The 144179-nt window shown below is 24.7% G+C and overlaps 3 protein-coding genes across 4 annotated transcripts; 1 reads left to right on the top strand and 2 right to left on the bottom strand.

Moving 5' to 3' along the window:
- Positions 1-42555: 42555 nt before the first annotated feature.
- On the bottom strand, positions 42556-128605 carry LOC129606055 (putative uncharacterized protein DDB_G0282133). 2 transcript variants are annotated; one of them, XM_055516116.1, is made up of 5 exons: positions 128588-128605; positions 110192-110264; positions 55109-56872; positions 46240-46861; positions 42556-46173 (listed from the first exon to the last, which is right to left on the bottom strand). In XM_055516116.1, the coding sequence occupies exons 3-5, from the start codon at positions 55934-55936 to the stop codon at positions 42914-42916; spliced, it is 4710 nt and encodes a 1569-aa protein (XP_055372091.1). In that variant the 5' UTR covers positions 55937-56872; positions 110192-110264; positions 128588-128605; the 3' UTR covers positions 42556-42913. The 2 variants fall into 2 exon arrangements, with proteins under 2 accessions (XP_055372091.1, XP_055372092.1); XM_055516117.1 differs by lacking the exons at positions 55109-56872; positions 110192-110264; positions 128588-128605 and adding an exon at positions 47617-47709.
- Positions 89472-94168, bottom strand: LOC129606042 (gustatory and odorant receptor 21a-like). The gene is made up of 2 exons (XM_055516094.1): positions 92975-94168; positions 89472-89540 (listed from the first exon to the last, which is right to left on the bottom strand). The coding sequence occupies exons 1-2, from the start codon at positions 94031-94033 to the stop codon at positions 89472-89474; spliced, it is 1128 nt and encodes a 375-aa protein (XP_055372069.1). The 5' UTR covers positions 94034-94168.
- Positions 103269-104042, top strand: LOC129606041 (uncharacterized). Its single transcript, XM_055516093.1, has one exon. It carries the CDS (start codon positions 103269-103271, stop codon positions 104040-104042), a length of 774 nt encoding a protein of 257 aa, XP_055372068.1.
- Positions 128606-144179: the final 15574 nt, after the last annotated feature.

Below are 144179 nucleotides of genomic sequence, written 5' to 3'. Positions count from 1 at the left end.
GTTCTTTTTTAACTATTTCTTAAGTTCTTCTTCCTCTTTAAATATGGTACCTCCACTAATGTATTAAAAATGTTGCATAAAAATAAGCCGAAAAGTATTGTAATTATTGAATATGTTGTTTAAAAGAAGAAAAGAAAAAGGAGGTTCCTATATCAATTGATCTCTTTGGAGAATTAGACAATGTATAAGTAAGTAAATATAATCTCATCTTTACTTTGTATTTTTAATGAATAATTTGAACTTTGAATTTCATGTATACTGTTGGGATTCTTTTAGATTACTACAATGTATAGTTTACCAATTTAAATATAGATTTCTGGAAGCATCATTTATTATTGTAGTATTTTTGAAAATATAAATGTACCGTTATAAAAGGTTTGTCGGTTTGTTGGGAAATTTTTATTTAATTGATAACGAATCAAGAAGTAATAAGTTCGTCAAAAATACCAAAATATTTGATATAATTATTAGCAGTGTATTATAATAAGTAAAATCTTGTTGAGTAATCTCCAGACAAAACAGGCGAACAGACAAAAACTTGGAATTTGTAGAAACCAATGCCTCAGTAATATTACAATATTACCTAGGATTTAATAAAGAGCGTGATTTTGTAAGAAATGTGTACAGAAACACGTTTAGACTGAACCAAAAATTTGTAAAACTTTTGCTTAGAAGTAAATGCTAATAGGCTCATGGCGATGGATTATATTGATTACGTTTTGTGCATGTTATTGTTCTTAATGGGAAGGAGAAAACGCATACTTGGATAATTTTCTTTATGAGAACATGTGGAATTATCGGGTGTTTTCTTACCTAAGGTGCTGAAACTAATAAGGCACGATTTCTGTTCTCCGAAGGTTTTTTTCTGCGGGCCGATGGGTTTTCGTAAATTTTTTTGTTTGGAAGAAAGATTATCGAATTGGGTGGTTGCAGATGGACCTCAATTTTTCCCAAAATGCTTGATTTTATGTGGAAAGCTATGGGATACCTCTTCGCTGACTAAAATTAAGACTATTTTTGTAATTTTCAATAAATTTCCCAATTATTTTCATTTCATTTACTTCAAATTTTTTATAGTTAAATCTTATCGAAATTCGGAAATTATACCCTGCCTGTGGTCCAAGTTATCGAGAAAAAACAAACAAATTTAGAATTTTCTTTTTAATTTTAGATCTTAAATTTTCGACTCTGGCCATTGGGTTATCTCAAATTTCTTTTTTTATTTAGAAAATACCTGTAGACCTATTTTTTACTTTTACTCAAAATAAAACCTTAAATACACCCCCTAATATTGTTACTCACAAATCTCATATACAAAAACCATTTATAACAAAAAATCATAATTAATTTTGCATATCTCATTGACTATAACACAAAAAAAAATATTTAAACTGTCCTATACCTTAATTAAAAATAATTAGAAATAAAAAAAATTAAATTTGATATGCTGATGACGATCACTTTCGTATATACAAAAGTTTGAAATTAGCGGAAATAACCATCATTTCACTGTTAAGCGAAACTTATACCTTCTTCTTCATTAATAACAATTGTTATTATTTTTGTTTCTTTACGCCATTGTTAAAATATAATATTAAATCGATTACGTAATCATTATTGTCTTCTTAATATGGTTTCCCTATATTACATCGTGTAATGTACGTTTACTAATATTGTGTGTATGCGTACACACAATATGAATATTAACTAAATTAAATAAATAGTGTATAGTATAATGGTATCATATAATTGGCATACAGAAAACATATACGAGTAGCAATCGTGGCTACTTGTTTTAACTATTATGCAAGCTCACATATGCGGTGTCATGAAAATAACTGTAGAGCATTACCAAGCATTTCAAATTAACTTCATTGCAACTCAATTTTATTTATTAATTCGTATTTAAATATTTCATTTTCTTCTATATGATGAATTAGACTCGGTAATTTAAGATTTTGGATCGAATAAATAAATATAATAAAACGGAAAAGAAAAGAAATAGAATTACTTAGGAAATTGTTATAACCCCAAAAATAATGAGGTTTCCAGTTACAGATAGCTGAATTCTGTCAATTGTAAAATTATTGGAAAAGGTTAATAAATAATATTTTGGTGCTTGTTATAGTGAAATAGAAAAATATTAATGTGATAGAGATTTGAAGGTTTTTCTTACAAGTTAAATAGGTTTTTTCTCTTTCAAACTATAGGTACAATGAAATCAAAGAAAAATTGCTACTGTTAAGCATAAGTGTTACAGTGAATTTCCTTAAATTTTCTGTGCGGTAATGTATAAATTTTTATATTCCTTCAATATAGATAAAATGACTCAAAATCCAAATATTATGCTTAAATTTTAAAGAAATTTTTAAATATATAAAATTAAAATTAAAGTAAATTTCTTTTTCACTAGTTTATTTTTCAAAAGGTTATCTGTTTTGCTAAATGAAATCGCAACCACTGTGTGGAACAACCAAAGAAACTTAAAAATTTCACAAAATTCATTGACACTATGAGATTTCCAATAACTCTGGTTTAGAGCTTTAAATAGTTGATTTCTTAGATTAATTAATTCTATTTTCGAATTCGGACAATTCGGGCGAACAAAGTGTTTAATTTTTTCTTATTTATTTTATGTTTTAACTGCAACTGGAAATAGAAAAATAAATTTAATTTTAAAATAATTCAAAAATTTTTTTTAGAATATCAAAAATTCCAGGAAAATCATGAGAATCGGACTAGGTCATTTTTAAGTTGAATTGCATTTTTAAACTAGCAATGCACGTTCAATGCAGTAGCATTTCAGAGTTTTTAATGACTGGTCTTAATTATCCAAGTATTCTTGCCCTTGTTTAGGCACGTTCCTATCTAATTCATTTCTCTCAAAAAGTTTGTCGTGTTTGCTCGCTATGTTTTTGTTTTACTGGAAACTCTTATTTAAATTTCTATTGCGCATTTACTACATTTGAATATTCTTACTCTCTATTGTGTTAGAGTAAGTGAAAAGAGTAGTTGAGAATGAAAAAATGAAGAGCTGAGATGACTTTTTAACAAATGAGACTTTGAAAACGACAGTAATTTTAAAAATATTCCTAGTTGTTTTCAATACTGTTAAACAAAATTAACATTCCATTTATTTTAAAGTTAAAAATTCAATTCTTTTATAAATCTCAATAAATTATCACAGTTTCAAAAAAAATCAAACCCATTTTACTAAAATTTATTCAAAATGATTATTGCTCTGCATCATTATTCCTTTGAGTAATTTTTACAAAAAATTCCAGTACTTCAAGTTTTATCCTAAAAATATGCAATTTTTTTCAATTAAGTCAATTCTTATGAATTTTCTTCTTATAATCAATCCCATTTGTTTTGTGAAAATTTTCAAAATTGACACCTTTAAAAATGTCATTTTAAATAAGTAATTAGCCCAAATTAACATTTGTGTATAAATAAAATAACAAGATGAAAAAAAAAGAGAATATCTTTAAGGTCACACGTTAATTCGATACAAATTAAATTTCTGAAGAAAAAAATAATAAACGCTTCTTTTTTTTTCTCTCCTTTTTCACTCTATTTTGAAAATTTTTCGTAGACGACAACTTATTTTTAACAAAACACTTCTATCGCTTTCTTTCTCGTACCGAGAATGAACCTTCAATATCATATTGTAATAAAATAGAATCTCTTCTGGTCTGATAGATTTTCCAAAATTAGAATGATTTTGAAGAAAACAATAGCTATACTTAAAATTTATTTTTTCATATACCGAGAAAACTGTAAAAGGTAGAGAAAAAGAGAGAAGATGAGGAGAATGGAATAGAAATAAAAATAAATTTGTTCGTCTCCATTTTTCGCCTCCTTATTTCATCTCCTTTTTTTGTCTCCTTTTTCGGTCTCCTTCTATATAATTTTCGGAAAATATTAAATCGTATTTCTTTATTTGTAACATCTAATAGGAAGAGTAATATTATTGAGTTTTGGGAAATGTTCAAATACATATATTATAACATGAAAAATTTATATAAATCGCACCCCTAGAATAATACTACAATACTCCACAAACTGCACACTCATTATATCCTTTATATTGATCTAATTAGAATTGTTTAATTTATAATGTTTGGGAATTGCATAAAATATTTTTTAAAACTAGATGTTTTGTAGAAATTATAACAGATTTTCCATATCGTAGAAGGTTTGTACGGACATTCAAATCGACATTAGCAAATAAAATCATGTTTTTTAGGTTTATTCAACTGATTCATCTACTGATAAGCCCGGAAAGTTAAAGTGGCGAAATAATTTTTAACTGTTGGAATAGGACAGTTTCTTATCAAAAATTGTAATGAATTTTATTATGGAATTATATGGCAGCAAAAGTTTTATTGTAATAAACAAGACCATTTAAAAGACGTCCCCTCTAAGCCCCTACAAAGTGATATTAAATATCAAATTTGAAGTATTTCAATTTTTGAAATACAATAGTATTACTTAGTAGGTGTGATGTCATAATATACGTATATAATATGCTTGTTTATTTTTGGTAAATCTCTTCAGGCTTTTCGTCATCATTGAATTTTTTTTTACAAATTGTTTAAGCTATACCTATATAGTACCTGTATTATGTGCATTTTGACATATGTTTCGATTCATTTAAAATCTAATTCCAAGGAACGAAAATATAATGATTTGCAACAGAGATTTCTTTATTGACGTAAACATACAAAATGTTTGCGTATAATCCTAGACAAAAATCAATACTTTTAATTAATCCTTATTACATTTTAAGGGACATATGTAATTATAAACTACTCATATCTGATAGAATTGCAAATATAATCCAGAAATAAAGTAGAATGTATGTTAGTAAAAATATAAATCATTTTTGTATCAGCACCATCATACGTCACATACATTTGAATTTTCGTTATAAATTCAATAAAAATTTTGTTTTATGTAAACTGAGTTCAAGTTCTGAGAACCTCATTTGACCACTAAAGTTTTAGAAATATTTTTCTGCTATTGTACCTATTTGTAATAAATTTTTCTGCTGAAAAGTTTATCCATTTATATTACTTGTTTTCATATAGGATTTCAAGCCCAAATTTTTAACTGAAAAATTTTAAAGACATTTATGTCAACAATAAGACTAACAGGAGGATAAAATTAAAAATATTTCTTGTACGTACCATAAACATTGCCTAGTACGTAGACATGCTCATACATTTTATTTCCATCTATTTAAAGGTTAATGTTAAAGAAAAATTTAGAGACATACAGGATATACGTACAAATACAATAACAACATTAACTTCATAATAGACTTTTTTTGTCAGGACAATGAAAGGACAATTTATTCTTCCTTATAAAAAATCTAGTATTTTTATTATCCCATTGCATTAAGAACATAATCCTTACAAAATTTGATTTGAATTTTTTATTGTCCTTTTCGTTTTGTTTTTGATATTTTGTTTTCTGTATAATCCCAGAAATTTTTTACTTAATTTGTAGTCCATAATAATGAAATCTTATATGAAAATTTTGTTATAATCAAAATGAAAATAATGGTATGACTCTTATTTTATTCTACATCACTGTTTTAATACCAGAAGAAAAAAATTTCAGTTCGTCATTTTTAATAATTTAATCTATGTGATGACATGGAACAATACAAATTTAAGATTCATGTAGCAGCTATAAGTATAGTTGTCTCTTGATATATTTAAGTGAGGTCCATATGCCTTGTTTTCCTGTATATTTTCAAGGTTTTCATTTTATTAAAAATGACAATATTTTGGCAAGAACCAAAAGCGACCTATATCAAGGTTTTATAATATTATATCTACAAAATTTTCGTGATTTTTGCATGTAAGGATGTTAATTTATCAAATAGCAAGTCATACTTGTTAAAATTTGATGAAGTAATTTAACAATAATAATAAAGAGGAAAAATTTTAAGCAATTCTTAACGAAAATGTCCTTAACTTTAAATAAAAAAAAATTTGCATTCTACATAATTTTATCTTTTGAAATTTTTTACATTTAATGTGGCTCAATTTTTTCGTCCCACACAGAAGAATTGCCTTTCATATAAAATTCAACAATTCGAAGATGGCGACTTCTTATGCATTTGTATGTCAACCTATTTGTGGTTCACTTTTCTCAGATTCAGCTGCGATTCATCAATTTTTCTGAATTAAAAACTCTGTTCAATCAATTTAAAATTTAGTAGGCCGAATTAAAGCCGAATTTTAGTAGTTTGTATCCAAGCTGAATCTGATTAAAAACTATCTTACAGCAGCATTGTTTTCAATGATCCTTTATAGCTTTATAATTTTTCATCAGAATATTACCGAAATGATTAAATCATTAAATTCAATTATAATTCAATGCCTTAATTGAAATTAAGAAATTTTTCATATATTCTAAAAGTTTATTCAATTTAGACCAATTGTATTTTACTTAAATAAACCAATTTTTATAAAATTCCAACACATGTGACCATATGAGTAAAAATAAGTTGAATATGAAATTGTTGATTTGTTCTTTTGCCTCCAGATTTTCAAACTTTTCTCTCATTGTGAATTCATTTTTTGTTTTATTTTAAGGCACTATTTGATTAAAAATTTATCTCTTATTTTTAACACTCATTTTCATCTCAAATTACAGTTTTAATATTGAATACTATCGAAATGCAAAAAGAAAAGTATCACAGGATTTTATTCCACAGAGTGCAATCATGTACTATGTGCACAGAAATGCATCTCGGGTATGTGTTTACGCTGATTTTCATTTCTATTAAGACAAGAGCAATAACGAAGATTTTTTCATGTTTTCAAGTTTTGTAGTCTTTTTTTAAATTTGTTTAAAATCTGAAAAACTATTCGGAAAACTAAAAGTTTTTTAAACATGAATAAAAATAGAACAGTTTAAAAGTAGAATAGTTTAAAATCACTATATATGAAGTGCATTACAAACTATCAAAATGGCTGCTAGAATAATAAACACTTGACGTGCTTTGACTTGGTAAAAGTTGAAATTTAAAATTGTTGACTCGTTTAAAATGATATAAAAAAAAAAATAGTTCTGCTTAAATTCTATAACAAAAAATTCAGAGCTCATGAGGATTTTTTTTAAAGGAATTTTCAAATTTTTAAAAAGTACAAGCATATATGAATTTTAAGGTCAACAATAATTCAGACCTGTACGTTAATATTGTGTTTGGGTCTTTATATAATTTTACTATTGCAATGTTTTTATTCCATGTTCCAGTCCCATCGCTACACAGTGTTATCAATAATTTTTTTAGAGGAATATAGAAAACAGCTACGTTAATCGAATGTAGGTGTATGAAATCTTTTGAAATTTTTCAAATTTTAATTACCAAATTTTTATAATCAAAAATCAAAGAAAAGTTTTCCATATTTTCAATATGCTTTAGTTCTGCCACTACAATTTCGATTTTAATTTCCGATACGTATGCATTCAATTCTGTCTTCTTCTTCAAATTAAACAATATTCTTCGGAAGTTTTGGAACAAATAATGCAGGAAATATTTGAAAAGTAATTAAAATTTAAAATTAAGAATTTTTTAAAAATTTATGAGATGGCAGCACATAAAAACTTATATGAGTAGTGATAATACTATGGTTTATCTCTCAAAGCATCTAAGCTATTAATTGAGAACTGATTTTCAATGAAAAGTGATCAAATGTCACTACATTTACTTAATTTATCTACAATAGCTGATAATAATGAGGTTATACTAGATATTGTTGGAAATATCATGTCAAGATCTGTAACTTTTATTTCGGAGCCTTCTTAAGCCCTCTTAGGCTCCAATCCTCTTTAATAGAAATAAAACAAATTTTAATAAGTTTAAGGAAATATTTATTGAGAGGTTACTTTTGATCACGATCCACGAAAATTTTAAACAAGAACCAGAAAATCGTTTTTTGACAAAATTCCACATATTGCAGCTAAAATTTTAACCAATTTATGACTATTATAGGCTATGATATGGCTATGATAAAATCAAAAATTATTAGAACGTAGAAAATTCGTAAACACCGTAAATTTTTTATTAACATAAAAATTTGATGAAAAATTTTTCCAAAATTTAAATTCTTAGAAATAAAAATTCTCTTCCTTTTGTAACACTTTAATATTTGTATGTATACATGTTTAAATACATACATAAAACTTGATGTAATAGGCCTTGGCCTTGTCTGTTTAGGCAAGCAACAAAAAAAAAAAAAAAAAATTCCTTTTCTAAAACAATTTTATTGAGCGCAAAACAAAAATGGATATCTTATTAAATACTTAATAATATACTGTAGTTACTATTTCCACAGGGCCGGATCTGCCATATAAACAAGGTAAGCATTTATAATAGGCGCTGAAAAACAGGGGCGCAATTGAATTCTATAAATAAACTAAATTAAGAAAAAATTTTTCTTTTTTTTTTTTTTAATTCCGAGTTCTCCAAAGTTTCAAATCTTGCATTCAGCACAATAAGGTTAAGAGAAAGTTATTTATTATGAGTAATGTGAAATCTTTATTATACATATATTGTTCACTGCGTTGAGAAGAGGTAAGCGGTCATTTTGAAAATAGTGTAGAGCGCAGAACAATTGAGCACCGATCCTATACGTACTCCCATATTGCATTGTATTTCTTATAATAAGATGAAAATAGGTACTTAATCGTAGGGCATGATACATATAGGATATTATATAGATTTTTATTTTGTTTATACAAAAGTATAATAAGGAAATTGCAATATAGAATAAAACCAGTTGATGTTTTTCATTTTATTTTACGTATTCTACCTTTCTTTTCCTCCCGTTTTTTTTTGAAATATTAAAATTAAATATTCTGTTGTTGCTGTTACTGGTATTGGTAGCTGGTGCTTTATGATTTTCATATTATGTTATTTTCTTTGGCTCAAGGATATTCTTTTCATTTATTCTTTCATTTTTTATTACACATTCCGAAAAGAAAATTAACAAAAGGAAAAAATTTTTTTTCCATCATAAGTGTTGAATATCCTTTTATACTTGTGTATTATTTAAAAAAGAAAAAAACATATGATGACGATTGAAAGATGACGACGGTGATGATGATGATTCTATACATCTGATATTACGAAGAATACAAATATGAAGAATGACTGTATGTGATGGTTTATGTAAATAAATTTTTCCAAGAATATTAGGTATAGAAATTTGAATTCATAATATTATTTTTGTTTTGTAGAAACGAGATTAAGAATTACTATACAATATTACACCTATATAAAGCGCAAATATATCCACATGTATACAAACCACCTATAATATAAGCTAATAAGATGACGGATGTGAAAATTTTTATTTATATAGACAGAACAACAGTATTGGTAGTGGGCCTATATAACAGAGATTATGTTATCCACGTGTGTTTATTTTATATTTTCAAATATCATGATTATTATATAGAAATGTAAAGAGAATGGGGAGGAGAAGAAAATATTATGACAATGAATTATAAATGAAGAGAATGAGGTGAAATGGATAAAAGAGAATAATAAGAAGAAATTGTGTTGTGTTGTATGCTGTGTTAATGTTGTATGCGGTGCATGACACTGAATGGCCGACTAAAAAGAGTTAGATGAAGAGAAAGAGAGAGAGAATACTTGTTCAAGAAGAATAAATATTTTACATTCAAGTGGTAGAGGAGGACATAAGAGATTTTTGCTTCCCATTTTTTATTTTTACATTTTATTGTTAGTCCTCGGATTCTTACATGAATTTTTTATACTCTTCTTCTTTATTTTTGTTATTATTCCTTTTTTTTCTTATTCTCTTTATCTGTTTTGTGAAAGCTACTCCATTTACTGCTCATGTTTATTTTTATCATTTTCCTTTTATATCGTGTTGTTCCACTCACTCCACATGTATAATATCCGTATATTATATTGTAAACAATACACAGTGTACATATATAAATAATATGTGTGAGAATATCCGGGATAACGGTCTAATTTCTTAGGAAATTCTTATTTTATCAGCCTGTTTTTATTATTTTTTATTATAAAAAATTTCTTTGTTTATTTATTTATTTGCCTTTTCTTTTTTATTATTATTATTATTACCTACCTTGAATATCCTTGGAAAATCTCTTTTCGCTGTTATAAAAAGAAAATGAAAAAAAAAAAATATGGAAAATGCAAAATAAATAACTACACATATAACAAGATTTACGAGTACAACCGTGAAAATAAAAAAATAAAAATCCATTTTTTTCTCTTTTATTTTAGAATGCATGCATGCTGTGTTCATATGTGATTTTTTCCGTATATAGAGTTGAAGTTTAACGACAAAAAAAAAATATACGGTCTTAAATTTTTTAAAATATACATATATTTTATGTTCCGTACATACATACATTTGTACATACATGATTTTGCATATTTATAATACAAATTTTTTTTTTAAATTTATAGCACACAAATGGTACCCCGGCTAACCCGGTTATATTCATGAATCTTACTTAGGTACTCGTATATTCTAGATAATAGAATATAAAGCAAATGTACATGTTTGAATAAAAGTGTATTCAGTAGGGTAAAAAAATTTTTTTTATTCATTTAAATGAATTTTTAAGTTGATTTTGTTTTATGATGTGCTGAAATGATTTTCTAGAGGAAATGGAAGAGAGAGGATGAAGGCAAACAATTAGTTATTTAATAATTGGTACTTTTAGGCGTTTTATATATGAGATTTTTACACAAAGAAAGAAAGCTTTCAAGAATTTTTTGAATAAGAAAATTTTATGACTTTTCTTTTTTCTGCTCTTAACTCTTCAATTTTTAAAAAATAAAAGACAGGGGCATACAAGGGTAAGTGGAAGTAATAATAGTTAAACTGCGGGTTTTTACTACAACATATTAAATGTATATAGGAGTTTTACTTTCAAATTAAATTTTTATGAAAATTTTTCTTTATACAATAAGAATTTTGTTTTGTAATGTAATTTGTAAAATCTCTGAAAATGAGTCATGAAATGACGGTTATCATGAAGAATGTAAAAAAGTAATGAGTTGTATATGGCGCATTTTTCCTTGAATTCGAGAATTTTATTGGTGTGTAAATGTTACTACTGTGTAATGGGAACCTTCTAAATATTAAAACAGAAACGATGTGCCTTTGAAAAAATTTAATAATGCAATAGATATTAATTCCTATCATTGAGCCATTCCATTGGACCGCATATTTTGCACTTAAAACCCAAAACTTACTTGATTCAGTTTGTTCCATTTTAATTTTGAAGAAAATTCAAATTCTCTATAAATAAATCTATCTTTGAATTCTCGTGCTGAAATTTGAGTATTGTTTTTGCCTGTTGTTTAAAATTTCACGGAAATCTTAAAAATCTTTAAATTCAAATCTGAAGCTTTTCTTACTCGAAATAACGGTTCCACTTTAATATATGCACAATGACTGTCAAGTAATAAAAATTGGCTGTCATAAAAGTAGCGTTGCCATTTGCCTATTAAATTGATTTTTGGTCAAAATTTGTTTTTGTGAAGTTTGTACAGTATGGAAAAATGTGTAAAGAATACCAATTCTCCAGTAACTTCAAAAGTCTAGTAGCATTAAAAAATTCTCATTTTGAAGATAAATTTTTACTATTGGCAGCGCTGCATTGAACTTAAGATGCTTGCAGTTTTGCAATTAACCATTTACTATTCCATTAAAATAGTAAAGAACTTCAGAAAGAAGGATCTTCTATATGGTTGTTTATTGATTTCTTCCAAATGAATATGCGATTTTCCAAAATTCTTGAGGTATTTATTTTAATAATTTGCTGTAAAGTCAAAAATCATATGCCGTACAACAATTATTATGTCCTTGCTCATAAAATTCGCAATCTGATAATTTTAAGTTTTGAACTCTAAGTGTGAATTAGATTTCATTTTCACATTTGTGTTCATAACACCAGAACTATCACAATTAATGTTTAATTACTCAGCCGTTTTGTAAAAAATTTTTACTATACACAAAAATATTTTTTCCACCATTTACTTTATTTGAAGTGCTTATATTTAACAAGAAATTGAATTTTGAATTGTTTAAAAATCATTCAATTTTTGACAATTTTGATATTTAATAAGAGTCTTATATTTATGGTACAAGTACAGGGGTAGTCTTCTTTTAAAAGTTTTTTTAACATACTTGTTGAATTTCAATTCAAATAAATTATTGTAGTGAAAATCCTTTTTACTTTTGCCATATATTCAAATAAGAGCAGCAACAAGCATTTTCAATAAAATAAAATTTTTATATCTATAAATTCAAGTGCTCCTACGAATATACGACTATGATTAATACTTGAAATATGTAAAATAGTTTAAAAATTTTCTATTTAATTGTGTATAAATTACAATTTTCTTAAAATATCTTCAAAACAGTTATATTATGTAGAAAGAAAAATGTTAAGCTGTTACCAAATTCTACTTAAAAGAACAATATTATAACCATTAACTTAAACCACCACACTTAGCTTCCATTTATTATTCTATTTAATTCCTTGCATAATAATGTTATACAAAATGGTTATTAACATTTTTTGCTATACTATTATAAAATATAGTATATATACGGTATGAGTAGAATAGAACAAAAAATTTTCCAAAATATCTTCAAACTTATTTAATATAGTTGTGTTCAAGGTGAAAATAATGTTCATATACTTTTTGTACATAAATCAAAATGCAAAATTAGCTTATATCTGATCTTATGTACTCTAATATATAAATCATATTTTAAGCACATGTCAGATTTATATTTGTTAATAATAATGGTTGTTGAACATGTGACAACAATAAATTCCTTAATAACTCTTATATTATATATATATATATGTATTATAAATATTATATACGTTTTTCTAGAAATTAAGAATAACATCAGAATTAAAAGGGCATAAAGTTAAGGGGATAAGAAGATAAGATGATAGTTTTATGATGTTGATGTGACAAGCTATATATAATAATAGAATTTTACGTTGAACAGGTGTATTATACCTGTAATACTTTATAAGAAAATACAGGTATTAGTTATATAAATTCTCTATTATAAACAAGTGACTTATTCATCATATTGTACGTTATTGTATAAAGTAAAAGTAAAATATTGTTAAAAAAATAAGTATGAACTTTTTTGTATGAGAGCGTATTATGATATAAATAAAAGTTAAGTAGAAAATAAGGATGATAATGCTGCCTTTTTTCCGCCATTATATTTTCTTGTTTTATACTTTTCTTCTAAAAGATAAGTACATTTCCTTTTTTTTCTGTTATTCAGGAAATAAAGTAAAATTTAAAATCTATTTTAAAGTTAGCAGAATGATGTGATTTATAGTGTTAACACTGTGGGAATATATATATATTATAACAACACATCTTCAGTATTGAAGCAAGAAGTAGAATAATATTATACAAACTTTCAAAAGTTTGTTCATAATTTGAAAAGAAGGTGAAGTAACTTGCAATAATAAAATATTTCATAAAATAGAAATTTTCTCTTGTACACCTGTAATGTAGAAATTTTGAACAGAAAATTTTATATTTTATATTAATTTTTTTTTCAATACAGATTTATTGAATTATATTGCAAATTTTTTAAAGTGTTATAATGCATATAATGATGATGATAATGTAGAACAGCTTCTTATAAACTAAAAATAAATATATCAACCATAAATTTATTTATAGAAAGAATAATAAATTTACAATTTTCTTTATTTTAAAAATTTCATAAAAATTGCATAAATTTGGGTGCAAATTTTTTTTTTCAAATTTTGAATTTTTGAAAGCACACGGTTTTTCTTGTAGTATATGTACTTTTTCATAATGAATTTGAGTTAAATTAATTTAAATTAAGAGAATAATGGCGCCTGAGCTGCACATTCATGTATTTTTAAAAATTTCTTTTGTAGCTTTCTTATTGTAGCTTCATTATTGTATTCAAAGAGCTTTGTCACATAAATGGTAATCTTCGTTTTTTCCATAACAATGACCATAATTTTTTATAATTGCCTACTAAAAAAGTATTGCTGTATTGTTTCAGAGAATCGTGGTGTGAGCGGTACACTTAATTTTTTTCATAAAATTATGTGGGAATTTTCTATTTTAAAATTTCGATTTTTCGTGGGGGTTTACAACTGATTTTTGAGATGATTGAGTTTATTTCGACTTTGGAACATCTTTTGAAGCAATATTTTAAAAAAAGAGACACAAACGAAAACTTTTTTGGAAAAATTTACAAGCTTATTTATATAAATATTTTAATAATTCTTCTTCTCCTGAATTAATTTTTCTAATCCTTGAAATTCCTTGCTCTCAACTTTATCATTAAATTGTCTCTTATTTTTATACTCGCAAATTTTATTTCTCAATAATCCAATTTAAAGTAGTGCAACATCTTATTTAAATTATAAAGAATTTTGAATATACAATTTAAATGCAATTGCAAAAAAAAAACAGGCAATAAAAAACAAAGTGAATTAATAAAAATATTCTTTAGTTTTCCTTTTTAGCACTTTTCCAAAAAATTTTTTGAAAAAAGTGCTTATTAGTTTCACTCTGTCCGTCCGTCCGTCCGTCCGTGGACACTTTTTTTGTTTACAAAACTTCTACGCCCTTCAAGATAGAAAGCTGAAATTTCATACGTACATAGATCTTCACTAGAAACTTATTTCCGTAGAACAAAATTTTTACCTATTTCCCCCCCTCTAGAAGTTATACCGCCCCAAAACCCTAAAAATGGCCTTTTTTAAATATTTGTTGCAATGAAACCATAAGCATTTTTGAAATTTTGCAAACGCAGAAAGGCAGTGTCTTGCTTCCCCTAGCGCGATATACTATAGTTAAACTTTAGAAAAACAAAATGGCCGTTCAAATTTACCGTTATCTAAAGTCCTTTTTTTCCAAATTTTTGATGTCGTTTTTCTCCTATACCCCAGCCTGCAGAAGCTTGAAATTTTAGGAGCTTTTAGACATTAACAAATAGTTTATTTCGTTAGAAGAAAATTTTTTTCCATCTCCACCTCCTCTCAAGTTATCACCTCTTGAAATTTGTAAAATTTGAATTTTTGACACCTTATATTTCCGAAACCGCAAGCTTTTCCAAATTTTTATAAACGCAAAAAGCTAACGGTAAATTCCATGAAATTAAAAAATATAATTATTTTTCTTAACTCACACAATTAACCCTTAGAATCGAGCATTATGTTAACCCCTTTTTATATTAATTTTTGCTTTATTTCAAACACTGCATATATGCGTCATCCTAAATATATGCAATTCTGGAAATAGTTTTGTATATGAATGAAAATAATTTTAATAGAGTGATAGGTATACATAGACTGTATTTAAAAGCAAAATTTTCACTTGTTGAAGGGAAAAGTGCTACAATACAAACCATTGGTTTGACCCAACTTTATTAACTTTAATTTTATTTCCTCTCGTTTTATTTTGAATCCTTTACATTTTCTTTAATTTTAATAAATATCAATTACACAAAAAAATTTTATACAATAAAAAGCCTTTCGTACCGGTAATGGATAAATAAGTTTATCTTCTTAAGATGATAGTAATCCTCATAAAAAGTAAATAATTCTCGTATACAATTTTAAAATAAAGATAGAAAAAAATAAAATTCAAATAGCGGTAAATTTTATATTAATTGTTGTTATGAAAACAAACGAAAATTGAATAGAGAGAAAGGGAAATTATTACTGGGAAATTTCAAAAAATAAAAAAAAATTGAAATAAATTTATTTTAAAGTGAAAAATTTGAATTTTCCAGGATATTATGAGAAAGGATATTTGAAATTCATATTTCGAATGAAATTGTGCTTAGTTATGAGAAGTAAGAACAACGCGTTTAGTAAAGTAATTTCATAAATATTTGAACGAGTTTTTTCTCTTACCCTCAATTTTCAAATTAATTGAATGAATATTTTTCTCAATTGGTGAAAAACAATTCCAAAATAGTAAAAAGAATTCAAATTTAAAATTATTTTTTAATTGTATATTAAAATTTGTATTTTTTTTTCAATTACTTTTCTAGTATTTATTTTTCTCACTCCCTTTCTTCAGGATACAAAAAATAATCAAAATATAAAGGATTAAGTAAAACAGCTGGAGTTGATTTCACTTCATTTTCAATTAAATTTAATTTGTGAACAAATTTTATTTTTATAATTTTCTTTTCTTTTTTATTTTTACGTGGACTCAAACTGTTTAAAAACGTGTTAATGGGATTACATCCTGTTTAAGTAGATCAAATATGAGTAAAATTCAGAGAATATAAAATAGAAAATGTATATAAATAAATATTATGTAAGTTAATTAAAAAGTTTGCATAATGCAAGGTTTAATTTTAATTTTAGAATTTAAGAAACAAAGACAATTGAATTTTTAAATTTTTATTTTTTTCGGCGAATAACATTGTAATAGTACTTCTGTTTATTTTTTTTTTTAATTGACCAATGAAAAATTATAACAGTTATTGCCTTTCCGTTTTCACTTAACGAAAATTAATCAGGCTCTACTTGGGAATATTTCCCCTTGAATTTCATCTTTCTTATAGTACTGAATATAATTTTTATATTGATCTGAATAGGGTTTGAGTCTGAAACCCTACAGTTGAGGGAGCGATGACACAACCATTGCACCTTTATGTGACGGTAATTAGAACTAATATTAAAGTTCAAATCATATCTGTTATGAATTACAATATTCAATTACATTAAATATATTACCCAATTCTCCTTCAACTAGAAACTAGGTTTAGAATTAAAAGCGAGAATTTGTTCTTTTTCCAATCATAAATTGTGTATGTTCAAAATAATAAATTATGAATGAAGTTTTCAGTCATGTATTTTTAATAACTTATATTTTTACAAATTTTTTTCCTTTTCCTATATAATTATCCATTATAGACATAATACAACGACGTCACCTGTGGGTACTTATGTTAACAATCAGAATTTAATGAAACTTATGGCCACAAAACATTTTAAACGATTTCGGCAGACTATATGTATAACAGCACGACTAGTATAAATTCACAAATGAGATACGAAATTGAAGAATAAAGTCATGCAATGATCCAATCATACAAAAAAGAAATTATTTAAAAAATTATTCATGGTTAAATGAGCATATATAAAAAGGGAGAATTGTGTTGACACTGTCAAATATTCTTATCGATTATAGAATTATAACAAATTCCATTTTTTAAAAGTCAATTAAAATCAAAATAAGAAAATTAAAAAAAAATTCTTAGCATTTACACTTTGTGGCTTTTAATTTAACTTTAATCTGCTTGAAAAGTTAAAAATATTAATTAAGGCAATAACCTTGCATTCTTATACAATATTAAAGTCTTTTTAATCCTTTTTTCTTGGAAACTTTTTAAAAGTTAATTTAAAAATTTTGGAAAATAAAAATAGCAAAACAAACAGCAGAAACGACAAACAATTTTTCTTTCAAAAATTTAATTTTATATTCCTAGTTATAAATTTATCCTTACCCTAGTCAGACATTTTATGCCACATTGATAATATTTAAGATTTCTTTTATTTATTTTTGGTTTATTTTAAAATATTTTGTTACTATAGAAACAATTCTGTTAAATAAGTTTTGGTTAAGACTATAATAACAAAATTTTCTTTAATATTTTTGTGTTTAACTTTGACTAAATAAACATTAAATTTTAATAATTTTATCCATTCGAAGAAAATTATGGACAAAAATACTGGGTCCCTTTCTTAAACAAATAAATTAAAGTACCTGCAAATAGATGTTACAATAATTGAGTGGTCTATATTCTTACATTCTCTGCTTTGTTATTTGTTTAAAGACCTGTTGATTTGTGTACAAATCTGCTTTCAAATCAAATTAGAATTTGATCTGCATTTAGAGACACATCCTGCTTATAATATATTTTCCAAATGAATTGTATTGTAAATTGTTTGACTGAAACAGTTCACAGACTGTTCTACTTATAAAAGCTGTCTGGTTTGTAAATTTTGCTATAAGACTCCTTTTAAAAACTCCGAAAATTTAATGATTTCTAAAATAGTTAATAATTGTAAATAAATTTTTACTTAATAAATATTAAAGTTTTCCTAGCAAATCATAATTTTATTTTATTAAAAATTTTTATTCAAAGGACCTTTTTTTTATTAAAGAGTTAATCATATTATCAAATAACTTAAAAATTAAATACCTTTTTAAAGTATTTAATTGCATCCTGATTGTTTCATTCTATAAGCATACCTAATCTTTTATCTTAACTTGTCTGCCTTATAATTTTTATTAAATTTTAATTTCATTACCATTAATGTTTTAACTTTTATATCCTTTAAAGACCATATACAAACAACAATAACAATAACAAAAATAAAGCATAAATAAATAATTTCTCGTACTAATTTTCTCTGTTATTTTAACTCTAAAGAAACTGATGTTATTTTTGTGTATCACTTTAATCTTGAATCTAGATAAGTCGGCTTATTTAATTTTCATAATTTTTGGACTGAACTGCATAAGTTACATTACAGCATAATATTACTATATGTTATACTCCAAGTGTATTGTTAACTAATGTCCAACTACTCCAGCTGAAGATAATTGAATATTTAAAAGGAATACTCGTACTTATGGAAGTTTCAATGTGTTGTATGGGATATACCATTTTCATTTTAAAATTTTTGGAATATTTTTATTTTTTCGGAGTAATTTGATTTTTTCGGAATAATTTGATTTTTTCGGAGTAATTTGATTCGCAGTTTTCGGACAAATCTTGATAATTTCGGAATAGTTTTAAATTTCTTAAATATTTCTTTATTTATTGTTAACGCATAGTCTTCACTAAGTAATGAGTTGTCGAAAATGTAACCAAATTTTTTAATCTATATTTAAGGTGAGAGTCAGCAATTTTGTACATCATTTTGTTAAATTTCAATTTATATATTTTAAGATCGTAAATTAAAACTGATATAAGTGCACTTCCCAGGGACTTTTGCAATTCCAGATATTATGAAAACCGCTCCACATAAACCACGTGGAAATATATTTTCAAAATACTCTTTCAAGCCCTCGCTAAACAACTTACTATGACTTCTATCATAAACAGGCAATTTCTATGTTAACAAATTCACTCCGTTGGCAACTAAATGTTAACATTTTCCAGCTAAGTATTTCATTTACAAATTATTCTTTATGAAAATATGTGTGTATGCGTTTGTACAAGGTGTTCATCAGTGTATATTTTATTATATAAATATAACGTTATTACTTTCATCTTTGTTTGTTTTTGTTATTTTTTAATTAGATTTTTCTGATCTCATTTTTGATATTTTAAAAGAAAATTTTCTTATGAGAAATTATTAAATTTTTTTTTTGTTTTTGTTTATTTTTGCTTCTGTATTTGTGCCTTTATCATATTAGCCTTCTGACGTTTACGATAAATGTTTTTAGTGGATAATATACAGGAACGTCTCAGGAGCTTAAAATAAATTAATAAAAAGTCGGTAATTATGTTAAAATAAGAGAATAATAAGATTTTGCAGGTATCTATGAATTTTTAAGACTGAGTTAATTTGAGGGGAAATTGTAAAATTACGATATGCTTATGGTACTCGTATTTCTTATGTACATATTAGACGGCTATTAAGTTAAAAATTACTTAAGCCTTGGACGGCAAATATTTAAAAATTTATTTTTAATTCATTCTTATACACTCTTTTCTTATAATTATTGATTTTAAATTACAAAGGATGAATATTAATTAATTGGTATAAAAGATTAAAAATTTCTTAAATTTCTATATAAGCAAATTAGAACTGACCGTTGTGGTACCGCTGGGTCTCTCTTTTTCAACCAACCCATCTTTGTCGCAACAGTTTCTATACAGATCGTTTGCGGACCGTGACATCCTTGTTGCATATTCGCCAATAAGACAATGGCCTGTCAGAACGTCTATTACAGCACCGATATCCTCCCTTAGGAGAGATAGATATCAAGTCGCTTGTACGATACAAGAATAGTTTCATCTTAGCGTTACAAGATGTCCCATTTGCCCATCTGAAACTCTTTTATGCCAAGTTTGAAACTCGATTATGTTTAAGATGATGTAACAGCAATTTACATCTGAACTCAATTGAATTTGAAAAGCTAAACTTTAATTATATCCAACTCAAGCATTATTCATAGATGAAAGAAGAAGTAGGTATATGGCAAGAATACTAGTCTAAAAAGACAAAAGTGATAAAATTTGAAGTATAGCTTTAAAGAGTAATTACTCTTTTATATAATTGTGTAATATGATCAAGTTTCTGCGGACTTAAAATCTTGGAATCATAATATGTATATTCTTTTAATTACAAATTCCTTTAATCTAAACAAAAGTCTCAAACATTTAAAAAAATTTCTCTCACCACAAATATTATTCTCACTCCGCCACTGTCACCTCTCTTCTCAAGTTTATTTAAGTTTTCATAATAATCCTTTCCTTTAATTTGTGATGTGTTTTCTTTCACTATTTATTCTATACTTTGCAGATAATTTTACATACGTATATGCTATATGTGCTTGTATATGAAAGATAAAACAAGAAGAAAATGGAATTAAAAGAAGAAAAATATTCTGTTTTATATTTCTTATATTAAAGACGACTTATCGAATGTCTTTAAGGATTCACTTTTAAAGAGCATTCCCTTATCAACATATTATGTATGAGCATTTTCTCAAATAACTTTTTATAAACACTATTAACACGAATTGTATGAAATTTTATATTTAATTTTATTAAAATGTTTACATGCTATATTAATGCTTATATTATGTGATGATGTGTAATTTAATAAAATTTTATTAAAGTCCTTACTTAATTGAATGTCTTTAGTATACAAACATACTTTATTCAACTGTTATTTTTTCATTTAGTTTATAAAATAATTTAGTTAGAGAGTGGCATCGCCCAAGAATATTTTTGTGCTATGTACAAAATTTTTGAATTGTTTATGGCTAATTGTGGGTCATATTTTTACTAATGCAACTCTACGTCTATGGTATCTCTGGTTTGAGAAATTTTATGTTATTCTTTTGTTATTTCTAAATTCTACCAAGTGCAGTTCTTCTCTCAGCAGTATTGTTTGTATTGTTTCTCTTTTGTATTGTTTTAGAGCCATTAGTGATTAAGAGTCCTCAGCAATAGTAAAGTGATGATTCTTGTACTAGTTTTTGGATGTTCTTTGTCTGCAGGACCCCTTAATATAAATCGTATGGTTAAGGCAAAGTTAAAATTTAATTTGCTCTGTTATTGCACTACAACCGTTTTTACCCCTTCTTTTTTAATAATTATTCGAACTAATCAAAAATTTTTGAAAATCTCTAAGATCAGAATTTCAGTCTTTCTATTTTAATACACAAATTAGAAAATAATAACAAAATAAGATAGATGAAAGATTAAAGCTGAGATCTATAGCTGCAATTTTGTATTATACAAAAATCTACATTTTTTGATATACAACAAAAGAGTTTAATAGAACAACGAATGTAAAATAATATAATAGTGTGTTGATTGTTGAAAGTAAACAAACTATTATACTCTGTTTTGAAATATAACATCAAAAGCAACACATTTTTATAATAGTTAACAACAAGCTCATTTTCTTATTAATACTGTTTACGCCGTTATTTATGCAATTTAATGGTATATTAGTTGTTGTAGTATAAAAATCATCATAAACATATTTTTATAAAATTTTACCGTAATGTGTGTAAGAAAATGTAAAATCGGGGAATCCGGAGCAAACATGCGAATTTATATGTAGAGCAAGCACAAATGTTTTTGATTTTCGATTTAACCTCAAAGTATGCAATTTTTTTAAAATTTACAAAGCGTATTTAATGAATGATTTTAATTTCAATGAAGACTTTAATTGTTATTTAAATTAAAGAAGAGAATATTCACAAGTACTTCGACCTGACATTTCACACAGGTAGACACACATTAAGTATTAAAATTTGTTTAAATCAAAAAAATACTAAAAGAAACTGAAATTTTCCTTATGTTCATTTTAAGGTTTATTAATTTTTCCTTTGTTCTCAATAACTCCGTTCAAAAATAATAAAAATAAATAAACAAATAAAAGAGAAAGAAAATACGATCCGAATTTCAAAAGATTTCCCTTTTTCGTTTGCCTTAAAAATTCCAATTCTTTTGTACTTCAAATTTCATAAAGTTAAAGAAATTTTCACGAATGTGTAAAGAAACTTAGACAAGATAAAGAATAAAAATGGTTTTTCTTTTACAAGTTTACTTTTTCTATTTCTATTACTTTTCTATTGTGAGAGCAGCACTTGTTAAATGAAAGCAAAATGATTTTCGCTTTTTGTTATTTCTTTTTATAAAAATTGTAGAATAAATTTCATGCTAGAAAATAAAATATTATTACTTTACCTTGCTCTTTACCTTTAATAATGTTACAACACATAATAAAATAAAATTTCGAATGAAAATTATATAAGGGTCGATGATTTTTCCTTTTTTTTTTTTTTTTTTGGTGAACTTTGAATTGAAGTCAATTTTCATGGACTCTTAATTTAAAGAACATTTTGTTTGGTAGGGTGGGTAAGGCAATTATTGAAATTTGTTGGTTCAAGTATATTTTTTTATTTAAAAATATTTCAGTATTTTTATAGAGTTGTTAACTTTCTAATGAAAATTAGAAATGGGTAGATATGAGAGACAAGGATTCTTTCATTAAAATCGCTTTATTTTGAAATTACCTTGCTTAAGAGAAATTTAATGACGGTGACTTTGAAATGATCCTACTTTAGAGAAATTTTACTTAGATGGTTCTATTTTTTGGATTCTTCCAACTGGATTTCGAATTTTTTGATTTCGAAGGCTTTGGAGGTAACAATTCACAGTATTCTTGATATATGGGTATAATTTGCTTTTTAGAATCATTTTAATAAGAGCCGTAGTGGCTAATTTTTACTCCCTTAATTTATACCATTCGAGGTGATTTAATTCCTCTTACCATAATGCTAAAGCATTAATTTACATGGGGACCCTTGAAATGCATATTGCAGAAACACGTTGAAATCCATATGTAAGTATTTCAGAATTAAATGAAATTCAAGAATTCTTGGAATTTTTTATTTCTTAAAGCTTGTATTAAATTTATAGTAAAAAATTTTTTAAATTAAAAACGAAAAAGAAAATTATTTTTTAATAAAAACCGGAGCAAATTTATTTCATTTTCTGTCATTTTTTTCATTTTTCTTTTTTTATTAAATCTTTTCATTTTCTCTTTTTATTTTTTCATTAAAATAGTCTAGCCTAGGAGGATTTTGTATATAGTGACTAGTGAGTGATATTCCTTAGGCGCCAAACTATTCATAAAATTCTTAAAATATGTTTAAGTGTGTTTGTGACTTTTGTATGTATATGTCTGTAATCTGGAATAATCTTATGTAGCTTTACCATATCATTTGATAAAAAACATATTCAAAATATATTAAAGCGGTAAATATTCTTCATTTATTCTTTTATAGTCTTATTGTCTAGTATGTAGAGAGAAAATGAATAAAAATTCTCACATATTTTATCAAAAAAAAGAAACATTTTTTCTATAAATTATCCCGGCTGGTTAACTATTAACTTCATGCGTCATAACTTCAGATTCTCGTAAGGCACAATATAAATTTTAAACATGCAAAATTAAGCCGGAATAATCCGAGAGAATAGGGTAATAAAAATATGGTTTGAACTCAATATAATATATAACCGCTAACTTCTCTCTTCTCTCAAATTTCTCTCTATTTTATTGTTAATTTACATCACAAAACTAAATTGGTTTTATACAAAAAATTTATGTCAAATCGCTATGTCATTGTCAAATCGCTGTTATGATAGCATGATAATAATTAAACAGTAATGTGGCAGTAATTTTGGATACATAATAGGTACAGTTTACTCTATGATAATAAGTTTTAATATTCTGAATTGTAATTTGCATTACTCACAAAAAATATACCACGTCATCGTAATTTTACAATTCATGTCTCAAACGTAAATTTCATTTTTTGTATTAGTGCTGCGCCTCGGATTTATATCAGATCTCAAAAACTGTACGTCTATACCTTTACTATAACTGGCTAAAATTTTTCCTCAAAGGCCAGTACACCATATCAATTTTGCTTCTATTATTATAACGAAATATTTGGTAATAAGAAAAGCAACTCTTTTAAAGAAAGTAAAAAACAAACAATTTAAAAAAGCAACGCAATAAAAATTCTTAAAAATTTGATGTTTATTTTTCCAAATTTTCTGAGAAGAAATAAGATTTTATAATTTTTTATTAAATTTGAATTTTCATTCAGTCTCGAAAATATTTAGAAAAAATCAATACAAATATTGTTATAAAAATTATTATCGAATCATAAAATATGTGAAAAACAAAGAATTATTTTCATAGAACCTACCACCACTCAAAACAGCCATTAGAGTAAAGAGAGGAAAACTCAGTTTAAGCAAAAGTATGATTCTTATTTTTTCTTGTTCTACAAAACAGTATCGGTAAACAACATAATAGTATGTTAAACAGTATATAGGCGAGATATAGGCGATTAGAAGGCTTGTATCTCATTGCTATAAAATTTTACTCTAACATAATGGGATGTGACGCAAAAATTGCAATTTTTGAGAGCAAAACCATCTATTAAAGTTGGCATAGTTACTGTAAAGAAGTTGATCGCCTTGAAATGTTACTTAACATTTAAAAACACTTAATTTTGTTAGCATTTCCTAAAGGGCATTCAACATGTTCAAGTTGATCAAAAGAAATAATTTTGTGAGTTCTATAACGCAATAATGTACGGTTATTAAATACAACTCAGAAATTTATGTTAAATAATCTAAATTTAGTGATTTAAGATTTTAAAACGCATTCTGTAATAGTGGCTTGCTACTTACCGAAGGCTGAAAATTCACTATTAATATTTTTGGATTTTATAAAACGCGAGTTCCAAATCGAAGGAATGAAGATAAAATCGGATTTTTAAAATTTCTTAGCTCTTGATGTCACACTCTGAATCGTTGACAAAAATATCAAATTTAATATTTGCGAAAAATAAAGTAAAACTGAAGCCCAAATCAATTGCAGACTTTAAAATTTAAAATACACAATAATTTTTTAAAAGTCGTAGTTGGGGTTGAAAATCTACGTAAAATTTTAAATTTTCGGAAAATATCCGGACAGTTATATTTTCCTTATTGTTATATTCTTATATAAATTTAAATTTATTTAATAAAATTGTTTTTATAAATTCAATGTGGGAGAGTGTTTCTCCCATAGCGAATATAATATTGAATTACAATTTGGTAAAGAAAATCCAAAAAATTTAGTATAAGAATAAAATATAAGGGTTAAAGGTACAATGTAAGATTATAAATACGTATATAAAGGTCTTAATGGTAATGGTTTTTCTCACCTTAGCTCTTTCTATACGTAAACAAAAATAAATATTCCTTATTGTAGACCCTAATTGAACTTTTGATATTTTATAAATACGATATCAAAATCAAAAACAATCCAAGGTATTAAAATTTTTGGAGCTATTTTGAAAAATTTCAACAAACATACAAAGATTTGAAAACAAAAAATATTTTTATTCGAATTTTTGGTTTTAATAAAAATAACAATAAATAAAAATCAAAAATCAATACAACCGACCCCAAATTTTTTCCAATTTTCCAAACAAAAAAAATTAAAGACTACGAATTTTGGATTTGTATTTTTTTTTTCTGTCGGTAAGAATTTCTTGAGTCTTTAAATTGTTCTTATTTTGAGCTACAATACAACAAAATATAAAAAGGATATTTGAAAAATAAAATGGAAATAATTTTTTCTTGTTTTCTTTTTTTGGTTTTTATTGTTATAAAATGGTTTCATTGTATTCAAAGATCATAAATACATAAGTAGGATTTAAAAGAATATTTTTTTTTTACAGCCATATTTATTACAGATACTCGCACTTATAGAAAGGTGTGGGTTTGAAATGCCTACATATAATTTCAAAATGTATGAGTCTAAATGGTTTTTTTTTTTCTTGTATTTTTTCTTGAAATTATGGTAAAAATTCTGAGAATTATAAAAAAATTATTTTATTTTCGTATTATTATGAAGGAATGATAATTTCGTTTTCGAAAATAAAAGAAGAGAAAATTTGGTATAAATTATAATTTATAACTTTTTAAATCCTCTAATGAGGTTGAACCGGGAGATATTTCTTCCTAATTTACTGTAATTGATTTGGAAATATTATTTTTCTCTTACACACAGATAAAGCATATGCTTCAACTTACATTGCATGTTTTTTTCAAACTGTTCCCTGCCATAACATTTATTTTCATCGTTTTCTTATAAAATAAAAATTTAAGCAATTTCCTGTTCTTCTTCTTTTCTATTGAGCCCCTTTAAACGTAAATAACATCACATATTTATTGGAAAATTTTCAGTTTCAAAATATAGTCTAGTTCTGTAGACGGAATTTTGATGAAAATATTTTTGTTTATATTTTTGTCCAGGTATTGCCTCCCAGAATAAGTAAGTATCGATTCTCAGCACACTATTTTTGTGAAAATTAAAAATTGTAAGCTTTTCCAAATTTCTTAAATTTTAATATTTTACTTATTTTAACTGACCTAATTGGTGGTGGAATCCGATTATTTTGTCAAAAATAATATCAATTATTATACTTTCATCCCAAAAGTATGCAATTATTAGTATAAGTATTATGAGATATTAATAAAAATCATTTAAATATTTTCTCTATAAAATTACAATTAAAAGTGCAACATTAATAGGAAAATTTTGATTCAAACAAAGTTTTAATTCAAAATATTTAGTTGGAACCCTTTCATATTTTATCATTTAAATTTATTCAAGGATCTTTAGTTTATTTGAAAATTATAACAAAATTTCTATAATACCTAGGCTACTAAATATAACACAAAATATCTCTCATAAATTATTTATTTTTGAAAAAAAACATTTTAAATCTGAATATCTAATAAAAATAAATTCATCTGTCTCAATCAAATTCATTTTTTAGAGAAAAAGGATTCTTTATTATAACAAAAATATTAAATATTTATTAATGATACAAAAAATTTCTTTTATAAAATATTCAAATAAACTTAACCCAAATAATTTTTTTAGAAATTGCAAGGATTAGCGTACCTGATTCTGTTGCAATCGATTTAAAATAGAAAAGCCATAATTTATGATAATTATTTTTAAAAACTTTGATTTTAAAAAAATTCTAGCAAGAATCGTTTGTTGACTATTTTCTACTACCACACGATAATATTCTATAATTAGACCATTTCTTCAACCATTTCGGCCTCGAAAAACTGATTTTCAATACAATTTCCACGGTATGTAGTTAGAGTTAAATTTTTGAGTTTTTTAAGATCAATCTTAATATTTTCAAGGAATATGGAACGCAGAGTTAATTTGTTAAAAATTTAGAAAGATCATTATGATTTTTTCAATGTCGTTTTGTATAAAGGTATTTGGTAATCTGTACGGTGATTAAAAAAGACTTATGAAAAGAGGAACCAATATTTCGTTACAAAATTTCAAATGCATTAGTGTTCTACTCCCTAATCTATTAAATAATCTCCCTAATCTTTTGTACCAAGTCTTCATTTAATCCTATACTTGAATTTCGCTCAAAACAAAATGATTTCGTGTTCTACTCAGTCTTATCGCTGTCGCTTAAGACAGAAACATTTGCTTAAATCGCTCAAATCGCTGCAATAAATTTTGACAAAATTCAGAACTCCAATTAATTTTGCAAAACTCCTCAATTAATTTTTCTCTTTATTCATCTTGTTTCCGATAAATTTTATTGAAGACTTCATTATTTTTTTATTAATAAAAATTTTTTGATTTTTTTTTTTCGCTCTAAATTTTTAAAATCAGATTGGATCAATTTAATTGGATCAATTCAAATAAAATCATAATCGAATGAATTTCATTTTTCCAAATACTCGTAAAATTTTTTTCCAATAAATTTTTAATAAAATAAAAAAATAAAAAAAATAAAATTAAACAAATTGGGATTCGCTTCTGTGAAATTCGCTGAGTTTTTTTTCTCATATAATTTTCCCTTTTAATTTCACAGAAAATTCATTTTTCATCATCGTCATAAATTCTTAAATTTTGTTTCAAGTGTCAACCATTTTAATATTTTAATTGTAAGTAATTAAATTGTGCATAACTTTTTTTTTATTATTATTATTAAATTTTAAATTGAAAATTCCATTGTTAAACTTAATTAAATTAGTTGAAATTGTTATAAAAGAAATTTGGAAATTTCATTATTAAATTTGACTTTTGGTTGTGTTATTCTTAAAATGTTGAATTTACGCAGAAGAATTTTCTCTTTAAAGGCCATTATTGTGCAAAGGAAACTTGACCAAATCTGAAACATAATAATAATTCATTAATTAAAGCAATGTACTCGAATAGAATTCGAATTTTAAAGATTTTGAACGGAAGAACAAATCATTCAGTATTTTAAAATTAGAATTCAAATTATATTGCATACATTCAGGCGATCATATACATTTTGTAGTAATTTTAAAATTTAAAATTTTGTGATGATTTTGAATAGATCACGAATATTAATGAAAATTTAGGGAATATAGATCTAAATAAAGCAGTCGTTCGTTATAAAATATGACAGGGTGTCTATTATGCTAAGAAATTTTTGTGTATATTAAAAAAAAAAATCGATTCGCAGGACTTTTTAATTTAGTATGTGACAATAATTTAATTTTGTAAAAAATTTTAATAATTTAATTTTTCCCAAATGAAATACATATCAGTAAAAATTTCATATATGACGTGTAAAGGTGAGACTGTTACGCGTTTTATAATGCTTAAAATTTTATTTTAGGACCTATGCGAGATTTTATTACGCCATTTATTTTTTTAGACTATAATAAGCTCATTTAACGGTAGGTTCGTCACCGTAATACCTAATAAATTCAATGACGTCAGAAACTGGTTCACGGTTATTAACAATAATCATGCACCAGCTCCTCCTAGGAGCGAAGTACGATAAAAAAAAAATAATAATGTCATTTATATTTTGTGTTTGTACCATCAATTTACCTTTATATAAATTTTATAAGGATAAAAAGCAAAACATTTCAATTTTTTTTTTAAGAAAAGACGTGAAATTGCTTTTACGCTCAAAATCTCTATGAAAAAGCATTTCAAAAAGCAAAAATTTCAACACTTAAAGAACGTTTATGAAGCTGATTTGCTGCCACATTATGTGAATTATTTAATATGAGTTTGAATGTGTACGACTGTGTGCGTATGAATGTCGATATAGTATGTATACAAACATTTATGTTAAAATGTTAAGAAGGTTCTGTTAGACCTAAAGAGTATAAAAGGAAAATCTAATACTAAAACTATTCAAAGACATTTCCTTTTTTGTTTTGAATTGTTTGACATCCTTAGACAAATACAAACATATTATTTTTCGCATAAAGGAATAATTTTTTCTATACATAAATGAATTGAATGATGTTCAAAGGTTTTAGAAGAAATATAAAAGGGAAATAATTTCAAATCCTATATGGTTGTGTTTTCTGTTTTGTTTATGGCTTTTTGAAATCAGTTTCTTTTTATTTTATTTCTTGATATTCATTGTACTGGTCGTATTTTGTGAGTCAGTCATACAATAACCTAAATTTTGTTTATTTATTTTAAACGATGATTTTTTCAATATCTAAAAAGAGACTGGAAATTTAGAAATTAAAACCATCTTTCTATAAAGAAATCAAAAATATTCTTTGAAATCAAGAGAAATAACTTCGGAAATCTTCAGGTTTTAGAAAATTTTTAAATTTATTAAAGATAGTTTATAGCATAGAAATTGAATCATAATATCGGCAGTACCGATTGTTAATTAAATTTCTTGTGATTCGTGGAATAATCACGAAATAATTGGAAAATTATTGAATTTTATTTAAAAAGAAAGCACATTAAATGTAAAAAACCCGTCTAATATTTTTATGTCAAGTCCTTTACTACCCCTTTCAAAAACTGTTGAAACCACTATCTTTCTCGGAACGGAAGTTATAAGCAAACAAACTTGAAGAAGTAGAAATTTCGTAAAAATTCGTTAAAATTTTGAAAACCCTTGAGATATGTCGTCGAAACAAAAGTTTTACTTGTATACTTCAAAAAATTTTCGTCAAAATTTTTCAAAATAAATTTCATAAGTTTTTTTTCACAATAATCGAAAAAGAATTTAACCTGTAGCACTGATATAGAATGCAGGAGCAAGATTATAGTACTATGTTCAATTCAGCAATTAGAACTAATAAGCTGAATACGATATTGCTAAAATTCTCTTGCTAGGACAACATTTTGTTTGACAATTTAACTATAAATCTCTCCATTTGCTTTCTTTCGGGAAAATTTTTAACAAGAGAATATTTTAGAAAAAAATTATGATTTTGAATTAATTTACTTGCCAAAAACAAAGAGGTTCCGAAGGTAAGAACGTTGTTTTTACAAAATATTTTTAATTTTCAAAAATAAATCGAAAAATCTAGCAAAAATTAACTTGTTTTTTAATCTTTCCTGTTCTATTTGATTTTTTTTTTAAAATAATACTGAAATTCCCTCAATAAAAAAAAAATTTTATTTGCGAAAATTTACCCTCCTCTCCGAAAATTTCTACAGCATCAAATTTTCAAAAATTTATTTTGTACTGTTCAAAATGTAATTTAAAAAGTTGCCGAATTCATTTATAAATTTTTCTTTTAATTCAAAGTTCACATTGCACATTACACACATATTTTCTCCACTTTCTTATACTGAAGAGACCGAAGGTTAAGCAAAATTGCATATCCTTATGTTTGGCGGCAATGTTTATTCGAATTAATTTATTTTTCCTATCCCATTTTTACTTTTTTTGAAATTTATTTAAAAAAAATTTATTTAAAAAAAATAGAAATTTAATTTTATGTTTGCATACAGTAAAGTGCCACACTCTGTAAAATATTACAGCAGAAACAAAAGTCCGTCACTTAAGGGCAAATTTGCTTCATTTTTTTTCAATTCATATACTATTATACTGTGATTTTTAATAATTATTCTTACTTTTTCCTCATTCGAGAAAACCTCCCTCATATTGTTCTCATTCGGGGCTTTTATACTAAAAATATTACATAGTACCACATTTTTTTTACATCTTTAATAATTTTCTTTTATTCTAATTGTACATGTATATATATGTTATATGAAATTTTAATATGTTAAGTTGTATGATGGCATAGGATTCAAGGATATTTCCAATAATATTATATGTATAACAAAATATGAAAGGCATGAAGCAAAATATTTAATATTTTTTTTCTTATTATTATTTTTTTCTATATTTTATTTTTAATTTCTATATAATACACTTGAAATCTATTTACTATAGACCTACCTACCTATACAGTATTAAATTTTTTTCTTGTTTTATTATTTTTAATACAAATATTTAATATTTATGTTTGATTTTTATAAAAGTCCTTCCATATTGTTTACATATAAAATATATAATTACAATATTTTTTAACAAAACATTCACATATACAAATACATTTTTATATAATAACATTTTATTGTTTATAACAATATATATTAAGTGTTCATTACACATGAACATTGTATAAGGATTCAACGGAATTCAAAAAACAAGGTAAAATAAATTTAGTGCAAATTTTATATTTTAAGGTTAATATCAAAATCAAGGTTTTTCGTTTCTCGTTTTACCCTATAATAAAATTTTATTTATTTATTTACCAAACATTAATTACAATATAAAAATTATAATCAATAGAATAAGCACTAGCTAACCATAAGGCTATCAGCTCAATAATATCATATGAATGTTTAGTAAGAGTAAAACTTCTGTTGTAAAATTAGATTACGATATTACGACTGATTTCATTATTAAATCTCAATATTGAAGACAATAGTAGAGAATTCGGCGGTTAATTAGATAATTTAAGGTATATAAATATGTCTGACAAAATTTCTGCTACAAATTTGCAATTTACGGTATTATTCGGTTATATTTAGAATTTTATCTTTAATAATTAAACCTTACCCCATAATAACATTTTATATTTAAAATTCCAGAATAATTTATAGAGAATATAGGCATAATTTTGTAAAAAAAAAATTAATTTACTTCATTCAGAACTTTTCTGCTTTGCTTTGGTTTATACATTTTCCGACCATATAAGTTTGATGCAACATAATTTCAATTCCAACTATACTATAAAAATTTTAATTATTTATTTTTATTTTCTGTATTTTTTCTTAAATATTAGTAGAATATAGTTTTCGGTATAGTATAGACTTATAATAATAACAATTTTCAAAAAAATGTTTGATAAATATAAGTTGTGCAACAAGTATGATTATTTTAATAATATTTTGTCGATTCGCAAACATATTATCATTTATTAATCCAAAACATATTATTATTTTTAACATGTGAACAACAATTTGTTCAAAGAAATGCTGTACAAACAAATTCTGCAAAAACATTAGTCTAACAGATTTCGTAGAATTACACTAATTTTTCCATATCATACAACGATAAGAATCAAACATGTCAATTTAACTAAATATCTTGTGTTGTTATTAAGAATATTATCAAACATGTTTTACATATAATAGGTATAAACGAATTCAGAGAATCGAGGACAGAATATAATGTTCATACATAATACAATAATATAGGCAATATCACATATTATTCGAATATTTATGTTGTGTTATGTTTGATAAAAACTGGTTTTTCTAAAAAAAAAGAAAACAAGAGAGAAAAAAAAAACCGTAATGATTTTTTAAGATTACTGCAGATAATTAAAAGCTTTTCTCATTTTATACAAAATTTTTGTTTTTTTTTTTTTTTTTTTTGCAATTTCTTTCTTATTTTTCTGATTCTTCAGCCTCGACTTGTTTTCATTTTATTTCATACATAGTTTTTCTTTTTATTCAAACAGTAGTATTATGATTGTGATGTTAATAAAAAAATATAGGAGAGGCAAAATAACAGAAAAACCTACCTGTAAGAATGTTTAAATAAAAAATATTGTGTTGTATAACATTTTTGTTGTATATTACAGTGAGTATAATAGATTCTTGTTTTTTTTTTTATGCTATTTTTTACAGGGAGTAGGTACTGGGAAATTTTATACTGTTGCTATAATAATGCAGCAATGTAAACAGAGAAATTTTTATTTTAATCTTCATTTTGCTTTTTTTTTTTGTGTTTTTGCAACAATAAGAGTAGGTACTGTTTTATATCATCTATTATCGTAACGTGTACATGTATAGTAAGCTATTATTGTGTATATATGCATAATATAGTAATGAAAGAGTGCATTTTGTATTACACAATATAAAATAATATAAGAATGCCATTTAAAGCAGCCTGTTGAACATATTGTGTTGAACATATTGTATTATAGCTATATAAATGCATATACAATATTGTATATACTTGTATATGGCCTATATCTAGGCTTGATAAAAATAGAATTTAGTTGTTATATTGTAAAACTTGTATTTATATAATATTTGTATTTATATAAATACCATAATGTGTAAAACAATATGATGTGGAATATATGAGTCCCTTAAAGTACAAGAACAAATATAGATTTTCCTATAACACCATATAACAAATATTAATCTTTTTTATCAATATTTCTATATATATAGCATTATTTTTTATTGATTAGTTCCTTTTAAGAGTATAGGCTCCATCAAACGCTACTCATGAAATTTTTGAGAATGTAATCCTTACCAAAATTTTTTCTTTATTAAAATTCTAATATTAGAGTTTAAAAATTAAAAAATTCTAATATTAAGTACTAAAAATTCACTGACGAATTCAAAAGTTAAGGGCTTTATTTAATGTTTCTTTACCCAACATGCTTTTCGAACAAAGTTAAGTAATGTCTCTACTAGATGGCTTCTTCATGAAAAATAAATGCCAAATCTCAGTAATTTAAATTTGTAGGATAGATTTTACTTCTTTTATTCTGGTTCTATGGTTCTGGTATCGTAATAAAATTTACTCCAATGTAAAGTTATTAAATTGATTTTCCAGCAAAATTCTTTCCAAATGACTGTTACGTGAAATCAATGTTTTGCTAATATCTAAAGAAGGTGTAGTTCTTCATGTTTTTCTTAACAGCCTCAAAATATATCAGTTTATACATAAAAACTCAATCCCATTGAAATTTCATGTACATTTCATGTTCAATATTACCTAGACGAGACAATATCGGTCTCACTATCAAAAAATTAATCAGATTTTAGGTAAAGTAAAGTTTCTAATTCTACATGTCCGATTTTCAGAAATTAGAAATTTATTAGAAAGAAATTTTTTTAAACACATCTTACTCGCGAGTTATTTATCCTTTAAAATTTGTCATTTTCTGGCTTATGTTTTCTTCGACTCTTTAAGCTTCATCGAATTTTCAAATATATTATAAAAATAAGAGTGTTACAATTCTTCACGTCCTCTTATACAAAATCTGTTTAATTTGACTTAATTAGACAATCGCAAGATACCATTTTAAAGTAGAAGTTTTCTGTGAAAATAATTTTGAAATTCCTCCCAAATTTATGCAAAATTATTAGATTTATTGTAATGGAAGATTTTCACTGTTTGTGTTAAATAAATTTAATATAACTAGCTAAATTATTTATTTATTTTCTATTTTATATTTAGTTGTGAGATGTTAAGTTGTAAAGTATAGTGCATGTAATCAGTTATACCTTGTTACTTAGTTATTGAATTTATTTACAAGAAAATTGTGTATTATAATATTTGCAAAATTACACTTTTGCCTCCCTTTCATATTAAAATTTAAATTTCTTTTTTAGTCGGCCACTATTTTGAACTATTAAACAGTTCAGGTTAAGAGAGTTATATTCAACTTAAAGAAACAAGCTCATATTACTTTATTTAAATTATATGCATTATGTAAATAAAATCTTATGTACTTGTTTGATAATGAGCTTATAAATTATATTATAACTTATAATCCACACTTTTTACTATATCATGCAGCAATTTATACATCTATCGTACCTATACGTACACATATTATGGTATTTTGCATAATAACAACTACATACATGTACATACAGAATTATAATGGTAACAGATGTGCAAACATGTACATTTATATTGTATACACATTATTATTGTAATTATACATAATGTTTGATTGTACATATCATGCATTTTGTTTAATATGCTCTTTTGAATTAACACAAAACAAATAACAAAGATGAAAAACAAAAAAAATATAGAAAACAAAAACTTGCTTTATGTATAGCATTGAAAATTGTTGAACAAGGCGCGATCAAAGGAAAAACAAGGACATGGACATATTTTTATTCATACATTCAATTTCATAAAAATGTAACTGAGCTCATGTATAAACACTATATTCATATGCATAAAATTTTTATACATATTATAAAATAACTTGTACTCAAATTTTCATCATCATACAATAGAAGTAGATTTTGTATACATAAAGAAAATTGTACATAGAATAAAAGACTAAAATGTAATTGTTGAATGTTACTGCCTAGAATGTGAAACAGTAGAGCAATAGTATACAAAAATAACAATAGTACATAATATGTTTAATGATTTTTATTTTTATTATTCTCATGCTATGTGCAGAGAAGACAAAAATTACAAGCTATTATTTCGAGAAGAGTATAAATAATAACTATTGTGTGTACATTGTGTGTACATTCTTTTTATGGAACAGAACAATGAAATTAAACATTATAATGTTAAAAGTTATAGACTTTAATAAGGATTTCATTATTTATTTTCTCTCTCTCTATTAAAAAATTGTTAAATCAGTAGTGAAAATTAGAAAAAGAAAAATATTGAAATTTTAAAATATGCAAGCGAATAGTGTGACTATTTAAAATAGGGTCTTAGTACAATATTATTCTTCTATTGTTTTAATTAAAAATTTAGAATTAAAGATTGAATTTATTGAATGATTTTTTTGTATTAAAGATCTCATAATTTATTGTTGTAACAAAACATAAAATCTTAGTAAAAATATAAGAAGATATATAATCGGACTTGAAGTTGAATACTCTAATTGAACATTTAAAATTTGTTGTCGTATATAAAAGGAAGAAATACAATACAGACGGAGTCGGTTACATAATGTAGAAAACAAAATAGGTTACTAATATATTACAAATTAGATATTATACACAAATCTTAAATTATAAGAATTTCAGTAAAGTTCTAATTAATACAACTTTAAAAATGGAAATTTAGTTCTTAAATTTTTCCCTAAGAGCCCAACTCAAATATTAAATTGCCGCAAATTCCATTAATTTTATTATTTTCCTACAAACAGCAAAATATTGAAAAATTTCGTGATGAAAATCCAATTAATGGAATTTTACTTAACGCAAAACCCGATCCATTTAACATAATCTCGGAATTAAATGCAAAATATTCTCTAAAATCGGTTTTATGAACTGAAAATTGAAAACAGGAGTGCATAGACAGAAAAACCGGCAGAGTTGCAGAAAACAACTCTAAAAAAATATTTAATTTCCGTTTCTCTAGCAGTCTAATATGAAGAAAAGATTCTTTGTTAAAAATTCGACGTTTTAACATTTGATTTCTAAATTACAGCTTTTCTCATCATCCCAAAAGTATGCAATAACTCTTTATTTATAAATCAAAAGAATTTCAGGACTCAGGCTGACATGCAATTTTTAGTTTTGCAATTACTGCTTCATTGTAAGAGCTTTGAGCGCACATCTAAGCAACGAAACTATATAGAGTCAATTCAAATCGATTGGGTTAACTTAAAATTGAAATCAAATTGCAAAAAATTACAAGCTGTTTGAGTAATTAGTTACATGCGATTCATGCAGTTGAATGTTGGCGCCCTTGAATCTAAACTTATGGAATACAAATAAGCAATCAAATAGTTGCAAAACTATAAATTGCATATTTGCCTGAATTCTAAAAGGCGCCAAATTATTTAAAGAAATATTTTCTCATTTTTAAAGAGACTGAGTGCTTACCAAACTACATGTGTGATCCGAATTTATTAACTATGGTCACCTTTTGAATTACAAAATTCTTTTATGTTTCTATCGAAGTAATCTTGAGAGTGAAAAGATAGATTATTCTCCAAATACAAATCGACTAAAATAATTTCTTTTTTTAAAGGGTCCAAAAGAAAATCATTTAAAATTGTGCCTCTAATGTTCTACTTACGTAAAACCTTTGCCTTTTCATTGCTTATTCTCAATAATTAAAACAAAAATCATTGCTTTAAGCTTAAGTTTGAGTAAATAGCGCTGTATAAAACCAATATTAAAAACGTAATCTAAGAAAACATTTAACAATTTTTGACAATATTTCTCAGTTCTCAGTCAAAAAAATGTAAATTTAAATTATAATAGAATTCCGAAAAGTTAAAAATTTTAATTCCTTTAAGTTTAAACCCTTAACCCTTCAAATTTAATAATTAATTTAAAAAAAAATTTATAGTCCAATTTATTAGGTCAATAATTTTCTTCTTACAATTAATAAAAATTTTCATTATAAAATTTTTATTTAACACTGAAAATGATAAATTTAAAATTATTAACACATTCATATGTACACTCATATGCATGAATACACAAATATGCAATATCTACGTAGTGTCCACTTTAACCACATTAACCACAATTACTTTTCAACTTTCGTTTATATGTATGTAAATATATTTGTGGAATGGTGTGTTTTTATATAGATCAGAAATGATGTTTTAATGCAATTAAATTCCTTCCATGCTGTTAACAATATCAAAAAGGATATTCAATTTCGAAGGAAAGAAAAAAAAAAGAGAAAAATAAAAATTAATTTCCTACCTGAAAGAATTTTTATACATACATATGTAACGTATATATAGGGGTATATAAAATACATATATACAGAATGATTCAGCAACAAGTTAGGAACCATATACTATCGGATAGGGGGTTCTTAATTAGCTTATTAATGAGTAAAATTTTAATTTGTAACAAAGTGTCGAATCGGAAACGTTTATCAGTTACAGGGATTTTAAAAAATTTTGACGAATTTTTGACAAATCTATATTTTTTTTTTGCTTATATTATTTCCGTTCCAGAAAATATAGAATCTTCAAACAAACAGTTTTTGAAAGGAGGTCTATTAGAGAACTTGAAATAAAGAATAGCAGATAATTTGGCTTTACAATTTCGCCAAATTTTCTTAAAATTCCTATAGCTCGAAAACGGCTTCTGTTTGACATTACGAGTATCTTCTGAACAAAATTTTTACTCATTTTCTACACTCTATCCGAAAGTATATGACTCCTAATTTGTTGCTAGATCACCCTGTATATATAATATATATGATAAAATTCATTCTGTTTGTGAAATAATATTGTGTATAACCTTTGAAATTCAATTCTTAAAATAAATTTTTAAATAGGATGCATGCGTATATTAAATTTTCAAAGTTTTTTTTTTTTGCTCATACTTTAATTTAAAATACAATGTCTTCTATTTAATTATTTTACTTTATAATTATTTTTAAAATTAAAATGCATTCGATTCAGTTTACTGCGCATCTAATTATATTTAATTTTTCCTTCCTTTTCCCAGTAATGTTAATTATTATGCTGGAGACAGAGAGAAATTAAATATAGTGCCGAAATAGGCAAGGGCAATAACTATGAGAAATTAAAAAAATTATATTTCATTTTAAGTATAACTGCTAACTATTAATATTATAAAATTCGAAGGATGGATAGAGAATGGCTGCACATAATTGCGGCCATATATGCATCTGTTATGTGATTTCAAACTTTTTCTGGATAATAACAAGGATTCTTATTTATTAATAACTGAATTATTTAATTATAAATTCATGAATTATTTCATGAAAAATTACAATGGTTCAGATATTATGATTAAATTATTTTGCGTATTAAAGAACAGCTACTGTGAAAATTTGTACACATACAATTATATAATTAATTTAATGGGATCTGTAAATGCAGCAGACTTAAATTCTGTCTCTGAATAGCAAGTATAAGCGAACAATTTCAGAAATTTTAGGGCAACTATTTAAGAATGAAATTTTTAATAATTTCTGGCACAGACAGAATGTAATTCGGAAAAAATTCTCAAATTTCCTTAAATTGATGTTGACTCAGATTATGTATATGTATGTCTACATCTCAGACTCATGTTTTCAAATATTATACAAATGTATTTGCAAATTTAACAAATCCCATTGAATTTACGGGGCTAATAATGATCCCATAAAGCTTTTTCTCTTGTAATTTTCCATTTTCATATTACAAACGAATAAGTATAATATGAAATGCAACAAATAATACAGAAATAACCATTTTATATGTGTACATCAAAGTGTATTCCAGAATATATTGAAAATTTTTCTATGAAATTTAATTTCAGATTCCAAAAATAAAAAACGAAAATTACCAAAATTCTATAGACTTTTTTATATTCTGCTCTGCTTGTAATTCATTAAATTCATTGAAAAACTGAATAAAAGGTAAATTTTCAAAAGAATTTTTCCAAAAAAAAAAAAAAAAAGAAAATATTGTTACCTTTAATTATCCTAAAATTTACTTTCAAAGTTTTTGCATGAAAATTGCAATGAATGTTATTTTACTCTATAAATTTTTAAATTATATCCTTTTGAATATTGGCTGGACAAAGACAGGATATTATTTTTTTGAGTAACATTATCAATACTAATTTCATTTATTAATTAATTTCACTTCATTTATAATTAAATTTAATTAACAAGCTGTCAATTTTGCATATGAAATTCAATTAATTGAAAATATTTACAATAAAGCATTCCAATTTTATGCTAGAATGATAGTTTTTAAGGTATTTTTAAATTAATGAAGAACTGGCTTAATACTAGGTTAGGTTAGATTAGGTTAACGCGGCCAACCGAAAGGAACACATAGACCATCCAGGCTTGTTATGGTACCGCCGGATCTCTCCTTAATACTAAGTCTAATATAGTAGTTTAAACGAATGATTGTTGATTGAAATTTTAATATTAAGTTCTTCCGGAAGATTGTTATCATTAAGAAGAAGTTTTACTAAAAACTTACACCCACAATATCCTTACAATGGAAATCCTCTCTTGACTCAACTCTCGAAATCATTTTCAAATCCTTACGGAAATTACAAATTTTAAAATTTTGATTTATTTTTAAAAAGTTTACCTGCCTATTTTTAATCGCAATCTAGACCTTGTAGGTGTTTCTAGTTAACCTGGATTTTAATTTTATAACAATTTTCCTTCATTAATTTTTTTTCTAATATTTCTGCAATTAACTACCAAAAATATTGCCGAACAAATTTTATTAAATTTCAACAAAAAAATGTTTTCGTAACTCTTAATTGCAAATTTCTTTTTGCTGTAGTAAAATTTTACATAGAAAAATCTTTTATAATGGCTTACAAATTATTACATTAATTATTTCCAAAACAAAAACTAAATTTGTTCTGCTAAAACTATAATAAATTCTATTGATTATTGCCTTCCTTAACTGTATGTACGTGTAAGAAAGGAAAACTGTAATGGTAACCTTAACACCAAAGAAGGTATAACATTAGATATTTTATATGTGCTCAATTTAGTTACATTATTGTAAAGCTACAAATTTCCTAATTTGCAATATACCTAACTAATTAGTTCTATTTTAGTAATCTTCAAGAGTTTAATGACTTTTTGAAATAAAGAGCCACAAAAGAGAATATTGTTTTGTAAAATCCAAAAGAAAAACAATGAAATTCAAAACAAACTCCCAATAATTAATTATCGAATAAAATGAGCAATTTTCCCAATTCCAAGCGAATTCAAAAGGATAAAATAAAAGTAAGAAAAAGCAATATGTAAGAAAATTATTTGGAACCTTGAAAAAGTTTTATTTAAGTTATGTGTTTAATTAGACGAAAAATTTTATTGTAAAAGTTCAAAATAACAATAAAAAAAAAATAACAAAGAAAAATTTATAAAAAAATCGGGAATTTGGAGTGAATAAAGCCGAGGTGGTCTACAATGTATTTTACTACAGAAATATAAATAAATAAATAGAGTCGTATTAAATTCATTTCATTGGCTTATTAGGACTTTTTAAAATTAATTGATACCTTAAAATTTTTGGCCAACACTTTTCTTGTTTTTTAATATTAAGTTAATTCACATTTAAACTTTATTTAAAATCAGACTGCCTACCAAAATAAAAATTATTACAAAATATATTTTCGAAAACTCAGTTCTAATCTAAATCAAAACTGTATCGTATTCCAAAACACCAGAGTCTATAACATTATATAATCTATAATTGCAGCTCATTCTGAAATTATATGTTCCAAAATGCAATCACAAAACTGGAAAATTCATTAATTCGAAAAGCTAAACATGGTTTTTAAAAACTGTTTAGGATTATTGTACATAAATTTTATCATGAACTCTCTTATCGAATTACTATATTAGAATATGTAAGTACTAAATATGAGGAACACAAATAATACGAACATTTAAACTGCTTGTGAACAATTCTGAGGCAATATATATAAAAAATTTCTACTATTACATAGTCTCATATTAATCAGCTATCAAAAACTCTACTCAACTTATTATGAAATAATTTTTTATATTAAGAAAATTAGTTGTTTTATTAGTTGGTTTGGCAAATATTAAGTTGAAAGAAGAAAATTAAATTTGCACTTATACTAGAAATTGACCAATTTCTAGTATAAGTGCAAATTAAATTAAATATTCGAAAAATGAAAATATTTTTACAATATATTGCTCGATTAATTGCTTCTAGAAAATATGCTTGCAAACTTCCATATAAATCAATGACATAAAAATTAAGCCATTAATTACATTCAGATTCTATTAAAAATTTTTACTCTTTATAGTTCAATAAACCAAAATTTATGGAAATTCTTTTCAATAAATTCTGTGCAAAATTCTGTAAAAACTTGTTATATCAAAAATAAATAAAATTTCCAGAAAAAAAATAACAAAATTACATAATAATTAATTTAATAAAATATTGTTATAATTTTTATCTTTTTAATTTTTACAATAATAATTAATAAATATTTTTTTTTATTACACAAATAAAGTCTTTGAAAAGAAATAAATTTTTTTTTTACATACAATTAAATATTCACAAATAATATTATTAAATAAAATCTTTTATTTTTTTGCATAAACAATTTGAAAAACAAAAGAAAAAATAGAAAGTTTTTAAGGACAAAACTACATTTACATTACAATAATAGTAATATTAATAATTATAATAATAATGTAATTTAACATTTAAAAAAAAAACAAGCTTAAATACAAATTTGTATAAATTACAAGAAGTCAGATGATTCAATTTTATGTAGCCATTCCTTAACAGCACGGTAATTGAATTTGAAAATTCCTGAACATTAAATGCCCTCTTTCTTCTTAAATGATTCTAAGGCAAATGATCATTTAAAATTTAATAAATTCAATCATAAAATAAATATTTTAATGCTTGGGACATCTTTTACATTTAAATAAATCAAATAGAAGCTAAAATAATTATAATTTATAACATTTCAGAATATCTTAGAACCAAAAAATTTTGTCATAACTTAATTTAAATCGAATTTAAACAAATGGTCCCGTAAAATAAATTTTTCTTTGCTGTGGTAATGGTTTGGTACTTAAACCAGCATTATCAATAAAATCTACAAAATTTTTTGTTGTTTTTAAATTAACAACACTTTGACGGCATGGTGTTTGATCACATATCGTTGGAAATTTATTAATTACAGTTAATGTAGTTTCTTGTTTTTTCATACTATCACTTAAATTTACATCTTTTAATTTATTTTCATCTATAACATTTGTTGCCTCATGATTCTTAATTTGATTTTTTAAAACAGAATCATTATCATCATCATTATTTAATTCCTCTATTACATTATAAATTGATTCTTCATGACCAGTAATATTTGTTGTAGTAGTAGTAGTAGTAGATGATTTTTTAGGTGATGAATTATTACTTTCTGGATCTGATCCTGGTATTGTTTCTAATGTTTTTCTATCATCAATTGTACGTATATTTTCTTTAATTATATCTGGTTGATTTGATAATGAAAATTCTTCATCTAAATTATATTCAATACTTTGATTAATATCATTTGCTAAACGATGATGATCTCTTAAATTTCCGTTATTACCAATACCAAGACTATTAACATTTCCAATAATATATTCATTAAGACAACCATTTAATACATCAGCAGCTTTAATAATATCCGGACGATTTGATGATTTACCATATTCAGCATCTAAATTATACCAATCGAATTCTGCTTCTAATGTTGAATCTTCAATTTTTGTTTGTTGCTGCTGTTGGGGTTGTTGTAAATTCAATTTATTATTATTTTGTGATGATGATTGTTTTTGATTTAATGAAAATTGATTATTTTGTTTTTGTTGTTGGTATTGATTTTTTATTGATGGAGATAATTGTGTTGATGATGATAATGTTGAAACTTTATTCTGTTGCTGATTTAATTTTGTTGAATCAATTGATTTCAAAGGTCTACTAGATGCAGGCTTTACTGTTGTTGGTAAGGGATTAACAATTGGTTGTAGTTGCTGCTGTTGGTTGCCTAACAAAGCATTATTGAAATTTTTTGTATTAATAATACCATTTGTGATACTGTTATTGATACCACAATTACTTGTGGTTAATTGTGAAGAACCTTTTAATATTGGCAATAGTTGATTTGATTGTACTGGTTTCCGTTTTGTTGTATTAATGGAATTAAAAAAATTTGAAGTCATTTTATTATTATTATTTGGACTTCCTGGACTATTTAAAGCAATCGTTGTATTATTAGCTTGTTGAATTTTTTTATTTATTTCTGCTAAAATGTTAGGAACATGTTTACGCTGAACCTGACCAGGACTTTTCGGACGATAAAGTTGAAGTGATTGTGGTCTTAATTGTTGTTGCTGTTGTTGTAATTGCTTTTGATCTGGTTGTTGTTGCGGTTGTTGTTGTGGTGAATTTATCTGTTGTTTTTGTTGCAACTGAAGCGATCCTGGCAATTGTTGTGTTTGATTTAAGTGATTACAAGTATCAGTACGTTTACAATTTGTATATTTGCATTTCTTAGGTGATTTATTACTTGATTTATTTTTGGACGGTGCAATAATTGCTGCAACATTTGGTAATTTTGGTATATCAGCAAATATTTCCTCAGCATCATCAGATGTTTTCTGTGACATTGTATCACTATTACTATCTCCGGAAACTGACGTAGTAGCCGAAGAAGCAAAAGAATTTGCATCATTTGATTTATGAACATCAGCAACAATTTGCATGGTTTTTATAGCAACATTTACTTCTGATATAGAACAATAATCAGGTTCAACTGAACCATATTTTGTGTAGTCTTTGTCACAATCAACTTTATCTAGTAATTCTTTAGTTAATTTTGTACCTCCATTTGAATTATCGTCAATTGGTTGTAATGGCGACATTACCTCAATTGAATGCCGATATGTTGGCGGTATCGGTGACATTTTTATTCCACGTTTGAATTTAATTAAATTAGCAGGTTTCGGAGGTAAAGCAGGTGGTTGTTTAGTTTGTGATTGTTGATTATTATTATTATTATGATTTTGTTGCTGTGAACTTCTTGTTTTCATATTGTTGTGTTTTTCATCTTGGTCAAGTTTAGATTCCATATCGACATATAAATTTGAAGAATTATGTTCGCTTCCAATTGGTTCATATTCATTACTATAAATGCTTTCATAATTTAAGTTATTTGAATGATGTTCACTTGTTACTGAAGAATTTAACACATCAGAAAAAGAACAAGATTTTTCTTCAATAATTTCGTCATCATCCCTAGGTACATGAACCATACTATTTTTAGTAGAAAAATGAACACGTTTTCGGGAAACATTACTGCCACCACTTGTATTACTTAGAACACTGTTGACGTTGTTAATACCTTTGTTGCTGCCACCACTACAAACACTAAAGCCGCCATTATTACTATCTATTCCTTCTATTGACATTGGACCATTACAACTGTTATCATAATGATTTTCTTTATTATCAACAATTCTATCATTAATACATTCTTCCATCGATTGTTGTAATAATATTTGATTAACACATTCAAGCACCGGATTAACAGCATTATAACCATAAGATTTAGTACGACAGACACTACTATTTTGATCATCATCACCGTCACTGGCACTTGCATACCAATCATCTGTAGATGTTTCAAAATCATGTTTAACTGATATTTCAGAAAATTCTTTTACATTTGATGCTGTCGTTACAACACCAACATTTGCACCTTCATATGATATGTCACGTGCATCATCAAATTCATCATCTTCTATGTCTTCATCAATATCATCGTCTTCAATACCTTCATCATTTGGAGAATTTGTATGTTCATGATCTGTTTCAGGCCCAGAAGATGAAAACTTCTTTCTACGACCACGATTTTCAGCCTCACTACTATCAAATTCAAATGATGATACTCTACGAACACCATGTAGCCGTTCCATAGCAGATGAAAATGTTTTGTCTTTTTTGTATTTATTATTACTACCGCCCTGATTAATAAAACATCGTTCATAATTTAATAATGTACTACGATTTTCATCTTCTGATAAATTTTGATTATTTTCAATTGAGGGATCATCAATATTCATACATCTGGAACGCATATATTCTCGAAATGTACCAAATGTACGTTTACTTGTATAGCGTACACTTCGACGTGCTCCATAAAATGATGATGATAATGTTTCATCACTGGACGAACAATGCTCTGTACTAATATTATTTTGGTTATTATTATTATTGTTGTTATTATTTTCACCTAAAACATAAAATTTATTTATTATTTAAAATTATTAAAAAAACAAATTATTTTATTGTGTTTTACCTTTAAAGGAACCTCTACAATCTGTTATTTTTCCACTGGTTTGGGTCCAATTATCACATTTTTCATTTAATCCATAAAATTCTTTCCGGCAGTTTGTACAAAAAAATGCTTCTGGATATTTACATTCCATATCATTAAATTCTGTCTCCAAGAGATTCTCAGGATTGCATTCAGGATTTTTCTCTGTTAATTTTTCCCGTAGTAATTTATTTAATTTTACTAATTTTGCGATCTCATCATCTTTTTCATACAATTTCTGATTGATCACTTTCTTTTCGGATTTCAACTTTGCCTCGAAATAAAGAAGTGATTTAACAATACGTGACAATTCCTCATTACGTCGTGTCTTCTCATTTTGTAACTCCTTTTCTAGGCGTTGATTTTGTTGATCTAAAAATGTTACTACATGTAATAACTTTTTCCGATGTAATACTGAACTTTTTGATGTGGTGGTTATTGTTTTATCATTGTAATTTTTTGTTGTTTCATTTGTATTTCTGCGCTCATTATGAGATAATGATGATGACGATGATAAGTTATTGGTACCAATTGATGTAGCTGTCGTTGTAGTTGTTGAGGATGATTGATCTGTTGATGATTGAGATGGTGATAGAGATGGCATCTGTAAAATAGAAAATTAAAAAAAAATTAATATTAATTATAAAAAGTATTCAAAATTCTCATTAAATAATAAAAATTGCAATAAAAAATTAAATATTTAATTAACAATGAGCACCACTTTCGAATTTTTACCGATTTCCAGATTTTTTTCAACATCAATGTCATCTAATTACTCTCTAGTTAAAACTAGGAATGTACTTCCAAAATATATTCATTATCAATTCAATATAATTGGAATAAAAACCCTAAACTTTTTTAATCTATCTTTGCCATTAATTAACTTTTTATTTCCAATAAAATTCACAATTTTATATTTATTTTCTTTCACCCTTAGGTAAAGTAAATTTTTAATATTGAAAGATTTTTTTTCTCATTTTCCGAACGATTATTAGTTTCTACCCAATTAATTATTTGTTAGCGGCTTGTAATTTTATATGACGTAGCTATCTACTTTTTTTTATGTTTATAAATTTAAATCAAATTTTTCCATTAAATTTAATTGTTCTCTCCTTTACAAAAAAAAATGCCGATATTTCAGCTCTACATCCTCTCTCTCTCTCTCTATCTCTCATCAAATTCGTATTGAATTGAAAATTATTAATCGATAAGAGAATTTCAATTACAATTTTGTTTTTTTTTTGCATTGTTTGGTTTTGTCCCGCAAAAACCAAAAAAAGAAGAATTTTTTTACCTGTAAACCAATTAACGTAGGTAATTTTTTTATCTATTTTTTTTTTCGTTTTAATTTTCACTTACACTTTCCCCGCATTTTTCAATTAATAGAGTAATGGAGTAAAAATTTAAAACAAATAAATTCTCTTTTCATACCCCATTTACATTTTATACACGTACGTACAGTGTACTTTAGCTAAGACAATGCACGACAACACTAACCCTATACGAAAAATGAAAAACACCCCTAGGTCGGTATAAAATGTAAATAAAATAAAAATGTGAATTAATTACAAAATAAATTACAAGGAAAACAAGTAAAGATAATGAAAAAAAAACAATACAAAAATATTTTGTTAATTAAAAAAAATATAAAAACAAGCAATTTAGCAATTCAGCGATACGACAGTTACCATTAAGTAATATAGACAAAATTAACTGTTTAACATTTAAGGTCAACACAAATTTTTAATTTGTAAACAAAATCGATATATTATATCGATAAATGGATCGATATAAACAAAAACGAGGAAAAAACGTAATGCTAACGAAACCATAATGCTCACGAATCTTTTGTTAATTTTGTAGACCGTAATCTTTACAAATTATTTAATAAGAAAACAAATACCGTAATGGATGATATTTCCAAGCGTTTGATTTTCAAAATTTAAAGGCAAACACGATAAAATGCAAATGTGCATTTGAACCGGTAAATGATGGGAGTGACCTCATTTTTAGTTGGTCTATTCGAAAAAAGTTCATTGCGACAATTGGAAAGTGCAATCCACGCACCATATGCAATCAATACCAGACAATAGAAATTGTCCAAAATAACAATATGTACCTTTACACTCGAAATAAGCCCTCACTAAAAAATATTGTTAACACATACCTTTACTTTGCAAATAGGGCGCAATTTGAACTGATATTTAATTGTTAACGAATTTCATTAATCAAAAAAAAAAATATAGCACTAAAACTGAAAATGTTAAAATAACAAAAAAATTGTTAACCCGGTATCAGTAAAATTCTTAATTGATTTGTGTGTTAACATTCACAACAGTTGACACAACTCTTATTTTTTTTTCAAAAAAAAAAAAAAAAATACTAAAATGATAAGAAAAACGGAAAACATAGTAATTAACTGATATTGAATTTAATATCAGTAATCGCAATTCACAATAATATTTTATCAGGCAATACGGTTAGATTGCAACAATATTCCCCTATAATTTTAAGATTGACTTGTATATGAATTGTCAATTTTATATTTGTTTTTGCAATATTCAATTGAAAAATTTTTGGGATTGAGAAAAAAAAAACAAAAAATTTCTAATGAATAATTTCTAATTTTAGAAATTAAGAACTTTATAATTTATTGAGACTTAATGACGGTTTTATGTATATAGTAAAGATAATGTCGAAGTAATCATCTGAAAACGTCATTATTGAAACAATTATAAAATATTTATTGCAAGGTAATAATAAATTATTATGTTATAACTATAATAGTACACAGGGTTTTGAAGACAATTCTAATGAATCAAAGCAGAAGGCAAACAGAGAAGACCGTGACTACTTACAGTTGTACGGGACAAGTTGAGATTAAGAAACTAAATTAATTATAGGAATTAAATTGTTATTAATCAAATACATGGGACCACTGCCACAAAGTTACACAATTTAATTGAATACAACATAACAGTTTTATAAGAAACATGAAAAGCGTCAAAAAATAAATTTTCTAAAATGAGAATTAGTTCGAAAATTTTTAAGGAAAAAAAATATATTACAGACTTGACAAGGTTTTAATCCAAAAATTGTTCATAGGGGTCAAAAATTAAGTTAAATTTTTCCAGCTAAAACTTCATGGAATATTAGGAAAACCACATTAGATTCTACTTTAAGTTAAACTAGTCTGTTTTGGTTCTGACATAAGTAGAATTATTTGTATTTTATATTTAACAACCATAGCAAGATTTAACTAAACAAATATTTTCATGTCATATTTCATGCAAGAAATCGGCTTCTACAATTCTTTAGAATATTAATGATTTTGGACTTTTACAATTTTTCCCATACTTTTGAATTTAACCGGTATAAAATGTCTTTAATTTTAATCTTATGCAAAAAGATTCCTAATAATATTGACGAAATTGAACTGAAATAAATTATGAATTTAAAAGAATTACTAATACACTCTAAAAGATGCAAGTACAATAAATTAATTCTTGATCCATTCCCTTTGCTTACATCATAAAAATAAAATTTCTTGTTAAATATAAATTCCAAAATTTTGTGGCATTTAAAGATTATTTCGTTTTTTTATCATTTTGCAACAGGTAAACTCCCCACACCTATTTAAAAATTAAATATCGCGTATTTTAAAGCCCTATAATTTTTATGGGTTTTTGTTTTATCTATATTCGTATTATTATTTTAAGGTCTATAAAATTTTTAATAAATTAATCAATATTGGAAAAATAAATTTTATTACAGGTATACAATCCCGAAATTTTACTGCTTTACACACACGTTATTCTATTTTTTTTATCATTTTAAAAATCTGGCTATAGATATTGATATATTATTTTTGCTATAGATTGCTATAAGTGGGTTCAATCCAGTTATGTTATACGTGAAATTTAATTATTATTATAAATTTTTAAAATATATGTATACATAAACCCGTAACATGAATTTGTGGGAAGAAATTTAAGAAATCGTTTAAAACAGGATTTTTATAAAATTTTTGGAAATTTTCATAAAAACTTTGTGTTTAGAAAATTATTGTGAAGAATACACAAAAATTCATATTACCATGAAAACAGCACAGGATAGAAAAGAAATTTTCATTACAATTCCAACTGCTCAAATCTACAATAAGGGAATATTTGTAAAGAATACTTTAGAATATAAAAAGAAGAATATTAAATCTGCTTCGCACCCAAATATTTCCATGAAAACGCAGTATTATAAAAGATCTAAAATATTTCTTGAAAGAATATTGATATTTTCCCGAATATCAGAAGAAAACTTGCTTTAAGCTGAGAAAAGACACTTTACTGATGTTTGTAAAAATGTTTATGCTATGGTAATATTCCGTTTTGTAACGCAATTTTCAAGGAGTATTACCAATATGCATTAGTTAATGTTTGAATTATACATACTAATTTCATTATAATTACAGAGCGCTAATTTTTTAATTTCTGCATGGAATGTCGTATGCCGAAATATGATAACAAGTTTTTACTTGACAATGCGACGTCATTGTAATAAGTTTTGGATTAAATTTGGGTTTAAAGACGGTTTCAAAATATTATTTTCTACAATACAGAATTCTACCTACATATTTTGTGTATTGCAGTGTTGCATACCTACATATTTGATCAAAGCTGATTTACTTGGTATTTCTGTAAATTTTAACGTAAATGAACAAATTTTCTAGAATTTTTTATCATTTAGAGATAATGTATTTTATATTATATGCATTTTTTGGGATTGCCAACTTATCTTTAATTGTATAAGTACAAGAAATCAATAAATTTCGTCTGTATTTTTTTATTGTTTTATCGTTCTTTAAATTAAACAAATTTTTTTTTATACAAAATTTACAATATTCTATGCAAAGTTCAGAATTTGTAAGTGGTTGATAAGTCAATGACTAAATATATGAATAATAAAAATAAAAGTTTAAGTTAATGACCTCTGAGTTATTAAAATAAAAATTAAAAGAAACTTCCTATTTTTTTTTCTTGAACTAATAAAGTATACACGCAAATAAAAATTATGAAGAGAAACTTATTAACTTAAAACTTAATTATTAAATTTTTATTTTATTTTCTTTTAAATAATAACTATTGATTTTATTAACAATAGAAATTTTTTTTTCTTTTAAATATGAAAAGATTTATAATGAAGAAGCCATAATAAATTATCTATAGAATTATATAGGTAGTCAACTACTTAAATATTATTTTTCGTGTTTCTATTATTTATTATAAAAAAGAAACAAAAAAATTACAATGTTAAACAATTTGCAATCATAAAAGATAGTTGATTGATAACAATATATTTGTATTTGGCTACCAACTATAACGATTATTAGTAATATAATAAAGAATTTATTTTTTTAAATACCTTAGTAGTTAATAATCTATAAATAGCACTCAATATACTAATTTATAAAACGGGTATTATAAATATCTATATTGAAAGTGTTATTGGACTTTCAATATTGTTTATTGTGAACAATACAAAAATTGAGTATTTTATACATAATATGGAGAGGTGTTAATTTTGATCAGACATAAAAAGTCATTAAAGAAATTCTTTTAAACAATAATATCAAATGTATTCATAATTATTATTATTATATATTATTTAATCGGAATTCATAAACAAGATTTAATTATAATTTATTACCATGATAATTTATATTTTGCCTATTTTAAAAAATTTTTATATTATTGTAGAAAATTGTGGTGACCATTTTTATAATATCGTCCCACATATGGAAATATTTTTGTATTCGCGTGAAAGGTACACAATGAAATCAATAAAGCAGATCAATAAGCAAAAATAATATCAAATATGAAAATAAGTAAAAGCTTTTCGTAATAGTTGGATAGCACTCAAAAACTTTCACATTTATTGTCAATTAAAACTGAACATATCTTTCATAAAAAAAAAAAATTATCAAAGAATTTACAAAACTTTGTCCTTGTTACAGTAATTTCTAAAAATCGAATTTTTTCCAAGATCTTCTACAGTGCAGAAATGATCAGAATTTTGAGATTTCAATATTTAAATAGGTAAAATGATAGACCCACCCTCCGCGAAGTTCACCACGCTTTTAAAAATTTATTAAACTATTAAAAGTTTAACAGTGTTGAAAACTCTCCACACTATTATAAACTCACCACACTCTTATAAACTCACCACACCGTCACAAATTCATCACACAGTTACTTAAAATTCTTAAATAAAAATGCATGAAATTTACATTTTAATTAACTTTTTTAATTATTTACACAAATTGTTATCGAAAACAAAACGGGCATTCTATTTTCTATTACTCATTAGAGCTGAAAAATATTTGATATTTTATTTATAAAGCGACTTGATCTAGAACAACTGAAAATTTTTGATCAATGTTATAGCTAATACAACAACGATTTCTAAAAGTACACTTAATGATTTATTGATGTCGTTTGAATGATTTATCTTCGGTTTTCATATCATAAAAAATTTCTTCGAATCAAAATTTTCTAAAGTGAAAATGAAGAATTTGGTCAAAATATTATTAAAATTTTAATTCAATTTTAGTTTAGAATATTCAACTAGAAAATAAAATTATTTTTGACTGAATTTCGACTAAATTTGCAGTTTAAATAATGAAAGAAAAGCTAAGTTAAAAACCCCCTAATATTGTGGTCACTCCAAGTCCCAACTATTTTAAATAAGAAAATCATAAATTTTATAATATTTTTGATAATTATTTTACTCAATAGAAAGATGATCATTTTCTATATTTAAATTCAACATTTCTTAACATAATTTCTAGCCATTTTTGTAAATTTTTTATTATATAAATTTTATATATCTGCTGATATACCCGTTTAAATATTGTGCGTATATGTATGTATGTAACAAAATTCTTTTCTGAATTCGATTATAAAACAAGCTTTTCTTTAAAATTTTAAATTTGCCAATTAAAATTTTTCTCATATTTTATATATTTTAATGAACAATGTTATTCTTATCTAATTCTAATATCTAATAACAGTAGATTTATATACTTATATGTATAGTTATTATTTATATGCAAATATTATTTGCAAAAAAAAATTTTATTATTTAATCTATTTAATTAAGTATGTAGGAATTTTTAGATTATTTAATCTTTAAACTTGTGGAATTATTTAATCGCTTTCACATTTTTATTTTAATTTAGATAACGAAGAACAAAAGAAGAGCATTTTTATAGCTACACAATTAAAAAAAAAAATTATTTTAAACTGCAAAAATTTCAAAATACTTAAAAAATTTTGCCGCATACATAGTATAAAACTTTCGAAAAATTTTTCATAATTTTTACAGAAATTCCTCTTTTTATTAAAATTATTTAATTATTACTAAAATATGTTTAAAATTTTTGTCGAATAAATTTTTCCAAGTTTAAGTCCGATATTTATGGATGGGAGATCTCATTTAAATCATAAATTTTTAATTGTAAAACTTAATTAAAAGATCCGCTTTAGGGATTCTTACATGCTCCATAATTCAAGAAGATGATACAGAATACAGAAAGTGCAGAAAATAAAATCGAATTACATATTCCCTTTTTCAAAATCAGAAAAAATCAGAAAAAATACTTAAAATTAAGCATGAGCCAATCAAGAGGAAAGTGTAAGGTAATGTAAATCTCTATAATAATTATCACATTTAAATTTGAACATCTTAACTATAGAAAATCAAATTATTTAAAAAGCCCTTATAAGTCTAAAACTAATTGTAATAAGCCTAAGTTAAATACATCATTTAATTTTTATTCTCATCCGCTCCTATATTATATATATACCATTGAAATAGACCTCCTAATTGTATGCAATATAAATTATACATATTTTACTTTTTAGCACTTTTCCAAAAAAATTTTGAAAAAAGTGCTTATTAGTTTCACTCTGTCCGTCCGTCCGTCCGTCCGTCCGACCGTCCGTGTGTCTGTTTACAAAACTTCTACACCCTTGAAGATAGAAAGCTGAAATGTACGTACATAGATCTTTACTAGAAACTTATTTTCGTAGAACAAAATTTTTATCTATCTCCCCCCCCTCTAGAAGTTATACCACCCCAAAACCATAAAAATGGCCTTTTTTAACTATTTGTTGCAATGAAACCATAAGCATTTTTTAAATTTTGCAAATGCAGAAAGGCAGCGGCTTGCTTTCCCTAGCGCGGTATACTACAGTTAAACTTTAGAAAAACAAAATGCCCGTTCAAATTTACCGTTATCAGTCTTTTTCTTCCAAATTTTTGATTTGGTTTTTCTTCTAAACCTCAGCCTGTAGAAGCCTAAAACTTTAAGGGTTTTTAGACATTAACAAATAGATCATTTCGTTAGAAGAAAATTTTTCAAGTTATCGCCTCTTGAAATTTGTAAAATTTGAATTTTTGACACCTTATATTTCCGAAACCGCAAACTTTTTCAAATTTCTATAAACATAAAAAGCTAACGGTAAATTCTATGACATTAAAAAATATAATTATTTTCCTTAACACACACAATTAACCCTTAAAATCGAGCATTATGTTAACCCCACTTTATATTAATTTTTGCTTTATTTCAAAGACGGCATAAATAGTTCATCCTAAATATATGCAATCCTAGAAATAGTTTTGTATATGACTGAAAATAATTTTAATAGTGTGATAGGTATACATAGACTGTATTTAAAAGCAGAATTTTCACTTGTTGAAGGGAAAAGTGTTACAATACAAACCATTGGTTTGACTCAACTTTATTATATTTAAATTCAAAAATAATAATAGTCAGTAATAATTATTATCTTACCGTATCACTAGAATTTTTATCCAATAAATTATTAAGATGATCAATTTGTAAACTATTTGGTCCCAATTCTGTGATATCAGATCTATTATCATCTTCAATTATACAATTATAGCTATCATCATTATTATTATTATAAATATTATTATTATAATTATTACCATTAATTAAATCACCATTATTATTATTAAAATTATTATTATTAAATCGTTTATTATTATTTAATTTTTCTTTATTTAAATATTCTAATTTATATTTATTATTTAAATTATCATTATTTGAATGATTATCATTTAATAATGATGTTTGTTGATGATATGTATATGTAAAATTTATATTTGGATTATTATAACAATTATTTTGTTTATCTATTTCATTTATAGATGTCTCTTGATCTGATTGTTTCCGTTGTTGCATCGTTGATGTTGACGATGCTGTAACTTCATTTTTTAGAAATTTTTCAATAAAATTTGCAGTTGCTTTTAATTTCTCTTGACGATAATAACTACTATAATTTGATTTCTTTTTTCTATTATTTGAATTATTATTTGTATTAATTAAATTTGTTAAATTACTCAGACTTTTACTATTATTATTATTATTATTGTTATTATTTAATGCACCATTATTATTAATATTATTATCATAATTACAATTATTTATTTCATTATTACAATTACTATAATGTTCTGTTAAATTTTTAATTTTAGAATTTTGATAATTTTGTAATTGATATTGTTGATTTTGTTGCTGTTGTTGTTTATCTAAAAGTAATATTGATTCTTGTTGTTGTTGTAATTCATAAACTTGTGAATTTATTAAATTAAACATGATTTATGTATTGTTGAAAAAATTAGAATGTTGAAAATCACAAAAGTATAGGTAAGTAAATGAATGACTTGAAATTGTTTTTTATTTTTTTGTTTAATTTTTATGAATTTGTTCGTTGCCGTTTTAAAAATTTACTTCAAAATAAAAATGAAACTAACATGACATTTTTCATATTAATAACGGTATATTTTTTTTATTTATTTATGACATTTGCAATTATATTTGCATTCTCTTTTAGTTTGTCCTTTTTTATTTGTTTTTTTTTTTGTAATTTATGTCACTTTCTTACTGATTATTTCCTATTTCTTATTATTTTTATTTCTTACTTTTATAAGTTTTCTTTCTAAAGTATGTTCATTCCCTTTCTCCTCCTTTCTATTTTTCTCTTCTTTATTACGTCTGTCCCTGTTGCTCTTTCTCTCTCTCCCTATATTTGTGCTGTTACTTTAGCCTGCTAAAGTAGTGTAACATTTTAAATTTCTTTTTCGTTCGTTTTTAATTCGTTTATACCGTTTTTCTTCTTCAATTCATTTGTAAACACAACACTATATCGTCGTCTCCGTATTACGTATATCGTTTTCTATATTAAAATATTTTTTCTTTCATTATTACCGAACAGTTCACCTAGATATTTGACTTTTTAAGAATATTATTTTCTTACTTTTTTTTTTTAAATTGTAGTCTTTTAAATTTAAATCGTATTAGAGAGGATTTTTTTTTTTAATTTTTATCTGTACATATGTACTTATGCACTCGTATGTATATATATATATAATTTTATATAAAAAGAATTAAATTTGTTGTTTATTTCTTCAATTTCTATTTCAAAATTTAGTTCCGTGTATAGATTCTGTATACGATTTTACATAATAAATATATATAGGTTATTTATGAATAAGGCGCCCTTGACTGAATCAATTTTCCATTTACTAAGCTCTGAAAAGAAAAATAATAAGAAAAAAAAAATTAAACATTAAAAACTACAAATTTTTAAAAATTAAATTAAATTACTGCAACATATACAAATATAATATAAATAATGGTATTCTTACTATTAATAGTATGGTACATAATGTGTGTATGTAAAAAAAAAATACTTATAACCATATACATGCTTAATAGGTTTTACACTACATTTACTTGAATACAAGATGTTTCATATAAAATGAGGAATTTGCGTTGCATTTACTCAAAAAAAAAAGCTCTACAATGAAGGTGTGAGCAATACTCAACTTTCGACAATTGGCATACGATCTAAAGTTCGGCTATAAATACTCTGATTTTCTCATAATGTATAGGTTCTCTTATAGCACTACAATATTTCTTGATTATACCAAAGTAAGTCTAATTACTTAATGGCCGAAATTGAAGAAAACAATAACAAACATTTCTTAATTTTTTTCTGAAATTCAGAAAAAATTTTTCGGAATGCATTCGCACATTTCCAGCGAAATTTTTGGCTGTGCTCCTTTGGCTTCCTAGCCCTTTTTTTACCCTGCCTATAGCTTTTTTTTTCCTCCCTTTTTTTTTAAATTTAATTCACAATTTTTTTTAGAAACGATGTGCACGATGTTTCTTCTTATTTCTAAGAGAACGACTTGAATTTTTGAATTTTTTTTAGCTGGAATTTTTACACAAAATATTCGAAATTTTTCAAAAGTAAAACACCCTGTAAATTAATTTGTAAAAATTTCAATAATGAAAAGGAAACTCAATACAAAAAAAAATAAAAACGTTATATATTAAGATTTTTTATGCTAAATGGAAAACAAGTTTTACTTTAAAAAAAAAAATATAATCTTAAATTTATTGGGGGCACACCTTTTAAAAGCATAAACAATCACAATATACAGTAATGGTAAGCGTGTATACCAGTTGTAACTTTTCCATACTTAAACATATTTTCAATCTACTTTTTAATTATTTTTTTTTTTTCATATTTTGACTTGACTTATTTTATCATTAATTTTTAAAAATGTCTGGTTAATGTCTAACAATTGTTAATTTTAATCTTTTACCTGTAACAGCTGTTCACCGTATGTATTCAACAGTATCAGCGGTATTAATGACTGCATATAGCAGATAAGAGCCGCACCATAGTTTGTCATTTCAAAAAAAAATAAAGTTGGGTCAAACCAATGGTTTGTATTGTAGCACTTTTCCCTTCAACAAGTGAAAATTCTGCTTTTAAATACAGTCTATGTGTATCCACCACACTATTAAAATTATTTTTATTCATATACAAAACTATTTCTAGGGTTGCATATATTTAGGATGAACGATTTATGCAGTCTTTGAAATAAAGCAAAAATTAATATAAAGTGGGGTTAACATAATGCTCGATTTTAAGGTTTAATTGTGTGAGTTAAGAAAAATAATTATATTTTTTAGTGTCACGAAATTTACCGTTAGCTTTTTGCGTTTATAAAAATTTGGAAAAGCTTGCGGTTTCGGAAATATAGGGTGTCAAAAATTCAAATTTTACGAATTTCAAGAGGTGATAACTTGAGAGGGGGTGGAGATGGAAAAAAAATTTCTTCTAACGAAATGAACTATTTGTTAATGTCTAAAAGCCCCTAAAATTTCAAAGTTCTAGAATATAGGATCTAGAAGAAAAACGACATCAAAAATTTGGAAAAAAAGGACTTTAGATAACGGTAAATTTCAACGGCCATTTTGTTTTTCTAAAGTTTAACTATAGTATACCGCGCTAGGGGAAGCAAGCCGCTGCCTTTCTGCGTTTGCAAAATTTCAAAAATACTTATGGTTTCATTGCAACAAATATTTAAAAAAGGCCATTTTTAGGGTTTTGGGGGGGTATAACTTCTAGAGGGGGGGAGATAGGTAAAAATTTTGTTCTACGAAAATAAGTTTCTAGTAAAGATCTATGTATATATAAAATTTCAGCTTTCTATCTTCAAGGGTGTAGAAGTTTTGTAAACAGACACACGGACAGACGGACGGACGGACGGACGGACGGACGGACGGACGGACGGACGGACGGACAGAGTGAAACTAATAAGCACTTTTTTTCAAAAAATTTTTGGAAAAGTGCTAAAAAAATAAGGAAAGGAAAGTTGGATTGTGTTTTTTTTTTTTTTGTAAGAATAACACCAATTTTTGGTTGTAATTTTAACTTGTTTTATATTTTTAAGGCGCCATACAGTGGGCATTAATAATACAAAATCAAAATGAAATCACACAATGCTTATGTTTTAGTCAAAAAACGTTATGTTTTTATTTTGGATTTTAATTTTTGTATTGAACTTAATTTTTCTGCTCTAAATTTGAAATTAATACTTGGTTTAAATATGTACACATGTATTTATGTGTATCGAGTGACAACAGTTTTATAGATTATACTAACTAATACTTAAATCCGGGAACTCTTACTGCCTAAAATGCTAATATTTTATACTTTTCTATCAGCTTATCATAAGTGGCTGCTTTAATTGTTCGCTGCTACGCTATTCGTAGGTTCCAAAAGACGTGTTACAAATAGACGTGATTGCAAATTTTGATCTCAACTATTTTAAAAATCAAATTTAGATAAAATTTTTCAATCTAAATTTGATTTTAAGGTCTCAATTGCTTTTTAGTTGGCCCACATTTAGAAAGGGTCGATAGTGCTTTATTAATGAAAATAAGTGTTATATTTTAAGAAAATAAGTAAACTTGCCCATAAATATGCAATTACATAAAATTATTTGGAATTTTAATAAAATTTAGTTAAAAATTTTTAAATTGGTATTGCAGTAAATATAACAGTATTTCTATATTGTACAGAAAACGTAATATGAAGAAAATTTGAAAAATACATTCAGAAAATTATTAAAGGAAGTGGTCGTCTCTGAGGTATTGCAACGCTTATTAAGAGAAAAGTGAATAAAATTGAACAAAAAATGATTATTTAACATAGAGTGCGATTTCAAAGATATTAGGACTTTGAGCCACGAATGTAGGACCAATTATTATTTCTTGTATAGCTCATAAAAGTTTACAATTATAGTGCACAGTTATAGTTACAAAATATCATAAATATCTATAACTTATAAACTATTATAAATTAAATTATTTTGGTTTTTTAAATCCTTTTATTATAACATCACATACAAAATAGTAAGTTTTATAACCTACAACAACATACTTGCATAGCACTTCCGTGAAAAACACTCCCATAATAATCATAAGTATATGGTAAGTGCCATTAGCATAAAATTTATCAAAAGCATAATGACCATTATTCAAAAGCTTAGAAATAACACCACTAGTATGAAGAGAAAAAAAAATTTAATATAAATTTATTTTAACACAATTTTTAATTTTTTAATAAGATTTTGTAATTTAAATATGCGGTAAATTAAACCTAAAATATTCTATTATTACATTTCGTGCTTTTCTACAAATATATCGCATGAAATATATTTGATAATACGTACATGATATTTTATTAATGTCATGTCACAATTTTCATGTTGAAATTATGTCAGCTATAAAGAATTTTTTAATATTAATATTAATATTTTTCACACAGAGAGGTTTAAAGGAGAGAAACTATCAAATATTATTATGTTTAGGAAAATTTCATTTACTAAATCTGTTAATTTTTTTTAAATAATTTCTGTAATATTTTCAATTGAGGTGGAGTATATCTTGTAACCTGTGTGGAATGTAGCAATAAAAATATTATTATAACAGCTTTGTCATAATAAATTCATCTCTCATACGGTTTCATTGTAACACAATAATTATTCTACTGTATTATGCTTTTTTAATAGCTATATACAATGTTATACAAAAATTATAAGAGAATCCACTTTCAATTATAAAAAAAAAGCTAAAAAGAGAATCCAAAACAACGAAAGTTATAATTGCAGTAGAAAATTATGAAAAGGTACTTTCGCTTTCAAATATTCATTGCCACCATTTCTAAACTATTAAATTTCTAGATCTTAGAGTGGTATTTTCATTTTATAGTAACGATTGTAATGTTGGATATGAGGTTGAATTAAAAAAATACTCACAGGCTTTCAAAAATCTCCACATTTTCAAAATTCTTAAAATATTTGAAAAAAATTAAAGATTATGAATTAGAAAGAGATAATTTGAAAAGTAAGAGCACACTGCATTATCTTTCATAAACTTAACAAGTAGTGAACGAGAGAGTAAAATAATTCGAAATTTGTTCGAAATTTGAAATAGAGGACTTCCGAATATAAATTTCAAAATTGAAGTATGCTTGGAAATATGAGTAAAAACGGTAGTAAGAACACATTCGTTTATTCCTAACAGGTCCACCTAAACTCAACATTTACAGATTTTGAAATTATTCAGTTCCTATTAATTGTAATTTTTATTCTTAGGATTGAAAACATTTTTTTTTTTATTTCAAAATCAAGTTTAGTATTTGAGTTTATTTTTGAAATTATTTAATAAATTCTGCTTTCTAATAATCATCCTAGAGTTGATTTGGTCAACTATTTTTCAATAATAAACGTTCAGATTTTTCTATAGAAAATAGAAAGAGAAAAAACAAAAGTAATTTTTTGTCAGACATTAAAATCATGTAGGTAGGTAAGTATTATAGCCTGAAACAGGTAATTTACCTAAATTTTTTTTTTACACATTCATATTTTAAGTTTATTACAATACAATAAAAGAAACGAAAAGGAAGGAAAAAAATAAATTCTCACGATTTTTCATTTTTAGTATTTTTTTTTTGTGTTAACTTTGAATTTCGGAATTTTTTAGTTTTTAATATCGTGGAAAGAATTCATTTTATGCTTATTTTGAAATTCATATTAATTTTTTTCTTTAATTTTTAAAAACGAAAACGCGATTTAATTCGTATTTTGCTCTAATCTTTGGGTTCCTCCCTATCTTATATCTTATATGTTTTTAGAACGAAGAATTTATTCTATTATGGCAACCATGATATCTGTGGATTTTAAAGAATAAAGATATACTTCAACATGATTTTTGCTGAATCTCTGATAGACATTTTGAGATAGAGTACAAGGAATAAAATAAGACACCACAAAATAGAATTAAATAAAAAATCACGTCACCTTCTTTAATATATGTATGTATGTATGTAAGGAGAAACAAGGCAAAAAAAACAAAACCTAATTAGAATTCTGGTAATAAATTAAGAATTTTCCCTGCGTTTTTGAATATGCGCCATATTTGAATTACTTAAAATACAAAAGAACTCACAGCACGATTAATTAGATATTCAGATCAAGATCTTACATTAATCTAGATGAATAATTATGATGACTAAAATAAAAAAAAGACACGAAAATTTATACAAGAAGTGACACAATTAAAGTTGCAAAAAAAACAATTCCAAACACAATTCACACTTTAAAAAAAAATTGAAATTTATATTTTGTTTCTTAATGTAAATTTTGATAATTTTTTTTAGTTTGTGTCATTAAAATCACAAAGTCACTCGCTACTTATTCAATAATAAGACTGGAATCGCATTATCATAAACATATTGTGTATGGCCCTATGAGACATTCTCAAAAATAGAATTTTGAACACAATATTAAAAATAATCTTTTACATGACACTATCACTCTCCTCCTCACTATAATTCAATCAATAACCAATATATTAAATACATTCTACTCCTATACGAAATATCATAACTGGCATTACCAAGGCAACATGACACTAATAATTGAGGGGCTCAGAAGCAAATTGGCCTAGTCCTCACTCCCAAAATTTGTGCCACAATATGTGGGTTAGGCTTCTTTTCCAAATAAAAATTTGCAAGCAAAAAAATAGCGCAATATAAGAAATATTTCACTTTTTTTCGATAAAACTAAATTTGGGACCTAATTTTATATTGTAGCAAAAATAACACATTTTCAACAAAAAAAAAAAAATTTTGGGATTGAAGGTTAGGTCACTTTTCTTCTGAGCCACGCAATTTTTAACAGTACACTGTCATAAATAAAATATATCGTATTTAGGCACTTAGTATATGAATAAATTAATATACTAAGATTAAAATTAGCTTTTCCCTAACTTCTGCCTTAATAAATATTATGAAAAATCTTGTTTTAAGTTATAAAATTAATAACGAAAATTTCAATATTCATCAGAGTTTTAAGATTTTTTTATTGCTTGGTTCACGAGTAATTGAATTTTATAATTCGAAATCTAAACAAAACTATAGGCAAAGTGGAAATTGCAAACTTTGAAGCTGAATTCATACTCTTCAATATAAAAATTATTTATTTTTCGGAACAATTTTAAAAATTTTGGAAATGCTCAAATTATCTGGGTACCGTTACGTATGTACATATAGCATTTTAATTTCGTAGACTTGACATACAAGCCAAACTGTAAAATGTTATATTACAGTACAGAGATAAACACACATGTTTAGCAATTTTTATGAAAAACTAAAATTTAAAGATATTGCCGAATTTCAAATATTTTAAATTATTTCTCATTGTTTATTAACATTTCTTATTTGGAAGCTTTTTTTATTTGGAAATTCACATAGGATACCAAAAACAAATTTTTTTCTTAATAAATAAATCTTATAATTTCCTGAAAATCTTATCATAAACAAAAATCGATTATTTTTTCTTAAATAAGTATTTAAAAATTATTTTAAAGGTTAAAAGCAAAAAAAAATAACAATAAAAAATATTTTTTTTTAAAGACACAACCAACCTCCTTATTCCGGAAATTGTTAAATAACAAAATGTAAGAAAACACAAAAATATTCCCAAAATATTTTCACAATCTCAAATTGTCTATCGTTATTGCGATCGTCATTAACATTATAAAAAAAATGTTTTTTTTTTTGTTAATAAACAACAAAATTAAGAGTAGCCAAAGAGTCTAGTTAAAAAAAATTAAATGTAATTTCTGTTTTTGTTTATGTTGCCTTTCTTAAATAAAATCTCAAAAAAAAATAAAGACTAAGGAAAAAAAAATTTAAGAAATTTAGCAAAAAAAAATTAGAATAAAATAGAAAAACAGAATGACTGAGAGAACAGTGTCGGAAGAAGTACTTTGATGTTCTACATGGTATACTGTTCAGTAGTAAAATAAGCTTGATTCTTCAAATAAGCTCAATTGCTTTTAAAAAGCACATACCCTTTTTAAAAGAAAATGAGGAGATCACAAGAAATTTTATACAAGTATGACCATTTCGTTTTTAGAATGTCCATGACAATATTCGATGCTATCGTAATTTGTCCTTATAACGTAATTTGAGTAGTAAAGGAGTAAGGGAAAATAATTTGATTTGGTTATAGTAGGAAAGAAGGATAATGGGATCATCCTAAGAAATCAAATCTAGAAAAGGTAGCGCAAATCTTAAAATGTTTCTTTGAATTGATTTAATCCCATTAATGCGGAAATCGTAATAAGGTGACTATACTTTTAAGAAGTACTGGATGTGAGAACGATTTAGAGAAAAAGTACAGCGATTTCAAACTTACTCAAAATTTATTGATTTATAAATCTCACATTACATAGAAATCATTAATAATGTCATTGACATAGCTATGGAATTTCTAACTTAGGCTTTCCTATTTGTAACGAACTGTATGAAACACTTGTTTAATATTATACAAATTAACACGCAGTAATACACGAATATCTGCATTATAAGGTATTCTACATTATAAGGTATTCTGCATATTATATTTTAAAAATTCTAGATTTTTTACTTCAACGTTCTTTGTACGCTAGAACAGATAAATCGTGAGAAAACAATTAATTTTCAATCCCAGTATTGTACCACCATATAATAGGTACCGATAATAACAAAAAAAAAAAAAACAACCAAACATAGAAGTATGCATGATCTCATGTCCAAAAATTTAAGGAAATCATTATATTTCGGTTTCTTTTATTTTCAAATTTTTTTTTTATGTAAGTTTTTATAAAAATTGTAAATATACACCCACAAATTTTCATCGTACAGGTAGTTAAGCGAATATAAAAGAAATTATATTACATAGTTAAAACATCCAAAAGTATAGACAACGAAAAAGTAGCTATGAAACCTGTTATACTACTTTATATTGGTCTCATAATATACGATAGTAAGTGCCGTGTACATAAATACGTACTTCCATTAAAAAATTTTATTGAGAAAATTTTTTGGTTATCCCGTAATCATTCGCTCCAAAGATCAAAATAACAAACAAATTATGTACAAACATTAAAATACAAAAAAAAAAAAGAAACACAAATTCATTTTATATTTTTTAACTTTACTGTTTTCATACACTGTTTTTAAGTTAATAAAGACAGTCAAAATAATCGTAGAAAACTTTAATAGAGCAAAGAGAAAAGAAATAAAATAAACGGTACTTCTTATTAAAAACCCAATATTATTATGTATTAGATGCCGCCGACATTTTTCTTATTATACATATTATTATCATATTTAAATGAATATACTTATGTACATACAACTGTACATAATAAGGTAAAAGTAGTGTAACATACGGTAGCGTAATAATCATAAAGACTTTCAAGAAAAATAACAAGAAAAAGTTAAAACGGTAACACAAAATAAAATAATGTTGAGCATTAACAGAGAGAGAGAGACAAAGAATTTTATAACACTAGCACAACACCACAACACAAAATAAGAGTACACCAAGCATGTATATAAAATGCTAATGGCTTCTTTTTCACAATAATTGTTATTACGTATAAATATAATGTACATATACAGTGCTATAACATATAGGTATGGATTGTATATCTATGTCATTAGCTCATATAAGACATCATCGCACAATTTTCTTCTTACAATATTATTATGTGAAATGCCTTCAATTTTAATATTCAACAACTTAACGCAATATTTTTTTTCTCTTTTCTTCTCTTTTTATTTTTCTTTAACGTTTTTAACATTTTGACTTTTAGTACAGTTTACTTTTGTTTGTTTTTTCTTTTAAATATTGTCTTAGTACAATTATTTTCAATAAAAGAAACTAGACAAAGAAATTAAGAATTTTTTTTTTCTAATTTATAAATTTAAATTTTAATCGATTATTTATTATTGATTTTAGAAGACTTTCGACTTATTTATTTAGCTATATCAATAATGTGGTGTTAAATGCATTGCAACACTTAGAATCTATAATCCAGCAAATTGAATTCAATTCAAACTGTTATATTATAAGATATAAAAATGATTTCCCGGTATAATTTTGTTAGAAAAACCTAGATACTTGATTTCGAAAGTTTTGTATGTTTTTAAATTTTAAAATGTCTTACATAAATAGAGATTGGAAAATTGCATACACTTAGGTGACTTTACATATATTTTATTATATTTCTGATTTTTATATCATTTTCTCGAAGAAAATAATTTCAACTGACATACGAAATTTGTATAAATTTGACAAAAGAAATTTGTATAAATTTGGCAAAATCTAAGTTTTTAAAGCATTTTTATATGATTTCAGTACCTTTACATAAATTTTGTATTTTAATTGAATCAATAATATAGTTAATTAGGAAATGTGCATATGACCGCTTACATACATTTCAATTTTTTTTTTTGTAAAATATTCTTATTATTTGAAATTTGCTATTTTCAAAGCCTTAATTTTTATATTTTATATAAAAAATTTTTTTTTAAATAACATTCCCATTGAATTTTATTGTTATTTTATTATAGTGGTGTAATGTGTAACTTTTATTTTTTTATATGCGTAATAATTAAAGTCGCGTTATATAATCTTTATTTTTTAGTGTAATTTATTTTTTATTCCGGACTATATATAAGTAGGTACAGTTGCTTACATAATTTTAACAATTTATACATAATTAGATATGTAGATATATATTAGGTTTACATAAGAAAAGAATCATTAATTAATGAGCTACTTTGATAGTTAAGATACCTATAGTTAGGATTAGCATAAAACTTTAATAACATTTAACAAGAAGGTGCTTAGCATTTTATTATTTTGAAAAATTTTACAGAAACTATATATTATAAAGGAGAGTTAATTTTTATAATTTTGATCACTTATATAATGAAATAAGTTACGTTATGTAAAGCTTAATTAGGCCCTTATGTGTCTAACATTTATATGGGTAAATTTAAGAAGATCGCACTCTTTCACTGTGTATATAGTACAGATAATACAAAATAATTGTGTATACTATACGTTGTGTATAATATACTCCGTTCCATACGTTGCTAAGACCCAAGATGAAACCTGAGAAGTCACATTTTTTGCTTTTATTACAATGTTATCGCAGGGGAGTGTTCATTTATACAATGTGGTCATTACTGAAAAATGTACAGTTGACTTATTTGTACAATGATTTTTTAAAATAATAAAAATTACTTTTAACATGAAAACTACCTACTGCTGTTCAATAACATTTAAAACAAAAAAACCTCACGAAAAATTTAATTTTCTTATAATGATCTCAGCTAAAATCACTTTAAATAGTGAAATTGAAACTTATTGAAATGAAAAATTATTAAAAAATTAAATCAACCAATAAAAATGTCAATCATCATTTGTATAGTACGAGTATTAAAAAAAAAAAAAATTTTCAATTAAAAAGTGTATAACAAAATCTGAAGGGGATAACGAAACGCTGTGTTAACAGCAGCAATTTTAACAATTAAAATAATGTAAAAAAAAAAAATAAATTCGAAAAATATTTTTATAATTTCTGATTTAATGCTGAATAAGAAAAAAATATTATATCTGTTATATGAGTGTTTGTTATATGTAATAAATTTTTTTTAATAGGAAATTAAGTATAACTTCAGGTTTTCTTACAGTTATAGTATTTAAGTTCAACAAACTCTTGATATTTAAGTTTAATACTTTAGACGTTTTCATGTGTAAGAAATGAATTTTTCTCTTTTTGGTTTTTTCTCAAACATTTCATTTACACTGTCAAAAATTAGTTGTTTTACTGTCAAAACTGTTATAATAAATGAAAAAATTTGCATGATATTTTATTATAAAGAATTTTTACTGTAGTGTTAGATTTGGTGGAGGTGATTTCTTCAACTGATTCTCTGCTTTTTAAGGCAGTATTTATCAATGATAACATAAAAACTTTCACAGCAAATTTACTATATATAATCTAAAGTAACAAATTTACCTTAGTTTTTGATTACTCGCGTTGATTACTTTTTAGTTTCATTTTAATTTTCATGACCTGAATTTTCATGATGATGTTAAAATTGTTTCAATTATTTTAATAATCCTATATGAAATTTTTTTAACAGTGCAACTTAATATAACCCATGAAAGCATGAGCCTATATTATTTAACTTTCAATATAAAAAATAATTTCTCAAATTCTAATTGGATTCTTAATGTTTGCTGATAATATTACTGCATTTCGAATTTTTTAAAATTTTTGTATATATCTACACTCAAAATATATTTGGAATCACAAAAATCTCTTAACCATCAATTTATAATTTTTGACCGGTAATTGACGGCAGGAATAAAAACTTGTTCATTATTTTTTAATGCATGTTTCGTCCAATTTATTTTTATTACGAATAATTCCAGTATTTACATATTATTTGAATTTGTGAAACAAATCAAATGCACCTTCGATTTCAGATCTAATTAAAATATACAAATTTTTAATTTTAATATTAAATTATGTTTCAACCGAATTTTTAAACCCAAATTACATTCATTACAAAAACAATAAAATTCATAAAGGAAAGACGCGACCTCTCTTAAATATTTCCGATGGCATACTAAATATATTGATGCGAAATTCATTTAATTGAAAAGGAGTGAAATATTTTAGGGCTTAGAACAAAATTTAATAAATTTCCCAAGATATCATAATATAATGATAACAATCGCAATATTAACGTGAATTATATAATCTCATATTGATATGCTATACAAATATAAGGGTAAATGAAAAATTTTATTAGTTTTAGAGAGCTCAAAGGGGAAAAATTATAAAGAAAAACATAATTGTTATTTATTACATACATATTTATTATGTTACGTAAAATTTTACGTAATTAATCCTTTGATGACATAAATGCATAAATCCTATTTTATAATAATATTATTTAGCGGTAATTAACATCGCTTTCTTTCATAAATTGTAACATTTCAGGGCCGCGTAAGAGACTGAATAATCAGTCGGAGGTATGATACTTCCTTTAATTTCCTTCGGATTGTCAAACTATTACTTAACCTAAATAGTTAAATAATAAGAATTTTTAAAATTAATGGAAATTGTTATATAAATCTACCTAAAAGCATCATATTTAAATTTTTTAAAGCATTTTTATAAAGTGTATGTATCTTTGCATTGAATTTGTACTTCGATTTTCTAAATAAAATTTTCTATATTTTTAAATAAATCAATATTGGTTTTACAAATTAAAAATATATTTTCCATATTGCCTTGAATTAGAATGACTCCAATTCTCGTTCTAATTCAAGGAAAAATGTAAATAATTTATACATTTGAGAATTTAAAATTTTTACCATTAAATCTTTCAAATTTTTTAAATAAAAATTAATTCGTTTCATTTATAGCAAACACAGAAATGTATAAACTCTTAAATAATTAATGAAGGCGGCTGCTGTTCTTCAGATTCTAAATATTTATTTGATTAACGTGCTTTGACTTATAAGTAAAAAATTTATGTAGTTTTCCATACTACAATTAAATTTTTAATTATTTTAAATAAAATTTGATTGCAAAGTTATTTTTAACTCTTTTAGCTTTAATTTTACACTTACACAAATAAATCGATAAAATAAACTTTAAATTACACGAAAGTATATACATATATGTATATATATATATATATATTGTATAAAATACTTTAGAACTTCTATAAAAACATAATTACGTTTATTTAACCAGTTTAAATTGTCGTGGGAAATTAAAACTTTTATTTATACTACAACTTTTTTTTCGTTCATTTCCTTCTTTAACTGTTATATATGTTTAAAACATACAAAATTAATCGCATTATAATTTGTAATAATTAAAATCCAAAAAAATTTTTATATTAAGTTTTATATACCTGCGTTATGTATTCATATTATGGTATATAGGATTAAACTACATACATATACAGTATTAGCCTAAATATATAATTAAATTTATTTTATTGGCATGAACTAATTTTCCCATTTATACCATTTTCTTAATCCAATTTTCAATAACTAAGTAAAAATTGAATTGTCCAACGCCACATTGTGGTATTTCAAATAATCTTAATTCCCTTATAAGATAAAATAGAACTAAAAACGCATTGTACCTTTTTTCAACAGTAGTTACTCTTAAAAACCAATTTCATTAACATTTTACATTTAGACACAAAAAAGACCGGTGATGAAAGGAGTATCGAAAGAATCAAACCGTTATCAACTACTTCTCAAGCCTTCTATTGACCGTCTGTTTGTTTGAAGCTTATACTTTCTTTGGAACGCAAATTACTTCTATACATAATTATGTAAAGCAACTTAAGTAAATAAAAATTATTTGGAATTTTATCTAAAATTTCCTATATTTCGGACACAGTTGAAATATTACACCCGATTCAGTGTCTATTTTCCTTTCTTTAACCTAAAGTGTATGTTGTTGCATACCTTTCTGAATAACCTTATATATAACAAGATTTTTTAATAATTATACTTAAGCATTTCAAAAAAAATTCATATGAAAATTCCGTACCCTCTTGAGAAAGAAGAACAATAAGAAAGGTAGAATATTCAATAAAAAATTTTTGGATAGAATTATTTTTAAGAGGCTCAGAGATATTCCATTACAGATAAGGGCTTAGATTAGATTCCATTATGTATCTATCTTGTTGTGTAACTAACTGTCAGGATTAAGCGAATATATACTACGAGATCATTTGAAATTAATTTAATTTTAACCTTTCTTAAATTTTTTTTAAAAATCGTGTTAAACAAATATAGTTGATAGAAAAGTTGACAATATTGAAAATTCTCTCATATTTGGAAAAATTTTTCACAAATAATTTTTAAATTTTGTTAATCCAGAAAATTTACATAAAATTAATTAATACAAATTTTAAATCAAAAATAACAAAACTAGTGAATGATCTCAAAATTATTTAATTTACATAAGAATCTCTGTGTACGCAATATTGCTAAATAAATATAAGCTTCATAAAAACTACAAACAATTAATTTTGATATTAAAACAAGAAAAATTTCCAATTGACTTATTTTCAATATTATAAAAAGTTCGTCATAGCATTTTTTAAATTTAAAATTCTTTAGTAACAAAACCGAATATTCAATACTTGCTTTGCTCATATTTTAACGATTGTTTGCTTGGGTGAACATTAAGAAACAACAACACATTATTATGAATGACAACCATTTTAAATGTGATAATAGTAATTGCCAATCTAAATAAATAAGAAAAATAAGAAAAAGTGTAAATTTATTACGCGCAAAATTATTTTTTACTGTGTCAACCCTTAACCACAATTAAAAAACAGTAACGGGTAATTGAATAATAATGATTACTTTTTCTTTAAATAAAAAAAAACTTTGTCTTTTATTCTACTCTTTAATAATATATTACACTCTTAACATACACTATCACAAAAGTTATCGACCAAGTATTTATTATTTTAAAATGTTCAGAAGAGTTAAGAATAAAGACAGTAAATAAAATATTATAATTTTACTCATTTTTAGCACTTTTCCAAAAAAAAATTTTTGAAAAAATGTGTTGCCCGTGGACCCTTTAACAAAACTTCTAAACCCTTGAAGATAGTTGAAATTTCATATGTATGTAGATCGTTACTAGAAACTTATTTCCGTAAAAGAAAATCCCTCTTCGGAAAATTATAGCCTCTCAAAGGCCGTAAAATGCCATTTTTTAAGTAATGATTGTAGCAAAACCAGAAACATTTTTTTAAATTATGCAAACGCAGAAAAGTAGTGGCTGACTTCTTCTACCGAAGCATATAATATTTGAACTTTACAAAAACAAAATGGCTGTTAAAATTGTCCGTTATCGAAAATTCATTTTTGTTTTTTTTTTTCAAATTCTTGATATCGTTTTTCTTCCAGACCTCAGGTTGTAGATGTCTGAAATTTTAGTAGTTTTTAGATACTAATAAATAGTTTATTTCGTTAGAAGGAAGGTTTTTTCCACCACTAATCCCTTTCAAGTTATCGCCTCTTGAAATTTATAAAATTTGAATTTTTGACACTTTATATTTCCGAAGCCGCAAGCTTTTTCAAAATTCTATAAATACAAAAAGCTAACGCTAAATTCCATGACATTAAAAAATATAATTATTTTTCTTAACTCACGCAACTAACCCGTAAAATCGAGCATTACATTAACACCTCTTTAAACTCATTTTTGCTATATTTCAAAGATTGCCAAAATCGTTCATCCTAAATGTATGCAATTTTCCAAATAGTTTTGTATATAAATGAAAGTAATTCTTATAGTTTAATAGGTATAAATTGTTTTTAAAAACGATATTTTGACTTGTTAAAGGGAAAAGTGCTATATTACAAACCATTGATCTGACCCAACTTTGTTTTATTTGCTTTCCTTCTTATTTTGTAGCTCTTTTTACTAGCAGACTTTTGTTCTTATTTTATTTTAACAAACTTTTGTTGTTATTTTAACAGAAACACAGTAAATTTTATTGTTTAATCAAAAGTGGAAATACGAAATATGAGAATAAACAAGCATTCTAAAAATGTTTAACTTACTTCTATAATTCTAGTTAATTATCACCTTTACCCGTATTATAACCGCGTATATTCATATAGAATTTTTTGTTTTTGTTTTTTTTTTTTGAATTAGATAAGTTAATTAACGTTTTTTTTTTGTGTCCCATATGTTGTTTTTGAAATTAATACGGTTATGTACATTGAGTATATGACGGAATATTTTCATTGAATAACATAGATTGTTCTATTCTATTTAAGAGTATGATTCCATTGACTTCCCTTTAAAGCTTCGAATATATATATTTTTTTATATTTTAAAATTGAATATTTTAAGGGTGTACATGAAATTTGAACGTTATCTAATATTTAGTTGAAATTAATTTGCAATATTATCAAAAAATATTTAAATTAAAGGAATAAATCTGTAAGCATAGGTACTGAATAAATTTTTTTGATATTTTAGAAGGGAACAAAAATTATCGAGTTCATTATTTAACAGAAAAGGCTAGAAATTATCGCAACAATGAAATTAATAAGTTCAAAATGGATGATTACATTGAAAATATTGGTGAGACATTTATGTTGAATTTAAGCGAAAAATAAGCAAAATTTTGTTGAATTCGGAGTCCAAATTGTCAACTGTAAATTGTCGAAATTTGCAATTGACGTAGTATTTCATAAGTTTATATAAGGAAATAAATCACTTTAAGGCTGAAGAACAAAAATTTATTTCTAAATTGATTTCTTGAAAAATTTTTGAAAATATTCGCCAAAATCCAATTAGAAATTGAGTTTTTTGACAACCTTCTTCAAAAAAAAAACTTAGCTACACTTATAAAATATGGAACAATGGGTCGATATCTAGACTGCAAAATGAATCTAACGTACACAAATTTTTTAACTGGACCCCAATTAATAAATTTTTAAACTGTCATTTTAATGTTCACAGTTCTTAAATTCAACAATCAATTATGAATTTACCAATTTCTAATATTGAAAGAATTCTAAAGTAGTTTTAATTTTTTTACCATTTTCTTTTATCTATAAAATTATTATAAATTTTTTTTAATATATTCACCTTACACGAGGACGACACACCTGGTAATTTACAATAATATACTGGTAAGTAAGTCTATATTATTACGTAGGAATTGTTTAATTACCTTACTTTACACAACCCATATTATATAATATAAAATATACATACACATCAACTTATAAATTTTTAATTATATTGTAACATTTTTACGCTTTATCTACATACAATAATTAGACGGTTAAAATATTTATAAAATGCGCGCCTGCAGGCAAAAATTCCAAATTAGAACTGTGAATATTATCAAAGTTAAATTTAATTTATTTTTAGTTTACTTTTTTTCTTTAAAGTTATAATAATGTCATATTAGCCGCAATATTTGTGCCATTATCATTATTATACTTTTCGAAGGAGATAATATGAGAGACAACAGGACGTTAAAATTTATGTTATTATTATGTGGGATGTGGGTTATAAATACTAGAACAATAAAATCGGTAGATAAACATTATTATATCGGTAGTATAAGAATGATAATTATTATTGTATAGAAGAAAGAAAATGTGACCTTTGAACATTCCAATTATTTTTCATATATGTATTTTTTACGTTACACAATGTCCTATAAACGTCAAGATATTCAAGTTATTTTAATATGTTAAACGCATATGAAAATATTTTTTTTTGTTGCTCCTTTGCGGTCATCTACAGCCGTTTATACAATAATTAGTTGTAATCAAACTTGTTATATACATACATATGTTGTTATACATTGTATATATACAACACGAAAGTATGTGTTGTAATAGAAGATAATCTAAGTTAAATGTTATGAAATTTTATTTAATTAAAGTGATAATTACTTTATTTAAAATTAAATTCATGGCATTAAATCATAAATTTATTGTCGTATATATTATCTTATATTATAGTGTTGTAATAATGGTTTTTTAACAAATCTGAATAATTATGGCCACAATTTTCAGTTTTTTGTGGTTTTTTTTTGCTTTTTAATAATGAAGTGGAGAAAATATTGATAATAATTAAAATTCAATAGCTATGAGAGAAAATTTAATTGAAAAGAGAAAAATTTCTTTATACTTGTGTATATTCAAAATAATTTAGTGTTTGTTTGACTGCAAATTTTTACTAAATTATTAATTAATTATTTTATTAAGAATTTTAGAAACAATTGAAAAAATAAATTGTTTTCTTTAAAAAATAAATATAGCAATATATCTCCGCTATAAATCAAATTATAAGGAATCTGAATTGAAAACAAAGTGATGGCATCTGAGTCAAACATACAATAAATTACGTATACAAACTAAATGAGCTTTAAAGGATATGCAATTCAGCGAACCGTTCCTAAAATAACAAATATTAAAATCAGAAACATTCATTAAATTAATAACAATTTTAAAATAATTAAAAATATTTTTCGTTCTGCATTGATTCTATTAACAATTCAGAATGAAAAAAAAATAAAATACAACATGAGGCAAATTTTATAAAGGAAGATATTCTTTAATATGGTGAATAATTTTAAATTAAAACTATATGAAGCTCGAATAAATTACGAATATAATGCCGAGTGAGTGTATTTCGAATGCAATTATTGATTTTTAGTTTTCTATCTTAAATCACAACAAGTGGAAAGTAGTTCTATATCAAACTAATTTCCAATATTTTAAATAAAAAAAAAAATCATGTGAACAGCATATAATCGACCGCAATGTATGTTGCCTAATTTAACAGAAGTATTACAGAAAAAATACAATTTTAAGGAATTTAGTAAGTTTTTAGTTAACATACCAATAGAAAAATGTATAATTGATTCTTAGTAGAGTTTGTGCCATCTGAATTACCTAAAAAGTTCGCTATTTTGTTTCGATAACAACCACAACTTAAATATTAAATTTCGCGAAATTCCATTACCATATTCCGTATATATAGTTCAGTTCCCGAGACCTGACACAGCCCTATAGTTTATCAATCTGTGACATAAGCAAAATAAACTCACATACAGCATTTCATGAAAATCGATCTAGACGAACACACGTACGCACACACAGATTATGCAAAAATTATTTAATTTATGCTTCCCATATGGAGAAGAGCATTCCCAACGAAAATTCGACATCCGAAATTTGGTGCCATCACATATAGATTAACAAATTCCTACTTTATAATTCACATTTGATTTTATATTACATACACAATCTATAAATATAATTCAAGGTAAATTTCCGTTATTAAAAAATTACATTAAAAACTTCAACAACTTCCAAAAAAAAAAATAACTACATATATCAAATATTTTATTACATATTGTTCTTAATTATTTAACCTCAACTGTTTAATTCTTAATTATTTTAAGGTTTTACACTTAATTATTACTTAACCTATACCGTAATTGGTGTTAAAATTTTTACAATAATAATAAATTTGAAAAAGAAAAGACTAGTTCTATATTTTTAATACGAAAACCAATTTTATCTATTATAAGCCTTGTTTGAACAACGATTAATCATATAAGATTTTAAAGATAATTATAACGAATTTGTCTAATATTTTTTGACATTTTAACTGATATTTTTCTATTTTAATTTTAAATATAATTAAAAAACAAAAAAACTAAACTGTCAAACTTCAGCGCTAATAACGGAAGCAATAGTTAACTAATGTAATTATTTTTAGTTTAAGCACAATAGAGACAGTAACTATATTCGAAAATGTAATCCATCATCAAAAATAATTACAATGCTTACTATTTATATAAAATTTTTATTTTTTTATTTCCTTTACTTTTACTGAAGTGTGTTTGTTTGTATACATACATAATTTATTTTTTTACACCTGTCAATACTCTATTAAAATAACAGTTAATTATAAACTTATACACTTACTTAATTATAATTATAATTATTATGGTTGTATACGGTAATTCTTTAAAAAAATTTATTTAAAATGAAAAAAAAAAATAAGTTTAAGGAAGGAGAATGAAATATGGAATATGTCATGAAATGTCAGTTTGACATTTTTGCACTTTTAACTGTATACCATTTTAAATTTAATGTCAAAAAATTTATATAGGTGTTGTTAAAATATTTCTAACTGTAATAATTAATTTTAGTTTTAAATTTGAGAATTTTAAATTTATTTAGAGAAATGGTATTATAAAACTGAATATTTTCTTGTGGTTATAGTTAGTAATAGTTTGTTGTGAATGAGTTTTTACAATTACGTAATGTTACTGCCAGCAAAATAAGTAAAATATTTCAATGCCATCTGTTAGATTGAAAAATAGTCTCAGTGATACATCGCTTAAGTACGAACATGTTTTGATTAAAATTCTATTTAGCTAAGCTTATTTGGTGTTAGCTATGTAGAAAATGATTAGAAATGTTCTTTCGAATAAAATAAAGAAAGGTTTTAAAAAAGAAATTTAAGAAATTAGGAATTTTCTAATTAAAGTCTAAAAGTAAAAGGAATTTTTAATGAAACTCTATTTAACAACGAAACTTGCATAATTAAAGCAAATGACTTCAATAATAATGAACACAACAATTTTTATGGTACTTATTACATTAACAACCTTTTTTTAATTTAAGAATTGAAAGCAAGAATTTTAACTTTTGAAATTCAAAGATATTAAGTACGAGTATAATGATGACAAGGAATACGAACATCTATGTGACTGAATCACTATAACTTACAAGTCATCCCCATATCAAGAAAACTAAACATTTTATCCACAATGAAATTAACAACACACAATGTTCTAAAAATCTTTCAAAAAATTCTTTTTTTTTTTTTAAATTATCCTATAATTGATTGGTAACAATAAAACTTCTCATACTGTTTTAGAATGACTGCCTAATCAAATGCTAATCAAAATTTTCAAAAAACCGCATAACAAGAAATCACAATTTTAACCTTGAAAAAACCAAAAAAAAAAACTTTATAAAAATTTGACCACAAAAACAAAGCAAAATAAGTTTTTAAAACAAGAACCAAATCCCCTTCCCTTCCGCTCTCCCCCTATTCGATTACTTTAAACTTTTTTTCTATTTCTTAAATTGCTTCAATCCAGTTAGGTAGACCTAAATAATGAGTAATAATAACTTTGGAAAAACTTTTAGTGGCCCATAAAATCTACAAGTATTGTTGTTACTAAAACTACATGTTTGATTGTTTGTTTTTATACTTAGATTTACTCTTTTTCTTAAAACTTTTATAAAGTAGAAGAACAAAAAAAAAAACGATCGCAAAAGTATTTGTTAACAAAAACTACCTTTATGAAATTTTTTTTATAACTAGAGGTGATTTTCCTTTTATATCAGAAAACTTTATTTTTTTTCTTTTTTCGAAAAGTTCAATTTAAGGTCGAACATTTTTTCTACTAATATATATACATACCTAAGAAGTTATAAAAGACAACTAACTATAATAATATTTATGAGTAAAATTTATATACCATACAGAATGTTCGAAATTCGATGGTACTCCTGAAGCAGGATGATAAAATGAGTCGAAAAGAACAATAAATACTCGGGATTCGTTTTTATTTTCGCTTTTTAAACATATTATTCGTTGAAATTTTAGCCCAATAAAGCTCACAGTAAAATAATCTATTTAACAAACCAAAATCAACAATCCAGCAACGTCTAATAGATATCGTAAACCAAATTGCACCAATGGTACGAAGACAGAGGTTGAATTTCATAAATAGCATGAATGAGCTTACCAAGTAAGTGTTACTTCTCAGAATTCCCGAAAAAGGAAGTAAGTAATTGAAAAAGTAACATGAAAAACATGTGCCCCATAGTTTGTTTTATTGCTCTAAACCGAAGCTCATATAACCCTTTTCCAGGAATACGGACCATAAATTTCTACACACTCTGTATAATTGTTATATGCAAGTAATTCAGAATATTTTTACCATTATACTATATAAGAAAGCCACTAAGTAGGTACTTTTATTTCATTACTTCGTACTTATTCTTGTATATTTGAAGAAAAAAAAAATTGCTATATTATTGTATATCGGACGTTCAAGGTTCTTGTACAAAACTATATGTATGTATATATACATATATATGCAGAAATAGATCTAAATAATTGAAATGAATTTAGAAGACTTCATGTTACTAAAAGAGCTTTTCTGTGCTATATATAAGATTAAAGTAGAAACGAAATGAACACAGGATGAAAAATATAACAGATTTGTGGAAGAGAAATAACTTTAGTTTGTTATAATCATCATTATTTAATTTTATCTTTTGAAATTACTAAAATCATTTTCATTATTTATATAGAATTAATAAATAAATATTTTTTTGTTAAACATAAAATAAAGTTAACCTTTTGGGCATATCTCCCTTGTTAGATTCTATAATATTGTATAAAAGAAATCGTAGAAATCTTTCATAATAATTTTAAATAAGTCTAGTATATACAGCTGTAAACAAATAATTTTGGTTAAAAAATATAATAAAAATTGCAGTTAATTCCTTAAAAAAAAAAGCTGACATTCTGCAGTAAACTGGCCAAATTTTTCAATATTTCTGTTCGTCTATTCTCATTTGGTATTTACTTAAATTAATTCAACGAATTTAAGTAATTATGAATTAGAAACCTAATTAGTTCGGGTTTTGAAATTGTGTTTCAACCAAATCTGAATTAATTTTAAAGTTCCAAGTTGAGACTTAATTAATTTCTTCTTAAATCAATTAAGTCTGCTTTTTGATTTATTTATCTAGACCATTATTATGTCTTTACTCTTCATATCTTCCTTGACATTAAAATTTAGTGTTAAATGTGTAAAATTTGCCAAAATTTTTGAAATTGGTATAACTAAGAATAACATCGTGTATATTCTGTGTATAAAGCGCATGTCCAATTTGAATTCAAACGTACATAGAAACTCTACCTTGGCGTAGAAAAAAATCCCTCTAAAATACACATATTACCGTAACTAGCAATTCTGTATACATATATTAGCAATTCTGTGATAACGCTCACACTGTATATATGAATTTGCTTTAAATTTGATCTAAAATAAATGTATACAATTTATGACTTCTAGTTATTTTCATTAAGAAATAAACGTGAAATTTTATTTAATGGAAAATTTCATATTATACTTACTAAAGTACAGACAATTTCAAACGAAAAAAAAAAATGTTCAAAGAAAAATCCCTATAAGTAAATGACTGACAGCTGACTTAATTTTAAGCTTATTTTCAACGGTTCAGAATTAAATTTTTTAATTTTAATTTTAAATCAATTACAGTTTTGTATATATAATTAATAAATGTAAATATATACGAGTATATACATATGTATATAAGAAATATATAAAATCAAATGTGTTATACGACATCTATTCTATATTGAAATCTGTATTTGTAATTTTTAAAATTAAAAAAACATGATTTACTATTTTTTTCTATAAATGGAAAATTTTAAATATTTTTTTTTTAACACGACATTTTGATTCGATTGTCAAATAGTACTCTTATATGTCAAATATTTTTTCACATGAGCAAAATCATTTAATTGTTAGGTTAGGTTTAGTAAAATCAAAATTATATTCGAAAATTTTTGACACTATTACATTTATAATTTATTTTTTTTAGAGGTTATTTTAATTAAAAGACTGAGATTTAAATAATAAATTAATAATGAAGTTTGTTAATGCTTTAGAATTTAATTATTGTTAATTTTTTTTGTCTCTATCTTTTGTTTTTGACTTGTAACATAAAATGAAATTGCAAATTATGCTTGTTAGAATTAAAAAATTCGCAGGCCTGATGGAATATTCAAATTCATGTTGATTTCGAAAATTCTTTGAAGAATACTCTGGCAATTCATTAAATATTTTTATCAATTGAATTTCACTAATCGCATATGAGAAAATTTATTTGGAAAATTTAATAACAAAATTAAATTATCATGAGAATGACAAAATATTTGTTCGGCTATAAACGTAAGTGACTGCGACTGATCGTAAATCGATTCTTCTATGTTAACACGAACGACATTCTGCAATGACTTGTTAAAACCCCTCCATTATAAGTGTAATTACAAAATCAGAACAAAATCAACATCGAATTAAAAAAATTTCAAATTTGGTGAAATATACAGCAAAACTCTTTAATTATTGAACAAAACTTTTTTAAAATTCTAAATAAATGTAAATTTCTAACATCTAATAGCAAACGATTTCTGTAGGAGCTGCTGTGACGAGGAGGAGGAGGAAACGGTGACCCACCTGCTGTGCTCGTGTCTAGCGTTGTCGAACTCCAGGCTGAGGTTTCTTGGGTCTCACTTTTTCGGGTTAGCTAGGGATCTTTGCCAGTTCCTGAAGAACTCGGGCTGGATCTAATAAGAATGAGAGGGAGGATCCGGCGGCATCAAAACGGGCCTTGGTGACCTAGGTGTATGCTTCGGGGGGCCGTGCAACCTAACCTAACCTAATCTAGCATCTAATAAAATATAGCCGTAGATAAAAAATTGGGGACTTACCAATAATTATTAATGGATTTAGAAAATTACCTCCGTCAAATATAAAGGAGAATATTTAAAGTTCTTACAAATAAAAAATAATTAAAAGTTTAAAAATAATTACAAATTTAGATTTCCTAACCTTTTTATTTATTTAAACTTAATAACAGCACTAAATTATGCGTACATAGTTCAAAAATTGCATATAACGCGTATAAATTTTTTACAATAGCGATTTGTTTTTCAACTAATAATTCATGTGTAGAACACGCTTATTCGTTTCATGATAAAATCAATAAAAAATTTTAATATTTTGCGTAAATTTTTAAATTTTCGCTACAACAATAAAATGATTTAAAGTCGATTCTCAAAATTAAAATTTTTTCTCATTAAGTAAATTTTGAAATTTTTGCGTAAACACACATTGGCAAATTTTACACGTGATACGTACGCACTAAAATTGTGCGTGTCAATTCGCACAAATTAAAAAAGAATAACTGAGACATTTTATATTGAACATTAAAATGACACATTTAATAGTAAACGTGTTAAACTAATTTTTTTTTCTACAATAAATTACTAGTATTTCCCGGAAGCATTGATATCCTAGTTAAGAATATGCAAAGTTTTTTGAGATCTACTTTGAGTAATGAGCAAATTCATAAGATAATATGAAATTTGTTAATATTCCGAATTCAGATATTTCAAAGATTATTCAAACTTCTTAAAACTATTTTGGATGACCTTAATCGTGGTCAAACTATAGTTGTTATCAACATTTGAAAAAGTTTATTATACTTCACCTTTAATCGATTTTTTTTCTGGACAATTTTAAATAAACTTTACTAAAAATAAAATTTAAATTAATCAATTTGTGCTCGTTTAACACCATTTTAAATTCAGTTATTTCATAATAGATTCGTCCCGTTAGCATAAGTTAAAATAATTATTGCATATCAATTGTCTGACGAGGAAGATTTTGATACATAAAATGACAATTGGTATGAAGATCAAAAATTTACTCAATAAGACTGATAAATTTTAGTTTAATTAATTATATACCTAGAGTATATAGACTTACATGGGCTTCTTACAAAAGCTTCTTGAAATTAAAATAAAATGTAAAAAATTTTAAATACGGATTAATAATTACACTCAATGAAAATTATCAATTCAATATTAAATTTGTAAGGTGGGATTAATGTAAAGTTAAAGGCCGAAGTCAAAAGCCAAGTGGGATCTACATATGCTATTGTTTGAGATCGGGCTCGAAATCGTTTTGATTGATCGAGTTTTTGTTTGATCGGCTTAATTGATCGAGCTATAAAAAAAATTAACTTGTAGGTCAGAGTTTTTAAAATTTTAAAAACTGATTCCATGGTCCCCAGTTTTATGATTTAATATCGTAACTGGTTTACATATATTATTTATTGAAGAAAACTTTAGCATCAGATCCAGTAGAATCAACTAAAATTGCAGAATACAAAAATCATTTTCCGTTATTTATATGAACAAATAAAAATTCCTGCTGCAATCAAGCGCATCTTAAACTTGTTGTTTATTTCAAAAATTTTTTTACATTAATTGATCTTAATTTTTTTCATATTTGCGTTCCATAATACAATTACAAAAATTATTTTAAAGTGCACATTTAATTACTTCAAATATACGAAATAATGACTTTAAACAATGACACGTTCAAATTCATACAAAAACCAAAAAAAAACAAAAATGCAATACAAAAATTTTTGTATCGGCTCATCAAAAAATTAAATTGTTTTTGTTTTTTTAATATTTCAAAGGTATGCATTATATGTACTTAAATTATTGACCTAGAAATTGTATGTATGCTTACTTTTTTTTTTGCTATTTATTTGCATGCACGTTGAAATTTTCTATATATTTACACATGCATACCTACGACATATTAATTTTTTATTCAGGATTTCACAGTAGCTATTTAGCTGCCTTACATTCATACTTTTGTATAATAATGACAACATTTTAAAATATTAATTATTAAGTATATGTATTTATTCTGTTTCTACCATTAGCCCCTACCATATTTATTGCACTTCTCTCTCATTTATATATAAATATAGCTACTGATCATATAGTAATAATAATGACTTTACAAAAAATTCCCATTACATCCCATTAAAAATTCAAAAGAGCTTCATCATAATATAATATTTATTTTTATTAAAAATGTAAATAGGTCAACTTTTGAAATAAGTGTATGGTTTTGGGAAAAAAAATTTCCAAATTGACTTAAAAAAAAAAACGATAATGAATTTTAAAGAATGGCATTTTTATGCTTAAAAAAAGTCAAGATTTTTAACTAAAACATTAAAAATCCTAAAAAAAGAAAAAAATTAATTAATTTTCGTTTTTTAGAAGTTCTATTAAAAACAGGTTGGTATTTAGCACATTTCCAACAAAACATTAGAAAAGAAATGTACTTAATAGATTAACTTTATTTCTTCGACCATAAATCTCAAACAGCTACCTGTTTCTTCTACTGCAAAGGGGTAAGTTCTACTTTAACAACATTATTTAGCCGAATAAATGACCGTTGATTTTAACTACTACCTTAATACTTAATTACATATAGTGAATATAACACAATGTCGAAGTATTTCTCTATGGCTTAGACAGTAAGCTGTAGATTATTCATAATATTAAAAGTTTCTAGAAATTAATAAATTTTTTATATTTTCGGAAGAAAATATTTTCCGCCACTATCCCATTCCAACCTATGGAATTGAGGCAGAACGAAATTACAAAAATTTCAATTTTCGACTCACTTACTTTCCCGAAATTGTTAAATTTCCCGAATTTCAATAAAAGCAAGAAACTAGCAGTAAAAAATAAAGAGTAATTTATCTTGAGTCATCCAATTGACCGTTGATTTCGTTCAGTATCAACTCTTACTCTAATTTTCTTCATCCTAGAGTTATGCAATAATTATATATTCGATACTTTTAAAAATTATTTCGACGTCCCAGGGAAATTTACTACCTTATCAATGGTGTTTTTATCCGATTTTTTTTAAACCGTCCTTTTACCTTCAATTTGGTTACCTCACCATACACAATAAACATATTTATGTAAGTTGCTTTTAAATTGCTTTCAATCACGTAAATTACCATTTTATACGTGGGTGTAATTTTGAAATAATTTTTTTTTCTTCTTACTTCTCCAATCTGCTCCATTTTTTCTTTTCCATGCTTTTTTCAAAAATTTAAAAAATTTCGTAAATTGTCTTTTAAATTTTTTTAGAAATTTGTTTTTTTATAAATTTTTATGCAAATTTAACCATGATTTTACTTTAAACCACAATTTTTTTATCCGTGTTTTTTTTTTCTTACTTTTTATTAAATTAAGTTTTATAATGCTAGTTAGAGGCTTTTATTTAAGAAAAAAAAAGACATTTAAATTGACCATTGTTGATTTTTTGGTATTACAAGATTATTTGTACATTACTGGTTAACTTTTAAGTACAAATAACAGACAAGAAATTTTTAAGAAGGTAACAAAGAAGTAAACAGAAAAACAGTTATTTTAACATTATTCTGTTTACATTTAAATGCATGGTCAGCTCCCGTTTTGTTAAAAAATAAAAATTAAGTGAACCTTCTTCCCCAAATATACGGAAAACTTGAATTTTAATTTTTAAAAATAACCATTTTTAATTTTTCAATTTAAAATCAATAGTGTAATCTAGACTAAATATTTACCGTATTTTAAAAACATATAACGGTTTTTTTTTAAGAATCTAGAAACCATTATGATCTTAAGAATGTAAGCAGCCGTAATGGAAAAGTTTTTTACTTTAAAAATTTACGATAATAAAACTTTAATAGTTCACAACAGTGAAATTTTAGAATGCACAGTTGTAAGTATACAATACTATAATTTAGCTAGGTATATTTAGTACATACTACAGTACAACATTTAAAAACTAATTTAATAATGTTCCAATATAAAGACATCATAATTGTTAGCACTTTTTCGTTTCAACTATGGGATCCCTTGAACACAGCAATTTTGTTAAGCAATTTAATACTCTTCGCGAGCCAAAGCATTATTTTAAGATTGGTTTTCGTTTTAAGAAAAAATAAAATGTTCCCTCGAAAACGTGGTAGATCATCCATTTCTCCGGAAGATTGAATTTTTTTTTTGTGGGTAAAAAGAAATTATGAACATTTTAGCAGAGAAAAAAGGAATCATATATAAGGTATGACCCGCAACAAAGGGTTAGTATATAATTTGTTATCACAAAGCCATTTCTTAAAGCGCATTCAAATTGTATCTGAAGAAATCCATAAAATCTAAATAACAATACTTTCGGTCAGATCACATAATGAACTTGATTACGTAAGTTTAAAAAAAGCCAATCAAGTGATTTCGTGCACGTCTCGCTTTCTTAAGGTTTTTTAAATTTCTCTTAATATAAAATTTGAAATTTAATAAATTTTTAACAAAAATTTACTAAAAACCTATAATTAATATTTATTTTAATCTAAAGAAGCGGCTATGCATAAGTCGCTAATATGGAAAATTAAGGAATAAAATTTCGTTCTTTGCTTATATGCCTACAAATAAACTTCAATGCCATTATTAACAAAAAAAAAAAATTTAATCAAAAAATTCATTTTAATTTTTCAATGCTTAAGGATTTTTTTTTTAAATATATTTTAATATTGGAAAATCGATGCGTCCAGAATAAGGAACATCACTGTATAAGGCTATATGCTTAGGATTAACTTTAAAATTAAAAAAGTTCATAAGTTTTTCAATTAAAATGAAGACAACAAAAATTTTCGATTACCGCGTATTTTTGTTTTAATCATCTTTCATAAAATTTCAATATTTTTTCCAAATACCCTTTGCAATCTCTAGTTATAGAATACTCTTTATAATCAGCAGGAAGTATAGATTTTGATGTTATATTAAAATAAATAGAAAATAATAATATCAAGAAAAATTGTAGAATACACACATACTGCATTGTGCATACAAAGCTGTACAAGTATATAGCTTATATAAAATGTTAGCGGAACACTAAATTTTAAGGCTAAACCAACATTTTTTTTTCAATTTTGCATTGAATTTTCATCAAGTTTCAAGTTAAAAACTACTAAAAAAAATAATATTTTTTTTTCCATATCTATAGGTAATAATAATAATTGGGTTAGAAAAATATTATATGCGTTAGTATGAGTATAATAATAACGAAAGGATGGAAAAAATTTTAGAACATTTATGATAAAAATTAGAAAATTATATTAAGAACAAGGCTGAAATGTGTACACAGAAAATTAAATAAAATGATTAGTAAAGTAGCACTTTTCCCTTCAGCAAGTCAAAATACTGCTTTCTAAAATTGCATACATTTAGGATGAAAAAAAATGAAGGAAACGTTAATATAATGTGTCTTAATGGAAATTTCTTCATGCAACTGCAGAACAGATGGATGACGTAATCAAAGGAACGAGTTAAAGGCAGAAAAATTCATTAAAAAAATTTTTCTCCTCGTTAATATAATGCTCGATTTCAAAGGTTAATTGCGTGAGTTTTCATTTCATGGTACTTACCGATAGCTTTATGCATTTCTGGAATTTTGGAAAAGCTAGCAATTTCGGAAACATATATGGTGTCGAAAATTCGAATTTTACAAATTTCCAAAGCCAATAACTGGAGAGGTAAACTGACGAAATCAACCAAGAGCATCATTCAAAAATTTTTGACTCATTTATGGAGAAAAAAACTTACTAAATTAAAAATTTATGACATTTTACGCTGACTCTAACATAACAAGATAGGATAAGTGTAACGGCTATTAAAGTAATTTAAATTCTACGTTTTGTTAAAAAAAAATGTTCTATTTATCCTGATTAAATTAATTTAGTCCCTCCAAAAATTTCTACTTAAATATTTATGATTTTTGAACCATCCTAATCAACTGCACTTCACAAAATAATTTCGATAGTTGATCGTAACATTAAACAAAAATAATTGAAATTTTTAATTATCAATATTAAAGCAAAATATGCACATACCGTGGAATTCAATTTTGTTAGTGAAAAATATTCAAATATTAAAAGTGGAAAATTTAACATTGAAATGAACTCAGAAAATTGCTAATGAAAATTCAAAATATAAAATTAAATTTTTATATTTTTCATTAAAAAACAAGAAAATAAAAAAATACCAATATAAAAATTGAATATTATTTTGGAAAATTAACAACTGCACTCAGTGTACTTTAGTTGTTCTATACTATAACAATAGTTTGAGTGTTTAGTGCTTTAAGTATAATATGTGTGCACTTTGTTCAATGTCGAAAAAGATCGAAAATTAAAATTGATTTTTCATTATTTTTAATATATATATATATATATATTTTAAAATATTTTGAAATAGTTTTATTTATAAAAATTTTTTTAATTATAATTGAAAGTCTACCATTTTTAGTAAAAAAATTAAATTTTAATTTTGTAGAAATTTAAAATTGATTTTGGAAAATTTTGAAAATCGTAATAGACTTTTTAATAATGTATAACTCAAATTGAAAATTATAAATAAAATAAAATTTATTTTGTTTGTGTGTGTCTGAATTTGTATTTCAGTAAAATTATCATAAATATTCAGTATAGCAGTCAAATTATTTTAAATTACATTGAAAGGATTTAATATTAAATTGAAATAGTTCTTAAATAAGAATTTTAAACCAGAAAAAAATTTAATAACGTAAACGACACTGATACAATCAAAATCATCTGTATTAGAATTAAAAAATAAATAATTCTAATAATTTGAATATACTGAAAATCTAGTTTCATTTATGCGATTGTAATAAGTATGTATAGAGGGGTATACCTTAAACATCCATTGGAAATATTGGAAAAATAAGACTGCTAAAGAAAAATTTAAACTCTACAAATCAGACACTCACCTATAGCAGCTGAACAATTAACTTCAAATTAATTTTTAAATATGTGCTCATATGTAGGTCAAATGAATTAAATACTTTTCAATGATACTGTAATCAGCATAACATACCAAATTCAGATATGTTTTTGTGAATATAACAAAAATTCTTTAATGATAAAATAAAAATTAGCATAGAAGTAGTTCTCCTCTTGGATATTATAGCCAGCTAGGACTTATTGTACCAAATAAATTACTTTTATATACAGAACATTTGTTACCTCGAACTACTATTACAAATTAATTCACAGTATTACCTTTCCTTTATTTCCTAAACAATAATTTACAATGTAGTTTCCATAACCAGAAACCAGAAACAAACCTATATTTTATCGATTATTAAGATATTAAAATATAGGTATATATATAAATATTAAGATATTCGAAACTAACAATAATCATTTCAATATTAAAATTAATACCATTACTTTTATGAAATTCCCAAGGATATCTTATAATGCTCAATGTTTCTTATACATATTAAATTCAAATCAAGTAACGAGAATCAAACAAAAACTCTATTGCTACAACTCTTCATTTTCTATTTAACCTACAAAATTCTTTTCTATATACATAGACATTTTTTCTTTTAATAACAGGCATCGTTTACAAGACGCATTTTTTGATAATTCAAGAAATATCAACAATTTCATTAACTACTACATGATATTCCATATCCATATATGTATAACATTACATTCCAATATTGTTATAATTTACAATGTTATTTATTACTTATCTATTATTATGGTAGTCTACTTTAAATTTTTTGAAGCATGGACAAAAAACAACCTCCTCAAATTTCAAATAAAACTATACTTATAAATACTTATAATTTTTTTTCAATAAATACCAGGTTTTGAATTAAATATTTCTTCAATATATGTATATACGACACAAGACAGCTGAACAATATTATATGAGATTCGAGTCATTCATAAAAAATGATTGGAATTTCAATGACGTAATATTATTGTAGCATACCGTGAATTCCAGAAATACCATATAATAATAACCTATTATATACAAAATATATATATATAATATATGTGATTTGAAACTGATATGTATATGGGTATACCATACATAGCATATAATTAATTTTTGTAAGAGGACAAAGTGTTTCATTTTAAACTGTTGAAAAACTTACACATTTTTACTCTGTGTTTTCTAGGAACTGTTCTGTTGACAATTTTTTCCCATTAGCAACTTTGTATGCTATATTTGCATAAGTTTTTGATTTTCTTTAATATTATTCTGTTTTGTTTTCATCATTAGTTCGGACACTTCATGGAATGCTTTGTCTTTCATTAAAAGCTCTTCTTTTTCTAAGTGATCCAGGGGCTTGTAATTGTAACTGGCTATATTTCAAACATTACTACAGTAATATTGTTGTGTTGAATTTTGAATTTTAACATTATTTAGAACCAAACTGCTCTGCCATTCCATGCTTATTCTTTCTTGAGCTTTGTTTTTTACTTTTTCAATAGCATAGGGAGCTATTAATTCAAAATTCCTGTTAAATGAAGCATCTTGTACGATTTTGTATATGAAAAATATTTTTTTTTTTTTGAAAAAAAATAATTATGTTAAACCAATTTTCGAGATTTGAATGCAAATTTTCTATAATTTTTTCTTCTGTTTAGCTTTTTGTTTGTATTTTTAAAATTTTTTACATGGCATAACTAGATTTTAACCACAGTTGACTTATTTTTATAGTTTTTGTTTACTTTGATTGTTTTTTTTTTATTGAATTTTTCCGTTTTCTAGTTTTTTCTTATTTTCAAATATTTTTCCTACTTTGAAATATTACAAAATTAAGAAATCTATGATCTTAAAATATTGTACTATTATAGTTTAGCTTGAATGTAAATTGTTATATACACATATTATGTTAATATAGTGCTGACGGACATAACTTGTAACGGCCCTCACTAAAGTATGCAGCTTAAAAGAAGTGATTTTTTAAAAATGTGTTTTAATACACTTTGTTATTAATTAATCAAACTAATGCCAAGTCAACCAAAAAGAATGTAAAAAAAAAAAATAATAGTGCTATTAATAAATATATTTACTGACTCCCGACGAGGAGGCAAATTCTTTTAAAATATATACATTTTATTACATTGCGAGAAGAAATAAAGTAGTAAAATCACTTTGCCAAAGCTTTTGCCAAATTTCTGTATCGAAACTCGTAAATTACGAGTAAATAAAATAATGTTTGCCTACCTCTGACTACCTCTGACATAATATGTACATACATTGATACACATAACATAACATAATTATGATAGGTCATAATACTTATAGTATATCAGTATGTGTGTGAATATGAAATATGATAATGTTAACAAAACGAAAAGAAAATTATTTACTTAATGAAAGAGAAGAAACTGAAAATTTCAAAGTTAATATATTGAGAAGCTCGAAAATGACTATTTAAAATAGAAAAAAATGTGAACGATGTACATATAAAAATTCCACTTTATATGCTTATTTAATATACAAATGAATTTGAATAAGTAACTTTGTGTATACGTTCGTAACTAGATACTTGAAAATTTGTAGCATATTTTATATTTATGAATTGTGAATCGGCTGTGGTATATTATGAGAATATGTCCATTAAAATATACAAGAACTGAGCAAAAGGCTAAAGGATTTTATCAAATCGGCTGTTATTATAGAGAAATCAAATTTTTAAAGAAATTGTCCAATAATGAAGGCATATAGTGTTAAAATTGTAAAATGGTAAGATTGGCGCCCGAAGATGGTCCATATTAAATTCATATTGTTTGCAGTTATTTTGAAGACAATAATAATTTTTCTCGATTTTCTTATGATTGCAACTGAAATTATAGCTCTAGTTTCCATATTACCGCATTACAACTTAAGATATTTGCCACATTTTCAATAATACAACAGCAATACGTAATATAATTTAGTATATAGGAAGAGATTAAATAAAAATATTCAAAAAAAAATAAAAAGCGAAGTTTTTACATTTTATTAATGAAAATAAAAACAAAAGAAAATATAACAATAGCATTGGTACATCTTGAGTTTTATTTTAAAATTTTGTACAAATTTTTGGGTGGTCTTAAAAAAAAAAGCATTTTACATTTTTCTTTATGAAAATTTTTTTTTTTTTTGTCAATAATTTATTACGTATGCACATTTTTGAATATTTACATGTAAAATTAATAATGCATAACCAAGTATTTTTGTATTGCAGTACCATTGGTACTTGAGAAATTTTTCATGCATCGAAAAATTTAAGAATAAAATCATTTTCAATAAATTGTTTGCAATACATTTTTGCTTGTTTTTAAGAAATATACTAACTATGTGGAGTATAAAAGAGGAAAAGTATGTGGAGCTCAAAACACAATAATAAGGTTTATTAAAAAATGACCCAGTCGAACATGAAACATTTGAAATTCTCAATAAAAATTCAAGAATAGAATTTAGAACTTAATTGCAACATATAGCACACTCTATTATAAAATAAATTTAATTTTATCATAAAAAATTTTTACTTTAAAAATAAATTATTTATAAATGGCAAAAATATTTAAAATAAACAAACTACATTTAGTATTTCCATATATTTTTAACATATGTACGATACATATACATATACTTACAATTAGTAACCCACTATACACTTACAAAAATATGCTTGAATATGTAAAATCCAATTACATATACATTAATATATTTTTGACCTTCACTCATCTCTCTTCTCATCAAACCAATATAACAATTCTGATTATAATTAAAAATGTATGCATGATGCAAAAAAAAAAATTATGATTTAAAAGCATTAACAAGGACTTTATGTGGTTGGAAAATATTTATAAATAAAATTCATATATGAATATGTAAATAACTACGTGTAAACATAGTAATCCTGTATGTTACATCAATTTTTAAAATTTAGCGCTTCATAATCATTGCATATAATTTATAAAAATGACTGTAAATCTGATAAAATACGTATATAATTATGAAATTTAACATGTTTGTATATAATATGTATGTATATGTTCCAGTTTAAATGTAATTATTATTATATAATACCTGATTATTATCTGAGATTTCATTAATTGTACAATATTTATTATAAGAATGAAATTATTTTACTTCAATTTTTGTGCCATACTAAGGCAAAACTGTTCTAAGTTCCAAATTATGGTTTCGAATAAATATAAATTTTGAAAATTTAATACACATTTTCCAAAAATTTGAAACACTCAAACAAAGTAAACCGTGTTGAAGGATTTTCAGTCAATATTTTTAGTACATTTGCAACCAATTTTGAAAAATGTACTAACCATTTTCTACTAACAGTTTGTACATAAAATTCTTTTAAATTTAATGATTCTGAAAATGATGCTTAATTTAAAAGTAAATAATTAAATCTAATTTTTAAAGGGTGAATTTTTTTCTCAATATAATTTGATCACCTTAGAGTTGCCGGAATTCAACGAAATTTCACTGGTTTATAGATTTTTATATAGATAATTTAAATATGCTTAAAACTAAATTTTAAGCAAAATCAACTTAAGCAGTTTTGTCTCATAGCACCATATTTATTAATTTTTAATACACATTCTCATATTTAATAATTTAACTTATATACTTATATACGTAATAGAAATATTATATTATATACAATGCAAATTACCCAACTGTTATATTACTACCATTATTACTAATACTACTAACATTATTAATATTTTGATTTAAATTATTATTACCATAAAAATCTTGTATTAAATTATTAGCAATTAATGTACCACGAAATGCCATTTTAAATTGTATTAATACTAATAAATATATTGCAATTGTTGTTATCGATGATGTTAATAATTCATGATTAACATTTGCATATCCTTTTAAACTAACAACAGCTGGATTCATTTCAATTGCCAATATAAATAAATCAATTTCTTTTTTTGTTTGTAAATCAACTTTACTTAAATCAATTGATAATAATGTATCTTGTACACCTTTATCAACTTTTAATGTTGCATTATGCGAACAATTACAAAATATAAATAATAATATACTACAATAGCCAGCATTAACAATTAAACCTAATTCCTTAAATGAAAATGAAAAACCATTATCTAAAATTTTTGATAAAGTTGCATATATTGCTATTGTTATATTAACAAACATAAATAAACAATATGTTGCATATGTTCTTGCATATGCATTACCCAATGATTGTAATAATTCACTTAAATTTAACCATAAAAAACGATATCTTGATACACAATTATAACTACAATTAAAATCTGTATCAATTTTAAAACAATCAGATAAACTAATTGCTGCTGTTTTAATTGCTCTTGAATTAATATACCATAAGGCACAATTCATATTTATCATTGTTATTATATGATAATATGCTAATGTATTCCATAATGGAAAACCTTCTAATAAATATGATAATGAACCTAAAAATAATATTGAACATAATAGACAACCAATTGATATTATAACAATTAATAATTTTAAATTTGGAAATTGTAATGTTGTACCGGTGACACGATAAAAACGTACTTGAAATGCACCCCACATTGTTTTATATATAGCAACTTCTTTAGCAACACCCCAACCAACAAATGGTACCCAAAAATGTGGTACTAAAAATATTAAAAATATTACTGAATATATATAATCATCGAATCCTTTAACTGTTTCTAATTGTTTAATACGATGATAACCAATAAATAATACAACACCAGTCATAAATGTCCAAAAAAATATTGCATATATTGATGCTATCGATGTCCATTTAAATGTTATACGACCAGGTGATGAACGTAATATTGGCATTACAGCTAATGCTCTAAATAATACCAATAATAATTTATGATCTCTATAAAATTGATCATAATGTTCGGCAACATCACCATCTCTTGAATTTAAATCACGATTAAATACTAATTTCTCTTCTAATTCTTCTAATATTTCCGGGTATAATAAATTTTTTAATTTTGAAAATTTTTCTGATGATTCTTGATTTTTTTCAAAATTTTCATAATTTGGAAATTCTTTTTTATAATATTCACGGCCAGGTGTCTTATGTGGTTCCCAATCTGTATAAAATATTTCCATTTTATTTTTTGTTTTTCAATTTCTTTTTTGTATGTCCTTAAAGCGCGATTGCTTAAAGTCACGTTTCTTAAAAGATTCAATTTAAAACAAATTCAATATTCGAATTGTTTAACCTATTTATATTGGAAAAATTAATGATGAATTTTAATGACTATTTTGCGATAACCCAACTATACAAGAAAATATTAAATTCATAAAATATTTAATAATGGAAAATCAATTAAAATCTTTATTATACAGAGGGAAAACGAGACAGTCGCGTGTAAGACAATAAGGATTACAAAATGTAGTTATTAAAATAATAAATTTTAAAAACTTTTACAAAAACTTCTTTTTTTTATGGTTTACTTAAGAAATGTGTCGACAGTTTATTCAATTAAAAAAATTATTACGTTTTGTTATTGGTTTTTAAAGTTCTTTTATACGAATTTCGTAAATGTATTCAAGGACACAAAATATTGGAAAAATGAAGAAGTTTTTAATATTAAATTTCATTCTAGTAATAATATTTAATATGATTTAATCATCATTGTAAAGCATTTAGAAAAGGTTTAATAAATATGTAATATATAGGCCAAGAGTAACACTAAATATACATTCAAATGTTTTCTATAGCAACCGATAGATAATAATGCAAGTAATTAGTGTATAGGTTAGTTGTATCACAGTTATAATAGTTATATAGTTAGTGTATAATAGATTTTTGCTTAATGCTCTACAATATTAACACAGATTCATGTTTACATCGAACACATTTTCTTTAACAAATTATTCAGCGCGAAAAATGGTTGGTATTAGAGAGTAAACTGAAGGATATTTGAATAATACTTATAGGAGCTATTAGAATTATGTATAATTTTCACTTTAAATTAAAATAATTTACAATAAATTCTCTAAAACTCTTTGCTGTATAATACATTTGAAATGATAAGATTTTGTTCAATATTTCTATAATTTCCTATTCAATAATATTTCACTGGAATTGTTTTAAACTCTTTTTAATTTTAGCATAAATTTTAATCAAAGCATATAAAAACCATAAACATAAAATACAATTACATTACTTATTTTGGTGAACAATGTTCTAATTTTAATTTTAATACTATCAGAAATAATTAATATCGACATGTTGAACAGTATAATTTTAAGGTATTCTTCGTAATTTCATACTCTCTGAAGTAAAAGAAAAATTGCATACTTTTAGGGCTCTAATCTAAAATTTGTGAAATTCTTTGCGCACAAAATTAGTATAACAATAAACTTTATAAAACAATATGTAAAATAATATTTCTAAAGGAGTTTCATCTAAAATTTCTTTAAAGAAGAAAATTAATATTTTATACTGAATAATGATAAGATCAACTATTGCTATTCTTCAATTTGAATATAAAAATAGAAAAAATAATTTTGATAATTACAATTATTAAAACAATTTTCAATTTTCATTTAATTATTTGGCAAGTAAATTAAAAATAATTAATTGCAGAACTTGGAAAAATATTATAATATTTTTTTTTACAATTATTATTTACACAACTCTTATTATTTAATTTGGGTTACTACAGAAAATATTCATTTTGATAAAGATAAAATTTAAATTTAAATTTCATTATAAAACTACTTTTTTTTCATTATTTTGAACCAAAGGAGTAAAAATCTAATTTTTTAATTAAATTTAATGAATTTATTTGTTTATATTTCTGTTAAATTTAATAATATTTAATTATTAATTGGAAAAATATAATTAAATTAAAATATTGCAAGAACCACAAAACAATTATTAAATAAAATAAAATTATTTTTTCTTTTATTTTTTAATTTAATTATATTTTCCCTTATTCATTACCTAAATGGGAATTATTTTATATAAAAAATATATGTGTATACCTACATACACTCATACAAATCCGGAATAAATGTAACCTAAATATTTTTTTTTTGTAAAAACAAACAATAGGAAAATCACCTAACCTTAATTTAAAAACTTTTCTCTCTTACCGTCTTATTTTTTTTTCTCCATTGTATTTTTCTCATTTTTAACTTACTACATACATATAAATATATATTTACATATTAATTTAATTACCTCAAAATTGCTATAAAATGCAAATAAACTAATTTATCTTATTTGTCTATGGCAAAAAAAAAATAACCATATCTGTTTTAATTTTTTATAATTTACCACCAAAACCATATAAAATATATTTGTTGTATATCTACAACACAACAAATACAGGGTGTACGAAAATTTGTCTTCTACTTTAAAAAAAAACAAAAAAGTGCGATTGTGGGGAATTTATACGAATATTGAATGAGATTTGGAATAAAACGGAATTAATCAACTAAAAACAGCCGCAGTAGCTTGTTTAAAGGCAGTTATCTCGTTTTCGTAATAATATCGTAAATTTTTTAAATATTATTTTTGCGATATCGTATATTTAAATTTCATAAACACTAGAAAAAAAAAATAAAAAATTAACATTTGAGTTAAGAGGAAAACATCAGTTAGCTTAAATAATCTCTGAGTCTATTAAATTTTTTAATAATAATTCAAATTTTTGTTACTCAATTATTCACCTTTAGGTAATTATGTGTTTCTGCACGTGATTCCACTTAAATGAGTGGTAAAATGTGTTTAGTATCAAATAAAACTGAATTGTCAATTATGCAACCCCTTACTTTAGTCTCTTTAGATTGAACGTAAATTGAGTAAATTCGGTATAAAAATAATACGTAATATTTAAACTGCATACATGTGCGCCATATCCAAATATGTACAATAACATAGTCACATTTGGAAATTAACGCAGTAAGTAAAAATTATTTTAAAAATTTGAGTTTTAAAAGTTTAAATTGCTCGAACACATTATTATATTATATAAACGTCAAACGTCAAACTAAATCAGAATAACACACATGCAATTCATTTATCGTATTTCATTATTTCATTTAATATTTAAATTAATGTACAATTATTTACGTACAACACAATATATAAAAATTTAATAACATAATAATAATTATGTAAAAATAATTCTTTAATAATTTAATTACCAATTTCTTATTCTCATACCACTTAAAATCGAAATAATTTGCGTTCATAAGGGAAAATCTAATGAAAGAGAAACTTCTATTCATTTAATTAAAATATAGTGAAATTTATATTTAATGTATATAATATACACAAACGTAATATACATATAAACACATATAGAAAAAAATATAATATTAAATAAAGATTATAATTAATTCACTCTTTCTCTGTCATCATTTATAACTTTCCTAAAAAAAAAAAATAAAATAACAAAACCACAATAAACTTAAATGGTAAGTCCCTAACCACATAAACAATATAAAAAACCAAAAAATTCTTATGATGAAGAACAAAAAACAAACCATTTTGTTCATCTGGTCCATCAAAGAACCGAAAATCATAGTAAGTTTACGAAAAAATCAAAATATAATAAAAAGGAAAATGCTTTAAAGTTTAATACAGCAAATAAAGATAAAAAAAATAAATAAATAAATAATCAAAACAAAAGCATATAATCACAAATGAAAACAATAGAAACTGAAGAAGATAATAAGATGAATGAAAGAAGATGAATGTTTACAGAGTTTACAGCATATACACGACATAACCATCGTCATCATCATCATCATCCACAAATTTTATTATTTTATAGCTAATAAAGTAACAAGAATACAAAAGAAACACAATACTCTCATAATCAAAAATCAGAAAGAGAACAACAACAGCAGTAACAACAACAACAACGCAAACAACTATAAAATGAGAATTATAAAATCATAATAAAATTATTACTATTATTCACCGCCAGGGTAATCTAATCTTCTCTTCTTCTTTCCTTATTTCTTTCTTATTCTTTCTTTTTGCGTTTTATTTTAATTTTTAATAATTTTTTTTGTTTTTTTTTTCTTGTATTTTTTTATCTGCAGTGTAAATCATATTTTTTGAATTCAGTATTATTATTGTATTTATATTTATGTGGCGACTTAATAGACAATGTTCTACTAAATTAGGTTTTTATAAATATGTACATATATACAAACAAAATTAGATATACATACATATATACGATATATATATATATATATATATATTCTGTTTTGAAATGGTAAATTTAATGGAAGCACTCTTTTTATGATTTCAGATAAGTTTTAGGATAATTTTAGCAGAAAATAACTTAAATATTAAAATAATATACGGAAATATCTTACAATTAAACAATAGAAGTCGCACGAATTATACTTTCATGCAAAAGTATACCGTAATATTTATACATCTTTATCTGTCAAATTATGACCTTCATCCGTTAAATTATTTAGTGTACACTTACTTTATAACAAATATATAAAAATAATGATCTATATTCAGCTGTCAAATTATCGCATCAGTCAAATTTTGGTCTTCGTTAACTCCTGTCATACTGCTACTTATTAGGGACATGAGAAATTTTCCCTATTGTATGTGTTTCTCTCCCCATAAACTATTTATAGCTTTTAGATTATTGAATTCAATAATTTATTAAAATTAAATATTCTCAGAGAAAAAATCAAAAAATTGCATATTTATGGGAGTATTTTAATAAAAAAGATCGAATAACTGCAGAAAAACGATGTTTTTCGAAACTTTTTGGTTGTTTTTCGTTATTATAAATATTTTTAAATATAATAATGCCCACACACACTACTCAATTATTACATTTTTAAAAAGATTTTCCTCGATTTTTCAAAATCAAATCATTATTCAGAAAACATTTTATAAAAATTTATCTGCATAAAAATATGAGCTAAAAATTTTTAAAAACTTTCTTAAGAAGATTTTAATAATTCATCATGGTATAATTTTAGCTATAAATTTTTTTTTGGTGTAACATTCATTTTAGATGTAAATATCTTATGTACGTAACATTTGGACACAAACAATACAAAACAGAAAAAATGTTCTTCAACCATGACAATGAATGGGTTTTTTGTGTTATAATTCTCTTTCTTACATTTTCCTTCACTTTTTGTTTTTCTTGATTTTTGTTATGAAGAAGCAACCAAAATAAAAAAAAAACCCAACAACAAACTACACAGGAACTTTCTCTTTTCTAAACAGATTTTTTGCATCATCACGGAATTGAGATAAAAGAAAAATAAAAAGAGTCAGTCATGGAAATATTTCATAGTTTTTGTTAATGCGGTCTAAATATACAGGAAAATCAAAAACACACCCATATTGTATACCACAACTAAATTTTACTAAGTAAGTAATAAAGTAAAATTAAATATAAATAATGTGTTATCATGCTTAAATTTAAAAAAAAAATAATAAATTACTTTTATTATTTGTTATATGAGAGATTTTTTATAAAATATTTTATTAAACTTTAAATAAAAATATGGCAAATCGACTTTAGAATTTCATTTTATAAAATGTGTGATGCAACAAGTTTGAACATATGTGATGCAACAAGTATGTTTGAAGTCAGTTAAAAACATTTTGTATTAAAGAACGATTACGTATGATAAATTCCTATAAGTTTGAAAATCTTTTTATTCAAATTCCTTGCGTGATAATCAGATGTAATTGAAATATAAATAAAAAAGAATACAAATTTTCTCAACTATAACATTCACAACTCAAATTAATTAAATTTACAAAATTAAAGGGAAATTATTAAAACTAATTGAAATTCAACCTTCATACAATTGCAGAAGAGATAGATGACGTAATGAGAGGTACGAGTCGAGGCAGAAATATTAAAAAATTTTTCTTCTCGGACTCGAACCAGTGACGTATCGTTTTCTAGTTTGACGTTCTACCCACTGAATTACAAAGGTATGATGAAATTACTTGCAATTTGTTCTTCACATTGTTTTGTACAGTAACAAGTAGATTCGTAAGTATTTGTTAACATAAAATGGCTACATACTTTCAACTCGGAATTCGCCTACTTTTCCTATAGAAGCACTCATTTTTTATTCTTTCGATTTTAATTATTCAATTTATTAATATTATTCAATTTATTCGGTCACAACCTTTAATATCCGAAAAGAATTCTACTAATTCTACCAATCTTCCTTCGGAATTCCTTGACAAATGACATTTACTGGTTTTTCTGTTTTAAAAGTAACTTTTGAAATCACTACACAATTTTTTGTTTTAATACATAGTAAACCATATATGAACGTGGAATTGTTCGTCGGGCGGGAAATATTTTTTATATTTTTTATATACTTTTCAACTACAACAAATCTTCGTTGTACTTTCTTAATTTGCTTATTGTTTAAGGTACAATAAAATACTTTTATTAACTTTTTATTTTTATACTAGTATAATTATTCATATTCTAACAGCATGAAATTGATATATGAAAATTTAAAATAAAAGTCATTAAGGTATTATAAAAGCATTAAAATATTTTTTTCTTTCATGACTTTACTCCGTTTATATATCCAAGTTCCAAGTTTAATTGGTTTTACATACCAGTACAAAGTTTTTTTTGCAATATTTTCTTAATCTAACTTTAGCTTGATATAATATTATTATCAACAACATATTAATTGCTATTCATAAACTAATAAACAGTTATCGGGTCCAACTTTAAACCACATATTTACTCAATCTGTGCTCCATAAGAGTGAAAAATTTGTCTATATTGGCCATAGATGATATGATTTTTGTGTCTTTTATAAACCTGAGTGATTTTTATATACCCTTACCATGAGTGATTTTTTTTGGGTTTCTTTGCTCTTATCATAATAGTACCCTGGAATTTTAATGGTACATAATGATCTTCTATATACATACGTACAAGTTTTACAATTAAAGAAAAACGAAAGAAATAGAAAGTTTTATTAATTAGACCAAAAATAAAAAAAAAAAAACTAAGAGAAAAATTTGTTTTTTTTTTTTTGTAATTTCATGGTTTGAGTGTTCGTGTTCCATTAAGAGATTAATGAAGACATCATTTGCACACCACATTTTCCGTTATAAAAATTATCGTTGTTGCTTTTTCTTTTTGATATTTTGGAAAATTAAACAAAAATTTTGTTTTTCAAAGAGGAAAAATCAGAATGTATTTTTATATAAACATAAATTTTTAATTTTTAGCATATCTTCGACAGAATTCGGAAAAGATGTACTTAATAGTTTCAGTCATAACCTGTCCATGCGTTTGTTTGTAAAATTTTCACACCCTTTAAAATAGAAAATTTCTGAACACAAATCGTTATTGTAGAAAAACTTGTATTGCCTAGCAGAAAATTTTTACTTACCTTTCTTTCCCTACCTCAAAAAGTTATGTTGACTGGAAGACACAAAAAATCCTAATTATTAATTTTGTTAAAATCATAAATATCTTTTAATATCGGCAACCGTAGTAATATATCGATTTTGTTGGCCGTTTTGTTGTTGGCTCTTTCTTTTCAAAATTTTAACACCATGTTTCTCTTTAAATAAATTTTTTTATTAGATGTTTTAAACTATTTCATGCCAAATATTTAGGAAATAATTACAAAATTCAAGCAATAAATTTTTTATAGAAAATCATTTTTAAAACAAATGTCTTTCTTTCTCTTGGAAATGTGCTACTTCACAAACCATTTGGTTTAATCAAAATTTATAAATATTATTATTTTTTTTTTTTACTTTTGCAGCCGGAAATGATATAAAAATATTATTTTGAATGATTAAACGATTTTATACACGAAAATATTATTTAAAATAAGTAAGTATAATGACAGCTTACGATGCGATATATGCGGAGTATGATCTGTGAAGCAAAACAACATCATAAATAATTTATTTGAGAGAAAAAAAAATATAAAAAATATTTTTAACAGAAGTGCTTTAAGGTTTTTTTATCATGAAATTTGAAACAAAAAAAAAATGTACTGCAAAAGAAAACCTTGTACTAAAATATTTAAAATAATTACTGGTAAATATTTTATTTTTCTTCTAAGGTATATTAAAAGGTATGGTGGGTATTTTTCATAATAATTACGAATTTAAAGGAATAAAAATACAAAAACAGAATCTATTTTTGAGAGGAACTTGTAGAATAATTCAAAAGTAAATAATTTCAATAAATAGTTATATAAATAGTTATAAAAAATCTGGAATTATTGAAGAAGTTATTCTTACAATTATACTGAATTTGTGATATTTCCTTAAAGAAATAATAAATTTTATTTATTTTAGGATTAAGAATATCTCTCAAACAAAATATCTTGTAATCGTCTTGCTCTTCTAAAGGACTAATTATTCAGCATTATAAGTATTAAGCATATTATGTATATAGCTATAGTAAATTAACCACTCGTATAGTAATAGTTCAATAACGCACAAAACAGAAACTTGTATTCATATTAATGCCTGAGATGTAAATATGGTACCTTATATATACATAAAGATTCGAATATGTATAAAATCCAAAATTGTTATATATATGTACCGCCAGTATAATAATTAGTACATGTATAAATTAATTATGTTATTTAATTATTTATGTTAATATTATAGCTATAAATTAATGAAATATATTTAAAAATTAACTAGAAAAATAAGGATCATTCTTTCTTAATATGCACGCAACTTCATAAAGGGATTTTTTCGTACATTTACGGAATATGTATGTACTTAATAGAATTTGTTAATGTAGAAGAAATGTGGAAAGAAGTTGTAGTTCTATTTAAGGAAGTACAAAAACCCAGTGGTATCTGACATTAAATTTTGTCCAATTTTATTGTTTGTTAATTTTGGAAATTGAAAACAGATTGTGCCAATCAATAATTGTCCGAAATAATTAAAATTATCGAAACCTTGAACAGAAACACCTCCACATATATATTAACGAACAACATCAAATCAAACGAAATTCAAATATCATCAGGAATAAGGCAAGGCGATTCTTTGAGTCCATTTCTCTTCAACTTAATAATGGAAAAAATAATATCTGAAGTGAAAAACGCAGGACGTGGCTATAGAACTTCAAAAGGAGAAATAAAAATTATATGCTACGCAGATGATGCCGTGCTAATATCCGAAAATGAAGACGAGCTGCAAAAATTGCTACACCAGTTTTATATTACATCTTCAAAATTAAACATGGAAATTTCGGTAGCAAAAACAAAGTCTCTGGTAATTGCAAAAGAACCTTTAAGATGTAAATTGGCGGTTAACGACAAAATAATAGAGCAAGTAATGTCGTTTAAGTATTTAGGGGTAGAGGTTTCTGCTTGCCAAAACCGAAAAAAAGAAAATATGCAACAAATAAACAAAGCAGCAAGAGTCAGTGGTTGTCTAAGCGACATTATATGGAAAAACAAGCACATGGGACAAGCAGCGAAGATTAAAATATATAAATCATGCGTACGCCCAATTATGACTTATGCAGCGGAAACTAAGGCGGAGACAAGCAAAACAAAAGCCAACTCGCGTGCAGCAGAAATGAAAACGCTTAGAAAAATAGCAGGACGCACATTGCAAGATAGAGTTCCGAGCGGAGAAATAAGAAACATGTTAGATGTTCAAGATGTGGTAAGATGGGTAAGAGCTAGGAGGCGTGCCTGGAATGAACACGTCTCTAGAATGCAGAGTGACCGCATTGCAAAAATAGCAAGGGATGGCAAGCCAAGCAACACCAGGCCGCCAGGCAGACCACCTAAAAGATGGATCGAGTGCTGGACATCAACTTCTCAAGAGGCGAACTAATTGGAAAAGAACAGGCTGAGAGGCCTATAAAGAAGAGGAAGAAGAAGAAGAATAATTGTCCAATTTCATGTAGTGACATAAGTTCTACGGAACAGATCACAAACTCAGTACTTTTTCTTATTGTTTAATCTACAAATTTATATATTACGGGAAATTAAAGGCATCCTCAGTTATTTTATTAAACTTATGATATATGGGTGAAACAATGTTAGCTCTCGCAACTCTGTGTTATGAAAACACTTCAATTGAAGATTTTTCAATACAAATTACAAAATTATATAATTATTATGTAGGCCTATAACAAAAACACATGGAAATCTAATACTCAATATTTGAATAAAATTCCATAAATGAACATAAAAAATTCTATCGCATCATAATTGAATTCAAATTTAAATTTAATTTGCTTACATTTAAAAAATTCTTCATTGATTTTCACACTTTGTTTATTTTTTTTTTTACTTTTCCTTTTGTTATTTGCTAACATGCTAACCATAATATTAACCTGGTGTGTTAATAACCTCGATTCATATCAATAATTTTTTTTTCATTCTTTATGTATACGTTCTTCAAGTTTTTTTTTCAACATCAAAACGTACGTGCGATATTCTAATAAACTAAATTTCTTGATTCATAAAAATTATGCCATATATTGTACTCGTATCCGTCGCCACCGTCTTCATCTTCTTCTACTATAATTCATTGTGAAAAAATTTTTCAATTCAATTTCATTTCCAATTCAATTTTTCAATTTCCGAAATCAATTAATCATTTTATTTCTTTTGTAGAATTTTAATCTTTTCACAATTTGTTGTTTTCAATGAAGACGGTTATTGTTTAGTAATAATGGTTAATAATTTATAATATGCAATAAATTAAAAGAAATAAAAATTTTTTTTGATATCTGATTGAATTTTATATGACCATTGTGAATTAAAACAACTCATTTTATGTGTTATTTGCTATTAAACCCATTGTTTACTTGAATTTTTGATAATACGAAATGCAATTAAAATATTTTAATAATGCACAAAATAGAATAAAAGAAAGGACGGAAGTTCTTCCTATTCGTATATAGAGTTAGGTATATTTAATACACATGTTTGATTATTCGTTATCCGTTTTATTCTAAGTATTCGTAATCATTGAGAAATTACATTGATTGAAGTTGTATTTTTCAAAGGAGGTTTAGTTATACAAAAAAAGCTTATAATGAATGATCATATTTCATTAAAAAAATATTTTCTAAAAATTTCCGCCATATTCCAATTTTTTTTGGATTTTTAATAGGAGTGATTGGAATATTTCCCGTATTCCATGATATAGCCCCAATTATGGTACTCCTAAATGAATAAATGTTAAAGTTCCAGAGTTTTTCAAAGGAAAATTATAATTTTTGCACTAATAAAATTTCATTAGTTTCTCAATTGGAATCCATTCAAGATTTACCCCTGTACCAAGGTACAACAATTGTGGTACTCGTATATTAATATATACTCGCTTAAAACTAATTACTTTTACACGAATTATATTCGAAACTGAAACTTACAAGAAAATTTCAGATAAGCATGCATTTTTCAAGAAATCCTCAGAAAATTTCCTAAGAAAATAGTGTATTACAGTGAAAAATCATTGGATATATCGAAAATTGGTAGAACAATCGAAATTAGAAGTTATAAAATTTTCCAATCTTATATTCTAACTTTTTATTGCACATTTATAATTTCGAAGGTGCAAAAGTATTTCGATTTTTAAACATTTTATAAAATTTTATGTTTGAGGGTTCCTTTTCCGCTAATTTAAATTGGGTTTTAGCAAAATTTGGAGAATTAAAGAGTCTTGGCCAATTATAGTCTAAAATTATGCAAGCGAAACCATTTTACCGAAATTTTCATAAACCATTTTCAAATAAAAGAAGAAATAAATATTTTTTTAGTGTTCAATTTCGAAATTAAAATTGCATTTTAAATTTTTCAAACCAAATACATAATTAAAAATTTTATTTACACACAATTTTGGTGTCTTATTAAGCGCAATTTAGAAATGAAATTACCAAATAAGTGATGTGTTTTTTTGCGGTTTTCATTACAATTCATATGAGCATGTTATGGTGCAATGCACTAATAAAATGGAAATTAAAATTTTAAATAATTTTTTTTTTTTTTTTTTTTAAACAATTGGATTAATTTTTTATAATAATAATAATAAAATTTTTTTTATTAAATGTGTTATGATATTTGCACTCACGGTAATTTTGAACACTAAGTATATTATTGTGTGTGTATATAAAACGAGTGCAATTGCATGAAAAAACAAATTTTATTTCAATTTGTATAAAATTGGTTAAATTACTTCTGATTTTTTTCTTTGTAAAGATCTCAATGATATTTCTTCACTAATTTTTTTTTGTTTCCATTTTTCTGACTTTATACACTATAATTTTTAAGTTATTTTCACTTGTTCTGGTTCAAAAATTATAAAGCAATATAGTTGCTATTCTTTGAAAGTTTTGCAATGAGAAATCATAAAATGTTAAATATGAATTTATTAGACAATGACCGCGGATACAAGAGGTTATAGACTGCAAAAGATTAAATTATGAAATGAGGTAATGATGATTAAAAATCTATTTATTTATTAAAAAGTATTATGGGAAAGTGGAAGATTTTAAATGGGAGTTTAACTCAATATTTTAAATTTGTCAAAAAAAACTAAAGCTCATAAGAAATGTACACATTCACATAATTATAACAAATTGAAGAGAAAATTTATAAAAGAAAATTTTTAAGTTTATAATAAAAATAGGAAAAAACTTTTGAGAATTGTTGTAAATTTATTGCAGCCGGTATAATATTATTCACCTCTCTTCTGCTACCACATTTCGCTCAAATTTAATCTTTCCCACACTGCTCCATCACTCTGTTTCTCATTCCATTTTATTTTCAAACTTTCAATCAGCTCGCTTTCTAGCCCTTAGGGGTAATCATATACCTTAATCTATTCAGTAATGACTTATTTTTGAGGAAAAGTTGCAAAATCTAATTGAAAATTCAGTCACTTACATAAATTGTTCATCACAAGAGGTATGGCATCAAAATAGTATTCTCCTTTGCTAATTACTTCCATTTTCTGAGAGTGTCTTGATGGAACGACCAGGTGAATCATATAAGTATAATAGCTGAATAAATTGTAAGTTCCTAGTTTTCGATCAATTTTAGTTGACTAGTTTTACCAAGTTTTTGTCATTGTTACTGAATTTTAAATAACTACACTCATATTTCTGAAAAAAGTAATCGCTGTATGTAATTCAGGACTACAATTTTTCTCACTTAAAGTCACATTCATTCGTGTTAAATTTGACCGTTTCTTTGCAACACGATGAGTAAACCAGTAGGTTAAATAATGAAGCCGTATGAAAACTTTAATTAATTAAATTTTTTTGAGAATCAGTGGAATAATCAAAAATTCCTCTTCCTTTTTCAATAATGATGATATTTCCATTTTAAAATAAATCAAAATATTCTTTGATTGCAAAACTTTTTAATAAATTTTTCATGTCAAACGTTATAATATCCTTGTAAAACCCCAATCATTCTCTAAGAATATTTTAATGTAACAATGAAAATTATTACAATTGTAAAAAATAAAGTTGATAAATTTTCTTTTGTTCGAAAGTTTTTACAAAAATTTTCAATTTTTTAAAATTTTTTATATTTTCATCAAAAAGTTGAAAATTCTTTTCTTAATCCAATCATAATATTTGAACAAAACAAAATTTTTTATATTAAATTCATAATATTATCCTTTTTCATAAATTTTTAGTTCTTATATACTTAAAAATATCATTAAAGTTGCACAGTTTTAAATTTATATTTTTGTATCAAAATTCCTCCCACTATATATACACAGAACCCCTCCTTTATAACACAAAATATGTTGCAATTTTTTAGAAAAATTTTCAATTATTATTTTGGATTCCCCCTAGAAGCAAATGCATCATTTCAAATTATGAAGAAAATTTTCATTTATTTTTATTTTTGTTTACCCTTTTAAATTTTTTACCAATAGCATTTAATACAGAAAGGGAAGTGTTCCCATAGCATCTAATACGTCAAATTGACTCCTCTCTTCGTATTCGAAAAGGGAAGAATATGACAATGAACTGAAACGATCCTCATACACATTTATAGGTTTCAGTTATGGCCATAACCATTTTAGAAATATTTTAGTGTTTTTTCCGTTCGCTCAGAGAAGAAGGTGATGAAATGAGATATTCAGGATTGATTTTTAAAGACAGAACTTAATTTTACATCTTTGGAGATATCTTAAATAAAAGCTCATTGATATTCTACAAATTTTCAATTAATGTATATAAACCTATATAAGGAAACCCAACAATACAATTTGCCAGTATTAAATTTAATATTAGACGAATTATCCACTATAATGAAGTCGATCATGTGATGTTCCCATTCACTTTGTACTGAAATTTTCAATTATAGTTCTAAAACCTTTTTGACTTCTTTCTTTTTTCGGTACATTTGAAAATTCCCTCAATATATTTTTTTAGATTATCTGACAGTTATGGCATAATAATATACTCCCACAATTTATTATATTGCATTCAAGAAAATTCTAATATAATGTACTCTAAAAATAAATCAACCCAACCCTACAAATTCTATGGTCTTATATACTTGTATATACAAGTACTTGAAATATGTATAAGTTAAACTAACTATAAATATTTTATTCATTAGAAATCATGACAAAAAATTATATGACAATTTTTGGAAATTATTCAAAAGATTAATTCCCAACAATATTCGGGTAAATTTCCCGGTTTATTCATTGAAAAGTTTTTTCAATTTCAATGGGATTTGTTGTTCAATAATGACCATTTTCAATATACGAGTTACAAAGAAATTTTAATTTCGCGATCTTAATTGCAAGTATTAAGAATTTTTTGCGAATAAATGATCTGTAAATGCCACATATTTGTCATTCAATTATAATCAATTTTACATCGCTATGAGCGTCAATATACTTTAAATGAATCATTCCTAATATCGTCATATTAAGAATGATTCGTTTCAAATAAATTGTAATAGATGAAAATTATCTGATATGGGCTATTAATACAAATAAAGACGAATATCAGCACAATGTATAGATAAAACCAAATTCAAAATTTTCATATTTTTTTTATAAAGAAGAGGGAAAATATAATTCAAAGTCATCAGATCCCTGTCCATCTTTGACCATATCGAGAAAGCTAGATGAATATAAAAAATCCCAAAGAAAAATGAATTTTTAATTCAATAAAAACTTGACTGCAAGATAAGTCATTTTTCTGTATACTCAATTGAAAATTGTGAGACATAATACAATAAAAAAGAGGGTGCTTTTAGATATTTTTTAAGGACATTTTGTCTTTTGTTTGATTTTAGATTTTATTTTTTTCTTAAAGTATTTTATGAAAATACTCCTTTTTATTGCAAAAATTTTAATAAAGCATTTTTGTCCTTGATTCTGTCAAAAATAATTCTTTATAAATTTTTAAATTTTATAAGGATAATACTGTCATAAAGTTATACAGTTAATCAAATCGTTTAATTAAAAATCTGTCAGCCTTTTATGTTATTGACTTTTTTGGTAGATTACGGCGCAACTACAAAATTGATGAGGTTTAATATTATTTGTGCTTCCTAATTCCTCAAACTAAAATGCTCCTCAACAACAAAGTGCTCAAAGAAAATTAGAAAACAATAAAAAAAAAAAACCCCTAAAAGTATGTAATATTTTACAATTTAATTTTCATTATTTGTTTTTGAAAATTTTGATTATCTGCAATATTTTGAACAGGGAATAAAAGCTTTCTTTAACTTGAACACGTATTTAATACTTGAAATTGTACTTGAGTTTGGTTTTATTAAAATTATTCCCATATTTTCTATATACAATTAATAAAAATTTCTGGTTTCCTCAAGAAGAAAAGTGAAAAATGGAAACTACGTTATAAATCATAATTATTAATATTTCTGTTACTTCAGTTAATAAAATTCGAAACTTTTCTTATGGTAGATTATGGTAGACTTTTTTAAAATTTTATGGTAATCCTAAAACAATTCAATTCAATATAATCTTACCTCACAATTCGTATAATGTTATAATAGTAGAATATTAAAGTGAACTTTTGTTTGCATCAGCTAAATAATTTACCTGCAAGTAAATAAAAAGAAAATAATTTTATTAAAAAGAATTTTTAACAAACTCAAATTTTTGTATAAAATTATTAAATTTCAGTAAATTTAATATTACATGATTGCTTATATCGAAAAATCATCTTTTGTGGATGATTTTTCTGTTCTCCCGAAATCGGCCCCGTTACAATATCATACTTAAGAGATTACAAACAAAATAATTTCATTAAAATTCAAAATTTATAAAAATTTTTTGAAAGAAAGATAATACAAGAGCATAGACATCGAAATGGACTTAGTATTAGTGGGGTATAGACGAGGTTTAATTGCTAAATATTGTTCAAAAATTTTTGTTTGATTTGATTAAAATTTGATGAAAGTTTGACATGAATTTTTTTAGTTAGAAACACAATTTCATTCTAACGATTAAGAACATTTGAAAATTAAAATTCTGATATACTCGCCTGCGAAACCACTTTAATTTTGAATTCAAAATTTTTCCAAAAAAAAGGAGAATCTCACCATAAATTCAGAATTCTCTTAATAATTAGCATTTTCTTGAATTCAAAAACTATCTTGTTTTTTGTTTCATTGTTCTATTAAAGCATCAAAGCGCATTTTATGCACCTTATTGTAAATTTTTCAATAAAAATTAATTGCAATAATTTTGTACAAAATTTTCTAATTAAATTTTCTTCGTTAAGTATTTCCATTTTCTTCTGACCTTTCACATTTTTAGTAAAAATTAAATGAAAAAATTAACGTTTTTCATAAATAAAATTTTTCACTTTTACAAAAATTTAATTAAACAAAATTTAATGTCAATAAAATACAAAACAAACGCATAATATGATTTTCAAAAAAAAAAATTATAATTAAAAAATTCAAATATGAATTTAATTGTGTCACGCCATTTAAATATCAGAAAAGAAAACAAAAATTTCACCTTAGAATTTCTAAAGAATAAACAAAATTTTATTTTTAACTTAATAAACTTCAAAGGATTTTAATTTATAAAATTTAGAATTTAGAATATAATTAAGAAAAAATAATCCTTTTCATTAAAATTTTTTGCCTTAACTTCAATTATAAAATTTCTTAGTAAAATTTCACCCTTCTGATTCGTAATTCTTCCCTTAAAAAATTAAAATTACCATTACTTTAATGTTTTAGAAAAATTAAAAAATTTTCTTCTTCTGATTCACAATTAAAAGAAAAGTAATTGCAAGTAAAATATTTAACTTTATAATTCTTAAAATTACAAAATAATCAAAGCCAAAATTGTAAAACAAAATCTTTTCAGTACATTTGCACCAATATTAAAAAAAAACGTTGCTATGAGTTTCACTCCGTCCATTCTTTCATACGTTTATTTGGAAAATTTCAACCTCCTTGAGATAAGCTGAAATGTTTTACACAAATAATTTTACTGAGAAACTTAATTTCTAAAAGAAAATTTTCATTGACATTTAAATCCTAAAAATGTCACATTTCGACAATTTATTGTATTGAAACAAATTTTCTTCTCCCGTTTAAGAAGAAAAATAAAATTTTTTCCTCTTCTGGAGATGAAGTAATTAAAAAATTTATTAAACCTTTACATTAAAAGGTTTTTTCTACCCCTCACCTCTCGAGTAGGGGTTCAGAAATTTTCAAGTTAAGTTAAAAATTTTCAAGTTAAATTTAATTTTTTCAGAACTCATTTCGTTGTTACTTCCTTTATCGAATTTCTGTATAAGTAAATAAGTAAATGTAAATGCCTCCTTATAAACAAAACATTTTAAATGACAATTAACCGTATATTTTGATCGTCTTTTTTCGACTTTTTTTAATATTATTTTCTTCCGAAAGGCATGTAATAATTATGGCATATTATTAAGAATATTAAGAGAGCCGCGAAAATATTATGTATATTAATAGAAAATCATTTTTTGAAGAAAAAAAAAAACAAATAAAAGAAATGATTTTGAAAATACTTGGAAATGTGCTTATTTACAAAACATTGATTTGATCTGAATTTATTTTATACATCAAACAAAAATAACGGCGGAAAATTGTCAATCAAAATTATTTATGAATTACTTGTATAGTCAAAAACCATTTATAAATTCCAAAAATAATGAGTCTTTTCCGTGGTTGTCAAATTTTCATTTAAATATTTAGAAATATAATTAATTTTAAACCTTCAGACAACATTTAAAATTTAAATTTACAATTTCTATTTATTATTTTTTTAGAAAATGGTTAAAGTTTTTCGTTAATATTAAATAGAAACCATTATATTTGAGATATGTAGAAGAGTACATAACTTGAAAACAATCAAACTATCACCCCCATCAAAATTTAAATTAAGTTGATTTCGAAAATCTTTACTTTTATCTTTAATTTCGAAATTTAATGCGAATATTTTTAAAATTTTGGGAGTAACTTTTAAATTTTCTCATAATTTCTCATTACTTACATTGATATTTAAACACAAGAACATTATTTAGTTCACAGTTTTCAAAGAAAATCTTTCATTTTAAAAATCTTTCTTGTTTCAGTATATTTTTTTCGAAGAAAAAAGCGAAAATCGATTAAATATTCAAGGACCAAAGAAAAAAAATACTATTTTTTACACAATATCCGTTAAACAAATCGAATACTATTCCTTGTTCTTTGATTTTTCTTAATATTAAGTTTGAATCCTTTTGGAAAATAATAAGACGGTCATATAAATACAAAATCAATTTTATACAAAAGGAAATTTGAAACGACAGCATAACTGAAATAGAAGAATCAATAAGTATTTCCGTTATCCTTAAGTTTTTCAATAGTTAAAGTCTTTATGACTTTATGAAGTAAAAAGTTTTGTTTTTATATAAAAAACTTTAAAATAATTTTTCTTTAAACAAATACATAAGAATAGTCTACATATACGTTTACGATATGTTTTAAAAAATTTCCTTAAAAGTAAAATTTCTGATAGTTCTATATGGTTCCTATTACTATTATTACTTACATCTATTTACCCCTCAATACTGGTTGGCCCGTTGTAAGTGATTGGGGTTTTCTCTTAATTTTTAAAATTAACTATTTTATAGTTAATTGAAATATATATAATTGTAATTGTTTCCACTTGCTTCACCTAATTCTCTATATTCAATTAAAAAACACTTGACTGTTAATGCAGAATCAATGCGGTGAACGGCAACTGCGGACGATTTCCGTTCTTATAGCCCAAAACAATAGCAGAACAGCAAAGTCAATTGAAAAGTATTTTGCACATAAGTGTCACACACACATAATAATATGATTAATGGAAAGAGATAATGTCGCGGCAGTAATATCGCTTTATTCTGGGTAGTCCCATTTAAATATGTGTATTCTATATGTACTCTGACATTTCGCAGTGGAAAACTGCTCTTATTCTGTTTTCAATTTCAAGATATTCAAATTTTCCTTAAAATATATTTAATTTACATTAGGTCGTTCTTTTGCTGACACGGAGTATTACAAACTTGATTCACTAATCACAACATTCACAAAGACACTGAATTTTCAAACATTTTTAAAGTTAAGCAGCAGCCTTAAAGTTGAACCATTAAAAAAACTTCCATCTTACTCATTTCTTTTAATTTCATTCTTGTTTAAAAGAAGAATTAAAGAAAAATTATGGAATACTTAGCATAAATATTTTTCAAGGACATTTTTACTTTTGAAGAAAGGAGACGGAATTAAAAGATTTTATTTTTTTTTTATTATAGAAAACTTTTCCTTAAAGGAAGAAAGAAGTTTGAAACATGAAAAGTTTTTTTATTTTCTTCTTCGTTATTTTTATTTCTTATTTTGTTTTTTTTTTTATCTAAATTTTCCAATTAAAGTTCTTACACAGAAATTCTTTTAAATTGAATGGTAGATACGCATACACAGAAATTATTTACATACACTAAAACATTTGAAATTCAGACCAAAATAAATCAATAAAAAAATTTGAGTGATTTGTAAATATTGCAGTTCAAGTGCTCTTCGTACTTGGTTCTTCTCTCTCTCTCTTTGACTTTGAAAATCATAAATGAATAACCTGTTAGTTTAAATTGCATTCAATCATTAAAAATAACTACGCACAGAGTCCATTTGCCTGTTGTATATTGTAAATTTGTTTGTTTACATGCACCAACCATATGCAATCAACCAAATTTTCAACGAAAATTTTAAATTCTGAAGATATTCGTCCCGACAATTTTGTGTGTTCTATACAAGTATTTGACTTTACGATTACAGTCTCATTCTTCTTTAATGATTATAAAACAAGGGTAACCAACATACTAAATTTTAAGAATCGGAAATTTTTTAAATTTATTTTCTTAACTTATCTGTTTTGTTAACGGATTTGAGAGTAATGCCCGAAATATTTTATTAAGTAAGTAATTTGGCAAATTAATTGCTTGTACAACTTATATATTATAGCTTTTCTTATGTTATAGCTTTCGAGTGCACACTTGTTCCTCTTTTGTCTGGCAATATTTTAAAAATGGGATCGTTTGTAAATTATCTAATTAGTTTACTTTGAACTCTCAAGAACGAATGCCAAAAAATTTGAGAATACTTATAAGAAATTAAGAATTTTTATTTTAAATAATTTTAATTATTTTTTTTAATTTAAGCTCCTTTTTTGAAAATTTAAGTGGTACATGTGTCCTAACATGTACAACGTCCCTAAAAAATAAGTTTGCACTCAAAAGGTTAATAATGTCGCGAAATATTCGAATTATACATAGACTGCTTTTATAGATTAAAGTTGGCTGTTAGGAAATTTAAGTCTAATGCCTATCAAAATACAAAATTAGTTCACAAAATTCATTTTGTTTTACTTTCGTTAATACCTAATCGCATTATACACTACTATTATTAATGCGGAAATTTGAGGTATGCGTTTTTTAAAAAATTTAAATTTTAAGCTTATTTTCTCTATAAGCTGCTTAAGTACACTCAAAAAAATTTGTTAGTATATTTGTTATTTATACTTATAAATGAGCCATAAACCAGAATTAAATCTCAATATTTACAAGTGTAAATTAAAGATTTAAAAAATATTTTCCATTAAATTATACTTTCAACTTGAATTTCTTTTTTTTACTACCGATTATACCAATTAGAAATCATTATTTTAAATGGTCTTTTAAAATGATTCTTACTAATTTGTTACTAATGAATCTTAATGAATAATTCAATAAAAAAAAACAAAATTCTTTAAAATATGAAAGCTTTAATGTTGCTTGATATGCGCAAAGACGCAATATTCCTATAAATTTTCAATAATTTTTTTTTTTAAGAAATTCTTTAAAAAATAGAAAATATACATAAATTGTTGGCGTTTTATTACACCCATAAAAAAAAAATCTATCGAAATTATAAAAATAAAATTTTTTTTTCCCTTACATTTCCAATTAATTATAATTGGAAAAAAGAAGAAAATCATCATTTTATTTTCAAATAAAATAAAAATTTACATTTTAAAAAAATTTATTGAATTTTTTTCTCATGATTTACACATAATTTTAAAAATCAACTTTCAAACCAACTTTAAAACTTGCATACAAACTGCGTGTATATATAGAAAACAAGCACAATTTCATTCGTTCTCAGAGAAACAGAAGAAAAAAAAAATACAACAGTGTTTATTAAAAGCAACTTTCTTTCACCTTGATCTCCAAAAAATTTTTATATGAAACTGGCATGGCAATAATTATATTTAAAAAATACAATGATGGGTCAAATGAAAAAAAAAAACTCACCACAATACGAACAAACACAAAAAAAAACAGATACAAAATGAGCACAATACGAAAACAACAAGTTCGAATATTAATTGACAATTTGTTGTCCCTTAAATGGCAACGCTTAATATACGAAAGCAAAAGAAAACAAAAAAGATAAAATGCAACGACAAAAAGAAAAAGTTCTTTTCTTTTTTTTTTCGATTTTTTTCTTCTCTTTATTTAAAACCATAAACCAAACCATATAAGTGAAAAAGATTGAAGATAAAAAACGAAGCATAGAAAAGTATAGGCGAACAAAATGTTCCTGATGTTATTTAGAGCCAGTGAAATGAGAAATATAATGAAATTTTTAAAAAGTTAGAGTAAAACCCTCATACAAAGAGTTAGAGTTCACAACCTTAGACAAATAAAACTCTAGCTGGTAACTCTAATGGTCATCAGAGATGCTTTTTGATAACATCAAAGCTAAAAGCAATTCTACTTGGAAAACAAAAATCGAAAAATATTATAAAATCTCTTCGTTATTTGCTGCATAACATTCATAAACATTGTTTTGAAATGTCAGAAAGTTACGATATTCAAATCCTTTCATCGTTACCAGTGTAACAATTCTTTAAAGGCTTCCTAAATGATACTTAGAGAAAACTCTGTAATCTTTACTTCATTTAGAACTAATTGTATGTATAATGCGACATTAATAATCAGAAAAAGAAAAAGATATGTTAAGCTTGACGAACAATCGATTTTTATCGAAAACAATTAGATAATTCCTAATGTTTAGCAGTACAGTTAACAAATTTCAGAACCGAGGGTCTATTAAACACAAAATGAACAACTTAAACAAAATTTTAGTCATTAGAAAAAATATTTTACTTTAGTAAAATTTATACGGTATATTGTGGACATATCAATGGGTGGACATATACGGAAAACATTCTTCAGTCAATCTACTTATATAATATTATTTTAAAGATGACATTAAATATTTAACTATTTCCAGTTTTATAAAGTGTGTAAACGCATAACTTTTTAAATATTATCAAAAAAAGAAAAAGGAAATTTAGGTCAAATTTTTCATATTAAAAATTAAATTTATTTTTAGTTAGGAACAGACACTATATAAAGCTTCACATATACACATAACACAAAATGTTACTAATAATGGCAACCAGTAATAATAAATAGCAGTTATTCTTAATCAAATTTAGGAGTTACTTAGTTATTTATTCTACTACATGCATATATAATATTCGTATAAAGTTATGGCTCCTCTGCAATTTTACTTCTTTTAGTTTCTGTTTTCACTTATATTCTTATATTCTGCATATTGTTTTTGTTATTATTCTTAAATTTTAAATATGGTTTGAGAAAACTTGACATTTCTAATTTGTTACTTAATTTATAAGTTTAATACCTATAAGGTATACGATTATACCGTATATACATATGTATATGTATAAATATGGAGAAATTTTTGATTAAATATTGACATTCCAAGATTTATTTATGACATCTTGGAAAAAAGAAAAATAAATAAATTACATAAAAGCAAAAGGTACATGGTGAAAACCAAAGAAGGAACAAATAATGAGGAAATGTTACAAAGTGTACACGATGACAAATGTGAACACCCTGCTATAATGTAATACAACTTTATGATTTCAGCAGCATAAGCACTTTTGTAATACAAATAAATTTGACGTCTCTGTAGAATATATTATCAAGGGAAAACATGTAAATCTAGCTAACAGGTTTTAAATGAGAATAATATTTTTTTAAAGAAACTTCTAAACAACTTTAATGCAAATGCAGTCATTAAGCTTATCTATTTCACACAATCACAACAGAGGACAAAAAGTGCAAAATAGTTTTTATAAATTTGCAAATGACAGCTTAACCCCAGGTCGTATTGCATTATAACTTACAGGTAAAAATAAACTTAAAAAACGCACTTGAAATATATACTTTTTAGCACACTTAAAACCGTTATAGAGCTGTCTTTAATTGGGCTACCATATCACAATTTATTTACAAGCATTACAGGTGAAATAATAAATTTTGCATATTAATCTTTATAGGATTTCTAATCAAACTGCTTACATACATCGATAAAAGTTTGATCCTGTCATAAATTTTTGTTTTTTAAATACATTGTGACTGTAAGTGTGTATGTATGTATTTACTTATGTATATTAAATACTACTTAAATATGAAATGTCCACTTTATAGGAATTCTTCCCATATAATATTTCAAAAACAAAGGTGACTGCTTAAATGGTATTCCATTCCAATATGTAAGCAAGTGGATGCTATTTCTTAAATTATGAAAACAAAACTAAAAAGCGACCATAGTAAAACTGTTTAGAATGCATCGTGACGATATTTTCTTTTACTAAATTTTTTATTCTCATTTTCCTTTTACTGTACATATATGCATGCATAATATTCATACACACAATACTTGTTACAGCATTTTAAAAAGAGAAGAGAATCTACCAATAACTTACGGTTTATTTAGTTAAAAAAGCAAAAAAGAAATGAGAGAAAATACTTGTCTATCATGTTCTACTGTTACTGTCAGTCATTATTTTTATTATTGATTGATACTCATTTTTCATTACTGTGTTATTATTCCTATTATTGTTGCTGTATAAACTTTGTCATAAGTGTCACTTCAGTTGCATACATAAATAAACATACCCATGAACGCAAACAAAATTATTATATTACAATGGGGTACAATTAAGGTGACTTAAATGAAAAAAAAAATGTGCAACGCAATATTCATCTTAAATCTTTTAAGTGATGACAAGTAGGTTGCCATAATAAAGTTTTCCTGAAGCGCTCATTTTTGTTGTTCAAAGAATATTTTTGAGTTTTCTTTTTACTTTTTTAACAAAAATTTATGACTTTGATTGATTTTCAAAGTGAGTTGCTCAGTGGTATTTAAAGAAAGTTATAAATAATAATAAAAAAAAAGGAAAACAGAATCAATTAGCTAACATTAATTTGTTATATGATTTTTTAAAAAGTATAATGAATATTCAGAAAATATACAAGTTGTCTCACATGAAAATTGTTTTGAATAACTTTAGAATAATACGAAGAGGCTGAATGATTAAAATTTTCTTTGACAGATTAGATTCCCTTTGAAAAATCAGTGACAGCTTAAACCTATGAACTTCTAAATTTGCAAAACAAATTACCAATTTAATCACTGTTTTTAAACAATATATTTAAGATTTAGGAGGCAAGGCATTTTACTTAAAATAATAAGCTGGAGGGCGTCAAGTTAAGGAGAAGTTTAAATTTAATAGTAAATCTTAAAGTTTAATTTGAAATTTCGCCCGAAATGCTACTTCATATTTCTGCTCACATATTGTAAAATTAAAAAAATATGTAAGAATAAGCTCTAACAAACAAATTTCCAAACGTCCTACAATTTTAGTTATTTAAACATCCCTACACTTTTAATTATCTTAGATATACCGTACTCTATAAATTTATTTCGAACATCTTGTACCCGAATATACACAAGTAAAGTGCGTTAATAAACAAAGTGCATGGTAAATATCAAATGAATAAAGTGAAAAATTTTGTCCCCATTCTGTAATTTTGTGTGTGTTCTTTTATATAACAAAATAATAATAAGCTTTTTTTCTCAAAACTTGCATGAATGTTTACTTTCCTTGAATTGCTCCTCTTTATCGGAAAACAAATTTTTCATTGTCAAATCCGGATAAAATTTTTTTTTTTTTTTAAATTTTAAAAATTTAATGAAATGAGGGTAAATTTTCTTATATGTATGTACAAGAATTTTAATTTTCACATTTCTATAAGTTCATAACAACGTTGTTTGCTTTAATTGTTCTACGACAAAATATCTTTTAAGTGGAAGATCACGTATTCTTCAAAAAATCAATTTTACAAAAGCAAATAATATAAAAATAGAGGCATGTAGGTATGCATTCTTCGATTGCATTTAAAACAACTTCTAGGAATCTAAATATGCTTTTAGAATTCTCAAGCGTTTGGTTAATACTTTGTAACGTATACCGGATTACATTCTTGCGTGCAATAATATTACGAATGCAATTTTATTGAAACTTTTTATAAAATATTAAATTTACAAAAATTTATGACGTAAAATATAACTAATATAAACAATAACATGTAAATTAATAGTTAGTCCGAAAAAGCCTTTTGAAATTTTGAAATTTTTAAGGAATCCAAGCACCTTGCCATGCTTTCCTAAAGGTTTATACTTATGATGTTTTCTATTGAAATTGGATATCGTCTATCTTAAATCCTGTGCCAAAACTTATCATTATTATTTTGGTACATTTTGATAAGCTCACGATTGATACTTGATGTAGGTCAACAAATTTTCACTACATACTGGTTTAATATCCGAACTCTGTGCTTCAAAATGTTTAGAATCAAAGTAATTGGTAACAATTTATGTCGAATGTTTGGTATCATTAAAAAATAATCCGGATGGTATCTAAGCTTATCATATTGGTGGCAATTGAAAAATGACAGTTACCATGAAAAATTTTGAGATAATTTTTTTTCTTATATTATAAATAATAGTTCTAGTGTTCCAAGACAAAACTATCTATATTTAGCTTGTTAGCTTTTAATTTTATCACAAATTCGAATTCTTCATCGCTTAAAATATATTTTCAAGTTCAAGTATCAAATTTTAGTATTTAAATTTTTCGATTAGAATGATTTGGACATTTCTGATTATTTAGGGTAAAGAAGTTATAACATTCTATAAAAATACCCCACTAAAATAGGTATTTTAACTGTCGTAATCTTATCCTTTATTAATTTCAATAAATTAGTTACAGAATCTTTTTATAGACATTTAGAGAAGAGGATTAAAGTAGCTTATTATTTTCACAAAAATTTTCGTATTTAAAGCATATACAAAATAGCATCATAAAAACAATTGTTTAAACCCCTTTATAGCATACTGTAATAAAATAATCAATACAATTAATAATTCATAAAATTAATTACAGTCAAAGTATTTAATTTCTTAAAATTTTAATACAACATTTTGTACTCAATTTCAACAATAAATTAACTGTAATAAAAACCTCAATTTCACTTTCAAGAACGAATAAATAAATTAATTTTATAAATAGAATTTATTATCAAAATTTGATATTATGATATATTAAATTAATTAATTATTTAAGTATAATAAATATATTAAGAATTAATTTCAAAAATTTAATTCTTTGCCTAATCATTCAAAATTAAATACTTATACAAACAAAAATATGAATAAAATATTTTAGTCGTCTTTCAATTTTAATGCGCAATTTTAAAGAAAAACAATATTATCGATTTTCTAATTTTAAAGTAGATTTACAAAATATTCATGAAATACATATATGCAATATAAAATACATTGTATAACAATAATTAAATACACATGTACACTAATATCAAATATATAATATGAAATCATAACCCTTAAGTATAATTATATTTGTTTCATTTGCAATTTTACGTAATTTTCATTTAATAAATTTTCATATTCATATATTTTCATTTTCATATAAATCAACAATACTTCCAACCATCTTCTATTATTTTATTGACATAGAAAATAGTCGTTTAATGAGAAAATTTCTGTCATAATAATTCTTATTGAGTAACGCAAATCATATACAATCCAATACCATTGCTAGGTAAACCAGACCTTAAGATGACAGTCAAGTTAGCATTTGACTTGTAATAATTCGAGCCTTTACAAGTATGCACCGCGTACCAAAAAATTGATTTATTGTGATCTTAATTATGTGTTACATTTAAAGCGCTCCTTCGAAACTTTTCCTTCCGGACAAATTAAATTCAATATAGGTAGCGCCACACATTAGAAGAAGTAAAGTCAGAAAGCACTATATACAGTGAGCATTTGCAAGCAAATTGAATACTCAATACTTGTATACTGCCCAATGTTGTTATTTTTACTACAATTGTACTTTTTTACTTTATAAATTGTCCTTTTTAACAAAAGAATTTTATGTAGTTCAATTTACACAATATGTGAATTGGCAACAACCAAATTAATTTGATATTAGAAAAAAAAATTTACCTATAGTTGTCAAAATCAAAAATATTAATAGGTTTCGTAGGCGAGTAACTCATGTAGGTCACTTAATTTAAAATGTAAGGGTATAAGAACGTTGTGACACAATCACAATACGCTACGCGTCCATTTATGTAGATACCTTACTTTTTGTTTTAATGATAAACTTAAATTACTACGCTAAATCTTTCCGTATTATTTTTTTGAAGCAAAATGCTACTGAAAAACGGGTTGAAAATAATCACAGTGATACTGATAATATCGACACTCAATATCTGATATTTCTATAAAAGAGAATAAGGAGTCTCTCTTTTAAATATTTAATAATTTTTCAAGTGAACCTTTATCATTTGGGAGAGAAATAAAAATATTTAAATAATTTTTTTACACTTTTACGATCTTACTTTGTTTGAGTGTAGAAAATTTATAATCAAATTATTTGTTATTTATAAAGGTTAAATTTATAAATTTAAAGAAGCAAAATTTTTTTGTGTGTGCGTTTTTTTTTGTTTTCTAAAAAAACTAACGTATCTTAAGGTGATCTTTATTGGTATATAATTAAAATATCAACATTCATCAAAATTACTATTTAATAATTTAAAATTATTGTCATTTTATTGAAGTTTAGTCAATGCCTCTCTCTAATTGACTGCGTTTAATTTGGATAAATTTTTTTTTTCTTCCAAATTTATTTTTTTTAATTAATTCTTCACGCAAATCATTAATGGTAGCCTTCTTTTTAAGTTTTTCGATATTTTTTTTTTGTGCAATTATTTTATAATCAAAATTACAATCACACACACACACTCAATAAAATCATATACCTTCGTCGAATGCCATTTTAAACCATTGATTTTTTTTTTGTTTTTGTTAGCTTTAATCGTGTTGTTTTTTCATTTGCAATTCAACAATAACTACCATTGAAATTAATTTTTTATTTTTTTTATTTTTTCAACAGAGAAAAAAATAAAAAAACAAAAAAGCAGATCCTTATCGAATCGCTTTATTTCCGCACGTTAAAAATATTTAAAAAAAAAAGTCTGATGTTTTTTGTTTGTTTTTTTTTTGCGTCTTCGAAGAATTAAAATTAAATTTAATGCTTAAATTCTGTATTATTAATGTGTACATATTGTAATACATAATATTGTTAATATAAAGGACAGGGCAATTTAGGTTCAAGGGAAAATGTTACCTTTGCATAAGTTAGCATACAACGTACAATACGTCAACTTACAGAATAAAATATGCGTTTTGTCAACATTATTATTCAAAATATAATGGCTTTTAAAGAACTGCATAATGAGAATGTTGCATAAATACGTAAGATTCGATTTTTTTTTTCAATGATTAAGATCGGATTTTCCATTTTTCTTACACTGAAATCAATTAAAGTAAAGAGTACAAATTTTATTCAATTAGCGTTACAATAAAATCGTAAGATTACACTCAGATTATACTCATCATATTTAATAATTAAAGACAAACTGTGACATTGAACCCACATTGCACCATTGTGGGAAGTATGGTGCGATTTCCACCGAAATACGTAATAAAATCCAAGAATTGTACAAGATTAAGTACGTTAACATGGTACCTCCAATTATTACGCACACAATTTTCTTTCCATTATGCCTGTGGGTGTATAAAAGGATTACCCATGATTGTGATGGAAATTTAAAAAAAATAAAGAGAAAAAAAACGGTTTTTTTTCTCCTATAAAAGGAACAAAGCTGTGATACAAATAATGTGATAAAAATCGTTTTTTTTTTTCTCTCGCTCTGCTCTTTTTTTTACTCTTTTTTAAACCTATTGAGAGTTATGAAATCGAGAAATATTGATTAACTGTTATGTTGATTTTAATGTTATATTTTTTTTTCTGTTTTTCCTTTTTTTATCTTTTCTTTTTATTTTTATTATTATAATTGTTATTGTTATTATTGCCTCATTGTATAAAAGTTAAGTTCGCGATTATGCAATAAACAGAATATTTAAGTATGTGTAAGTGTAATATTTCATAATATTTATGAAAATTTTCTTGACTTATTCAAGCATACACAATGCACACATTTCTGTATGTTTATTAAAAATTTATGTAGATATGTACACACATATGTTGAGCTGTGAAGAACATGATTTATGGAATTACTTTCAGAAAATATTAAACAAAAGTGAAAAAAACATAAAAGATTCAATAAAACGATTATTAATAACATATTTTTTTTTTATGATCTTTATATAGGGGGAGTGCATCACGTGTATTTTTACCATATTCCACAAAATATATTCATTTGAGTTCATGAATATTGGAAAAAAAAATAAATAAAATACCATTACAGAGGTGACATGACATAGAAGCATAAATTAAAAATTATACAGAAAGTTGTAAATAATTGAAATTCAGATGTGTATGGGATGATTCTTCTAAGAATTTTGTAAGGATTTTTAAAGATAATCTAAATTTTTAGCAGTTTTGCCAAAGAATAATTAGTTGTACAACTCTTCTTAAAAAATTCTTAAATGAAATCGAATTTAAACTCATTATACCCGTACGAACGTATGTTCGAAGGGTATACTAAATTTGCCTTACCGTTTGTAACGCTAAGAAATAACGGTGTTAGATATAGACTCAAGTGTATGTTTTTGATCAGCGTCAAATTCTGAGTTGATTTAGCTTTGTCTGTCCGTCCGTCCGTCCGTCCGTCCGTCCGTCCGTCCGAACGATAACTCAAAAACTAATTGAGCTAAAATCACCAAATTTTCACAAATGATTTATTGTAGTAAGTGCCAGAACCCTATTTAAATTGGACATGATCGGGGTACCGGTTCAGGTAGCTGCCATACAACTTCAAAATTTATTTGGCTATATCTCAGAAACTATAAAAGTTATGGTATTGAAATTTCACACAAACGAATATATTAGTAGGGCCAATATGCCACATAAAAGTCGTTGAAATTACTTGGCTCCTTCTGGTACCTGCCATACAACTTCAAAAGTTATTTGACTATATTTCAGAAACTATTAAAGCTATGGTATTGAAATTTCACACAAACGAATATATTAGTAGGGCCAATGTGTCACATAAAAGTCGTTGAAATTACTTGGCTCCTTCTGGTACCTGCCATACAACTTCAAAAGTTATTTGGCTATATCTCAGAAACTATAAAAGCTGTGATATTGAGATTTCACACAAGTGAATATATTAGTAGGGCCGATGTGTCTCGTAAAAGTCGTTGAAATTACTTGGCTCCTTCTGGTACCTGCCATACAACTTCAAAAGTTATTTGACTATATTTCAGAAACTATAAAAGCTGTGATATTGAGATTTCACACAAGTGAATATATTAGTAGGGCCGATGTGCTTGATAAAATTCGCTAAAATTTCTTGGCTCTTTCTGGTAGGTGCCATACAACATCAATAGTAGTTTGGCACAACCAGTATTTTGAATAACACATAGTACTGAAATTTTACATAAATTAATATGGTAATACGGCAACTTAAAGTCATAGTCTGCCTCATAGTTAATTATGGCACATTAGTTATTCGCACATAGGATAACAAATTCGTACGGGTATCACAGAGTTGACAAGGTCAACTCTATTTTTTTTCTCGTTACTTAATAATTTTAATAATTATTACAAAATACTTATTAACATATATACATATGTCAAAATTCTAAAAATAAAACAACCCAAAATTTAAACTATAGAAAATTCATATTTAGTAAATAATTGGTAACGAGATTATTTATGCAACAACGTACATATGTAATGTAATTATTATTTAAATTCTATAAAATTAAAAAAAATAGTGGCGCCCGATTATGTTCCTAATATCAAATACAATCCTAGCAATAATTTTATTTCATTATTATATTTTTAGTATGAACAGTAAATTTTTAAAATTTGCTAGAAATTAATTAGGTGCTTGCATGCAAAATTATTGTTTAAATTCTGTAAAACTAAAATTGACGTAATGGTTTAGTTTAAGTTTTAAAATGCTGTGTTAGTAACAATTCTTAGTTATTATTTTCCGTTCAAATTCTAAATTATTATAGTTTACACAATTATAAATTACTTTTAAACAATTTAAACAAATATAATTGCGATTTTGTAACTCGGGGACTTATTTCTTGCCACCATATTGTATGTTATATAGTTGTTTTATCACATTGTTATGATTAAATAAAAATTGGCATTTAAAATTAAATTAACTACCTTTAAATAATGTTAAACTGTGAAAAATATAAGTATATATAAAATTTTTGTTTATTAAATTAAAAATGCATAACTATAAACCATAATTCTTAATGTACACAACAAAAAAAAAAAAAAGAAAAAAATCCGTAATGAAAGGTTAAAAATTGTGGAGGAGGTTTTATTGATTATTTTCGTTTATTTTTTTTTTTTTTTTTGTTTCATTAAACTGCCAATATTTATCTTAAGATATAATATTAAAAAAAAGCAAATATATTATAAATATAGGGTATGACTTTAATACGGGTATGGTTGAATGGTACACTGTGGTTCTACATTTTGTGATATAATAAATGTACCTTTTGTTATTTTGACCTTAACTTACATTTTCAGTTTGTACATATGTTATTAATTTATTAAATTTTTTTTTCATTCAATCTTTTTCAATTTTCTTTTACTTAATTTTAAAAAACTTTATTTTTTTTTTAACTTAAATAAATACAATATCAGAGATTTATCATGTAATCAATTTAAAAAACATATAAAAACTGTAATAATGTATATGTGGTTGTAAGTAAGTAAATAATGTAATTATGTAGAAGGAAAACAGTTAAGTAAATATGCTTAAACTTAATTTGTATTATTGCGTAATGTTTGTTTAAAGGTTTCGGAATCATAAATTTTGTATATTGCAAAATTCAATTAAGAAAACATGAAACCGTTATGAGAAGTTAATCAATTATCATATTACTTAATTCTATTTGGGATTTTTATTTTCTGATTTTGGGATTTTAGGAAACATTGAGTACATAAATAGTTAAAAATGGCTTAACTAGCTCAATCTAGAACAGCAAATCACTAGCTTATTCTAGAGTAAGAACTGGAAATATTTTTTTTTATATAAGATAAATTGAAATTTTATGAACGAATAAGTAATATTAATTATTTTTGAAAACTAAAACCTCTTCCCCACTACTTTTTACCCAAGTAATAATGTCCATGAAAATTCTACATATGGATTTTTTTTACAGCTTAAAACACTGGCGCCTGAACATGTTCTTAAGATCAAGTGCTAATATCTTGAATTTACTCTTAAAATTAAAAAATATATTAAACTAGTTTATTTTTCGAATTTTTCTGCAGTTCTTTTAAAATTTATGGAAATAGTCATGCCCATATAATATAACAACAAATAAAGTTTGATGCAATTTTCGATAACAGAATAATCGATAACCTACACAAAAAACAAATGCAATAGTAGTGATATGAAAAATGCATTTTGGTAGTAAAAACACAGCAATATTAAAAAAAATTCAAAAGTTCATAATATTTAAAAAAAAAATAAAGAAAAAAAATAGTTGTAAATTAAATTAATTTTCTTATTTTTTTGTTAATTATTGTGCATATTTAATTTGTTTCTGATGTAATTTAGTAAAGCGGTGAAAATATTTTTTTTTTTGTTCGAACGACAATGGTCTTGATAACATACAAGGTATGAAAAATAACAAAACAATTGTTTGCTTTTCTTTTTAACAATGTAGTATTGCTGACTTCACATAAAATATTATACTTATTTTAATAATATTAAATTTTATTTTATTGTAAATTATTTAAGTTGAAAATAAAAATTTTAAATATTTAACTTAATTAGTTTAAGTACTCATATGACATCAATGACATTGACAAAAAAAAGATTCAGTAGAATTGTTGTAAATTTTTTATTATGCGAATTAAAAAAATTTTATTACATTTTATTAAAGCTAATTTTTAGTGATTTGAAGAGCGAGAATATGCTACATTCGAATAATTTTCAAATTATATAAGAAGAAATTTTAGAACCAAGAACTAGTTGCCTTAAACACTTAATCCTACATTAATTTTTTAAAATTATAAAAAACCATTCTGAATTATTAATGAAATTTTTGTTAAAAATAATAGCACTGTGTAAATATGTGACACAAAACGAGGAACACGCAATACAAATTCTAAACACATAACACGATTCTATGGATTCATAATACTTTGAATTACAAAACTACTTTGCCTATACACAAAAGTATCCGAGAGGAATATCTACGCACACATATTCCGGTAAATGACTCATCATTTTTAAATGTTAAAAATAAATGTCAAAACATGTACAAAAGAGTTTTTCATTTATAAAAATTCCTTTCAACTACTCCCCAGTAGCCTAAAGTTTTATATTCCTCAAAAATTGAATGCAATAATTATATTATATGGCTACAATATTATTTCAATGCAATTAAAATACTTACGAAATTGATTTTATAATTAAACAATTTTATTTTTCAATTAAATTAATTCTTTTTTTTGCAATCCAATTACCATTTAATTCTATATCGCTTAACTATAATTTCTATATTGACTAGATTATTTTAAATACATATTTAAAAGGATTTAAAATTTTAGTGATGATTTAACAAAATTTTACAATTCTTTTTTTTTAACACCTTAAATTTCATTGTAATGCCAATAAAAGTATGGCTATATTTAAAGGAATACAGAAATTTCAAGAATTTTCTCACGCTCAAAGTCATTCTATTAAAATGACAATTATTTATTATATAATAACAATAGATACTTGTAAGGAAACTTAACAATGACCGATTCAAAAACAAATAAAATATCTAGCTATATACGTATGTATACGTATCTACCAGAGTATTATGCATAGTTACTTACTTGTTATAGATTTAATGTGTAATCCAATTTAAATTTGAGACAAAATTTCCTTTTAAAAAATAATTTCATGATACAAAATAAAAGAAAACACAAATGTAAAAAATTACAAGTAATTATTAAAGTAAAGGTTTTAGAAATAGCACATTTAAATTTTAATATAATTTATATTCAAAGAGTGGGTCAAATCAAAGAGTGGGCCAAAATGAAAAAATGCAACAATAAAGCTAAAATTATATTAATAGTTCAACGTATGAGTCAAATATCCTTTGGTTAGTGGTGAAAGACGTATGCATTGCTCATGAAAAATAAATCGATGGCAGTTCATAAAAAATCTTAAATCAATCAAAATTCAATTCAATATTATCAGAAATTGCCGAATAAAAATATAAAACTGCCTTTACTTAATATGGAATTCTCAATTTTCCGTTTCTAATAAAATACTCACCTTTCTTATAAAACAATATAACGTTGAACAATATAATTGAATTTTGCATAAAAAACGCGTATACAATTATAAAATGTTAAAATTAGTATAGTTAAAATACATTACTTATCTTATTGCTCAAATTCCAGCAATTCCCATAATGGAAAATGTGGTTATAACTACCTAGACTAGCACATTTTTAAATATACATTTCTTTCTTACAATTTTCAGTTTAAATTTTTTATATTCCAAAAACATATTATAATACAAAGTAAAGAGCTTAAATTACAAATCAGATCACAAAAACAAGTAAAAATAGAACCAAATAACTACTAAATCTTGTATATAAGTACATATATGCATATACACATGTAAATATAATATTGTAGCATTTTTACAGTCAGGAAATTCAATATATTCTTCCATAATTTTTTAAATTTATGCTACATAAATTACTATGTAGATATATTTTTTATATTTTATATTTAAAATGTTATTAGAATCCTATTAAGGAATAATAAAAATATCAACTGTACCGGCATATAAGGTAAAAAAAAAAATTAAAATGTCAAACAAAAATTCGAAATTATAAATTTTATCATAAGTTTTTCTGTACAGTAAAGTATCTAAAAATATTTCATGTAAATTAGATTCTTAAAATTTCATTGTATTTCATCTATTTTGTAAATTATTTTTTAATTTTCGGAAAAGTTTAATTCATATAGATTTGCAATTTATGGTATACTGATGAGCGATAATACTTTTTTTAAAATTGATTTTATCGGATTTTTCGCCTTTTGTTCTTGAAACTTGAAAAACAAAATGATTCTCAATCCTATTAGCCTTTTATAACCAGACAAAATAGCCTTAATATATGAGAATAAGCCCTTGTTCAAGTTATAAAAATTTAATTAAATAAACATCCGAAATGTCTGGCTACATTCAATGGCATACAATTATTACTGTTGAGTAGTGTATTAAAATTACAAAATTGTTCTACTGAACTTAATTGGATTTCAATAAAAACGAAAAATATTTCGGATTTTTTTTGGTAACCTCAGTGTATATATATGTATATATATATACATTATATAAATTTCTGAAAAAAAAATAAATACTGTTATGTATTGGCAAAATATTGGTCTAAAGCAAATCAATAAAGTAAATAAAAGAATGTCAAAATGATCCAAATCCAAGTTTATACTGTTATAAAATGAAAATCCTTAAGGGATTTCAATGATTTTTTTATTGTTCTTAATTATTATTATTCCTATTCGTCTATATATGTATATTTATACACACACATACAAACATACATGTATTATTTTCTCATTGATATTTATTTTTATTTTTGTAAATTGAAATTCAACTTGGCATCAAAATTCAATTATTTCAATTACATTATCGAATTTTTTTGTATATATGTATATATATGTATGTATGTAAGTAAGTATGTATATAAAAGTTTTTTAATTGAAAACTCTTTTTTTTTTTTCAATTTCAATTTAATTCTTTTATATAAAAATAAATATAAATTTTTTTTCTTGCTGTATTGACAAATTCTTTTGCCTTATTGTTATTTTATTGTCCAGTGTACGTACATTATATATACATACATATATATTTTCAAGGAAACTCAATACTATTGGGAAATTAAATTTTAAGGTTCTTTCTGTTTTTCTCACAATCACAATTGTAATAATACACGATGTATTTTGATTTCCCGGAAAATAATTGTTGCATACTTACTTATTTTCTTTTTTATAGTTTTTTTTTCTAAATAATTTTTATTTTGTAAGGCAAACATTTGCTCTTATATTCTAATTAAAATATTAATAAACAATGCATAAATTACATATCTGTACAAAGTATGTACATACTTGTATATTTTATGTATAGTGCAAGTAGTTTTACAATTAAAGTTCATTATTAAAATTTTTAAAGCATAAAATTTCATTTTCGGTGATTCTAAGAAAATTTATTTGATTTTTATTTTAAATCTTTTATAGTAAAACATATAGCAGATGATATTCAACATATTTTTGTAACATGATACTCTCATTATTTTAACTTGCTGAGCCGGTGTTATTAAATAAGAGAGAAAAATAATTTTTATACTTATATTGTGATTTAAAATAATAAATAAATAACATCTGTAATGTAAGAATGCAATGAGAATAATTTTAAATGAGAAAAAAAATTTAAGAATTCAATAATATTCGCAAGTATATGTATACAGCTATAGTTTTTGAAATTTGAAATTAAGACGAGAATGAGAGCGTGAGCGTTATTTTAATTCTCTTTTTAAATAAATTTACAGAACATGTAATCCATATATTTTAATTATTCATGGCGAAGTAAAATGGAACATATTTAAATATATATAATTATAAGCAATATTAATTATTTCACCAAAATTTGTTCCAATATTATTGTTTTTAAATTATTCCTTTATGACTATTACTTTTGAAGTAAAATTTCATAAATTTTATAATTTCCGTGTATTTAATTACAAATTACTATTATTCGGATATTATACTGAAAATCCTATATAATTGACCCACATCTAAAAGCCCAATTACTTGCCATTTCAAATACAAATAGAAAATGAAGGAAAGTTGTTCTTGTATTAGGCGTTCCATAGTCAATCGAATATCATAGGGCATTATAAAAGAATAACAAGCAGAAGAAGCACTTATACTTGTTATTATTATTGATGAAAAATATTATGGATTTAAATTCCCATTTGGACATTAAAATTATATATATGTATTTGAAGATTTCGAAATTGTAAAACATTCGATAATTCCTTAGTTCTTACGAGTAATATTTGGAAATTTCGTAATATCATCAATATTACAAAAGTAATTGCTAGTACCCAAAATATTATTCTCTGTATATCGAAAGTACAATTACAACGATTTCACTAAATAATTATTAAAAAAAATTTTGACTTGATATATGTAAGTACCGCAAAACAAATTATTTTTATGAATGAAAATATGAATGAGTTGTAAAATTTTTATTTTATTTATAATTTTCTCATTTTTTATTAAAATTTTTATTCTAATAGAATTCATAAATTCATATCAGTTTTCCGAAAACTTATTACAAAATTATTAAAAATTTCCATTTTTTTAAAAAAAAACTATATTCCAACGTTGTTGATTTTTTAAACGTGAATGCATGATGGCATTTTTCTCTCTGTGTATTTCTTTTTTAAGAGTTTCTTATGATGACGGTAACTATTAATAGCAAGCTCAGTAATTTTTAATATAACAATTATAGTTAATAAAATTACAATTAAACTGTTGTTGAACAAGAATTCTTCTATTAAAATATTGATGTTAGCTTCGTCTTTTGACATGGTTTCTTGTTTCGCAGATGAGTTACCCATTTCTTGTTTTTTTTTGCAAAATAGTTTTTGTTAAATGTCCTGTTAATTTTTTTTTATTTTCAAAAATTTTCTATTATATTTAATATATTTCACTTGGCCAATTACAAAATATAAGAACGACAAGCAAATTTTATTTTGAATCCTGAATTTTAATATTTGAATAGCAGCACACACAATTGCAATATTTGGCAGTACTTCAATTTTTTACTAAATTTATTTGTTCGTTTTTTTTTTATTTCAATAAAAATAAATTAATTCTTTGTAAATTTTAACAATATTGGATGTTCATATTTTCTGTTATTGTATTAAACTACTGCTCTCAAAAATTCCAAAAGACTTATAAGTATTTGATACTTGAGTATCTTTTCATTAAAATTTTACTCAAAAGCACTTTACTTTCTCTCACTCGGTGCAATTTTTTTGATTTATAATTTGTTATAGACTACGCTTTTTTTATAATTCAATTAAATCCTCGTGTGATTAAAGTTCCTCGAATAACAGTATTGCTTGTATGAATAGATTAAATAATTAAAGCAGCTACTTTATTTATATTGAATTCATTTTATTTTTAATGGATTTTTATTTGTAATTGATTTAATGTCGATGTTAACAGTGAGCCAATCAAATACAGATTTAAAAAAAATAAAGCTATTATTCTAAAATGTCTATTGTGTTGAGGCTCTTGTGTATTTTTATGGTGCATCAAATAGGAAAGTGCCCACATAAAGTGGGGTGGAAAAAATTGACCACTTAAAAATTATTTGTTTTAATAATGAAAGAAAAATCGCATATATTTTGTAACAAATAGTCGTACATATACAGTGTAGATGATTTACATATTTAGTAAATATGGAACTTTAAACTTTTAAATCCCTTACATGAATAAGGTATATTTTTTTGCAAAGTCAGATATTAGGGTTAAAAATGCTTATAAAGGGTGTTTTTTCAGCCCGATATAACTAAAAATTTTAATTAAAAGTAAACAAGTAAAAACTAAAATCGGACAGAAACAACCAACTGAAAATAATTTGAGGTATAAATAAATATATACGTATAGTAACTGCCAATTGACCAGTGAATTTATCGAAATCAGCTTATCATCAAATTTTACTTTCATTAAATAGAAGATTGTCATCGACCTAATATGATAATTGGTAAGTGATACCTTCTTGCTGCAACTGTGTTTAGTTGGGAACATAACCACCCAGTCTTCATTAAAATAAAGGTACACATCATGGAACCTCTATGATCATGCAACAGCGAACCTCTATGATCACAACACTAGTTCCGGCCTGATTTGAAAAAACATGGTTTGATAACACCATTACCGAGTGAACTGCATTAAACGAGGCAATTTTCCCGAAAATGTGAGGTTTCTTATTGGATAATTTGGTTGAGTTGCCATGTGTTGTCAAATTGAATGGCCAAAGTATAATTGAAAATAAAAGCAAAAATTACTCTTAACTTTATTTCAAATGGTATTTAAACACAAAAAACACCCTATATATAGCGAACATTTAACCCTTACTGATATTTATAAATAAATTTCAATTTTTTCCCATTTTTTACTCAATTTTTCATTAAAAATTTACCTAAAATCAAAAAAAAAATGAAAACTAAACTAGTTCACATCAAAATATTACACAAAAAAATTTAGAAATATATACACCGCCTTCAACTGATACCTTTTCCAATTAGCATCTGCTTATAGTTTTATATTAAAGTGTCTTCATATACACACACATATTTATGTGTGGAACACAAAAAGCAACTTCCTATATTTATTTTTTATTGTATCTAGTTGTTTCAATAAATACATAGACATATGTATATGTGAGTACAATCTTGATTACGTTCAGAAACTGAAAATTACCTTTAAAATATTACCAAATGCGTTTTAATCAAATATAACGTTAATAAACACAAAATTATATATACAAACACGTAAATAAAAATTTTTAAATTGTCATTTATTAATGTACACGTATATATTTACTCGTATTTATTTTTAGAGTAGAAAACTTTTTTATCATACCACACAAGTACTTCTAACATTTTACATATTATTTATTTAATTCTTCCCCTATATACTAATATTTAAACTTATAATTTTGTGATACCTTCCTATATATACCTACTGATGTATTAAAGGATGTCAATATTTAATTTATCATTAGGATGTTAAATATTTTCACGTTTTATATACGATCTATTCTATATGTGTGTACACATATGTACATACGTTACGAGTACATGCATGAAATACAAATATGCCTATGGCATATAAAATAAAATGAGAATTTTTATTTTTATTTTGAAATTATTTTCTTATTTAACCAGCTGTTATTAATATGAGTTGTCGGTGTTTTTAATATCAAATTTTAAATAAAATATAACTTTTATATATGTATATGCACATACTATATAATGGTACTGAAAATAAGCTTCGAATTTTTGAACAGAATAACACTCTAAAAACCTATATTTTACATTTTAAAGTATGTTTGATTGTTATTTTTTAGTGCTTGTGATTGATATACTCTTGTTAAACAACAAATATTTTGATTAACGTCATTGAGAAATTTATTTTTCATTTTTAGTATTTAAAAATTCACATTGCTCTATATACAAACTAACCTTAATTAATATATTGATTTATTAGAAAATTATTTCAAAATCAATATTTAAATCTCAATTATTTTTAAAAGCTGATATATTAAAAAATGTTTATTAAAAAATAATCTAATTTATTTCTTAAAATGTTCCCATAAATACAATTCTAAGCATATTTACCTAAGCATATTTTAACTTTTATACCATCAATATGACAAGAATATCGTTAATATATATACATGCTTAGTTAGGTACTTATATGCATTTGAAATTTGTGTAAGAAAATCTAATTTTTTTTACCGACATTTAAAATTTATTTGCATTGGTAGCTTTGGACGAGTTCATGGCAGTATTTTATGGCTTTATTTGATTGTCTCCCCGTTCAGTTCTCGCTAAGAGCTTCAGATTTCTTATTTACTTAATATTTTACTTATATTTTTTATATCTCTTACATATTTATGCTTTCATATGTACATAGACAAGTAAATACCTCGTTTAGAAGCAAAATTATTATTTACAACTAAACGCGTTTATAAGGAAACCCGGATATAATTAACGAAAATTATTCAATTTTACGATTTGGTGATAAGCATGTCCAACTACAATTAATTTTTTTTAATTATCCAAACATATTATAATAAAAAAATTTTTTTATAAAATCCGGTGAGACACTCTTAACATAAACCATATTGAATAGCCTTAAAATCTATTCTTTTTACATGTAGAGTTTAAAATTAACACGGTTTTAAAAATCTACAAACATGTACTTCAAATAAATTTTAATAAAAATTTCACTCTATTTATACAATGTCAAATATCTAAATATGTATACTCAAATCATATAACACTTAAAATATTTACCATTAAATTACTAAAGATTTTTATTGCATTTTACATTATCTTATCTCAAAAATCGATACACATATATAAAAATAATAATAACAGTAAAAATAACAATACGAGTATATTATTTAAATACTCTTTACCTTATTGTACACTAAATGTTAGTATTTATATATATGCCTTGACATCACTATGATAAGTTGACATTAAAATGTTAAGGTCAATGTTGTCAAATTGTTTATTTTTTAATAAACATTTTATATGCATATAAGCATGTTTATTTTTTTTCGAATTTTGATTTTGGCATATTTCCAAAAAAAAAAATTTACTTTCAAATTTCATTCCGTCAATCCTTCTGATCGTCCGTTTAAAGATCTTCTACACTTCTATTTTTGCATAATTAACGATAAAAAAATACAACTTTGTACAATTTTTTTTCTTGTATTTGACTTTTATATGAGTTATAACACTCACCAAAATTTCGAAAATGTGAATTTCTGACGAACTAGTGTACCCATTTGTGCCATTTTTCTCCATTTTCGAAACATAGGAAAGCCAAGCGCCACTCTTTCTTTAACAAATCTCTTGCTATCAATGTAACCCTTCAAAATTTATTTGTAACTTACTTATTTATTTGTACATTATGAAAAAAAATTTGTAATATTAACCAAAACAAATTTGTAGTCCCCTATTTCTTCGGCAATGCATTGAAAAACTATATAAAAAAGAAAAAATGTATAGCATCAATCATCCCTAAAAGAATGAAAAATATACATACCTTACGCACCTTAATTAAATTAATTAACAATTAGCAACAGTAACCATTCAAACCTAGTGTTAGTACAAATTTTTTGAAAATTACTGCTCCACAATTCCTCCTAAATTTATGCAAATTTAGAAAAAAATTAATAAATTATTTCAAAAGATAGTTTTCTTTATTTGAACCCGTAAATACAAGCACTAGACTTAAATTATTAAAGGGAAATCTGCTATTCTACATAACTCGAGTTCATTCGACTACATTTTTTTAAAAATACGCATTATTTTATTACAAAAATATTATTTCAACACTATTTAAATAAAATATAAAGTGCATAATAACATCAACATTAGTGTCATGTTATGTCGAAAAAAAAGTAAAAAAAAAATAAAATATTTTAAAATTTTCTAGCCCTAAACATACTCTGACTTGTAAAATTTAAATAAACAAAAAAAAAAACAAAAAGAGAATAACTTTCGAAACAGAAAAAAAAACTTCAATTTTACATTGTAGCCATTTTTTTTCCAATTTTATTTGCATTTAAAATTTTCTATATGTACCGACACAATCTCCATGCCTGAATGCATTGGTAATTTATTCAACTTCTTCTGACAGATATTACAATATGCTACAATGTATGTGTATGCGGTAATACTCTCCTCCATAATATATGAGAAGACAAGAAAAACAATACTGTAAACATGATTTTTAAAATTTTATTTAAAATAACTATGGAAAAATGAACAACAACAAAAATCATATGCGTGTAGCTAATACTGAAAATGTGTATGTGTACAACATGTAAATTAAAAAATAGGTAACTTGTGAAATTCTTCAAAACGAAAATATGAAATTTTTTGAAATTTTTTTAAAATTATTTACTTATAACTTCATAATACAAAGCGTCATATGAAATCCATTGAAGTTAGTATGTTGACAGATTAATTATTACCGTAGCTCGAAAATAATTAACTTTGTATATGTATATATGTACATAGAAATGTCAAATAGTTAAGTACATGCTATGCGCTGTTTTGAAATTATAATAACAACTTAGGTATGAAAGTGTTTTCTAAAGAAATTTGTAAATATTTTCTTTTAGATTTTCAGAATCATACGAGTACTTGAAAAGTATAAATATTATATACAAATATAAGAAATAGTTATTTGACTATGATCATCATGTAAATTACAATACTTACAGAATAAGTAGACCGAGTGTTAAACAACTTTCATAATTTTACAATATCAAGAATGCAATTTGACAAATATCCCATAAGTAATATTGAAAGAACATCATATACATTGTAGATTGAGTTATTAGGTGGACAATGGGCCACTGAGGATCCCAGTCTTAAATACAAAATATTCCAACATAGCAACTACTTGAGATTAGTTCTCCTGATGAACTTAAGCAATTTGTTAGCCTCAACAATTAGCAGGCGGTTTTACCATCGCAAGCCTCTTATCCCCAAAAAATTTCCTTCAACTGCCATCCTATTTAGACAGAACTTTATTAATACGATCAATATTTTTTAGTTATAACTTAACAGTTATCGACTAACTTGATTACAAAGCTCAAGCTCTGCCTTCGATTTAAAGTATCATAAATTTTTATCACACGTCCGGAACAATAAAAATATGTCATGATTTTTACTTTTCTGGCAGTCTTGTAAAACTCACGTTAAAGAAAGCCAATTGCATATAACAATTTAAATTTATTCACCATAAAAATGATTTAAAATTAACTTTGATTAATATTTAAATCATATTTATTGCAACAACTAGTTAATTATCATATGATTACAACAAAACTAATCCCAATACTTGCTATCAATATTAAAACTATTCAAAGAATTTTCAACTACATATATTTTTTGATTTTAACACCCATGTCGAACACGTTTATTTATTTAAATAATAAATTTTTTAATAATTTTGTAATTTTAATTTATTTTTAATATTATTGTTATACACAAATTAATAAACTAAAAACAAAAATTAAAATTTATTATTAATTTGACTCCTTTCTATATGCTCAACTACATACTTTGTATGTGCACAAAATATGCAAAAATAGTGTTAAAATTTTAAAATTGAGCACCATTAAACGCGTTCAACCGATTATAAGATTATTGATTAAATATTCATAATCACTCTAAATATATTAAGTATAGTAATAAATACTTGTATAAGCATATGCAATATTTTATGCAATATTATTGAAAATAAAAATTAAATATTTAAATTCATTTATGAATATTATTTTATAATTTGCAAAGCGTAGCTAATTTTTATATGCATTATAAAGAGGAAATGACAAAAATATAAGTACTTCATTGGAAATTCCAATTTTTGAGTAAATATTTTGAGAGGCCAGTCAACTGTTTTATTATTAAAATAAATAAATAGTATAGATAATGCTAAGAGTATTCAATGAATAAATAATGCTTACAGCACTAATTTTTACTTAAGTGATAGAGCAAGACATGTAAACTTGCATATATCAATTATATTGGTAATTATTAATTAAAAGTTGATTATTTTTTTTATAAGTGTTTTATTAATTTACTCCATATATATAAACATAATTAACATGTGAATGCGGGACATTTCAAAATGAGATGTTTTAAAATGAAACCTTTTGAGAAATTATTAGCTTATGATAATATGTAAATATTCGTCCAGTACGTCGCTCACAATGTTCAATTTAGACAGTTAAAACAAGCTGTGGGCGAGATTTGCAACTTTTCTTCCAAGGGATATTTGAAAATAAACGTTAATTGGCCTCAGGTCCCAATAAAGAAATTCAAAAAAAATCACGTTAAATATACGTAGATATTTGACAGATCTTAGTAAATTTAAGAATAAACTAATCTAAAGATAAAAAGTGATTATGAGGAAGGCCTTAAGATCACCAGAAACATTAAACATGAATAAATTTTTAATACGATTATATCGGGTATCAAGAGAAAAATCTTAATAATTTCGATAACTTTGTTAAAGCACTGCAATGAATATAAATAGAAAAATTCCAAGTTCTCTTTCTTTCTTCGAAAATCGTGGCAACACACTATTTGTTAGCTAATATAAACTAAACATCTTTTAACCTTAGCTTGCAGCATTATACACACTTTCATTTTGAACTGAATTATTAACAAACAGTTTACAAGTGCTATTCAAGTGAATAATAATTGAAAAACAAAAATATTTTTAAAATTTTTGGAGATTTTTTAATTTTTTTTTGTTTTCAATGCAACACTTTTTTGCTTTAAAACAGGTTATTGACATTTTTATTCATTCTGTCAAATACAAATATTTTAATTATTCTTCATTTTTTTTTGTTATCTATCTACTCTCTCTTTCTATTTGAACAACTGATTTTCTTTTAGATTGACATTTTTTAATATTTTTTTTTGTTTGTTTTTCTCAATTTTTTGTTGAGATGCTTTCTTGTCCCACAATAATTCTTAATTATATTTTAAAGTAAATGTCATTTCAATATAAAATGGATAGACTTTTATAAGTACACACTGTTTTTTTTTCTGAAGTACAAATTCCATATTATTTGAATCAAAAATATTTCAAAAATTTATCGAATGTTTCACTTTTTGCCCTTCAAAAACGAAGAAAGAGTCAAGTGTGCTTTTAAGTTTTTATTTGAGAGAAGAAAAAGTTTTCCGTTTCTTTTTTTCTTTTCTCTTAGTTTTAATGATGCAATATGAAAGTTATTTCCATTTGTTCCAAAAATATTTATTGAACTAAAATTATCTCTTTTCTCCAAAGAAAAAATTGTTTATGAATCACAAATACCTATTATTGAAAAAAAAAAAGCTGATCGTGATGGTAGTTTTCATTTTACTCAGTAGTTACAATAATTATTTTGATGTTTTGTTCCTACAATGACAGTTTTCTTGCAAAACACTGCTTTTAGTAATATATGAAGCATTTTATTTTCCGCTTTTTATTTAAGATGCGCACAATTTTGTCCCAAAGTTTGGACTACTTTGATAGCAATCTAAAATTTTTCTCTTAAATTGAAATCTTTGTCATTATTGTGAAATCATTTAGAAATCGATCAGCATCTTAGAAATCATTTAGCATCTAAATAATGTTCCTCTGTTGAGCTTTTTACTAATACATACATATGTTAAGTAAAGAACCAAAATTTCATCTAAATGAATTCGATCAAATTCGATCATTTAAAACTAAAATCTCTTTAACATTATCCACATTTTATTCTTAAGAATAAACATACCGATAAGTTCGCAGCAGCGTTTGTACAAATTGCAAACAAAAAATTACATCATCCTTAAAAAAAGTATTTCAAATAATGACTAATAAGTATTCCGTCCAATTACACAACATTAACTCACAATATTTTTTTTTTGTGAATTTCATAAAATATTACAGTTATAATCACATTATGCAAATTCATAATTAATTAAAATTCTAAAGTCCATTCGTTTATATATTCACTGGCACATACATGCATACACACATAATTTTGTTCATATCACGCATATACCTTCGAAGTACACTCATTTACTTACGTGTAGATTCATACGTAAAATTTATACGTGTACGCTTTTAATTTTAAACATTGTCAATATGAACTTGGTTCACATGTACATAATTATGTGTAATCATGTGATTTCTTAAAATTATAAAATAGAAATAAATAACGTGCATATTTAAAATAAAATCAAAATTAATGTTTTTAACAACAACTTTTAAAATTCTCAACATTTCGTAAAGTAAAACCATAAAAAGCAAAATTCAAACTTTTTTAAATTATAAAACCGAAAAGCGAAAAATAAAACTCACAAAACGACATTTTTGTTAACCCAAAAAACAGCAAAAAAAAAAAACACAGACAACAACAATAAAAAGTCAAAAACAACAAATTTTAATTTAAAATTCACATTTACGGAATTTTCACACAGGTATTTTATTTTTTTTTCTTTATTTTGTCTTTAATCAGCGCAAAAAAAAAGGTAAATTTGAAAGAAGACAAAGGTAGGTAGGTAAGTAAGTAGCCTTTCATCTCTTTCTTTTTATTATTGTTTTTTATTCTCTTTTTCTTGAAGAATTTCATAAAATTACAAATTTTGTATCTCATACATATACGTACGAGTATATACGTATGTATCTCGTATCTCATATGAATTGGAATTGTGATATACAACAAATTATAATTTGATGTACTTTTGAATACACGTGTAAATCTCTTTTTAGTTTAAGAGTTAGTTTCAAAAATGCTCATAAAAAATATTAAACTTACATCATTAGTTTATTCTCCCAATAAGTTTATGTATACACATAATGATTTCAAAAAGTTTAATGTACGAGGAATGAGAACAAAGGTAGGTAGATTCATTTATATACATTGATATTTGAGTCGGGAGTGAACGTGTTTACTAATTACCACATCTCATATTTTGTCTAACCAAGGGTATTTTTGTGCCTACATAAACAAAATGGAGAAAGTGAGAAGCCCTAAATGCATTCTCTGCTACAAATTTCGGCAAAGTCATATCTTTTTCAAGTTCAACATACAAGTAAAAAGCGGAAACAACCATATTACTGTGAAAGCGGCAGAATAAAGTTCTTTAGAAACCGGAAGTGGGCGAGTGTCTAAACAATAAAAAAGGAAGAATTTAAAACAAGTGCATCTAAAATAAGTGGCGTCTGAAGTACTTAGGAATGCGGGATTATTATCAGAACAAGTGGTGCCTGGCGCATAGGAACACACACATGTATCAAGCAACGGGTCGGAAAACTGACAAACGTCTCACTAAAAAATTTTTGTTCTTGTTTCTCTAACACTTAAAATTGATTTCGGTCAAGTGAATTTTGGATTTTCAGTTAAAAATTAACGAAATTCGGTATACAAAAGCAAGAGGTATGTTTTTTCCTGGTATCGGATATCCAATGCATACTATAAAAATATTTTGTATGTTCAATTAATATCTCCAATTTCAGATGAAATTAATAACAAGCAGAGAGATAAAACTGGCAATTTTCTTGTTATCATATTTGTCATATAAACACATTGTGAAGGTATGTGCGATTATTGTTTTTAATTTGATTATTATATACAAATTTGTTAAAAACATATTGAATTAACATTCATATGTAAGTACAATACTTATTATATAAGTCATATGTATATTCTACTTTCCGGCCGGAACTCTATACAGAAATTTTAACTCCATATTTTAACGCTGACAAAATAATTAGCATTTGTACACTCTAATCCCGATACAATGAATATATGACGAATTTTTGCTATATTATTTAAAAATATCAGCAGACAATCATTATATACACTGATGACCGCCGCCATGTTTCAAAGCTTCTATGCAATTTAAAATAATATAAGTACGGACTGCCACACAAAAAACCCTATTAAAATAAGTAAAAAGAAAACAATAAAATGCCTTTAATTATCTAATAATTTATCACGAATTCATTTGTCTTCATTTTAAATAAGTACAAGCGCACATATAGCACGTCCATCTACTTAAATATATCAAATTTCCAAGGGAAATCTATACAAAATTCCATTAAAAAAAAGAAAGAATTAAATTTATAAAATTAATAATAATATTTTCGAATTGTATTTGTTATTGTAATAAGAGCCAAAAAATAAAGTACTTACGGGGAAACAAAAAACAAATAACATAAAAAATGAACTGCCAAAACTGAATGAAGAGACTTGAAGCAAACGTAAAAAAAAATCTTCAATAATTAACTAAAAAAATATTAAAAAACAAAAGCAAACGAACTCAATAAGAAATGTACGCATAATGTCTGTACATAACGAATGCTTCCATACATATAAGTATATGTAATGTTAATATATAATTAAATGCATAATATAGAAAACTAAATTAGCAAATTTACAAAATAACCAAAGAAAAAATTAATATTTAATTATAGGATATTATGAAATTTTTGTGAGTTTTAAAACAGAAAAACATGAAATTCATTCAGATTTCGTAAATCAAATTTTAAGCTCGTTAAACTCTCGGTTTGTACTTACCGTATTGTGAAAGAAATATTTTATAAATCAAGAAAATCAGGACAATCGTAGTCAATTAGCTTCTAGAATGGTAAATCCAA

Source organism: Condylostylus longicornis, unplaced genomic scaffold (genome assembly GCF_029603195.1).
Source record: "Condylostylus longicornis isolate FDR11 unplaced genomic scaffold, ASM2960319v2 ptg000017l, whole genome shotgun sequence".
Lineage (NCBI taxonomy): Eukaryota > Metazoa > Arthropoda > Insecta > Diptera > Dolichopodidae > Condylostylus > Condylostylus longicornis.
The sequence above is the reverse complement of the archived record's forward strand: the minus strand, read 5'-3'. Positions and strand labels throughout refer to the sequence as shown.

Excerpts from the sequence above, each read along its gene's own strand:
- LOC129606055 (XM_055516116.1), bottom strand. The coding sequence starts at position 55,936 with ATGTTTAATTTAATAAATTCACAAGTTTATGAATTACAACAACAACAA. Across the intron at positions 46,862-55,108 it reads ATAAAAATTCTAGTGATACG|ATGCCATCTCTATCACCATC; the intron begins GTAAGATAATAA and ends TCTATTTTACAG. Across the intron at positions 46,174-46,239 it reads TTGTAGAGGTTCCTTTAAAG|GTGAAAATAATAACAACAAT; the intron begins GTAAAACACAAT and ends TTTATGTTTTAG.
- LOC129606042 (XM_055516094.1), bottom strand. The coding sequence starts at position 94,033 with ATGCCAATATTACGTTCATCACCTGGTCGTATAACATTTAAATGGACA. Across the intron at positions 89,541-92,974 it reads CATTTCGTGGTACATTAATT|TTACAATTACAAGCCCCTGG; the intron begins GCTAATAATTTA and ends AAATATAGCCAG.
- LOC129606041 (XM_055516093.1), top strand. The coding sequence starts at position 103,269 with ATGGAAAAAATAATATCTGAAGTGAAAAACGCAGGACGTGGCTATAGA.